Genomic DNA, 120,649 nt, shown 5'->3' with positions numbered 1-120,649 from the left:
CACAGAGACTCATCCCATTGAAACTATTCCCGGTTTCAGTTTGGGATCCTTCTGGAGGGAGGCCTTAGTCACAGGCGTGCAATACAGACCTGTGTCCTCCAGAGTCCGCTGTGCTTCGCCCAGCTCAGCCCACGAGCTTTCTCAAACCTGAAGCGTCTGCAACACTTTGCAAGGACACAGAAGACAGGGCACGTCAGCGCTCCGACTTCCTCCCTACGCCGCCTCTGATTGGCTGCTGGGCGTATAAGAAACGGTGAATGAGCGGCTGACCCTTGCAGAAACTTGCTGGAGGTCTCCGGGTGGCATATACCTTTCCTCCCTCGTCCAACCGCGGGCAAGCCGAGCCGAGGGAGGATGAGGTCGTCCTGTGTCCTGCTCACCGCCCTGGTGGCGCTGGCCGCCTATTACATCTACATCCCCCTGCCCAGCTCCGTGTCCGATCCCTGGAAGCTGATGCTGCTGGACGCGACTTTCCGGAGCGCACAGCAAGTGGTGAGATGCAGCCCAGCGCTGATTCTCTCTCCCTCTTAAGCAATATTTGGAGGGGGAAGCAAGATTTCCGGACCGCGTCCCACGAGAACGCATATTTTTCTAACGCATTTAGGCGATCGATTTTTAAGGTGGTTCAGTCGGGCTTTTTTTCAGGGTGTCGCATTTGCCTCCTTGCTAGCAGCGGGCTAGATCTGTGTCTTCTCTTCTGCGTTGGTGATCGAGAAGGTGAAGTTCTTGAATCGAATTTGACAACTGTTTAACCCTTCGTCTGTCCTAAGCGCCCCCCTTCCTTCTTGGTTTGCAACGTCAAAAAAAACACCTTACAGCATTTTAGAAGCCACCCTTCCCCCCATTTTCATTCTCCCGTAGGGGCCAGGAGAGAGTGAGCTAAATGTTTTAGGAAGGCTGGCGGGGGACGGGGCGGGGGGGGGGGGCAGTCTCTGATTCCTGGTAATGCAGCCACCTTAAAAGCAGAAGCCGGCACGGGCGGCCTCCCAACATCCTCGGACCGTGGAGCTCTCCGTTCCCGGGGGCTGCAGGCAGGGCTCGTCTAAGCACCTGAGTAACCGCAGGGATCTCCCGTTTCATGCGTGGGGCTTATCAGCTCAGCCCACGGAGGAGGCCAGGAGGCCTGGCAGCCTGGTTAGAGGAGAGGCGGTGGAGGGGGGCGGCAGCATGATGCACTTTTCTGCCTGCCCTGCGGCATTTATTTTATGTCCTCGGCTGTCAAGGAGACAATCTTTACCCGAGCCAGGATACTCCTGCTTTTACCCTGGTGGGTGACATTTCTGTCTCTTGTATCATGGGGATGCATCTCTTCCCCATAGACAGTAAAATAGAACTGGAGTTTATTCTATAGTAAGAGGCATTCGTTTTAGTGGCAGAGAATCTGAAATCTGAACTCCAATCCGCAAAGCTGGGCCTTATTATTCTAACCCTCCTCAATCGCAGGTTATTTTTATAAGCTCCTTTTTTTTCAGGAGTGACTAAACAAAGAGAAAAAAAATCGTGATTTTTCCTAGAGGGCTGATGTTCCTTTTCCCCTGTCTGTTCTGTGTGTAGGATCACGGAGTCTCTGAGGCTTTGTCCTACCAAAAAGCACCTTAAGTAGGGTATGGTAGCACCTTCCTACTAGGGATTTGTTTTTCTTAAATCCAGCCATGTTTTCAATCCCAAAGTCCCCTGTTGTCCCTTAGGGATGGTCTATGAAGTTACAGACCCCCCTCCTTCCCTCCTGCTTACTGACATGGTGAAAGAGTGACCATCCCCTTCTCTAGCGTTTGTTTCAAGAAAGGCAATCTTCTTGTAGCAAGCCCTACGGCCCCTCTCTTCCTTCAGAAATTCTGTAATTTAGGAGTGATATCCTTTTAAGGTTTTGGGGTACAATGGCATTTACCCTGGATGGGTTATAATGGCCTTCAACAATAAGAATAATGACTAGTAAGAATAAGAAAAACATGAAAAATGGCTATATTGCCTGCAGAGATAGATGGTTTTCAGGTCACCAAAGAAGTCTTCCTCATCATATGTAATTTGGGAAAAGCCAGGTTTGGAGAAAAGCCTTTCTTCCCTAACTATAGGCTGTCAACCCATCAAGGGCAAGGCCTTTGGGCCCTATGGTCCTCTAGCTAGAATGTGCTCTCAGCTGGTGTTTGGGAGTGATAATGAGTGTAAAGCCAGGTCACAAGATAAATGAGGTAACCAAGTATCCTCACCTGACACTGTGGCTTGGGAGTCAGTTTGCACAGAAGTGGCTCTCCTCACTTTTCTTCTAAATTGTGAAATATTAGATCATTCAGACCACACGGAAGCACATTCTACCCAATAAAGCATTTTACCAATGTCACTCCACATCATCCTGAGGACAAGGCAATGTGACTTAACACATTGTGAGTAAGAGCAGGACAGGTAGAGTCCTGGCTCCCTGAGTCCCGTTCCAGCCAGGCTACTTGCTGGCAGCGAGGCCAGGCAATTACTAACCTTACTAGTCCTCAGTTTTCCCTGTAAAATGGGGTTAATATCTACCTTACAAGGTTGCTGTGAGGTTTAGTAATGCATTTAAATGCCTGGACCTTGTAGTTATTCTTCTAAGAGTTGTTCCAAAGGTCCACTATGGATTATGAAGATCTGTTGGATTGCCCAACTTTGTTCAAATGGTAAAACAAATGTAAACTGGACATGACTTATCTCATTGAAATGTGGAGAGCTACCACTAGAATGCATGGCATGAAGTTTGTTACCCAGACAATTTTAGTTAGAGCTGACTTGCTCAATTACAAAAGCAACTGAAGCTACTTCAGAAGTGAAGCTTGGCCTCTTGGCCTACTTCTTAACACCGTAGGCTCGCGCCCAGCATCAAGAAATACGAATGCTGCTTTTATTCTGTGTCATTGGCAAACACTTCACCCTTTCATGCCAATTCTTCCCTCCTTTACCCTGTGCAGGTGAGTCAGATTATTGAGATTATGTTCATTGTGCTTTTTTTCCTGGGGGGGGGGGGGGTCCTCCAATATTACCTAAGAAGAAGGTACTGGAGATCTTTCTCTAAAGTCCTCTCAAACACAGATGCTGCATTAGCATCACCTAGGGAGCTTTAAAATCCTGATGCTTGGGGGCACCTGGGTGGCTCAGTCGGTTAAGCTTCCGACTTCAGCTCAGGTCATGATCTCCTGGTTTGTGATTTTGAGCCCCATGCCCCGCATTGAGCTTTGGGCTGACAGCTTGAAGCCTGCTTCAGATTCTGTCTCCCTCTCTCTCTGACCCTTCCCCCGCCCCACCACTTGCCTGCTCACTCATGTGCTCTCTCTCTCTCTCTCTCTCTCTCTCAAGAATAAATAAACATTAAAATTTGTTTTTAAAAATCCTGATGCTTAAGTTCTATCCTATGCCTATACCAGATTTATTCGGAGGTAAATTCCAGGCATCAGTTTTAAAAGCTCCCCAGGTGATTTCAATATGCAGTAAAATTTGAGAACAATGCTCCTTAAGGTAAATAAAATGCATTACAGATGTAGGCAATATGTATTCCTTAAACTGAACACATGTTGCTGAGGATGGGCCCTTTTACATTAGCATGGATTAGCTTATCAGATTAGTTGGTTGACACTTTGGCTGTAAGAATCTAAAGGGGATAAAATACTAGCTAGGCAAATTTCAGGGTTATAGCAAAGCCTTCATAAGATGTGAGCAGAACAGCACACAAAAAAGGTCTGGGAAAGGCAGAGGAGAGAGAGGTGTAGATGAAGATTGGTTAGCCAGAGACTAGAGGGACAAAAGTAGGGAGTTGGGCAGGTTCTGGAGGCTGATCTCAGAATGCTGTGCAAGGAAAGATTTTTTAAAAATAGTAATCCCAACACAGGTGAAGATCCTGAGAAGTTCACACTGCTGAGTTTGGCAATATTCATTGAAAGCAGTAGAAGTATGTTTATTCTTTGACCCAACAATCCCTCAGTATGAATTTATTTTTTATATTTTATTTCTTTATTTAAAGAGAGGGGAAGTCTGCGCACACAGGAGTACATAGGGGATTGACAGAGAGAGAGGGAGAGAGACCAAATCCCAAGCAGCCTCCATGCTGTCAGCGCAGCTGGACTTGGGGCTCAATCTCATGAACGGGGAGATTATGACCTGAGCCGAGGTCAAGAGTTGGATGTTCAACCAACTGAGCCACCCGGTGGGTGCCCCAGTATGAATTTAAGTACTTAGTGATATAGGCAAGGCTATAGCTGTGGAGATGGAAACATTTTACAGAGTCAAGAACCTTGCTCAACTAGTCAAAAAGTACTGCTGTTTTATGAGAAATTTGGGGGAACATTCAGCAACCTAGGTTTCTTTCTTCCTTTTTTTTTTGCAGCATTATTTAAAAGAATGAAAGCAAGTAATATTAGAGATTACATAATTGTGGTACACATAATTTGGAATACTATACATTCAAAACCTTTAGGTTATAAAATAATGTTTAATGACTTACAGAAGATTTGTACTGTATGTTAAGTGGGAAAACGCAACAAAACAGCATATATGCATGCCATTATCCCGCTTAAAATATTTATATCCCAAAACCTATAGTTATGTATATATATATATTTGTCTATCTATACTTAGAGAAAAAGTAGAAGGATCTAATTTAAAATGTAATTTTTTTCTAGGCCATAAGGTTATAGCTTCAATTTTCATATCTGTATATTCTAGTTTTTCTACAATGAACATGTAGTAATAAACGATTTAAAAAAAATTTTGTAGATTTCCTACTTCTAAAGTGGAATTGATGTGTACACAATGCCAATGTGATTAATATTTTAGTAATTGTTCTATAAGAACATCAGATTTCTTGACAAGAAGCGTCCTGGATCCCCTGACAGAGCTGTCACAGTGCCATGCTTCATGCTCAATTAGATGTGACACAGATCAAAAGACCACTATGTGAGGTGTTAGGGAGATGCCAAAATGACCTAAAAGAACCTACAGCCTGGTGGAATGGAGAAGACCTGTTACTATACAGGTATTAAAAAGGTAAGAGCTGATAGGCATTACTGACGAGGCTCATAGGAGGGAGGGGTTATACGCTGTTTAGAGGAGGGGCCAAAGGCAATAAGGAATCTTAAGGGAGTTCAGAGCAGGGGCGTGGCTTGGCTTACCTTGATCATCTCCCAGCTTACTAGTTCTACTGTGTATCTTTTTGATGACATAATGTAAAAGATTGTTGAAATTGGCATATTTGCTGAATGTTCCCCCTATTTCTTATGGATGTCAGTGCTTTCGAACAAGTTGAGCAAGGTTTTTCATCTTGTAAAATGCCCCCAAACATCAAAATGCAACATGTCTCCTCCTGGATGTTCTGTGCATGATGCATGTGCCTTCAGGCTGTGTGAGGGTGGTTTAAATGACAGCTGCACTGTCATGCCGTGAAGAACTCCAACTTGTTAACCTTTTTCATAACCGTTCATGAACTGGGACTTTTACTAATGGCTGGTAAATTTAATGTGAGAACATTGTAAATATTTAAGTTTTGTCTGCCATTTTCTAGGCTTGTTGTGATACATATTTATTCATGTAAATTAGAGATTTCACCAAGCTCAATAGTTTTTAGTTGACTTGATGGAATTTTTGTAAACACATGGCAGCAGAAAGGCTCTAAATAGCTTTAGGGGCAATATTTAATCGGTATTAATCCTGACAGGTGAGCAATCTGAGTCGGGCTACATAGGCGACACCTTCTGATGGATCCAATCAAACATTAAGGTCAGATTGACTCAGCTACCAGGTTTGTTAGATAATGCCTAATTTACAGCTTTCCTTGTTATTTTTCTGAGAATCCTACAAATATAGCCCTGAGCACAGGAATGTTATTGTATTTTAGTGGGACCTTCTGTTTCTAACATGTGGCTTGAGCTTGATCTAAAGACATTTTTGTGAGGTGTGGAAGTGCAGTAACCGTTCTTAACCAGTATGTTTTCTTTTTTTTTTTTTTTAATGTTTGTTTTTGAGAGAGAGAGAGTGCGTGAGCGGGGGAGGTGCAGAGAGAGGGGGACAGAGGATCGAAGAGGGTTCGGGTTCCTGAACTTTGGGATTACGACATGAACCAAAGTCAGACACTGAACTGACTGAGCCACCCAGGCTCCCCTTAACCAGTCTGTTAATACACAATTACATCTTTTAAAATAATGAGTATATATTATTGCCAAATGAACTGATGTGGGAAATGTGTATTACTTATTTTCTCCATTTTATGTTTATAAAGAATTAAGAAATGTAATTGAATTTCCAAGTGGCAAACCCAGCTATATTCTAACTAATTTGTGTCATATTATGAAATTTTCACAATGTGCCCTTCAGTATTCCAAAATAAACTTAAAATACTACCATTTGGAAGTCATCACTCATATAAGAAAAATTGACCAAACACCAACTGGCAAAACAAAAATGAAAGACACATGCCTGATCTTGAGGAGTTTCCAGTGGGGTGAAGGGGAGATAAGCCTATGGACAGTTACAGAGTAGCACTTGAATGACAGAGTTCTGACAGAGGCTTTATGGGTTGCTGCAAGAGCCTTAGAAAGGACCTGTAATATGCACCCGGTCATTGGGCATTGAGGATTGTTACCCTTTCACACGGGCATCTAATCTGCGTCATCAAGGTTAAGTGTTTAAAGTAAAAATATACAGTAACCTCTATTAAGCATATAGTGAGCATTCACCCTGTGCCAGATACTGTGCTATGTGCTTGGCATGCAATTCATTTAGTCCATGCTAGGATTCTTTGAGGTGGGTGTTCTTATTTTCCTTATCTTACAAAGAAGGAAACTGAAATGCAAAGAAAAATTGCTCAAGCTGACACAATTCATGAGAGGTAGAATCACGATTCAAATCCTGCCTGTCTCACTCTGAACTCTAGAGTTTAACCATTGTACGAGCTTGCCTTTCTACAGGACCTTAGTGAAGGAGGTGGGGTAGGAGAACAGGAGGGAGAAAGAAGGGGCATTCCAGTCAGAAGGGACATTCTGGTGGAAGAGGATGATAGAGCCAAGGAACTAAAAGTTGCTTAGACCTCAGAGTGGTAAGACTGGAAGGAAGCACAGGCCAGATAATGAAGGGCTCTGTGGGCCAAGCAAGGAGCCACTGAAAGGTTTTTCACAGGGAAACCCCATAATCAAGCCCGTGTTCTAGAACAGTCTTTTCTCAGTAGCAGTGTAGAGACACTGGAGTTTAAGGAAGCAGGCGAAGGAGACAGTCCACTTAGAAAGCAATTCAGGTGAGAGGTGGAGCCTGAACTAATAAAGCCAGGCTGGCTGGCAGTGCAGCTGAACCAGATTTGCTGATGAAGGGATTGTATGGGGTAAAGGAGAGAAAGGAGCCAAAGGTAGCTCCTGGCACAGACTCTAGAGAACTTGGGTGAATGGTGGTGATGATCCTGATTTAGGGGAAGGAGCAGATCTGAAAGTGAAGATAATAGATGTTGGACCTTGTTTTGAGGTGTCCATGGGACTAGTCCAAGGACAGCTGTTCACGAATAGCTTACAGCAACAAGACCAGAGCCCAGGAGGGAGAGAGAGCTGGGCTGGAGATACACATTTGGGAGCGGTTGGTGAATGGGTGTTAGTGGAACTAGTGGGAAAGGATGTGCATAGGGTGAGAGTAAGATTGTGTGATCCTTCTGGGGACACCCGAAGGGGACACCAGTGACAACATAGGAAGAGGAAGCCAGCCCTAAGAGAAATGAGATCCTGATGAACATAATTTTTCATTATTTTACATTTATATAGCAGTCTAGATTTTTTTATTTTTAAATTTTTTTAATGTTGATTTATTTTTGAGTGCGAGAGAATGGGGTGCGGGTGGGCAGAGAGAGATGGAGACAGAGAATCTGAGGCAGGCTCCGGGCTCTGAGCTGTCAGCATAGAACCCGACACAGGGCTTGAACCCACGATCCACAAGATCATGACCTGAGCTAAAGTCGGATGCTTAACTGGCCAAGCCACCCAGGTGCCCCAGCAGTCTAGATTTTATAAAGGTTCCATCTATCTCACTTTTGCCCTCAAAATCTGTATTTTAAGTTTTGTTTTGTTTGTTTTTTTCTAAAGTAGGGTCTATGCCCAGTATGGGGTTTGAACTCACAGCCCCAAGATCAAGAGTCACATGTTCTACCCACTGAACCAGCACAGGTGCCTCACCCCTCATTTTATTTTTATAATAAGTAACTGGCTGGCATGAATTACTTCCACTTATCAAGTGAGGAAACTGAGGCTCAGAAAGGGTCAGTGACATCCCCAAGAGCACATGATTAGTTCAACAGAGACTGGAGTCACATGTCCTGGGCTCCTATTTTGACACTCTCACAGCTGAGCCAGGCTGACCTGAAAACAAAGTCCTCTGTGATGGATTTCTCCTTTTTGCCTCTGGTTCTGTCTCTGTGACCAACGCCTACCTGTGGGAATGCTCGTGATAACTTGATGCTAGCTGACTGTATCCTGACCTTTTTTTGAACTCCCACAGTTAAAGTAATCTACAGTAGTGTCTCCCAATCTTGTTCTCATGCCCTAGACTTGATTATGTTTGTAGAAGTATTCCAGAGGAAACTGGGGGGAATAAGGAGGAAATCAGTCTGTATGGGCTTGAATGCTAGAACTCAAAAGATTTATATAAGAAATTTAAAAATTATTCTCAAGCAGAATATGAACTCTGATAAATTTTGAATGGCTATGAAAAATGGTTTTGCGTTTTTACTTCTATGGAACACTTAAATATCAATGTTGCATGGCCCGTGGTCCACCTGTAATCCATTTGTGTCACACCTGTTGGGAAACTCTCCTCTCTGCAGTTTGTAGCTATTTAAATACAAGTTTACTATTATTGCTATTAAACACAGATAGTCCCCAAGTTACATATATCTAGGTAATCCTATAACTTATTGTCAAAACCAGGACATTTTTGAGAGTGGTAGAGGCTGCTATTAATAATCATGCTTGGGCAACGGTTTTGAACCAGAATTATTCCCAGACAAATCTGGACAGCTGCTCCGTCTACATTTATTTGGCTTGTCAACATTCAGCATAATCAAGTCAAAGTTGTAGAATGATTCCTGGACTCCCTGTTCTGCTCAAATCTGACTGTTAACCCTCCAGTGGATCTCACCCCCCACCCCGCCGCCATCCCTTCCCTCACCCCTGGCCTCCTGTCCCCTGCAATAGTCGCAGAATAAAAGTACTACATTCTTTAATGGGCACATAGAGCCTGCCACAGCCTGTCCCACACTGCTGAATCCAGTCTCCCTGTTCCCATGACAGTCTGCATGTTTGTATCTGACAACTTTCTTCCTGTTACTTCTGCCTCTCATGCCCTCCCACATGCAGACTTTGGCTAACATTCCACTCATCTTTCAACACCTACTCAGAAATTGTCTCTTTTAGAAACTTTACCTTTTTCCCCAGTCTGCCTTAATCTCTCTTGGTGATTAAGATTCCTTTACACTCTGCTAGCATTTGTGTGTGTGTGTGTGTGTGTGTGGCCCCTGTATGTTTCTTTCCTTAGGTTGCTGTCTCTTTATGTACAAGCTTCCCCCCCCCCCCCCCCATATTCTAGGCTTTCTCAGCTATCATAGACACAATTTCCTTCCTATCTGTTTTAGCGTTTGTTTGTGGTTGGAAGATCATTCATTATAGAAAAACAGGAATTCTTGGTTCTGCTTTCTTTCAGTCTTCTGTGACATCATTTGTCCGAAAGGGCAGACTTAATGCTTTTATGTGCCTGTGACCCTGAACTTACCCCAGAACAGTTTTTTGTTGCCCTTTGCAACATTTTTTTTTCTTTTTTGCAAGCCTCACTGTTTTCTGGGTTTCTAACTTCCTCATGCTATTTTTGCAGATTTATGCTTGTTTTTGAATTTGTAATGAATTTATCTGCTTGTTTCTAACAACACTTTAGGCCGTCTCCTTAAAAGATCACTGGTGGATTCCCACATTCATTTGATATCGTTCTACCTTTCCGTTTTCCTCTTGAATGGATAATTGATAAATATTTCATGAAAAATTGATTTCACTGACCGTCTTCTGCACTGCCTGTCCCATAATATCATCCCTGCCCAAATTACCTTTGCTTTGTTCTGAAGTCTGCTTTTCTAAAATGCAGGATGTTTATCTCATTATTCCTAGTTTATGCCTCAGTTCTAATGCCTCACTGAGTTTATTCCTAGTTTATGCCTCAGTTCTAATGCCTCACTCTGTCCCAGGGTTACAGTTCCTTTCATTTCATGGCATTGTTCTTCCCTCTTAGTGAGGAGCAAGTCCACAGTAGCAATAATCCCTGCTTCCTTGACTTTCTTAGTAAGGCAAATCAATTCTGCTTGTAGAAAATTATCTGCTTTTAATAGAAAGATTACTGTCAGGTATGTGTATAATAATGGATCTGTTTGGGGCACCTGGATGGCTCAGTCAGTTGAGCCTCCAACTCTTAATTTTGGCTCAAGTCATGATCTCATAGTTCATGGGTTTGAGCTCCATGTCACGCTCCGTGCTGAGAGTGCTGAGCTTGCTTGGGATTCTCTCTCTCCCTTTCTCTCAGTCCCTCCTCCCCTCTAACAAACAAACAAACAAATATTAAAAAAAACAATGGATCTATTTACTGAGTTATAAATACAACCAATAGCAAAGTTAAATAACTGATGGGGGAGGCTGGCTGTGAACAGGTCTGAGGAGGCTCCATAGCCCTTTCAACTATATTCCACAGCTTCCTATTATGATTGTTCAGTCTTCTCCCCTTCAATCCCCTGCACTCTGAAATGTTTTGTATTACTTGTATGATCCACATTACGAAAGCATCACACAGGGATGTATCATGTATTTACAAATTTTAGTCCTGGAGGATTTTATGTATTATGCATTTACAATTTTAGTCCTGGGGATGCCTGGCTGGCTCAGTCAGAAGAGCGTGTGACTCTTGACCTCAAGGTTGTGAGTTCAAGCCCAATGTTGGGTATAGAGATTGCTTAAGAATAACATCATAGATAAAGAAAGAATGAATGAATGAATAAAATTTAGTCCTGGAGGATTTAACCTGAAGAAGTTCCATGGTTAAATAAACTGGGGAATGATGAGTTAAATAGAGTTAACTTGGATTTCTTTTTTAATTGTAAGACATTTCAGAATCCCTGCCATACTAACATGTGTTTTGAATCTTAATGAGAAAATATATAGTGAGTCCCAAACTTAACTATAGATCCTTCCTTCTTTACAAAAAACTTCATGATACTGATGGTGTGTTTACCAAATTTGGGGGAAATTTTTCATAGTGCTTAAGTGATTTGAGAATCAGGGAGATCTGTGTTCAAATCCAGACTCTGAGCTCTACTGGCTGTGTGACCTATTTAACATATTTAACCTAGGAGTTTGTTTCTTGATCATGTAAATGGTCATGATACTTAACCCATAATGATGTTATGAAGATTGCCTGAGGTTATATGTATAAAGTTTTATTGTTTGTCATCATTATCACACATAAGTTAATATGTAAAGGACTTGCAACAGTACCTGACATAAGAAATCTATGTAGTCCAGATCTGATTTTGACAGTTGTCTACAGTTGTCTACAGTATACTCCAGCAGTAACATGCTGTTTTGTATTCTTTTGTTTTTACCGTTATTCTTGTCAATCTGTTGCTGTTCTTACTAGCAGACTGGCTCTATACAGGTATAGCTCTTTTTAACTTGAACTTCTGTTGGCTTTGGCTATTGGATTTAAATCCTGGCATTAGCACTAACTAGTTTTGAAACTAGTTGGGCAAGTTACTTGAACTCAGTTTTCTTATCTATAAAAGTGGGATAATGATAGTGCTTCCCTCAAAGCTTGATATGGACTAGATGTGACTACATATATAAAATTCTTGGCACAGTGCTTGGTATAAAGCTAGAACTAAAAACTTCTTATGGTTAAAGTATTGGAGTCCATGGCCTTAGTTTGCTGGTGTTCTACCTGAGTAGATCTATGAATCCTCATCATCATAGCTAACTCCTACATTTTACATACATAATAACTCAATCTTTAAAACAATCCTGTAAGATAAGTACTATCATTCCTATACTGTAAATGAAGCAACTGAGGCACAGAGGGGTTAAATATCTTGCCCAAGTCACACACCCAGAGCCAAACCTCTAATTCAGGGATTCTGGCTTTAGAGTTAGTGCTCTAAAAGCCAAAGAAATTGAATGTCTCTTAGGCCTCCACTGTCTTATATCAAAGATCTCCACTGGAGTTCGTCAAGGTATCAATTCATTTTAGAATATGATGTCACCTGGAAAGAGTTCCTTAGACTTCAGGTACCTAAGGTACAGTTAGTGACATGACATTTTGTTGTATAAATTAAAGTCCTTTATTTGAATTCTGTCCCAATGGTGGGCCATCTTGCCATGCTGTGAAATGGTGAAGTACTTGCAAGTAGGGCTGATACTTTTCTCAACAGAGGGCTTTGGATTTGCTCAAATGATTGCCATCTGTTGGGCCTAGAGATCTGGCCTATACCTATGGAAAAGATGACTTTGACTTCTGAAGTTATTAAAGGCAGGTATCTTCAGCTGACCACCGTAACAGAAGAAATTCACAATGGCTTCTATCATTCATTAACAACCATATATTGGGCACTTATAGCAATTCACAAAAAAACAGCACTTGGCCTTCCTAGTGCTACAATCACATGCCAAAAATATGTGGCAAGTAATTATATAAATGAAAATGTGAATATTGAGAAATTTTTTGGCATGTCAAAGGTTATTGAAATCCTGTGAAGACATGGAATCCTCTAAGGAAACGATGTTGGATGAGAAGAGAGTAGTTTTAGATCTGAGAAGATGTGGTACCAACAAAGGGGACAGAGTAGTCAGGGAACAAAGAAATACGGAGGGTGGGGGGGAGGTGGGGGGAAGTAGAGTCAAAGAAACCAGCAGAGAGCAGTACCAGGAAAGGGTAGTCAACTGTGTTGAATTTCCCTAAGAAATGGAGGGATGTGAGGATGGAATGGAGTTCCTCAACCCTGTATCCTGGTGGACTCTTCAAAGTATCAGCCACAAAATCTATTCCCAAGCAGCTGTGGAGTTTACATTTCAGGGTCTCAACCTGTAGCCTGATTTTTAGAATGATTTCGAGGATGTCTGCCAAAACTAATGTTTTGATTGGTGATGCTCATCGTGTTGAGCTATCATTTCTGACAGGAAGTAGCCAAAATAAATTTTACAGCTTGTGATTAAAACCTGAGATGGAGGTTACTGATGGATATTACTGAGGTACTAAATCTCTCTCTATATACATATATATGCATATATATATACACATATGTGTATATGTATACATATGTATACATATGTATATATATCTATACATATATACGTATATATGAATATATATGCATATATATGTATATGTATATGTGTGTATATATACACATATACCTATATATAGTATATTTTATTATATATACATATAGTATAGTATATATACATTTACATATATTTGTATATTCTATATATAATATATATTTATTACATTATATTATTGTATATTTATTATATATTTGTATATTATATATACACATTTAAATGTAATAAAATATACTATATATTTGTATATGTATACATATTTATATATAGTATATTTTATTTTTTTATTTTTAAACTAATTTTCTTTTTTTTTTTTTAATTAATGCTTATTTATTTTTGAGAGACAGAGACTGAGCACCAGCAGGGGAGGGGCAGAGAGAGAGGGAGACAGAGTCAGAAGCAGTCTCCAGTCCCTGAGCTGTCAGCACAGAGCCTGACACAGGGCTCAAACTCACGAACCGCATGATCATGACCTGAGCCAAAGTCAGACACCCAACTGACTGCGTGCAGGTGCCCCATTTAGTACATTTTAAAATGTGTATTTAAAAAATTTTTAATTTTTTAATGTTTATTTTTTTGAGAGAGACAGTGAGTGGGGGAGGGGCAGAGAGAGAGAGGGAGACTCAGAACCCTAAGCAGGCTCTAGGCTCTGAGCTGTCAGTACAGAGCCCGACGCAAAGCTTGAACTTGTGAACTGTGAGATCATGACCTGAGCCAAAGTTGGATGCTTAACCGACTGAGCCATCCAGGCGCCCCTGTATTAAAAAATACTTTAAAAGGGGGGAAAAAGTAAAATGGTTAATTTTCCCAAATAGCTAATTTTAAATTTATGTTGGTTAATTTATCTATGTGGAGACATATCTTAAAATTTGGACTTTTATAGGCTAAGTAGCTTTTTCTTTTTTTTTTTAATTTTTATTTTATATATATTTTTAATTTACACCCAAGTTAGTTAGCATATAGTGCAACAATGGTTTCAGGAGTAGATTCCTTAATGCCCCTTACCCATTTAGCCCATCCCACCTCCCACAACCCCTCCAGTAACCCTCTGTTTGTTCTCCATATTTAAGAGTCTCTTATGTTTTGTCCTCCTCCCTGTTTTTATATTTTTGCTTCCCTTCCCTTGTGTTCATCTGTTCTGTGTCTTAAAGTCCTCATATGAGTGAACAAAGTAGCTTTTTCTATCTGCTTCACAATGAGGTTCACATCAGACGAATATTCAACTTTCTCCTTGTAGATTGAAGCCTATTAATTCTGTCGTTAACAGTATACCATGTAAATGCACACACTATACTTTTGTCAAGAACAGGGGGCCAGTATTTTATAGGACACACCATATGCTGTATTTGAGCCTTAGTTAGCAGCTCTTACTGCTAGCTAGCTTACCTTAGAAGCTCTTACTGATCCAAACCAATAACTTGATAGTTCCATTTCCTCACCTAGCAAATCCAAATTGGCATAACTCTGCAAATTAAATGAAGACATTTTGGATGAAAACAGAAACATTGTTATTGGTCATGTCTACAGAAGGAAGCTGAGTGGTGTGATTTTCAGTTACTCTAAAAACAACAAGATTTCCCTACTCCATAAAAGCATATTTGGGGGCAAATCCTAGAACGTTAACTGCTTCAAAAGTTGGACTTTCATTTGGGTGTTGTCAGTGGTTAAATGTCTTTATGCCATTCCCCCTGCCACCCACTTTTGAGTCTGAAAGCAAGCATATGAAGAACAACACCAGACAGGGGGAAGTAAGGGCATTGCAGGGAAAGAGCAGGTGCACAGTTCTGAGGTGAGATAGCATGGCACCTACAGGGCGTTCCTTCTATGGAGTCTCTGTAAGGTATATATAAGAAGTTTGAAGGAGATATTTATGTAACTTCTATAATTTATGTAGAACTATTTAATTTAATTTAATATTTATGTAATTTATGTAGAACTAGGCCCAGTCTTGTGTTAAGATATATTCCACGGTTTTAATTATGCTAACTCCAGGTCAGCTAATAGAATTATGAAAACATATAACAAAAGTGTGAGTTTTCAAGAATAAGTATGGCTTAGTGAGAAAAGCTTCAAACTACTTACTAAAAATATTCTCTGTGACAAACCTGTAGAATAGCTTTTAAATTTGGGCAGCCAAATATATAATTTGATTGAAAAATTGTTTGTTACTGTTATGTGGATTTAGTAGTTTTTTGTTTTTCCATCTTAAACAAAAACTTCTTTAAGTCAGTCTTCCTTGTTGTGTCCCCAGTGCACTGCTTCAGAAAAGTCATTCTTTGTTTAAAGTTTAAAACACTGCAGTTGTTGACAGCTATGGTGCCTTACTTGAGACAAAAGCTTCTTGCATGCACATCAAAGGGGGTGGGTCTATGCTTAGGGACCTCTTGCTTGAACCACCCAGTCTAGTTGCTGTCCTTCCCTATTTCCCTGTCCTGCTCCACCCTGTTCTTTCCCTCCACAGAACATATGCTATTGGAATTGTCTTTTATTTATTTATGTATTTATTTATTTTTAAAAATTTACATCCAAATTAGCATATAGTGCAACAATGATTTCAGGAGTAGATTCCTTAGTGCCCCTTACCCGTTTAGCCCATCCCCCCTCCCAAAGCCCCTCCAGTAATCCTGCTTGTTCTCCATATCTAAGAGTCTTTTATGTTTTGTCCCCTCCCTGTTTTTATATTATTTTTGCTTCCCTTCCCTTATGTTCATCTGTTTTGTATCTTAAAGTCCTCATATGAGTGAAGTCGTATGATATTTGTCTTTCTCTGACTAATTTCACTTAGCATAATACCCTCCAGTTCCCATCCACATAGTTGCAAATGGCAAGATTTCATTCTTTTTTTTTTTTATTTCATTCTTTTTTTACATTTATTTATTTTTTTGAGAGACATAGACAGAGCACAAGTTGGGGAGGGGCAGAGAGAGAAGGAGACACAGAACCCGAAGCAGGCTCCAGGCTCCGAGCCGTCAGCACAGAGCCTGATGCAGGGCTCGAACTCCTGAACCGTGAGGTCATGACCTGAGCCGAAGTTGGACGCTTAACCGACTGAGCTACCCGGGCACCCCCTAAAAAATTTTTTTACATGTATTTATTTTTGAGAGACAGAGCACAAGTGGGAGAGGGGCAGAGAGAGAATGAGACCCAGAATCCGAAGCAGGCTCCAGGCTCCGAGCTGTCAGCACGGAGGCTGATGCTGGAGATTGAACCCACAAACCATGAGATCATGACCTGAGCTGAAGTCAGACACTCAACATACTGAGCCACCCAGGTGCCCCAAGATTTCATTCTTTTTGATTGCTGAGTAATAGTCCATTGTATGTATATGTACCACATCCATTCATCTGTCGATGGATGGGAATTGTCTGTTTAATTACTTTAAAAAAATTTTTAAGTTTATTTATTTTGAGAGAGAGAGAGAGAGAGAGAGAGAGAGAGAGAGAGAGAGAGAGAGAAAGCATGAGGAGAAGAGGGTCAGAGAGAGAGGAGAGAGCAAGAATCCTAAGCAAGCTTCTCACTGCCAGCATGCAGCTCGGTATGAGTCTCAAACTCACAGACCATGAGATCATGACCTGAGCTGAAGGCAGATGCTTAACCAACTGAGCCACCCAAGCACCCTGTTTAATTACTCCTAAGTAATTTGTCTTCCTAAGTAATTGTGTCTTCCTGGCCAGCTGGAAGCTCTGTGAGGGGAGGGAGCATGTCTGTGGGTTTCATCACCATGCACCCAACTCGTAAAAGTACCTGGCACGAAGTAAACACTCACATATTTGTTGAGCAAATCCATGATACCTTTTACTGTAAAGAGGTGTGGTAAAGATGTCCTGACAAGAAGTTTTCCCCATATACCCCACTTCTCAAATAAGGCATCATCAGTAGGATCAGCACCAAAATGTGCTTGCTTTTCTCCCAGATTCCTGTTCCTCTCCATGAAGAGCCCAAGTAGAAAAATGATAGGGGGCAGGTAAGCTGCCTGCTCTTTTCAGAAAGCATGAATTTGGGGTGCCTGGGTGGCTCAGTCAGTTAAGCGTCCGACTTTGGCTCAGGTCATGATCTCACGGTCCGTGAGTTTGAGCCCCGCGTCGGGCTCTGTGCTGACAGCTCAGAGACTGGAGCCTGCTTTGGATTCTGTGTCTCCCTCTTTCTCTGCCCCTCCCCTGTTCATGCTCTCTCTCTGTCTCAAAAATAAATAAACATTAAAAAAAAATTTTTAAAAAGGCATGAACTTAAAAGCAACAATGAAGAGAAATATAATCTACACTATGTTAATCTGTTCACAATTATATTGAGCACTAGTGTTGTACCAGACAGTATACCAGTCCTAGGGGAACAAAAGGGAAGGAGGTAGATGTTATATTATCACTATCCATTTCCACAGGTATCAAAAGTAGAAGCTTGAACTAAGAACTGGAGAGCTCAAAGGGAAGAGTGTCTGAGGAGTGAGTAGGGCAGGGTGCCATAGAAGAGACGGCATTTGAGATGCATACTGAAGGATGAACAGGAGTTTGATTGTGAGAGGAAGAGGGAGAAATTCCAATAGCAGATGGAACCCTGCAGGTTAGCCTTCTGTAACTTTGAGGACGGTATATGTAGTATATGGGCGAGATAGGTTGTACCTGCGAAAGTGTGTCCAGGGAAGTAGTATGTAGTAATAGGAGTAGATAAAAGGTATGTTTGTACAGTAGGTGGATATCAGGAGATGGAGAATGTTCTTTAAGCTGTATAATCCCTAGCTGTTACAGCTGCTTTAAAAATTTTTTCCCATAGAAGCATAATTCCTTGAACAAATTACAGGACTGAATTATTTTTTATATACCATAAGAGGTGTAGAATCATGCTATGGAAAACACAGAACATAGAAAAACTTGACTACAGTCTCACCTTAACATAGCCACCACTCACTTTTTGTTATATTTCCTTTCAGTCTCTCCTTTTGTGTATATGTTAGCTTACTTTTGTTGGATGCTATCACACTGTATATACAGTTTTATGCACAACTTATTTTACTTATCATTTACCAGAAGGGTTTGTCGCATTATCGCTGCATAATATTCCCTTCCCTTTGGAATGGATGTATCAAAGAGCAGGTGCCAGTTATAACCTAACTGTTCCCCTGTTACCAGATATTTAGACTATTTAGTTACTTGCTATTATAAATAATGTTACTGTGAACATATTTGAATACATAATCTTTTTGTTTTTAGGGTTTTTCCTTGAGTGATTGCCCCCAGTTAGAACTACCATCAAAGGGCGTAAATATTTTACAGGCCTTATTTCCCATTTCCAAGTTATTTTCCTGTACGTGATTAATAGCAATGTGAGAGAATGCCAGTTGTGCTGTGCCCTTACCAGCACGGACAGTTGTCCAGTGGATCATTGAGCAACACAGGTTTGAACTGCACAGCTCTACTTACACGTGGATCTTTTTTTCAGTACAGTACATAAATATATTTTAACTCAGCCTCAGGGAAAGAAGACTTGTGTTTATTAAGAGTCTATAAAGGAGTGAGCGAAAGTCTCTGGAAGCAGTTTTAAAGAAATACGTTAGTCAGTGGTAGCCATGTTGGATCATACATATGAACTTCCTGCTTCTTTGCAAGGGTGAAGTCATTTACTTGCTCTAGAAATTGCTTTGGTTTTCAGTTTGTGAGGATTGCCAACCTCCACCCCTGCTTGTGTTGTAGGGCACTGCACATCCAGAGTACCTCCAAGCATTTAACACATCTGTCAGCCTCAAGGAGAAGGACCGGTGACCCTTAGCATAGTACTGGGCACCTATCATTATAACACCCAGTTACAAATAGCCCACCTCCCAGCATCCTTGGAGGTGATGGTAGTGAAGGAGACAGTACTTAGGCAGCTTGGGCTTTCTTTCATACTTACACTACATCATATTATTTTATGGTCTCTTTAACATGTTTTCCTTTTGTCTTCTAACTTTAACCCAGTTTATTATCTCAGAAAAATGAATCTTTATCCCCTATTTCTTTTGTAATCCCCAAGCAGTGATACCTTAATTACTTCTGACAAGGAGACTATACTCAAATCAAGGATAAGGAAATCTTTATGCTTTAAAGGGAAAATAAATTTTATTTATTTTTTGCTTTGAAGGGAAAAGAAATTTTAAAAAGAAACAAGTGCATCAGCCTCTGCAGTCCTTAGAGAGCCCATAAATCCCATTCAGATTCTCCATAATTGCCATATCCATTATCATTGCTCTCAGATTGTCCATAATTCCCAGGTCCATTATCATTGTTCTCTAAACTGCTTCTATGCATCATTGCAATTTAAAATGCAAAAGAAACAAAATCCCAAAATCAAATATTTCTAATTTTATGTCTCGGTTTTAGTTATCACTATCCAGGTGTGGGGGTAGAACACTGTCAATTAGGCATCTTATTTGTGTGGAAAAAAACGTGTTCTGACTTTCAGTCCAGCAGCTTGAGAGTCAGACTGATCTGCAGATATGTTATCTTTGGTCCACATTATATATTAAGTATTTTTAGATTCATTGTCAACACCTAAAATTCAAGATCTTTCACACAACAATCTGGGCTTCCTACTTCCCTTGAAACGTCAGATCATCTGGCAACACTAGGCCAGACTTTCCATATCCCACAATCACCTAGGGGCACCACAGCTTCTTCCTTATTTGGGGCCTTGTTTCTTCAGTTTGCCACAAGCCTACCACTCCCCTGACAGAGTACAACCTACTTTACTCATTTGCATTAGCTGTTCTGGCCCCTGAAGACACGAGTTTAAGACTTAAGTTCTACAGGGTTTAGTGTTACGTAGAAGTCGGTTAACTGAGGACCCAGCACAGTCCTCTGGTCTGGTTAGATGCAGGATCAAGCTGAAGTAAGATCAAGCATAGGAACACAGCATGACATTTATGGTCTATCCCAGGGCAAATGGTTGGGTACTAGTTATGCTGAAGACCAGACAGAATTGGAGCCAGTAGAGGAGAAATAATACTTAGAAAGTAGTCCCTGCCTGGGACTCGGATCTGGATTGGAGCCCTGGCTCTGGCCCCCAAATAGAAGGAGATTGTAAATCATTCGAATTCAGTTTAAGTTTTGATTTATAAAATAGGACTGGACTAGGTAAGGCGGTCCCAAACCACTTTTAAGGGATGTTAATAGATGTGAGGAGGTTAAAGAGTAAGCGGAGTTAAATAAATTTCTCTCACTTCCGAGACTTGTCAGGGTCTTAACAAGTGTTGTGCCTTGTGAATCTCTGAGAGAAGAATGAATATGCTGCATTTCCCAGGTTATTTAATCACAGCATCACCAAACCCTTCATTCTTTGTTCTCTGTGCAAATTATCTCCTCAAGCTGCTTGCTGTTTTACAAAACTCAGCTTGGGGAAAGCTAATGTTAGCTCAACATTCTAATATTCTAAGTAAAAAGGCAGCAAAACCCTAGAAAGCTAGAGATGTCAAAGACAGCTCAGGATCAGGTCAACGGACACAGCTGAAAAGATTGCAGATCATGAGGATTTAGGAAGATGCTGTTGAAACGGGGATACTCCTGATCTCCGTTCAGGAGGCAGATGGAACAATAAAGTGGGAGGGTGTCATTAAATGAACAAAAGTAAGTAGACTTACACAATTTCGCTATGAAGGGGAAGACAGAAAAGTTAGTGTCTCAGAAACTTTTTGAGGTGAAATGGAACTTTTTTCAATAGAGATGTAGTGAAAAAACTTGTAGCTGGTAATCCACTGACCTGGATGGTTGGGGGTTTGTTTCCCCATCTCTCTGGGCATCCATTTTCTCAGTTTTCCAAAAAGAGTATATAGGTAGGCCCTTTTAGGTTTTAAAATTTTTTTTGTATCTTTTATTTGTATCCCGTATAAGTTAGTAAGGATTGAGTCCTTCAGAAAGGGATTTGGTGAGGAAAGATGTTTGAACAAATGAGAGCTGAGACCCAGATTAGAGAGAATTAGGTCAAGAGAGGTGCTTTACAAGCTCCTGGGGGATGGATCTTTAATGGTCCTCTGTGAAACTGAGTTCCAACTACTGGGATTTCTCTACAGAATTGCACATAGACTAGACAGTATTTGGTTGACTTCTTATGTTAACATGGCTTAACTTTCCAATGAAACCCACCAGACATCCGAACTAGATTGAGTTATCATTAATTGTCCTAAGAAGTTGATTTATTTGATTGGATTTCCCAGATTTATAGTTTTTTGTTTGTTTTGTTCTGGTTAATAGAGTACCTGAATAATCACACTTTGGTGCTCCGTTTCCAATTTTGTTTGCAGTCTTCTGATGTTTTCTAGATTTGATGTTCTTGGTAAAACTAGTTTTAGTAATCTTAGGAGACCTGGTAACGCATGTCTCAGTAAATAGTTTCCAACGTATGGAGAGCACTTTTTCAAGCATTTCAAGCATTAAATACATACTTCTAAGTGTGATTTTGGACACTCATTCATTCCACAAGTGTTAGTTGTATACACACTGTGTGCCAGGCAGTGATATGAAGCAGTGAACAAATGCATCCTCATGATTTGTGTGGTTACATACATAGCTTCAGACAAAGAACTGTCGCCTGCACAAATATTAACTTCTTCATTCATTTTGATTTAATTATTCTATTCATTTTAAGTTATGAAAGAATGATGAAACGGTAACTTTCAGCACAGCTTTACCAGAAAGAAAATACGTTAGGCACCTTATTTATCCAATACACTGCATGAGAGAAGGAAAATGTTTGATAATACAAAGTCTTGTTAACACCACAGTGGTAAATAACCCCTATACTTATGTTTCTTTGCAAATTGCTGGTTGCATACAATTCAAACCCACAAAAGAAACTAAGTCTTTTTTTTTATTTTTTTAAACTTTTGTTGATTTTTTTTAAATTAAAATTTTTTTTTATTAAAAATTTTTTTTAATGTTTTATTTATTTTTGAGAAAGAGAAAGACAGAGCGTGAGCAGGGGAGGGGCAGAGAGAGAGGGAGACACAGAATCTGAAACGGGCTCCAGGCTCTGAGCTGTCAGCACAGAGCCCGACACGGGGCTCAAACTCACAAACCACAAGATCATGACCTGAGCCAAAGTCGGACGCTTAACCGACTGAGCCACCCAGGCGCCCTTAAATTTTTTTAATGTTTATTTATTTTGAGACAGAGAGAGAGAGAGAGAGAGAGAGAGAGAGAAAGCAAGTGGGGGAGGGGCAGAGAGAGAGCAAGAGAGAACTCCAAGCAGGACCCTTGCTGTCAGCGCAGAGCCTGATGGCTTGAACCCATAAACTGTGAGATCCTGAGCTGAAACCAAGAGTTGGACACTTAACCGACTGAGCCACCCAGGTTTCCCAAAGCTAGGGGCTTTGAATTAAATATGTTTTTCCTGAAAATCCTTAACTGCTATCTGCCAGTCTATCCTCAAGCATAATGTGATCATGCACCATTTTATATTTACATAGGAAAATAACGAAGGCACAACTAATACAAACAAACCTTTTCCACTTCTGAGCTGGAGATGGGGGCACACTCTTGGATCGGTGGTTTTCCTGGCCTCATTAACGGTAGTGTCCTGATCGCCAACACAGGCCTTCTCTCTGGATTACAGAGTTGACGATCTCTGGATTACAAAAAAAGCGTTTTTCTTGAGTTATGCTTTTTCTGCACTAGGAAATTTCAGGGCTAAAGGAGCTGAAAAATTAAGCACTTAGAACCTACTCAGTTTGGGCTTGGGTATTCCATGTGTAGTGTGATAGCACAGGAAAAGCATTTCAAAATGAAATTCTTCACTTCATACCTACTTGATAACCTTTATAAACCCTAATTTCCAATACTCCTAGAAGAGATCATGAAAAAAATCATCTCAAGTTTAACTCCTTCTTTAACACTTTTGGATGTATTGTGTTCAGAATGAAAATCAAGGGGTGCCTGGGCAGCTCAGTCAGTTGAGTGTTCAATTCTTGATTTCAGCACAGGTCATGATCTCCTGCTATGTGAGATTGAGCCCTGTGTCGGGCTCTGTGCTGACAATGTGGAGCCTGCTTGGAATTCTCTCTCCCTACCCCTCTCATGCTCTCTCTCTCTCTCTCTCTCTCTCTCTCTCTCTCAAAATAAACATAAACTTTAAAAACAAAAACAAACAGGGGCACCTGGGTGGCTCAGTCGGTTGAGCGTCTGACTTCGGCTCAGGTCATGATCTCACAGTCTGTGAGTTGGAGCCCCGCATCGGGCTCTGTGCTGACTGCTCAGAGCCTGGAGCCTGTTTCCGATTCTGTGTGTGTGTCTCTCTCTCTGCCCCTTCCCTGCTCATGTTCTGTCTCTCTCTGTCTCAAAAATAAACAAAAACATAAAGAAAAAAAATTAAAAAAAAAAAACACAAACAGAATGAAAGTCAAATTTGAAACCAAGGGGCTGGCCAGGATCTAATTGTTCACCTTTAACATGATTTAGGAATGTATGAATAGGTTCACATTGTTATTTTATTATCATATTTATTGTTTATATCACATTGTCATATTATTGTTACTTTGAAGTTCAATACTTTAAACTATTTTAGTGTTTCTTTTCTTTCATTTTCTTTCTCCTTCTCCATTTCTGTCCCCTCTTCTTTCTCTGCATCTTGAGACACTTCAGAGTGTCATTATTTGACATTTCAGAGATAGACCCTCGTCATTAGACTCCACCTTATCTTCTTCCTCTTTGTCCTCCGGCTCCCACCTGGTCAGGTCCTCAGCCTGTAAGGTCCACGCGTATCCCTCCTTGGTGAGCTCATGGATTTTGACAAGATCTTAGGTCATTGGACTTCTTTCCCAGAATCTGAAATTCCTTATTAACTGACCTCTTTCGGATCACGCCGCTTCTGCAGCTTTGAGGGCAAGGACTGGGCATTTCAGAGCGCGGCCGGCTCACCCTAAAGGCACTTTAGACTTGGGTGCACTCTTCTGCCGGGGCCTGGGCTCCTCTGACAAGTGACCACTGCCCTGTCAGTCCCCCCTCCTCGAGCCTCCTTTCCTCATTACCTCCGCCTCCTGGCGGGGCTCCGGAGGTTCCTGCTCCCTGGGTCTGCCACGTTGGAGGATGAGGGTTAGAGGTGAAGGGGGCACTGGCCTCCCAGCCGCTGGGGGCGGGGCGAGGGGCCGGCGGACGAGACGGCGGGAACTGGGAGGGGTGGGCCTGTGACTCAGCACCTGCACCAAACCCGGCCGGCTGCTGTGGCTGTGAGTCAGCCAGGCTGGTAGGAAGTAGACGCCTCCCCTGCCCCCTGTCCCCGCGGCCTTCATGCGACCTCACGCCCTCTCCGCAGCCGTTCCTCGTTCCTCGGTGCGCAGCCACTGCGCGCCCGCCTGGGCGCTCGTGTGCGCGGAGGGCCCCACCCGGTTTCTGTGCTCAGAGTTCACGAGGGGGAGACAGACGCAGGGCAAACCTCACTCGGAGAAAGGACAGGTGCGGCAGTGGAGATGCGTTCCAGCGGTGTCGTCGCACAGAGCGCCTGGCCTGCCCGGGAGGAAAGAGCTTTGTTCTCCGCGAGCAGGGCCGCTGGGGTGGGTGTTGGGGGTGTGGGAGGGGGACTTCACAGTGGAGGTGTCTCGAAGGATAAAAGGGACCAGTCGATCTTGAGGCCAGCAGTGCTCCTTCAAACCTAACAGCGCCTTGTCACCGCAAGCCCTGATCTTAGCAACGTTGTCTCAAATTTGTTCACCTGTTACCGTTGCAAAGAAAATCAGTAACAATAAAACTGTCTAGGGGCACCTGGCTGAAAGGGCACCTGGCTGGCCCAGTCCGTAGAGCATATGACTCTTGATCTCAGGGTCGTGGATTCAAGTGCCACGTTGGGCGTAGAGCTGACATTAAACACAAAACAAAAAGACCTGAAACAAAACCTGTCTAATGAAACACTGTTTTACACTTTGAGCTAGGCCAGCATTTCCCAACTTTAACATGGAAAAGAACTACCTGGGGAGATTCCTAAGGCCCACCCCCAGACACACTAATTTAATAGGGAGAGTTGACACAAGAATTTGCATTCAGATGATGCCAGTCTATGGACCACCCTTTGAAGCCTTGGACTGGACAGCTTCTATGATTATTTAATGGCGATAATAGAGTTAAGAGATAAAAGAACTAGTTCTTAAAAACCTCTTAAAAACAGGTAAATTTTAAAAAATCAATAATTTGCTAATATATTGGTGAACCAAATTCCTTTTGTCTCTTCAGTTGGGAGCTATCTCTCTAAGTGGAGCCATACTTTGGCTTCCCTGGGTTTTGTCCTGGGGATAGGGTAAGGGTGGGGGGAACAGATGTTCTTTAAAAGTATCATAAAGACCAGATGCAAACTCATCGAATTAAGACTATTTTGGTATTTTAAAATACAGGGCCAACCCTGTTCTCGGGACCACAGGACAGTAGTCCATCCCAACTTTCCAATAAGCCTTTCTCTTCCGCACCTTTGTGTGTTCTATTATTATTCCACTGGGTGGAATGTTCTTCCCCCTTTTCTCCTGGCAAGTTATTATTTGTTCTTAAAGACACAGCCCAAATGTCTCCCATGCTGCAAACCCATTGCAGACTCCTCTGGGTGGAAATTGTTACTTCTTTCTCTGTGTCTGTATCTCTGGTATTTATCACACTATTGCATTGCACTGTATATATCCACCTTATACACCGTCAGCTTCTTAAAGATGGAGCCTATCTTCGTATTTCCCCTTGTCTCCCCACCAGTCTTGGTGTCTGGAACACAGTAAACATTCAAATGTTTGCTGAACAAGTAGATGAAAAATAGATCCATAGCCTTTTCCTTGTAGTAGGATATCTAACCTATAAATTCACCTCGGGAGGACAATATAGTTATCTGCTGTATAGATATTTTTATTTTAACTTAATATTTTAAATATTAAATACATTTGTGATTGTGGATCTTGACTGACTGTGTGTAAGGAGTAGTAAATTTTTCCTGTTTCCTGAGTGTTAAAGTGAGAGGCTTCTCCTGGGGTAGATGTGAAACCTCCATTTTTAGGGACTCCACATTCTATCACAGTGGCCTGTGCCTGCCTTCTTGAGCCTCTGGGACACATGGGCCAAGGAGGGACTGAACTACCTTCACTTGAAACTGCTGGGTGTAGAAATTCCAGTTGCTATTAAAGCTTTGTACTGTTGTTAGTTTTCTTAGGTACTGTTTACGTTGACCGTGAACCAGCCTGGCAGATCTGCTGGCAAGCATGCCTCTGGCGGAGTAGAGTTTGGGATACTTTTCCTGACCTACTTCCCTTCCCCACCCTGCTTTTAAACCTTTCACTCTTAAGTGTTCAAAACTTGTGTGATGTGAGAGGCTCTGTAGTGGCTTGGTTACTGATTTTTGTCCGAGCTCTGAGTCATAACCCTGAGAATGATGGGTCAGTCAGTTGAGCGTTTGGGTTCTAGTACTTGCTTTCTTGAGCTTTAGAATCCTGGTGAAGGCGTTTAACTTCTTTCAGCCTCAAATGAGCATAAAATGAGCGCAATACCTGCTCTTCCTACTTCACAGGTCCTCGTGAGATCAAAGTGGCGAAAGTGCAAGCGGCTCTAAGCTGTAAAGCGTTGTACAAAAGAGTATTATAATTTTTATAATTTAAATATTTCACATAGCATGCATTAATTTGTTATAATCACACTCTGTGCACAAAGGAGTCTCAATTTATTATAATAACCATCTGAATCTGACCCTTCAGACGTCTGTAGATATCTATAAAAATCATTTGCCTTATCTTTTGGATTTACATGCCATTTAAGAACCCGTTTTCAAAGGTCACATCTAATGTGCTGCTGGCCGCATTTTCCGTAAAGCAGAAGGTGACCCCAGCTTCTGGGGTGTCCTGTGCAACACCCTTGTGAAGTCAAGCAAGGGGTGTGAGTGGGCAAGCCCTGGATTGCCATATAGCAGAAGGGAGTCTGGAAGGTTTTGTTTCCAAGTTTAATTCTTTTGTGTTGCCTTTAGTCAGCTGCTATTTGGAACACTCCAATGAAAACAAATGCCTCTTGTCCTGGCAGTCAAGGGAGGCTTTTAGCAGCATGAGTAGCCTCAGGAAGGACATTTGTTTATGACCAGCTGTACATGAGGCACTGGCAAAAAGAAATTAGATCCCGAGGACTCAGACCTTGTCCCAAGGAGTTCACAATTAGTTATTGCTGTTAGAGATAACAGAATTGTGAATGAAAAAGAACTCAAAGTAAGTTTTTAAAGTCTCCTTTCAACTGTCACAAGCATGTGTTTGGAAGGCAAAGAAGAGTGAGCTAGAAAGAGATGTCACGAGAGAAATGTGCCGGCAAGGGAGAGCTGGAAGAGGAAAGGGGAAGATGGGGGTGTCTCTTCAGCCCAAGTGTCAAGGCCAGACTATGCTAGAGCAGCTGACCCTGAGATTAGTTTCCTTTTGTGTTTTAGGGGAGGCTAAATATTCACTCCAGATGTAAAATCTTATGGTTTTATGATATGGGTTGCAAACTACATTGACTTATGAGTGTCCTTTGGAAGTTCTGGAGGTTAAGAGTTCTGGAATCAGAATGTCGAGTTCAAATTCAGCTCACCACTTCTTGCCTGTGTGACCTTGGGTGACTGACAGGACCTGCACTTGATCCAAGACTCCCCCACACTGAGAACAGAGACTGGCAGAGAGCAAACATCAGTACATGTGAGCTATTATTCCCCTTGACATACCCTGAGAGAATATAGGAGGCTTTTGGAGCTAAGCAAGTGCTTTTCTGATGTAGAGGTGTTTGTCTTGGGGTGCCTGTGTGGCTCAGTCGGTTAAGCATCCAACTTTGGCTCAAGTCATGATCTCATGGTTCGTGGGTTTGAGCCCCTCATCGGGCTCTGTGCTGACAGCTTATCAGCTCTGTGATGATTCTGTGTCTCCCTCTCTCTCTGCCCCTCCCACCTTGTGTGCTCGCTCTCTCTCTCACTCTCAGAAATAAAATAAACATTAAGAAAAAGTTTTTTTAAAGAAATGTTTGTCTTCTGTGTCATAGTAAAAACGAAACAAAAGGTTTTAGGAACTGGAAAGAGACAAGCCTGTCCTTTTCTGTGCTCCCCCCAGACTGAATTTCCACCCTGGGAGTGTGAGAACAAAGTGAAGGTTTTAGGGCGAAAGGGCTAGAGTGTCAGATCCTGTGATTCTAGATTACCCTGCTAATTTAGCAGCAGTGAGATTCTCCTCAGGTTTGCTTTGTAGCCTGTAATGAAATCCTTGGATATGACACTAAACGAATTTGAAATTTTGTAATAAAGTAATCTCATCAGAGTCCTACTGTTACATAATTATATTTGTGCTTCACAGGCTTGCTTAATAATTCTCTCCAGTGTTTGGGTATATGGAGAGAGTATGACAGGGCCCCAAACTGAACTCTTTTGGTCCATGCCTACTCTGTGAGACAGAAGTTGTTTTTCTTTTCTTTTTTTGTTTGTTTTTTATAAAAATAATGCTGACTAAAAGAAATGAGAGAAACTTGGAGGAAGGTCAGGCGTGGGAAGGGTCCTTAGCCAGATGGGGTTCTGTCAATTCAGGACTTCCAGAGAGAGGGGACAACAATAGGTAATGTGGATTTACTCCTCATGTGTACTTTCCCCCTCTTTTTATCTGGGCAACTGTGGCCCAGAGAACTTAGGACTTGCCCAGGTCATATAGCTAATAAACAAGAGAACCAGGACTTGTCTCTATGTAAAGTCTGTGTTCTTTCTTCTCAGTCCTTTTTCCTTAACCCATTCTGCCCTTGTTCAAAGAATTTCAAGGCAGGGATAATGCAAACTGATTCATCATAGCCTTTTCTTGTAAAGAAGCCTTGAAGATGGGGTTTCTTTTTCTTTTTTTTTTTTTAATATATGACATTTATTGTCAAACTGGTTTCCATACAACACCCAGTGCTCATCCCAAAAGATGCCCTCCTCGATACCCATCACCCACCCTCCCCTCCCTCCCACCCGCCATCAACCCTCAGTTTTTCTCAGGTTTTTTTTTGTTTGTTTTTAATTTTTATTTTTTTTTCAATATATGAAGTTTATTGTCAAATTGGTTTCCATACAACACCCAGTGCTCATCCCAAAAGGTGCCCTCCTCGATACCCATCACCCACCCTCCCCTCCCTCCCACCCCCCATCCACCCTCAGTTTGTTCTCAGTTTTTAAGAGTCTCTTATACTTTGGTTCTCTCCCACTCTAACCTCTTTTTTTTTTTACTTCCCCTCCCCCATGGGTTTCTGTTAAGTTTCTCAGGATCCACATAAGAGTGAAAACATATGGTATCTGTCTTTCTCTGTATGGCTTATTTTACTTAGCATAACACTCTCCAGTTCCATCCACGTTGCTACAAAGGCCATATTTCATTCTTTCTCATTGCCACGTAGTACTCAGTTGTGTATATAAACCACAATTTCTTTATCCATTCATCAGTTGATGGACATTTAGGCTCTTTCCATAATTTGGCTATTGTTGAGAGTGCTGCTATAAACATTGGGGTACAAGTGGCCCTATGCATCAGTACTCCTGTATCCCTAGAGTAAATTCCTAGCAGTGCTATTGCTGGGTCATAGGGTAGGTCTATTTTTAATTTTTTGAGGAACCTCCACACTGTTTTCCAGAGTGGCTGCACCAATTTGCATTCCCACCAACAGTGCAAGAGGGTTCCCATTTCTCCACATCCTCTCCAGCATCTATAGTCTCCTGATTTGTTCATTTTGGCCACTCTGACTGGCATGAAGTGATATCTGAGTGTGGTTTTGATTTCCATTTCCCTGATGAGGAGCAACATTGAGCATCTTTTCATGTGCCTGTTGGCCATCTGGATGTCTTCTTTAGAGAAGTGTCTATTTATGTTTTCTGCCCATTTCTTCCCTGGATTATTTGTTTTTCAGGTGTGGAGTTTGGTGAGCTCTTTATAGATTTTGGATACTAGCCCTTTGTCCGATATGTCATTTGCAATATATTTTCCCATTCTGTTGGTTGCCTTTTAGTTTTGTTGATTGTTTCCCTTGCTGTGCAGAAGCTTTTTATCTTGATGAGGTTCCAATAGTTCATTTTTGCTTTTAATTCCCTTGCCTTTGGGGATGTGTCAGGTAAGAAATTGCTGTGGCTGAGGTCAGAGAGGTCTTTTTCTGCTTTCTCCTCCAGAATTTTGATGGTTTCCTGTCTCACATTCAGGTCCTTTATCCATTTTGAGTTTATTTTTATGAATGGTGTGAGAAAGTGGTCTAGTTTCAACCTTCTGCATGTTGCTGTCCAGTTCTCCCAGCACCATTTGTTGAAGAGACTGTCTTTTTTCCATTGGATGTTCTTTCCTGCTTTGTCAAAGATTAGTTGGCCATACTTTTGTGGGTCTAGTTCTGGGGTTTCTATTCTAGTCCATTGATCTATGTGTCTGTTTTTGTGCCAATACCATGCTGTCTGGATGATGACAGCTTTGTAGTAGAGGCTAAAGTCTGGGATTGTGATGCCTCCTGCTTTGGTCTTCTTCTTCAAAATTACTTTGGCTATTCGGGGCCTTTTGTGGTTCCATATGAATTTTAGGATTGCTTGTTCTAGCTTCGAGAAGAATGCTGGTGCAATTTTGATTGGGATTGCATTGAATGTGTAGATAGCTTTGGGTAGTATTGACATTTTGACAATATTTATTCTTCCAACCCATGAGCATGGAATGTTTTTCCATTTCTTTATATCTTCTTCAATTTCCTTCATAAGCTTTCTATAGTTTTCAGCATACAGATATTTTACAAAAAGAACACCCTACTAAAGAATGAATGGGTCAACCAGGCAATTAGAGAAGAAATTAAAAAATATATGGAAACAAACGAAAATGAAAATACAACAATCTAAACACTTTGGGATGCAGCGAAGGCAGTCCTGAGAGGAAAATACATTGCAATCCAGGCCTATCTCAAGAAACAAGAAAAATCCCAAATACAAAATCTAACAGCACACCTAAAGGAACTAGAAGGAGAACAGCAAAGACACCCTAAACCCAGCAGAAGAAGAGAAATAATAAAGATCAGAGCAGAAATAAACAATATAGAATCTAAAAAAAAAAAAAAAACTGTAGAGCAGATCAATGAAACCAAGAGTTGGGTTTTTTTTGAAAAAATAAACAAAATTGATAAACCTCTAGCCAGGCTTCTCAAAAAGAAAAGGGAGATGACCCAAATAGACAAAATCATGAATGAAAATGGAACTATTACAACCAATCCCTCAGAAATAAAAACAATTATCAGGAACTGCTATGAAAAATTATATGCCAACAAACTGGACAACCTGGAAGAAATGGACAAATTCCTAAACACCCACACACTTCCAAAACTCAAACAGGAGGAAATAGAAAGTTTGAACAGACCCATAACCAGTGAAGAAATTAAATCAGTTATCAAAAATCTCCCAACAAAAGAGTCCAGGACCAGATGGCTTCCCAGGGGAGTTCTACCAGACATTTAAAGCAGAGATAATACCTATCCTTCTCAAGCTATTCCAAAAACTAGAAAGGGAAGGACAACTTCCAGACTCATTCTATGAAGCCAGTATTACTTTGATTCTTAAACCAGACAGAGAGAGACCCAGTAAAAAAAGAGAACTACAGGCCAATATCCATGATGAATATGGATGCAAAAATTCTCAATAAGATACTAGCAAATCGAATTCAACAGCATATAAAAAGAATTATTCACCATGATCAAGTGGGATTCATCCCTGGGATGCAGGGCTGGTTCAACATTTGCAAATCAATCAATGCAATACATCACATTAATAAAAGAAAAGATAAGAACCATATGATCCTGTCAATCGATGCAGAAAAAGCATTTGACAAAATTCAGCATCCTTTCTTAAAACCCTCGAGAAAGTCAGGATAGAAGGAACATACTTAAACATCATAAAAGCCATTTATGAAAAGCCCACAGCTAACATCATCCTCAACGGGGAAAAACTGAGAGCTTTTTCCCTGAGATCAGGAACACGACAGGGATGCCCACTCTCACCACTGTTGTTTAACATAGTGTTGGAAGTTCTAGCATCAGCAATCAGACAACAAAAGGAAATCAAAAGCATCAAAATTGGCAAAAATGAAGTTAAGCTTTCTCTTTTTGCAGATGACATGATATTATACATGGAAAATCTGATAGACTCCACCAAAAGTCTGCTAGAACTGATACATGAATTCAGCAAAGTCACAGGATACAAAATCAATGTACAGAAATCAGTTGCATTCTTATACACTAATAATGAAGCAACAGAAAGACAAATAAAAAAACTGATCCGATTCACAATTGCACCAAGAAGCATGAAATACCTAGGAAGATGGGGTTTCTATCAGTTAAAGAGCCCTGCTGCCTTGAAGTCCTTGTATATCCCCCAGTTTAGGAACATGCAGCTGGTGATTTAGCCTGGCTCTTCCTCGCTGATGGAGCAAGACTATATTATACGGCAGACTGAAATGCTGTGAAGGCCTGACATAAGCAAATAAAAAGAGGCAACACTATTCTGTTATGCCAGCTATCCTTTAAAAAACACGGTAGAGTAGATATTATGATCACTTCCAATTTTACAGGTAAAGAAACTGAGGCACACGGAGGTTTGCTGACTTGTTAAGAATCACCCAACTAGTAAGTGTCAGAGCCAGGATTGAATGTTGGCCAACTGACCTCATAGTCTGCACTGTAAAACACTATGCTATCCTCTGGATGAGTATGGAAGGAGAAGGGGTGAAATAGAGTGGTGGAGTGCCCTCTGTGGGATGGAGGGGGAACCGGAATCGAGGGAACCCTGATTTGTACCTATTGCTGATTTCTGTGATGTGCATATTACCATCATGGCCAATTTCAAGCTACTGACCCTGATGTCAGTTAATTATTAGTATGGTAAGAGAGACAAGATATTGAAGTTAAGGGGGAGAAGAGAGTGTCAAGGAAGAGCAAATTGTTGTTAACTGCCTACAGAGAGGCCAAGTAGGTAGGTCATTGGTGAACCCAGTAAGGCCTGTTTTTTGCCAGAGATTCAGGGCTTTGAGCCAAGCTGTAATGAATTGCTTCAAAGAGGTTGATCTATGAAAAACCCCTGTCTTCTTTGGGGTAAAGACAGAATCAATCTCAACAGAAGTCAGCTTCCATTGAGAGATTTATCTTCGCTTCTTTTCCTGCCTACTCTAAGCTCACCTGCTATGGCCTCCCCCAAGGCCAACCCTTCCATTTCTTTGCCAGATCCTTTCTTCTTCCTCTAGGGTCTCAATTCACTTGTCATCCCCCCCCACCCCCCCCGCCCCCCCCCTCCTTGTTCAACATTCATCTCTCCTTATTCACAGGCTCTTTCCTTACCACTGGGCTCAAGGCTCTCACCTAAAACAAAACAAAACAAAACAGGTTTTGTTTACTCTCCCTCAGCCTGTTTATTGTCTGACTGCTTCCCTAATCTCAGCTGTGAAAGTACTCCTCTGCCTTCACTATCTCTATTTCTTCACTCCCACTCACTTTGCAACCCATTACAATCTGGCTCCCAGCCCCTTATCTCTGACTAAACAGTACTTACTAGGTTCGCCAATGATCCCATGACCCCACTGCCAACACCCGTGACTGATTTGGTCTTTCCACAGGCATTTAACAACTTGCTTTTTCTTGAAACTCTCTTCCCCCTTAACTTCTTCAGTCTCTTGTCTCTCTTGCCATGCTAACAATGAATTCTTCCTCCTTTTTTTTTTTTTTTTTCAGGGGGTGGGGTGGGGTAATCTTTTAATGATTGGTTCTTTCTCTTCTGCCTCCCAGCTGTGTTAACAGATGGTGTTGCCAAGATTTCAGTCTTTATTCTATTCAGCTTTACAATTCCTGCTTTCCCTCAGCAAAACTGACTTCCCTGATGGAATTTACTGGTGGAATTTACTGTATGGCCTAAAGCCTCCCAGGAATGGTGTTCAGACAGCCCTATCCTTTCATCAGAGTTGGGTCGAAATGGAGATCCAGCCCCAGCAAGGGAGAGGGAATATGTTTATCCTTTGTAATCTGGGTGGGACTAGGAAAGAAGACTTTGATGACTTTCCACCCCTGTTGGAGGAAAGTGATACTGAAAGTGTGGGTGGTGGGCAGGACAGGGAAGTGTGGAACGCCTGCCCCACAGCCACATATATCTGCATGCCTTTTCGCGCCCTCCTCCCTGTCTCCAGCCAACTGAGCATCTATTAAAACTCACTTCAATTTAGCTGATGCTGTGTGCCCAGGCAGCCTCTTTGGAAAGCCTCTGTCTCTTCTCTTCTAGGCTGGGTCACATACCTTTGTACTAAAGGTACCACATCTCTATTTTTGAAATTTCTGTATCCTCTCATAATCATCTGTTGTGAACATCCCTAGGATGTTCCCATGTTTGCATATTTGTAGGTTGTTTGAGTTATTAATAGTTACTTCTGAGTTCTTTCTCCAGGCGTCAGCCCCTTGGATCTCTGACTATACATTTACTGCCTGCAATTTTGGACCCATCTGCCTAGATATTCTGCTGACTTTAGGGGGAATAATTCTGAAATGGAATTTATCTTTCCATCAACTCTGCCTCAGTGATCTCTTTGGTATAGTTTCCTCCTCTGTATTCTCCAGGGGCAGACCTTCGTTTTTCTTTCCGGCAGACAGTTGCCAAATTCTTACAGCTGTTACCTCTGTCTCCAATCTCTTTTCTCACCAATCTATTATCTATACCACAGCTAAAATTCTTCCCAAAGTATAGTCTCATTACAAAAAAACATGTCCGAGGTGCCTGGCTGGCTCAGTCAGGGGAGCATATGACTCCTGATTGAGGAGTTGTGAGTTGGAGCCCCATGTTGGGTGTGGAGATTACTTAAAAATCAAATCTTTAAAAAAAAAAAAAGTGTCCAAAAATCTTTGCTGTTTCACCATTGACAACTAGGGCCTATACTTAAGGGAATTAATTTACCTGCTACATCTTTCCAGCTGTACCTTCTTCCGTAGGACCAGGTTACCTCTACATCGGAATTTGCACCTGGTAGTCCTTAGTCCTAATCTGGCCTGCAGGCATGATTTGTTTTGTATGCAAATTAAAAAAAAATTGAATCAATGCTTTAAAATCAGAGGATTTTTCTTAAAAGTTAAAGTCTTAGAGAAAGTTCAGAGAACTATGAAAGTTTTATGGAGAGATGGAAATTTGGGGAAAGGGAGGGAATCAGTGAAGATTTAAATTCTAAACTAAAGTTCTCAGTCCATCTTTTACCGACCTTTGCATTCTTAGAGGATGTAGCAGAGTCTTTAATACGGTAAGTGCCTAATTAATACTTGAAGTATACTTATATGACCTTCGGTAGTTTCTTGCCACAGACCTTATGTTTTCCTGTAGAACAAGAGTTCTGCATTAGTGAATCGCATGTGATCCCTACAGAGGGCTTAAATGTGAGGCATATAATTTGCATGCCAATAAAAAATCTGCATTTAAAAATACACGCAAACTTTAGCATGTTTAAAAAAAACATGACCGGGGCACCTGGGTGGCGCAGTCGGTTAAGCGTCCGACTTCAGCCAGGTCACGATCTCGCGATCCGTGAGTTCGAGCCCCGCGTCGGGCTCTGGGCTGATGGCTCAGAGCCTGGAGCCTGTTACCGATTCTGTGTCTGTCTCCCTCTCTCTCTGCCCCTCGCCTGTTCATGTTCTGTCTCTCTCTGTCCCAAAAATAAAAAAAAATTAAAAAAAAAATAAATTAAAAAAAAAATAAAAAAAACATGACTACAAATTTTCATGCAGATATTCCTTGAATTTTTTTTTTTCTCCTGTAGTACGAAATTGAACAGAATCTGCCTAGGAGAATTTAAAAGGTGTTTGCAGGATAAAATGGCCATCACTGGTAAAGTTGGGAGAACCACTGACAGAATTTAAACCTTTGAATATGGGAGATGAGGCAGGTAGTGAGTTACAATAGATGTTTTAAGTATTTAATGTGGTTGGTTCGTGTTGAAATTGAAACCCAGGCTAAGTTACTGATGCATTGGTAGTGTCAGTGTACTATAGCTTTTCCCCAGTTTCCCCTTTCCCCCTTTGACATGAGCATACAAATGAACTTTTTAGAGACAATTACTTTACATCTGTTTACCCCATAATAATTTCAGAACTTGGTCATCAGTGTGGTCCTCGTAACAAATGCACATAATAGGAAAAATGATAGTCCCAGGTTCCCTAGAGATACTGGACAGTCCTTGGGCTCACGTTTCTTCATGCAATGACCTGCTGAATCAGGGGTATAATAATAACAGTTAACCCATATAAGGCTTAGTATGTGCCAGGTGCTAATCTAGGTGTTTTTGCCTATTTTAAGCTTCACAACAATCTTTTGAAGTAGTTAGTATTATATTTCTGTCTTTAGATGAGAACTCAAGACACAGAGAGGTTTAGTATTGGGATGCCCAAGATCCCACCGCTGGTAAGTGGAGGAACTGGGCTTTTCACTCAGGCACTCTAGGTCTGGAGTCTGTGCTGTTGACCTTGGTGCCTGCTATCCATGCCTCTTAGATTTAGCCTTTTATTTCCATGTTCCCCCTGCCTTCGCTTCCCTTGTTTACCTGACCTTCCCATATGTATCTGAATTAGAGCACTTGCCCAATACTTTCACATCTTGGTTTCCGACCCTTTTCTTTGCTACATGCTTCCTCTTCCATTAAGCCACCGTTTAGGCTAGAGGCCTTACTGGATTTCATCCCAGGAAGAACAAACAGAAGTAATTCTTTATCTAGATCTCTCTTAGTGCTTGTATTGCTTAGCTAACATCAGCTATTCATTTACAAATCTTGGTTCTCTTCTATTTCCCCAAGCTCCGGAAAGGTTGTCTCTCCACCTTAAGCTTCCCTGCCCTTGGAATATGTCTCATAATTTACATGTTGAATGAATTAACAGAGAACAACCCCATTCACAAACATAATAACTAACTTGTATATTGAGAAACGGAGTACAGTTTCTGCTTGGCTTCCTTTGATTCTTTGTTCTTTTATTTGTTTTTTGAGAGAGAGAGAGAGAGAGAGAGAGCGAGCGCAAATGAGCTTGGGGCAGAGAGAGAGAATCCCAGGAGGGGCAGAGAGAAAGTGAGAGAGAAGCAGGGCTCACTGAAGCCGGGGCTTGAGGTCACCCGACGTGGGACTGAACTCACAAACCCTGAGATCATGACCTGACTCAAAGTCAGATACGTAACTACTGAGCCACCAGGTACCTGGCTTCCTTTGATTCTTGCTTGTCCTTTGATCTTTGGCCATCATACCTGGGTAGGGAGCCAGTGGCCCACCTATTTTGTTGTGTCTGGTTCCACTGAGGTGTAATGAGTAATGACCCTTCACCCCTTCCATCTCCTCAGGTAGAATTTCTCTCCTAAATCCTAGAATGGTTATGGGGGCAAGTTTTAAGATCTATAGCACTGCCCTAAAGTACTTCAAGAACTTGCCAAGAATTGGTCAATTCTTAACCTGTGGGGCTCTTAACACTTGGCCTGCTTCTTTGTGCTACTGAAATTTTCCAGCTACTTCTAAAGAGGTTTCAGAAAACTGTTAATTTGCAATGTTTTTGGAGATGGATCTGAATCTCACTTCACAAACGCAAGGATGCAAAAAATAAAATTGTATTTACTTATCGTATTTTATTTTAGCACCTCTCTGACCCTTTCTTATTCCTATCTGCTTATCTGTTTTTCTCCATATAAACTACCCCTTCTTGAGTCAACCCTCCTGCCCCTGCGCCACCCTGACAGTATGGTGAACGATGCAGATAGTTGTTGAGAAATTCTGTTCATGCAAGCGATCTGACACGGTAGAGGTATTTTTGGAAAGGCATGGGCAAATTGAGTCAAGATTGCATGCATTCAGAGCATGCAGTGCATGAAGGAAACCCGAGGTGGGTTCTCTATAAAATGAGCCATCTTCTCTAATCTGTCTTAGAGAGACAATTCACCTCTTTTGCAGCTTTCCTATAATTGAAGAAACTCATATGTGATTTGTTTAAAGTATTGAATAGTCTTCACTGAACTTAAAAAAAATAGTCCAGAAAGTAACAGATGCAAGCCTGCCATTGGTTTGTTCATATTTCCTTAGTCCATGCTATCATGCTACTTGTCCTGCAAGAAATGGGATGGATCCTGTGTGTTCTCTATTAATTGATAATGATATTGACAAGAGCTTTTTGTGTGAACTCTAGAATCTTAGTGAATGCAGTGATTCTTGGCCACGTCCTGGCAGAAGTCAGTATACCCTCAGTAAGACTGACATTTTACCACAAAACTCAAACGATGATTATCTTTATCCAATTTGCCAAATTGGATTTGGTTAGAATTAGAATTCTGTGCATGTGAATTTTTTTAATTTAAATTAAAATATTTTTCACATTTACTTATTTTTGACAGAGAGAGAAAGACAGAGCGTGAGTGAATGGGGGAGGGACAGAGAGAGGGAGACACAGAATCTGAAGCAGGCTCCATGCTCTGAACTGTCAGCACAGAGCCTGATGCGGGACTCAAACTCAAGAACTGTGAGATCACGACCTGAGCCAAAGTTGGATGCTTAACCAACTGGGCCCCCTGTGCATGTGAATTTATTTCCTATCACACTTTATTTCATAGCAAGAACACTATCAGTTGTGGGTGCCTGGGTGTCTCAGTCGGTTAAGCATCCAACTCTTGATTTCAGCTAAGGTCATGATCTCAGTTTGTGGGATCATTTGACTCCTGCAAATGACTCCTGCATAGAGCTCTACTCTGACAGCACAGGGCCTGCTTGGGATTCTTTCTCTCTCAGTGTACCTCCTCCACTCGCACATGTGTTCTCTCTCCCTCTTTCTCTCTCTCTCTCTCTCTCTCTCTGAAAATAAATAAGCTTTAAAAAAACACTATCAGTTGTTTTAACTTTTTCAGTAAATTGGGCAACTGATACATATAGAAGTTGAATTATTTTATTAATATTTATTTGCTCTGCTGCCTATATTGCCAGCAAACAAATATTAATGAAATTACTGAAATAGCTCTTCGTGGTTAGATTAATGGCCTCTTGTTTTTGTTTTTCATAAACATTGGTTCATGGTGTTATAATGCAGCGTTTTCCAGCTCACTTCATGGCCAGGCATACGTATATAATAATAATACTTTATATGGGACATTGGGGTAAAGGGCTCTCTGGAGCTTAGCTCCTCAGGGGCTGAGGGGATCAGTATTCTAGTACGCGTGTACCCTCTTCAAGGCACACCAGTGTGTTGCATGCCTATTCTGGGAAGCTGTATTATGGTGCATCACAGACTTTATATAGTCCTGATTTCTGCTAGTAACATTGTTTCTTGATCTTATGATGACATGAAATGTTTCACTAATCATCAGCGTTCTGTTTCATATTTTCCAGAAGGGCACTGTTACTCTCTAGCTGTCCTTCTTTCCTAGGTTGGAGAGTCTCGAGGAGATATAGTATCTAAATTCATGCACCAGTGTCAGGAAAGTTTCCTGCCTCTTTTTGACACTTGTTGGACACTAGTTGGACTAGTCACTCACTGCCACATGGCTTCCAGTTATCTGGCTTTGAACCGTGGCCATTAAGTCTTACTGAGAGGTTAGTTTGATAAGTCTACTCAATAGGAAGACCTTGTATAAGAAGTGGAAAGGTTGAGGGGTGCCTGGATGGCTCAGTCAGTTGACTCTCTGACTCTTGATTTTGGCTCAGGTCATGATCCCACAGTCACGGGATTGAGCCCCACACCAGGCTCAGGCTGTGTGGAGCCTGCCTGGGATTCTCTCTCTCTCCTTCTCTCTTTGCCCCTCCCCTGCTCATGCTCTTGGTCTCTCTCAACATAAATAAACATTTTTTTAAAAGTACAAAGAGGGGAATATACTCTGTAGGGTCTTTGCTGGGTGGATGACTTGGGTCTCTTCTCTCTTTGCTCTTTCTCCAACCAAGTAACTTCCTGCAGACACTTAATGCAGAGCTCAATGCCCTCAGGTTCAAAGGACAAGTGATGGCAGACTGTATGTTCTTTGCACATTTCTGAAAAGCTCCTGGTAACGTCTGAGGCGTTCTGCTTCTCAGTGCTGGAGCCAGAGTTAACTGGCTGTTTGCCTCTCCCACACTCATTTCTTTCTTCTACTCTCAAAACAACCGACACACTTAAGTATATCAGCTACAAATTTAAAGATACCTATAGTAAATATGAAACTTCTCTCTCTTTTATTTGCATTTAGATAAAGTATTCTTCCTCGATTCCTAGTGTGTTATTGGATCTGTGATTGCTGATGGAGAGGAGGAGGAAAAGGACTAAATCCTAAAATGCACAAGTCTTAGTTTTCAGTCCTAGAACTACCACTTATCCAGCCAAATGGTCATGTTTAATTTCTAAGCCGTCTTGGTAAAATGGGACTGATGATACCTGCCCAATTTCCCTCTCAGAGCTAATCCGAAAAATCAGATCTCATGTATGAAAATACTTTGCAGGCTCTAAAAAGCAAAAAGTAAATATAATTTGTTATCATATTAAAAGTGGGCAGTGGGTCCTCAAGAGTACTGTCAGCTGCTTGTAGGAATTCAAACACCAAGAGTGGGTGAGTGTGGCTCTGGTGGTGGTGGAGTTGACTCATACCCTCCCTCTGTGTTCCCTCCCTCTCCCTGCAGAGCAACCTGATCCACTACCTGGGCCTGAGCCATCATCTGCTCGCACTGAATTTTATCATCGTTTCTTTTGGCAAGAAAAGCGCCTGGTCGTCTCCTCAGGTGAAGGTGACCGATACTGACTTTGACGGTGTGGAGGTCAGAGTGTTTGAGGGCTCCCCAAAGCCAGAAGAGCCTTTGAAACGCAGCGTTGTTTACATCCATGGAGGAGGCTGGGCTTTAGCCAGTGCAAGTATGTCCTGGTCACCTTCAGGTTGTTTGGGATTGTGGTTGGCCCTGGGAGGGATGTGTGATTGAGTTTGACTTCCTTATTGGGTAAGGGCCATTTGACTTGGTTCCCCTGGACAGTCTCAGCTACCTCTATTATCCCAGCAGGATTGTTAATAGTGTCCCCTTTTCGCACTCAAAAGGGTCCTGGTTTTTGATGATTGATTCTATGATTACCCTACATACATAAAGGTTTTGCCCACCTGTTTACTGCTTGTTAATTCAGGCCCACTGTTTTGAAAATATTTCCTGTGACCGAAATCATAGGCTAACTCCTGTGAAGGGCTGACAATAGCTTTCTCTACCAATACAAGTTGAAGTTTCGCTGGGCCGGAATATGAGGAAATTATCTGCAGCTCTTTTGCCAACTTGTGTTTGAAGACATTTTTCTATGAAATAGGACAAGTGTTTCTGAATACCTACATTAACTCATCCACATTCCATCTGCTTATGAAACCAAAGATGAAGCTATAAAGGGTGTACCACCATTAAAAGGAAACAATGCTGCAAAATTCAAGAATATTCTTGTTGGTGTTGGATAACTTTCATGAGCAGAACACACTCAAAATGGCAGGCAGCCAAGTGGAGCAGCCTGGCGGAAAGAATACCAAGGAGGAAGTAAGGGCCTTATCTCTGCCTGTCATTATGGAGCTACTACCGCATCGTTAGCCCAAAGCTTTTGGCATCCCCTAGGTTTAAGGCAATGACAACTTGTTCCAGTTTGTGTTTTTATATAACATTTGTTGAATGTGGCAAAGCCCAAAGAAGTATAACTTTTTCTTGTAATCCCATTTCATATTCATTATTTATTCTTTGATTTCATGGATTTGCTCAAGTTTTCAACAGATGTTTACTGAGTAAGTAGGTTTGTCCAGGACTGAGGGGTTCTCTGGGGGTACAGGACTTCCAGTAGAAAAACTCAAATAGTTAGGTACAATCTTACACTTTTGGTTACCCTAATGTGTGCTAGGGGATGAGAACACAAAAGGGAGTAACAGAAATGATTGCAATCTATATAGTATTGGACACTTGCCCAGTGAGACATTCCATGGAGACCAGGAAGTGTAAGTGCTGGAAATGGCATGGATTATGAGTTCACATGGCCTTTTCCCCATAATTTTGACTGATCACTCCTGCCAGAGGAAGAGCTCGGGCTGTGGGCTGTCTGCAGGTGGTTATGTAGTTACTAAACTTCTGGTTCTAAGACTGCCTTGAAAAGTGTATAATTAAAGTAATATTTGGCTCTCTGTAAGCAAATTCATCTCTTAGTTTATTGAAATAAGACCTAAGGGATTCAACTTTTATGTATTAAAATTGTTTGTCACTGCACACCTTTGGATCCTGTTTCTAAGAATGCTAAGACTTCCTAAAATTCTATTTTTTATTTGTTGGTTTAAACAAAATATCCTGTTCTTCAAATTGGAAGAATTCAATTGAATTGCAGCAAATAAAGATATTAAAACAGAAAAATTATGTAGTTCTAAGGAGGTAACTGTTCATCTGCAGTGTTTTTTGAAAACACGTATATTTGAAGAGCTACAAAATCAGAATTTGGTGCATTTATCATAGCCTATTATGAAATCAATGGCTACTTAGTTAAAAACGCATTCAAAGGTAACCTAATATGGATGTCCTGTTATTTTATACTAATTGCATTTTATCAGAAACCAGATTTAATGTTTGCATTTTTATATGTAACCCTATTAATGATACATATTTTGATATTTGCTTTTTATGGTTTTTATTATTAATAACTTACAAGTCTAAGAGCAATCCACGATTAGCAGAATTTAAGAATGGACCGTGTTAAGTAACTTGTTTAATAATGATTGTTCCTTTGTCTCTTTTAGAAATCAGGTATTATGATGAACTGTGCACAGCAATGGCTGAAGAATTGAATGCTGTCATTGTCTCCATTGAGTAAGTAATTAATACTAGTCATAAAAAAATAATTTTTAAGAAGGGATCTTAGATAACCATCTAGTTACTGTACTTTGTAATCAGTAAAATAAAGTGAAAAATACAGATCCAGAAAGATGAAGGGATTTGCCCAAGGTCACACAAAATGATTTTCTGATATAACATAGAATTTCTTGAACTAGTTTTATAACACCTTGAATTATCTTTTTATTTTAGTTTTGAAAACTTCTGGAAAAGTTCTGAAAAGAATTAATGGAAACTGAGGAGAATATATGATCAGTTATCTGCAGGAAATAATTTTGTTTACTACCTTTTAAAATTTAAAACCAGGGGTGCCTGGGTGGCTCAGTCAGTTAAGCATCTGGCTTCAGCTCAGGTCATGATCTTGTGGTTCGTGGGTTCAAGCCCCACCTCAGGCTCTGTGCTGACAGCTCAGAGCCTGGAGCCTGCCTCGGATTCTGTGTCTCCCTCTTTCTCTGTCCCTCCCTTGCTCGTGCTCTGTCTCTCTCTCTCTCAAAAATGAATAAACGTTAAAAAAATTTTTTTAAATAAAATTTAAAAACCAATTAAGAGTTGGAAAAGTCATTCTGCTGGAGTTCCGTTCTGTATCTCAGACCTTGTAAATGTAATGTGTTCAGCAAATCTCAGTCAATGCCGTTATTGTCATTATTATTAATAGTACTAATAACAGTATGACTAATAATTATAGCAATTGTGGTGATTGTAATAATACAGAAATCCTGGTACCTGTCCTGTGGCAGGCATGTGCCGGAGCTATTGCATACATTGTCTCTCCTCCTTCAGACCTTTGTTCACATATCATTCTTTCAGCAAGGCTTTTCTTGATACTATTTAAAATTGCAGCCCACTTTTCCTGTTTTATTTTCCTCCAGAACTGTCATCAACCTCTGACAGACCATAATAAATATTTAATACATAATAAATACTTATGTGTGTAGTGTGCTAGGTTGAAATAGACTAAGTAAGTTCCATGAAGAGAGGGATTTTAGGGATTTTTGCCTGTTCATTGTTTGTTTTAATTTTTTTTAATGTTTATTTTTGAGAGAGAGATAGACAGCCAGACTATGAGTGGGGGAGGGGCAGAGAGAGAAAGGGAAACAGAGAATCCAAAGCAGACTCCAGGCTCTGAGTTGTCAGCACAGACCCCCATGAGGGGCTCAAACTCACAGACTGCAAGATCATAACCTGAGCTGAAGTGTGACGCTTAACTGACTGAGCCATCCAGGAGCCCCTGTTTTGTTCATTGTTAATCATTAGTCCCTGGAGACATCCCTGGCAGATAGTGAGTATTCAATAAATATTTACAGAAGGAATGAATAAGGAGTCTTTCTTAATTCTCCTATAAATCATCCAAGATAAGTATTTTGTTATTTTTCTCATAGATGAGGAAATTGAGAGCCCAGAAGTTAAGTAACCTTCATAAGGTTACATAGCTAGCAAGTTACATAAATAGAGTGAGGCATTAAACCCAGGTGTTGAGGCCCCTATACATTTTTAATCCAATATCAAGCCAGTATTGAAGAAAGCTGATAATGCTGAGCGACAAGATTATAACATTAACCACTTTCCACGCCCAGAGCTCATCCAGCTCTCTTCTTCCCTCTGCCTCTCTCCACCATAGCTCATCCCCTCTGTGCCCTTGCTCCAGATCTGAGACCTAAGAGAATCTGTTCTTCTGCAGGGTCTGGGAAGGGCTGGTGTCCCAAGTCACTTGGGAAACTGTGATCCTGGAACAGAAGACTTAGTCACACGGAGCAGTGTTATTGCTCCTCCTTAGCAGATTTGCCCTCCGAGACAGCTCTGGACAGCTCCCAGCCTTCCCTGGCCTCTCCACACACCACCCAGGTCACTCAAGGGCCCTCAGTGCAGTTTTTATAATGTAGGAACCTTCAAGTAAAGGATTGCATCATCTAGCCTGGGCAGCTGGCCAGAGAAAAGCAGGAGCTGTTTAAATAGCTGAGCCCCATTATAGAGCTAGACCCTACAGCTCAGAACTGAGGAACCAGCCTCATGGACTTTTCAGTGGTTTCCTGTGTAGCTCCAGCTCCTCAAATCCTCAAAAGGCTGACAAAAGGAGGGAAACTGGGCTTACTTAACTTGGCACCGTGAGGATTCTCCACACAGGCCTTACCATCCAGGGCTTCAATATAAGCAATTGGCAACGTGCCTATATTCTTCCTACATGCCCTTCTCTACCCGTCACCATCTGTCTCAAGTAAAACAGGTGTTCTTTTAATTCCAGGCTTATCATAAAACATAGATAGGATGTTTTTAAGATTTCTTTTAAATCTAGAAGGACTGCTCTCATCTTACCTTTCCATTGTGCCTCATCTATGTAGTGTACTATCCACAAGTTTATTACTGGGAGGCGTCACAGCAGTAGGCAAGTACTGTTACTCAAGACTGCATGACCTCAGGCAGATCATTTAATGAAATGTGCAAACTGGAGTTAAGAATCCTTCCTGTATATCTAGAATGTGAGCTACTGGGAAGAGAAATTATGTCTTCTTTCCTTTGGTTCCCATCACCTAGTACAAGACTTAGAACATGTAGGCTAAGTAAAACACATGTTGAGTTAGGTCAGTGACTCCAGAGAATTGTCATGAGTATCAGTTTGGACAGTGGAGGTAAGAGGGCTTCAGATACTCTAATGCACTAGACAAGTCTGGAGGATCAGTGCTCTAGCCATGGAATGGAAAGACCCAACTTACAAATTTATTTATCAACTGTGTGTTTGGAACTCACAGCACTCCTGTGCAGAAATCAAGAGCTAAGGTGGTTAGAATCTAGGCCAGCCAGCCCACAAAAAGTCACATAACCTATGCTCTAGTTGAAGGATAGCCAATACCACGTGGTCCGTGATCATGCTGTTTCTCTTGGAAAGTATATTCAGCTATCTAACTTGGGAACATATTTCTTCTCACTGCTCACTTCTTTCCTCTTTCTTCCATTCCACAAATGTTTATTGAATTTCTGTTATGTGCCAGTTACTGTTACACTCTGCTGACATAACAGTGTAAAGCAATCATAATCCTGCCTCCTGGGGGTTACAATCTAGATGAAAAAACAAAACACAAACAAGGTTAAATTATGATAAGTGATATGAAGTAGAAGGCATCAAATAGGTAATATCTTACCTAGTTTAAAGGGTTCATTATTAATAGTGTTAATAAGAATGTGAATAATAATTATAGCAATTGTGGTGAAAGTAATAATAATGCAAAAATCCTGGTACCTCACCAAATAGGTAAGATCTTACCTAGTTTGAAGGGTCAGAGAATTCATGTCTTAAAGAAAGTGATGTTTGCATTGAGCTCCTAAGAATGAGCAGAATCTAGTTAGACAAAGTGAGCTGGTCATGAGAGTCCAGAGTGGTGTAATGAGAGGGCTTGGGAGGAAGGGGAGAAAGCAGAGAGCGCGAAGGGAACAAAACACATGAGAAGACAGATGGGGAGATTTCTGGCCATGAATAAGGAAAATAAGAAAGAGGAGTGGATGATTTGAGAGTCTTAGGAGGATGATGGACCCCTGGTTCTCCTGGAATTCTACCTTCTAGTGGGGAGGCCATCTGGAGACCACTGCTCCTTATCCTTGAGGGCCATAGGTTTGGGTGGCAGCATGGCTTAGCTTCCCATGGGGTGTGGCTCCGGGGAAGGTTATAGCCTGAGGAAGCTGGTAGGCAGTGGTTGAGGGCAGCCCTGGTAATGGAATCACTCCCATGCAGCGAGTACTAGGAGCTGGAACGCCTCAGTTCATGTTGCTGGTGCTGGCTCACAGTTCTGGGAACAGACCCAGCAACTAAGGTAGATAACAGCCTTAAGATATAAAAATAGACCATGCTTCTGTTCAGTTGCTTCTACAATACGATGCTGTTCTTACGTATCAGTTGCACACAAATATTTGTTAAACAAATAAAGTTCATCTTATACTACGCAAGTAAGATACATGAATTCATGCTCATTTATATAATCTAGGAAGGTCCTATTTTATGTTCCTAAACCTATTTTCATAAACCTATTTCATAGTGCATTTTAGCCAGAACACTGTACCTTTTTACCTGTAGTTTATATAATAAGACACAGTATTGGAACCATAAGATATAAGGAAGATTTAATTTCTTTCTTTCTTTTTTTTTTTAAATGTTTATTTTTTTGAGAGAGAGAGTGCTCAAGCAGGGGAAGGGTAGCAAGAGGAGAACAGAGGATCCAAAGCGGGCTCTGCACTGACAGCAGCGAGCCTGATGTGGGGCTCGAACTCACAAACCACGAGATCATGACCTAAGCCAAAGTCAGGTGTTAAACCTACTGAGCCACCCAGCTGCCCCTAATTTCTTTTTTTTTTTTTTTTAATGTTTATTTGTTTATTTTGGAGAGAGAAGGAGAGAGCAAGCCAGGGAGGGGCAGAAAGAGAGGGGGAGACAGAATCCCAAGCAGGTTCCTTGCTGTCAGCACAGAGTGTGATGTGGGGTTCGAACCCACCTACCGTGTGATCATGACCTGAGCCGAAACCAAGAGTTGGATGCTTACCCCACAGAGCCACCCAGGTGCCCCCATCTTTTTTTTTAAAGATAAAATGTCAGATAATAGCAAAGGGGGCATGTTGGATGTGATTAAATTCTATTTGATCTACTTAATTCATTACTTCTACAAGGCATCTTCGTTGCTTTTTTTGGGTATGGCAAATGGTTTTTAAGTTGTGTTATGCTTTTAATTAAATCTTTTCTACACTCAAACTCCCTATTTTATGTAGGTGGAGACATAGTCCCATTCCACCAAATGTCAGGTGGCATTGTGCACAGAGCACTTGAAACTTCACAGAGCTGTAAAGAATATTGCTAATGTAGACAGAAAAGAAGCTGGAGTACTTATCTTAGTCTGCGGCAAACAGGGTTATAAGGAAGGGGATCTTTATGTTTCTCTTTTTAATCCACAAAATTAGATGAGTGCAAGCTGACAAAATCAGAGTGCTTTTAAGAGGCTCAGTACACCACACATCTCAGTAAATAGTTGTACAAATAAGATACTCAGAAGAACACAGAGTGACGGTGACCTAGCTGTGACTTGCTCTCTGTTCCTTTTCCTGCTCTTCCTCTGAGTCCTGAGGAGAGAAATCCTCATGCATCACTCTGATCTGGGCAGCACCGGACGGTGGGCAGATCAGATTCCCGAGGGTTCTCCTCTGAAGAAGGAAAGATTTGAAAATTTCCCTTTCACTCAGTCCAGGCCAACTTTAGCCAATGTAAAGGCCAACGTCACAAATAACTTAATGCTAGAGAGAGATAATGTGCTTCTTTTAAGAAGTAGCTTGTTTTCTTTTCTTCCTTATCCTTAGCTAATGAATCTCTCCTGTTTAGACATATTCGACTAATGTCTTCTTGGCTGTGTTTTCTAGTAACCTGAAAAATCCACTGGTTCCTCTCTTGTGGTTTAGGTCTTTGAGAATTTCTGGGGAGCAGGGGGTAATCGGAGCTTTTACAAAAAGCCTGTGATGCAGCTGCAGAGCACCTGACTGCAAACCACAGTGAGGCTGTGAAGCCAGCTTCCACCCACACCTGAGCTCTAGGAAGCTACGTTTAGCTTCTGAAATCGTTTAGCTTCTGAAATCGCGAAAGGAGGCCAGGGGGAGGAGGCACTAAGCCTTCTTGGGCTTTCATGGCCACCTGGGAGTGCTCTGGCGCCTTTGTTACCCTTGTGGGTATAGGCAAGGTTTGGTCTGAATGGGAGGAGGCAGTTTAGATAAACACCAAGAGCCTGGGGAGATCCCTGCTGTGTATATAGATAAGTCTCAGAAAGTCTTAAATTGTGAACTGTGCATCAAAGAATCACTTCATTAAAAAAAAACTTTTTTTAATGTTTGTTTTTGAGAGAGACAGAGAAAGAGCGTGGGATCACAGTTCTAGGCTCAGTCACTCCTAGGGTTTTGGCAAAACATCCTGACTTCTTGTCAATTCTTTTGAATGTCATTCTTGTCCAATCAGCCAAGACTTCACTGGTCTCAGCTCTCCCTTGCTGAATGGCTGGCAGTCAAAACTATTGCAGGGGCAGATTTTGAGAGTAGAAACAGAAAGGAAGAACTTTCCTTAACCTTAACCTTTATGCTTCCACTTTTGTGCAATTTTATTATATGTTTATTTTATTATTTTTTAATCTTATTTATTTATTTTTGTGTTTCTTTAATAGAAAAAAAGCATCTGCCTGGTAGATGAATAAAGAGGTTCTTCCTCTGGAGTTGTCTCTCTCAAATAGAGAGCATAGTAGGGATGTAATTGATTTCAGATAACCCCTGCTGAAGACAGGGATTCTTTAAGACTGAGGAACATAATTAACCTTTTTATGTTCTCAAGGTGAATCTATTGAACTCTTCTCAGGAGCTGGTAAGAGGGAGCGTGGGGAAGCCAAAAAAGAAAAAAAGGAAGGAGACTTTATTTTAATCCTACTGAATCTAAAGGAGTATAATTTCATTCCAGTATATCTCCTGTATCTTTCACCTAAGTGGCACTGGATGAAGCAACCTCAGTGTCCTTGCCTGCAGCTCAAGTTTGTACACACTGTTGCCAGGTGAGGTTATTTTGAGGGACAACGTGTATCACAATGCTCATAGAATGCTAGTGTCATTCAGGACTTCAACTTCAGTGGGTTTTGATCAACTCCCCCCACTCTGGGCTTGTGTGCATGTCTGCTTTGGACTTAAGAAAGACCTTGTAAGTCTTTCTGAGCATCTCTCCATTTCCCTGGTACCCTGAATAAAGTAGGTAACAAAGTAACAGACCAGAGACATGATACTGCTTATCTTAGGTACGTGTACGTCAGATTCTTTAGTACATAATTATGACTTTCCATCTACTTCTAGAGGAAATAGAGGTGTCTGTGCTATGACCTATTGTTCGACTTTGAGAGCTCCAAGGAAGGAGAGTGACTTTTGGCTGGACTCGGAGAGGGTTTCATGAAAGAAGTGGCATTTGAGATTAAATTTACAGGATCGGAACATTTGATGAGTTGCTGGGGGAAGGGCAGAGAGAATAGAGAACAAAGCACTGGGGAAGGCAACAGGCCGATGTGTTCGTAGAACAGTGACTGTATGGGCTGGACTCAGTGATATTTCTCAAGTTTGGCTGTGCGTTAGAATTATTGGGGGCGGGCTGTGGGGGGAGGATTTTCCTTCAAATATAGACATGCTAGGCTCCACCCCAGACCAAATACTTTGGAATGTTTCATAGATGGCCTCAGGCCTCAATGTTTTTGTAAAACTCCCAGGGTTATCCTAGGATGCATGCTGAGTTGAGAAACCCTGAACTACGCATAGAATACAGGAAGTAGAGGCCTTGACAATGTGCCCCCAGAGTAGGTAGGTTAGGAACAATTTCTTTTTTTTATGTTTTTTTTTTTTTAATTTTTTTTTTTTCAACGTTTTATTTATTTGTGGGACAGAGAGAGACAGAGCATGAACGGGGGAGGGGCAGAGAGAGAGGGAGACACAGAATCGGAAACAGGCTCCAGGCTCTGAGCCATCAGCCCAGAGCCCGACGCGGGGCTCGAACTCACGGACTGTGAGATCGTGACCTGGCTGAAGTGGGACGCTTAACCGACTGCGCCACCCAGGCGCCCCTTTTATGTTTTTTTTTAAAGCCATATGGCTTATCACTTTCCTTGCCACAGGTGGTGCCATATGACATATTTTATATGTAAAAGTGTAAAATAAATCCTTAAAGTGTTGTTTGGAAGAAATAAAAGTATGTTCATAAAGATGCATCACATGTCAGGCACTGTGCTAGGTGGTTTGTTTGAGAATATTTTTGCAAAACCATTGAAATCATAAGGGGTGTCCTGGGATGTCAAAAGTCTATAGTTCTGAGAATTTACTGCTTTGATGAGGTCATGAGAAAACACACAGACACACATTTAAAAGGCTGTGGATTTTCAAGAATAAGAATATTTTTTAAGGCAGGGGTTACATGTGGGTTTTGAAGTCAGTGGTGAATTCACCACACAGCTTTGCCACTTATCAGCTGTTGTAGACAAGTTATGCATCCTCCTGGAGCCTCATGTTCTCATCCTTTTCTTTCTTTTTATTTTTTAAATGTTTATTTATTTATTGAGAGAGAGAGACAGGGCGTAAGCAGAGGAGGGGCAGAGAGAGAGGGAGACACAGAATCTGAAGCAGGCTCCAGGCTCTGAGCTGTCAGCACAGAGCCCAACACGGGGCTCGAACCCACGAACCATGAGATCATGACCTGAGCTGAAGTTGGACACTTAACAGACTGAGCCGCCCAGGCACCCCGTCATGTTCTCATTCTTAAACCCACGGGTTTGCCCTGCAATTTGAGTGAAACACATCTGTAGCATATTTGGCGGGTGCCTCACCTAGCAGAAATAAGATAATTTTTATAGAGTGTACACATGTGTTAAACTGATTAAGCTTCATTCCTGAGTTTACAAGCAAATTTTGTATTTCTATAGCAGGAGGCATGTGCAGTTAACAGATAGGCAGAAGCCAGCACTGCAGAGTCATCTATCCCTGCAGTGAGCTGGGCAAATTGTGACTATATCTGCCATAAATTCATCAGGTGCTTTAACTCAAGATCTATAATTGTGAAATTAAAAAAAGTCAGAATCCTTTCAGTACTTTGCAGAGACCTATCTTTAAACAAACCTGCAGACAAATACACATATACTTGCTTTCTTTGGCTATAGCACTCATAAATTTTCTTCTGACTCTTGAGTGTTCTGTGGCTACAAAAATATTACACAACTTTTATTATACTTCTCAGGTCAAATTCAAGTTACTTTCAAGGCTTATCTTGAATTAGGTGACCTCAGAAATGTATAGTTCAACTATATTTTCAAATCAATGAAAATAGTGTCCCTTTTTATTGAATAAAATTAGAGAAAGTTTTCAGCTTGAACAAAGAGAAGGGTTTAGGAGGTAGATCTTTAAGGGCACCAGGAAGATGCTTGTATTATAATCTGTTTTGTTTTTTTTTTTAAGTATGTTTACTCTGTTATCTGAGCCAGTTATTAATCAACTGATAAGATTGTGGCAGTAGCAGGGTATCTTTTTTCTTAATTAGAAATTTCTTTTTTTTTTTTTTAAGTTTATTTATTTATTTTGAGAGGGACAGAGTGTGAGTAGGGGAGCCAAAGAGAAAGAGGGGGAATCTCAAGCAGGTGTGCACTCGAGAACTGTGAGATCATGACCTGAGCTGAAATCAAGAGTCAGATGCTTAACCAGCTGAGCCACTCAAGTGTCCCACCAATTTCTCTTGGTTCAAAGTCACTAGACCTTTTGGGAAATAACATCTGAAGATTCAATTCATGTATGTGTACTGGTAGAATATGCTCTGTCATATTGGGCTACCAGGAAAACAGTTTATTATGATATATGGAATCTTGCTGAGACAAAATAGCCCTTATTCTCACAACTTGACTCATGAAGGACATGTGTTTTTATTTCATTGAAAGAATTAAGAATTCAGCTTGGTAAACTGAAGTTCAAATTGAGATCAAGTCCTAAAACTGGGGGTAAATGGAATCATATAAGATGGTGCCATCTAGTGGACACAATTGTATAATCCTACTCCTTTCACTCATTGATCAGTAGGATAGTAGTACTGTATGGCATAGCAGCCACTTTAGGGCATAATGAAATTCAATGGGACAAAAAACATTTTGGATGATTAAATGATCACCACAGATAGGAAAATAAAAAATAAATTAGAAAAATTATTTTGTCTGTTATAAGGTAACCACTGAAGGAATGTCACATTTAGGACTTTTAAAATGCAGTAATCAATATTCACTACTTCTCAGAGTATTTCACAAATGTTTGTTCATTTGATTGTATTTGCATTGAATGGAAAGATAATTAGCTGGATTTTAGATGGGAGAAAATAAGTTTCTAAGAATAGGTATGTTAATTATAAAATGAAAATGAAAAGACCTGAGTTTTTTGTTTGTTTGTTTGTTTATTTCTTTGAAGAGAGAGAGCACGATCAGAGGAGGGGCAGAGAGAGGGAGAGAGAATTCCAACCAGGCACAACACCATCAGTGCAGAGTCCGACATGGGGCTTGAACCCATGAACTGTGAGATCATGACCTGAGCCAAGGTCAAGAGTAGGACGCTTAACTGCCTGAGCCACCCAAGCACCCCGAGACCTGAATTCTTAATATTACTAGATTTTAATTAAGTACTTAGTTTCTATTCCACCTTGTTTTTATCTGTGTTTGACTTATTTTACAAATAAAGTAACTTTTTGGTGCCCCAGTTTCTTTTGTCTGCAAAAGGAAGGTATGTTAATAAAAGGGTTTACTGGATGGATGATTACGTGCCTAGCACATTGATAGATACTGGGAACACAGCGATGAATAAAACATAGTCCTGATTTCAGAGAACATACTCTTCAGAGGAAACACATAAATCATTTTAAGATGAGGCAGTAAGAACAGTAATATACTCCAGCACATAGAAGGATCAAGGAAAGGCATCCAGCTCAGCCCCAGAAGCAAGTGGAGTTATTATAGTCAAGGAAATCTACCTGGAGGAGTCCAAACCCATGAGTAAGGCTTAAAGGCTGAGTGAGAATTAATAGGGAAAGAAGGAGGAGGCCGAGAGGGCACTCCAAGCAGAGACTACAAGCAACTATGGATTTGTAAGATGTTATCATGGATGGGGTATCTGACACAATTTTGCTATGTTTCTCAAGTAAATCATGAAGGATCCCATATGGAGTCATTAAACAGGAGATCAATGAAGTGGTTAATGTTGCCAAGTCACCTTCTAATCCATAAGTGTCGTGAATTGAACACTGATATCCAGAAATAAAATTCCCAAATCTGTTATGGTTCTACCCATATCTTAATCAACATCCACCTTTAACTTTGAAGTTGTGTTTCATGGCTGATGGTAAAAAAGGGGGGAAAGATTATTGTTAATACAAAATCATTACATTTTTAATCCCTTTTTCTTTAATGTTTATTTATTTTTGAGAGAGGGATAGACAGAGTGTGAGCAGAGGAGGGGCAGAGAGAGAGGGAGACACAGAATCCGAAGCAGGCTCCAGGCCCTGAGCTGTCAGCACAGAGCCTGATGCAGAGCTAAACTTGAGATCATGACTTGAGCCAAAGTCGGATGCTTAACCGACTGAGCCATCCAGATACCCCAAAATCATTACATTTTTAAACTATTTGATTTGCAAGAAAATGAATGGCTCAGGGGTGCTTGGGTGGCTCAGTTGGTCAAGCATCCAACTGTTGATTTTGGCTCAGGTCATGATCTCACGGTTCGTGAGCTGTCAGCTGAGAGCCTGCTTGGGATTCTCTCTCCCTCTCTCTCTCTGCCCCTCCCCCACTCATGCTTCCACCCCCCCCCCAACCCTCTCTCTCTCTCAAAATAAACTTTTTTTTAAAAAAGAAAATGGTTCATTTTTATATTTATTTCAATCCTTACCTGTTTACTTCTGTGTCAAAAGAACCAGCTTCCCCATAAACTTTAAAGGGCCTATAAAGACTTGAAGTCCTTAAATGAATACAACTTTTGTCTTCACAGATACAGGCTAGTTCCAAAGGTTTATTTTCCTGCACAAATTCATGATGTTGTACGTGCCACGAAGTATTTTCTGCAGCCAGAAGTCTTACACAAGTATTCGGTTGACCCGGGCAGAATTGGCATTTCTGGTGACAGTGCTGGTGGGAATTTGGCCGCTGCTCTGGGCCAACAGGTAACAGATTGCCGTGGCAGGCTGGTGGTAAGAGGATTCTTGCTAACCTGCAGACCTACACACATATTCTTCGCTATGTATGGCAAAGGCTTAACAGGTAGGCTGGTCAGTATGGGGCCAAGTTATTCAGATGACTGTGCTGGGAGAATTCTCGGATCTTTCTGAAGTAGCAAGAGGGGTAATTGAAAGAGATGTCACCTCTGAGTCCTTGGAAAGTCCCTGATTACAATTAATATGAAAGATGGGCTAACAGTTTATAGGGCTCTCTTGCTCCTCAGCAATATGCATGGAAATCAAGTATCTCCAGCTTCTTTTCCATATTGGACTTGCAAAATATTTTTGCTTAAATTCCAGTTGCTAAGATTGTTTCCTTAGAACTTTGAGTCAAACTGAAAAGCTAAAAAGTGTTTCCCAACATTTTTTAAAATCTAAAAGAAAAAAAATTAAAATGGGTCAGCCACTTCGAGTGTTATAATACCAGTTAACCTGAGCTTACCTGGTTAAATTCTCTGGTTAAAACTATCTAGCTCTAATAGCACCCAAAATTTTGGGCGGCTGTGTAAATTCAAAGATAAGTATATTTTCTTCCTCTGATGGATTAAACAAGTTTAGAAGAGCATCTCTGTCTTCTCATCTCCAGATTTCTTTTGGTATTCTCAAATTGCAGTACATAGAGAACTTCGGTGGGCACTGATGGGTTTGGTATACATGTGTTCTGATGTGGTAAGAAGAAAGTCCTGGTGCAGTGGGGAGAGGATCATGGGCTTTAAAATTAGCAGTGGAATGGAATCCAGTCTCCCTGCTTTGGAAGCTGCAGGGCTTCAGGCAAGCCCCTGAATATCTGTGACTCTCAGGAAAATGAGGATAATGCCATCTGATTGCAGGACTATTGCTGGGACTTAGTGAAATGATGTATATGCAATTCCTGGCACATATTAATAGTACTATTAACTGATCATTTCCTTTTGCTTTTACAGAGCAGTTATATCTTCCCTGGGGGATGGGGTTCTAAACTCTGACGTGAAACAAAATTGTACAGCTAAAGTGACCTTGAAGGTTGTTTAGTTGCCTATAAAACCCAGTGACCTAGTTAGCTGCCTTTTAGATGTTACATGCAAATGTGTACCATTTTGGACCCTAGGATTGGAAAATGAGGCAGTGTGTTCACATTTTGTGAAGGCATGGGGGGATGGAGATCTGATGAGGTAGAGGATGCGTTCACATTCCCATTTAACCTCAACTCTGGGGCACATGCTCATTAAGGAGAATGGAGGGCATGTTGCCAGCACTATTTAAATTCTCACTTATGCAGCATGAAGACTAAATGCTCATCAGAGGAGATATCCTGAGGTCCTGCTATAACACTTTGGAGTCCCATCATCTGTTCATTTAGCTTTTCCTACCCTTCTCCTCTGGAAGAGTTAGACTAGTTTGTTTCTCCCTAGAAAGCCATTGCCTTTTTTCACTTTGCACAGAATACTGAACTAAGAAAAGTTCTCATGTTATCCATCCATAGTACCCAGCAAGGTGTGCTAGTGCCGAAGGATAGATACAAGTGAAGTGTTCACGGGGGGTTAAAGACCTAAGAGATCACATGCATTTGCAGTGTTCACTAAAAACATGGGTTGCAAACATCATAACTTTCTTAGTAAACATCCAGCAGCTTGATGCATGTGTGGGGAGTGGTGCTGGTGGTGGGTGGTGGGGAAGTTTTTATTTTATAAACCGTGTTACTTAATACCATGTCTGGTAGAAATTTCCTAGTTAGAACCTTTTGACTGATTCCAGGTAATGCATTCAGCTACTTTAAAAGGTGTGGTTTCCATACAAAGAGCCATGCAGCAGGAAATAATGTGTCTGCTTCCTCTTCTCCAGTTTACTCAAGATGCCAACCTCAAAAACAAGCTCAAAGTGCAAGCTTTAATTTATCCAGTTCTTCAAGCTTTAGATTTCAACACACCCTCTTACCAGCAAAATGTGAACACCCCAATCCTGCCCCGCTACGTCATGGTGAAGTACTGGGTGGACTACTTCAAAGGCAACTATGACTTTGTCCAGGCGATGATTGTTAACAACCACACTTCGATGGACGTGGAAGAGGCAGTTGCCCTCAGGGCCCGTCTAAACTGGACGTCCCTCTTGCCTGCATCCATCACAAAGGACTACAAGCCTGTGGTGCAGACCACCGGCAACGCCAGGATTCTGAGGGAGATCCCTCAGCTGTTGGATGCTCGCTCGGCCCCGCTCATTGCAGACCAGGAAGTCCTACGGCACCTCCCGAAGACCTATATTCTGACGTGTGAGCATGATGTCCTAAGAGACGATGGGATCATGTATGCAAAGCGTCTGGAGAGCGCAGGTGTGGAGGTGACCCTGGATCACTTTGAGGATGGCTTCCATGGATGCATGATTTTCACCAGCTGGCCCACCAACTTCTCAGTGGGAATCCGGACTAGGAATAGTTACATCAAGTGGCTGGATCAAAACCTGTGAAAGAGGAAAATTTCCAGAATCTTGACCTCCTGCACCTGCTTTGGAAAGAGATGCACTTTTTAGTTGATTACTTTCCCCTTGTTACTTGTGAGTTATGGAATCTCCATTCCCTGCAGACTTTATGTTAATTTAATTTTTGAAAAATGTGTTTGACTAACATAAGTACAAAATGTCTAAATCTGGTTCTCCAAGTGGACCAGTCTTTCTGTTCTTGTTTGTTTTTTGTGTTTTGTTTTGTTTTGTTTTTAGCCAAACTACCACCAATACTCACGGCTACAGAAAGCAGGACTAGGAGCTGAAATAGCTTTGCGTTCTGTCTTCGTCAAGGAATTCTTTCCAGAAGAAATTCTTCCAGCTGTGGGTGGCATATGTGGGCTCTTCTTTAGCTTGTAGAGTTTACTTTACATTCAGAGCAGTGTTACTTGTGTGCACATTAAGGTCAGTGCTAGATACCAAGCGCCCTGTGTGCTTTATGGATAGATGGTTTTGTTTCCTATGGGAATTTCAACAAAGGTGTTCTAGCAAGGACAAATTTCTCAAATAACTTTCTTCCTTTAGAGTGTTAATTTTATGGGATAGCTCTCTGTAAGTCCAGTTGGATGATGACGATACTTGAAGGTTACTTTCTACCACTATTATTAGAAAATACACGATTGCATGTAGTGGATATCTGTACATTGTAAAGTTTTTTGGTTATGCTGTCTCCATAGGGGAGATCTTTTGGGAGCAAATTCATTTAGATTTAGGATAAATTTGTCATTACAGAAACAAGTGAAAACAGACAAATGAACTAACTTATTTATTTTCATAATGAATACTTCTGACATAAATTACCAAGAGCAGTGTGTATATTTTTGGCACAGTCAGAAAAGAAGATACATTTAATATTGAAATTATGAAAAAATACCTTTAGAAGGTCTAGTTTATTCTTGAAAACTCAACTTTTTCACTTACATGGCTTTAAAATTGGGCTATTTTGATATATATATATAATACCATATACATATGGTATTATATATATATATTTGGTATATATATATAACCATATATATATGAAATGTATTGTTTATTTTTTTAAGTTATTTAATGTTAATATATACAGCTCGACTTAAGATTTTTCAGAATAACATCTATGATGAATACTAAAAATAACGATATTTTTTAAGAAACTACCTTAGAATTATATCCACATGTAATTTTATGGAAAGAGGTAAAGTAGCTATTAATACTACTGTACATTAGGCTTAAATATTTTGATGTCTATATGCATATACAAATTACAGTAATTAGAAACTGTGACTACACTTAGTAAATTCATCTAAGTTGACAGTTGGAGAATTTAGGTAAGACACACACTGCTCAATTCTGCCCTCTGTGGTGAGAGGAACGCTAGCTCATATTCTCCAGGGTGATGCATACCTGGTTCCTTCACCTCTTTTCTGTCTCCTACCAGCCTGGTCTAGGAGTTACAATAGCCCAAGCTTGACTTTGTGTAAAGCCTTCACTGCCAGTGGGAACATCTTCGGCATAGCAAGGGACTCCAGTTGTGGTTTGAGTGCCTCTGCCCTCCTTCCTGCCACTTTTACCACTGCCCCCACCCTGCTCTTTGCAGGGACTGCCAAGGCCAGGTCATGATACAGCCAGTTCATCAGTGGAGAGGAAGAGGAACCTTTTCACTCATTTGAAAGTTGGGCATTTCCTACTTCTGGCAAAGAAATAAGTGAAAGTGTACACCCTTCTTTTTCTTTTTTTTTTTTATTAAAAATGTTTTAAATGTTTACTTATTTTTGAGAGAGAGCACAAGCAGGGGAGGGGCAAAGTGAGAGGGACACACAGAATCTGAAGCAGGCTCCAGGCTTTGAGCTGTCAGCACAGAGCCCGATGCAGGGCTCGAGCTTGCTAACCGGGAGATCGTGACCTGAGCTGAAGTCAGACGCTTAACTGATGAGCCACCCAGGCACCCCTTATTTTTCATTTATTGTACAAGCCAGTAGCATTGTTATGTACAAAACAGATGTAAATGCAACAGTGTGTGTATGTGTGTGTGCCTGTATGTGTATAAAAATAATCATGCAAATTAACATGCTAATGGACAGACACAAGTTATTTACTGTCTCTGAGCCTCTTTTCCCTTTCCTCTAAAGTCAGAGATTTGAATTACTTAATCTGCCAGGTGTCTTCCAACAGTCAATTCCAACCATTTGGCTGGACTGGCAAATTGTATTGGCTTCTTCTATGGTGTTTTGGGTTGTTTTGTTTTTTTGGGGGGGTTTTTGGTAGGTCATTTTTCCATATATACACAGACACAAACATCATTAAAGATTTTTTTTCCTAAAAAAACAACAACAGGATTTTAGTTCTTCCTCTTTGACAGCTACTCTCATTTAATACTATTGTTTTCTTACATCATTTGAAGGGACCAATGTTTGGACCTTAGTTTGAGGTTATCTACCTCTAAGAAAGCAAAGAAAATATAATACATGCGCAGAGTTTCTTAAAATGGCATATTTTCACCCAGAATTATGAGCCAAATGCTGCCATAGTTACAGACAACAAATGATTCTAGACCTTTAAAGGGTTCTCTTGGATGAAAAGGGAGTAAAAGAAAAAGGGTCAACCACTGTTTCTAATGAAACACGTGAGTTTCATTAAAGCTTTTATGTGTGAATGATTTGCCTAATGACTTGCACTGGATCCCACCCCAGACCTTGCTTGAAGTTCTTTCTTGAAATTCTCCCTGGAATAACAGCTGGGAATCAGGATACACAAAAACCAGTACATACAAGAGAGGCTAAACCAACCAAAAATCTGAGCGTTAAGAACTCCTTTGGGAAGACTACAGAGTTTTTGGTGAAGATATTTTAGTTTGGGGTGAGTTCGCTTTCTTTTAATTTTTGTTCTTAAATAAGCTTATGTTCTGCAGATTGATTTTTTTTTTATAGTGTGATGGCTTTGTTTTGTTTTTCTATTTTATGAAAAAGTTGATAGTCTTTTTGTAATGTTTGTGAAATATGAACATAAATATATGAAGAAAAAAATCTTGAAGTGCTACAAATATAGTGAAGTGTAAATCGATCTTAATGTTTTATCATTGATTTGTGAAGAATTTGAGACTATTGTATCATTCTCTTGGTGGCTATGATATTTTATGCATGACCTTTTAACTTTTGACTTTTTGCTTATTTCCTACTGCCAAGGGCAAGGCAGATTTTATGAAGGATTTTGGTAGCAAATCTATTTTATAAGACGAAAATCCAGTGTGGAGATAGGAAAGCCTGTATCTGTTTTGATTCAAGTTTGGAAATAAAATGGCTCCATCTGGGAATGTGCCTCTTTCACTTTTTGTCTCCCTTTCTGGTTCCCATCTCTGTCTCTGTATCTCAGATCCCTAGCCACAGCTCTGCTCAAATCTCCTGCCGCTGCCGGTCAGAATCCTCCAGTTGCCTTTCAATCACTGAGAGGTAGTTCAGTGGCCTCCTTGATGACAATCGATTCTTGTCTGGATACAGTATGTGCTGCTCATATCGGGGAAACCTGCCTTGGTCTGGCTAGAATATTCTTAAAAGTGAGGCAGACCCTGGGGCTATTTTGGGTCTTTCAATACACGTATTAGAAAGGGATGATTTTAGGGCAGATGAATTTGGATTGGAATTCAATCCACAGATGTATCAATATCACTGGAGATGTATCAGTATTACTAGAGGCAAGTTTTCAAATTAACCCTGACATTACAAGCATATCTAATAATTTCACACATGAGTTTATTTTGCTTAGTTTATATCAACATCGTAGGAATGTCCAAACTTTTTTTCAAAGTGAATTGTTCCTATTCTAAACGGTCACATATGTGTATATAAATTATATTTTTCTATTCAGTTATTCAACTCAATCTTTCATTCTCAACAAAACCTCTGCTGGATGGCTATGTTTGGCTGGAGAGATCCACTAACAGTTCCAACAATTCTCCTTTGGAGCATGAAAGATGTACTTTATGTGTTTTAATATTGTTGTTTCTGTGATTTTCATTTCTTTAATCTCCCACTATTTTTTTTAACATGTTTTCCAATAGATCCTGTATTTAAACATCTAGAAGATGTTTATACCAGTACCAGATTCCCCAAATCTCGGAGATCAGAAACGTAAATATGTTTTCTAGTAGGCATACGTGGGCTATGTAGCCCTGTCTGTCACTTTAGAACCAGTATCTTGTGTGATTAGAGAAGCTGCTGGCATTTTTTTGTGTGTCTTGTTTGGAAGGCCCCTCCCTCAGATTTTCTCAGGGCTGGCTCCTTGTTGGCATTTGAGATAGAGAGCTCCACCTTCTGGAGAGACTGCCCAAACTAGACCCAGCCTTTCCAGTCACCACCCATTCTCTAGCCCCCTCTGATTTCTGTTTATTTTAGTCCTGTTTGTAGTTTAGTCCTCTGTCTGCAATTCTCACTACTTGATTATGTGTTTGTTTTCTGTTTTCCCCATATTTAAATTTAAGCTCCATGAAGGCGGGGACTTTGTCTTGTCCAGTTCTATTTCCTCAGCAGTTAGAACAGAACACATGGTGGACTTTCGAAAAGTGTTTTTGAATAAATAAATCCTCGCCAAGAAAAATTGACAACTGCCTCTATGTTGATATTTTGCCAGAGGCAAAAGGCAACCTTAGCTTGATATTAGCCAGCCTCCAGGATCCTGTAAGTCTCCTTTAACATATGAAAATCCCTTGGAAACTTCCTTTATCTCTACCCTCACCCCCACCCCCCAAAATATATGTTGACAATCATCCTCCAAACATTTGGTCCCTTGATACACATCTGAAGTTCCCATAACTAAGGTTTTACTAGACAGTAGTAAATGACATTTTACTAACAGCAGCTAGCCCCTTACAGTCCTGGAAACCTTGCTTCCAAATTCCTTAGGGACTTTTGCTATCCCTAAACCCCTCCCAACTTAAAAGTATATAACCAGTCAGTCACTCCTCACAACCCCAGTGCAGCTCTTTCTGCCCACGGGTCCTGTCTCATGTTTTAATAAAACCAACTTTTCTGCACCAAGGACGTCTCAAGAATTCTTTCTTCACCGTTCACTCCCAGACCCTGAATACATTATATCACATCAGATAAAGTGCAGCTTGGGTTTGTGTTTTTTTTTTTTTGTTTTTTTTGTTTTTTTTTTTTTATTCAATTTCTCTCATAGCTTGGGTCCTTTCTGTATTTTTCTTAACAAATATTGACTGAGGTTTTTAAATAAACTGTTGCAAACTGCCCTAAAAGAATGATCTATAGGAGTGCCTGGGAGGTTCAGTCGGTTAAGCCCAGGTCATGATCTCGGGGATCATGGGTTCCAGTCCTGTGTCGGAGTCTGTGCTGACAGCTCAGAACCTGGAGCCTGCTTCGGATTCTGTGTCTCCTCCCTCTCCCTGCCCCTGCCCCACTCGTAGTCTGTCTCTCTCTCAAAAAATTAATAAACATTAAAAAAATTATTTTTTTAATTAAAAAAAAAGATCTATATAACACATCACTCAAAGTGTTCCATGGAAGTCAATTTAAGAGTTTGAGAAATTTTAATCAGTCAAAACAATTCTATGAACTTTAGGATATTGTCTTCTTTCTGGTCTCATTATTTTTAAATTGGGAATCAAATTCTATGTTCCTTATTCCAGTTAAATTCATGCAGTAGAGGTGCCTGGCTGACTCAGCTGGAAGTGTGCGACTTGATCTCAGAGTTGAGTTAGAGCCCCATGTTGGGTATAGAAATTGATAAAAAAAAAAAATTAAAACTTAAAAAATATTCATGCAGTACTTACTTGCTTGGCCAAAGAGTAAACTTATTTTGAGTATTCTTCTTTAAAAGATTTACTAAGCCGAGTAACATCACATCACCCTTGCTGACTCCATTTTCACCACTCTCATGGAATCAAGTTGCCTGCCTTATACCCAAAACCAGTACCTCAATTTGCATCCTTGATCAATTCATTATTGACTTATTCAAAGATGTGCTAAACTACCTCCACTTTCTGCTGGACCTTTTACTCTCACTGAACTCCTTCCTTCCTCTTAGCTTTATAAATATAGCCAAATCTGTCCTATCTATTGCTGAGTAACAAATTATTCTGAAACTCATAATTTTAAACACCAGCCAAATGTTACTGCGTGATGTTGACTAAGCTTAGCTTGGTGGATCATATGCTAAGTGTAGCACTCCACTGGGCTGGAACATCGTGATGGCTCATTGCATGCCTGGCAGTTGTTGCTGGCTATTAACAGGGTGACTGGGTTCTCCTGCACATGGCCTTTCCTCCTGGATTAGAGTCCTAAAAGCATGGCATCTGGATTCCATGATGGAGCATGCCTGAGTGTGCAACAGCGGGAAGCTTTGTATTTCCTAAGATCCAGGTTTGGAAGTTACCCAGCATCGTTCTACCATATTCTGTTGGTCAAAGCAAATCACAGGATTAGCCCAGATTCAAGGGGAGGTGAAACAGCACTGCTTACTGGAAGGAGTGACAAAGAATTACAGTCCTCTTCAATGCACCACAATTCCTGCCTGGAGATGTTTTCATTTTGATGAGCCATTGACAAGAACAAAATCCTTTGCTTGCATTTATAGTACATTGATGATGGGGAGAATTTTCCATAGAGAATTTCCCATACTTCTGGCCCCCATACGTTTTTAACCTTGTTTTTCCTCTACCACTCCTCAACTTCTGGTGCTGGTGACAGTTCATATTTTAGTACATCTGGCCTCATACGTCAGCAGAGGGAGGGTTAGGGGTATTCCTGGAAGTTATTCTCTTTGTGGGTGAGTCAGCAATAACTTAACTGACACAGCTGCAAATCACATAAACATATCCCACTAAACCCAAGCCAAATGCCCCACCATCTCACTTTTCCCTTGACTGGATCCCCAAAATGTTTGCCACCACTCTAAGCATCTGACACCTGGGCAATGGTGATGGAGAAACTGGGGTGGAGTCAGTGACAGTAACCAGCTGCAGTTAAAAGGTATTTTAACCTTTGTGTGTTTAAGAAAAAGGCAATAATCTTGTGTACCTTTGAGTGGGGTCCCTCTAGTTCCTTGAATGGGACCCATGCCTATGAGAGGCCCTAAGCTCAAATTTTATGGTAAATCTCCCCCTGCACAAGATTCCAGTTCATACTTTCACCCTCACTTAAATGCCTCTCCTGGGCCATCCAGTAGCCCCACCAGTGCAGCAAGTCCCAGACTAAATGCACACATTGCCCTCTCCCCCTGCTCTGGCATGGCCTGATCTAGGCCCATTTCACTGCAGGGTAGTTCTCCAGTCTCCGGTCACCCAGGCTAGGAGTGTGAAGGTCGTCTTCATCTTAGGCCTTCAACTTTGGCAGTCCCCAAGACCACTCAGTTCTATTTCCCAAACATTTATAGATAAAATACTTATATATTTAATATGTCTAAGATATTTGTATGAAAGTGTTTCTATTTAATTTTTTTTAACGTTTATTTATTTTTGAGACAGAGAGAGACACAGCATGAATGGGGGAGGGTCAGAGAGAGGGAGACACAGAATCCGAAACAGGCTCCAGACTCCGAGCTGTCAGCACAGAGCCCAACGCGGGGCTCGAACCCACCAACCTCGAGATCATGACCTGAGCCGAAGTCGGCCGCTCAACCGACTGAGCCACCCAGGCGCCCCTATGAAAGTGTTTCTATATCAAATATCCCAAACATGCAAAAATCCATTCCCTTCTTTCCATGCCTGGACCCTCTGCTCTAGTTCCAAGCTCAAAATCCTTCAGGCCATCGGTTAAGTCCAGTGCACCTCACCTGACATACACAGCTCTCCCTCACAGCCCTGCGCCCTCAGACTTCACCCTCCAGGTGAAGTGTATATATATATATACACACACACACATATATATATATATATATATATATATACCACATCTTCTTTATCCATTCATCCGTTGATGGACCAAATGTTAGATATTTTTAAATGAACCTGTCAGGGTGCCTGGGTGGCTCAGTAGGTTGAGTGACCGACTCTTGATTCTCTCTTTCTCTCTCAAAACTGTTTCCATACAATACTATGATGTTAGTTAGCTTCCTGACTGTTTTTCTTTCACAAGTGGAGTTTTCCAGCTGCTGCTTGACATGTGGTCCTGCAGCAGGTGGGATGTGGAGCAGATACGAAAATCCAGTATTTAATTAACATGTAATTAAATACATTAGTAACCATGTTTAAAATTTCTCAGTTTCAATTCCTATATGGTAAATTAAAAATCAATAAATAAAGTCCATATGAACAAAAGCTCTTGGGGTCCTCAATAATTCTTTTAAAGTTTATTTCGAGAGAGAGAGAGATCACGTGTGTGTGCACACATGAGTAGGGGAGGGGCAGAGACAGGGAGAGAGAGAATCCCAAGCAAGCTTCTCACTGTCAGAGAAGAGCCCAACGTGGGGCTTGAACTCACAGACCATGAGATCTGACCTGAGGTGAAACCAAGAGTTGGACTCTTAACCCCCTGCACCATCCAGGTGCTCCTGGGTCCTCAGTAATTTTCAGGAATGTAAGGTCCTGAGACTGAAACATTGGAGAAGTGCTGTTGTACATCATCATCTCTTAGCAGGCCCTGTATGTTGTGCTAAGATACAGCCGGCCAATGCTGAACTTATCATGGTTCTAAACATACACCACGTGTTCTCCTACTTAATTCTTTTCCCTCTGCCTTTCTTCGTCCTGCCTTGTCTCCCTTTGCCAGCCTCTTCCAGGGTACCTCTTTCTAACTCCTCCCTCCACAGGATGATTCAGCCTCTGGTCTCACATTGCACTCAAAACATGGCCAGGTAATTGTTAGTGGGTCTGACTCCCTCACAGCACCATGGGAGCCTTGAGTGGGGTCATGTCAGCACCACCTTTGCGACTCCAATGGCTGACACAGTACCTCTCACAGAATAAGCACTCAAGAAATCTTTGCTGAACAAATGTTCTCATGTCATCACAACTTAAAACAGTGTTCTCATAACATGTAAAATTATGCCTGATACTATTATATATATATTTGCTTATTTATATTCTTAATATAAAATCTCTGTTTTGTTTTTTTGTTTTCCTTCAGATGTTTTCTTTTACTAATGCACTAAAAACTTATTTGGTCAACAAATGAAATCCTGAAGCCTGTAATAGAATATTTTTAAATTCAAGGCTATTGCCAGCAGAGGGCACTCTTGAAAGTAAAAGGCATTAACCATCCTCGACATTGCTGTGTTTCATCTGGAATTTCAAAAAAAGATTTCCCAGTAGCTTTCTGGAACGTTTTATATTTATAAAAGGTAAATAAAAAGCCACGCTATGTTTCATCACAGAATAAATTGAGGTTTTTTTTTTTAAGTAGAGTTTAAAATCCTCATTAAGCACCTGGTAGAGAATGACTGAAATCTCAAAACAAAGCAAAACAAAACAAACAAAAAAAGGACTCACATCAATCCTTTGTTAAAGCATGACTCACTTCCCTGCCCACCAGAGTGTGTGTGTGTGTCATTTTTTCTTACATGTTTGTATTCAAGGTAGATATTTGCCGTCCTTTTGGAAAAAAGCTGACAGAAGAATGGTGTTCTGCATTTTTGAAGGACCATTTAATGCCAGAGAAAATACAGGACCTTCATCTTTTGTTGTGCCTGCTGGCAAACTCCAGGGACCCAGCATTTGGTGGATCCTTAGATGTGAAGAAACTGCTTTTGAAAACAATATGTAAGGCAGACCTAGGTAGCCTTCAAAAGCTAAAGCACATTTTCAATTCAAAAAACATTCAGCAGGGACTTTGCAGGACTGACATATTTTAAAAACATATAATATGTTCTACGGTTACGGGGGAAAAGCTTGCCACTCAACCAGCCCACATGGGACAGAGGAAATTGCACGAACTAGCATTTACTAAACCACAATTCCATGTCCAGCTCAACCAGCAAATATCTAAGCAAATTTAGGTAAGTCTTGGTTAGTGCCTTGTTTCCACCCTTTAAAAAGCTAGACAGTCTTTATCTAAACTTCTTTCTTATTCCACAATAATACTTGAAGCAGCTTATAATTAAACAAAATGTACAATGAAACAGTTATATAGACATAGGAGCTCATAGCCAAGGAAAAGAACAAAAATATGCCAGCTAGAAAAATCAGTTGCTTGGGTTAATTTCTGGTTTGACTCTGAGCACCCTGGCGGTTAAGGCAAAAAATAACAACGGCGGGCGGTGAGTCAGCTTGCTTCATAATGAAGAATTCCAACGTCTCAGAGGTGGCAGTCTTTCTCTAGCACCAAATTCTAAAAGAAAATTCCTACGTGTGCTTCTGGACAGTGTCTTCGAGTATTCTAAAGCAAATACAACAGGAACTTTCACATAACTATTTATTTAATGAACCTCAATGAAAACTGAGAGCATAATTTTAAACCTCAGCATATCCATACTTTACATCCATGAAAGTTAGAGTGTTTGCCCTACTTCAGGCCTCCAAGGACTATTTTATAAATAAAGCTATAGAAGGGCATTTTTAAAAGTTGTAAGTTAAACAAGTGTTACATATTTTTTACTTTCTATAATTTATTTTTTATAATTTACATCCAAGTTAGTTAGCGCATGGTGCAACAATGATTTCAGGACTAGATTATTCCTTAAGCTCCTTAGGCATTTAGCCCATCCCCCCACCCATAACCCCTCCAGCAACGCTCTGTTTGTTCTCTATATTTGAGTCTCTTATGTTTTGTCCCTCTCCCTGTTTTTATATTATTTTTGCTTCCCTTCCCTTATGTTCATCTGTTTTGTATCTTAAAGTCCTCATGTATGTGAAGTCATGTGATATTTGTCTTTTTCTGACTAATTTCACTTAGCATAATACCCTCTAGTTCTATCCACATAGTTGTAAATGGCAAGATTTCATTCTTTTGATTGCTGAGTAATACTCCATTGTATATATATATACCACATCTTCTTTATCCATTTATCCGTTGATGGACCAAATGTTAGATATTTTTAAATGAACCTGTCAGGGTGCCTGGGTGGCTCAGTAGGTTGAGTGACCAACTCTTGATTTCAGCTCAGGTCATGATCCCAGGGTTGTGAGATCAAGCCCCACATTGGGCTCTGTGTAGAGCCTGGTTAAGATTCTTTTTCTCTGTCTCCCTCTGCCCCTCTCCTCCACTTGCACTCTCTCTTTCTCTCTCAAATAAAAAAAATAAAATAAATGTATTTCTCTAGGCATACTGATAATAAGGTGACCAGCTTTCTTTGGTGCCAAAGGAAGAAAACAAGGGTTGTTATAGTTACATAGAAAAATTATTAAAGGTTATACAAGACACTTAACTGTTTACCTCTGGGGGATAGGAAGAAGGATCTTAGGGGAAGAAAGTTCTTTTTTCTACTTTGCTTCTCTCCAAAAAATTTGAATTTTTCATAATGATTATGTACTACTTAATATTTTTAAAAAGATGATTTACTCATAAGTAGTACCCTATACAGTATACCCTAAAAAGGATTTCAAACATCTATTTTAATTTTCTTTTAGTTGCAATTTAGTTCATCTCTTTGCAAATTATCCCTTGCAAGAAACACTCATTCCAACTAGGTTAAGTAAAAAGGGAGTTTTATTATAATGATACAATCAGAAATCTCTTAGACATCCATGATCAAAAAATGAAAGAAAGCCTGCTGTCAGGGAGCTTGGTATAGAAAATTCAAGAACCCAGCTACTTTCTCTGTTTCTCCATGTACCTAATTTCTGCTTCTTCCTTCTTATCTTCCCCAATAGCCACCTGTTCTCAGCAAACAGGCTTTCTTCTTTAAGAATCCATCATAATTCTGGGGGCGCCTGGGTGGCTTAGTTGGTTAAGCGGCCGACTTCACCTCAGGTCATGATCTCGCGCTCCGTGAGTTCGAGCCCCGCATCGGGCTCTGTGCTGACAGCTCAGAGCCTGGAGCCTGTTTCAGATTCTGTGTCTCCCTCTCTCTGACCCTCCCCCGTTCATGTTCTGTCTCTCTCTGTCTCAAAAATAAATAAATGTTAAAAAAAAATTAAAAAAAAAGAATCCATCATAATTCTGTATGATCAAAACTGATCAGGAGTGGGGTTGAAACATCCACTCCTGATTCTCTAAAATGTTTATGTCTCTTTAACCAGAGCTTCTAAACATTAATCTGTATGTGAATCACCTGGGGATCTTGTTAGACTGCAGATTCTAATTCAGTAGGTCTAGGTGGGTCTGGAGAAACCCAGGTGATAGCTTCATGCTGCTGGTCGGCAGACCACACTTTGAGTAGCAAAGTATTAGCGCACATTTTGAGAGGTGTCTGATTAATGGCTAGCCAGTCAATGATTTGGGTTGGATGCAAGCATATATGGCCTGGGATAACTGTATGGCATGCCCACTTAGCAGGAGTTGTGGATGGGAAAAAAGTCTAGGAGAAAGAAAAGAATGGGTGGGCAGGCACCTTCAAAACATAGGTCAGACATTTTAGTCTTGTCTGCATCCAAAGTTGCCATGAATATGATCCAGTTGTATACAATAGAAAACCTTCTTCCCCTGTTGCCAGTATACAACAAGCTAAAGTCAGGTCCAAAGGTAATTCTGGCTCTTCATGTCACAACATCCAGATGAAGTACATTTTTCCTTCAGCTTTGTTCTATCTATTCTAGGTGTGGTTCTTTCCATTTTGAGCTGATGGATCAATCAGTGGTTCTCAAACTTGATATTCTGGTTCACTGAATCCAGTGAGGGGTCTAGGCTTTGGGATTCTGAACAAGTTCCATGCATGGGCCATTCTGGTGTATTAGTGTACTCCAGTCTGAGACCACTGAACTGGATTAAAGAAAGTCTGTTCCAATGGAGTGGAGGATGGGGTAGAACATGATGGGGTTTCTTACATTCAAATGCATATGTAGCCATATGTTACAATGGTGGTTTTCAAAGTTTAGCACATGTTAGAATCCTCTGGAAAGCTTGTTACAACACAAATAGCTGCACAGATTGCTGGCCTCATCCCTCAAATTTCTGATACAGTAGGACTGGGACTGGGCCCAATAACTTACATCTTTATAAGGTCCCAGGTAACACTGTTGCTGCTGATGCTGAGCACATTGTGAGAGCCCTTTGTCATGTGTTAATGCTACTGATGGTCACCCATCTCACAAACAGGACAGACAGAAAGAATGCATGTAAATATTAATGAAATTACTTAGAACTATAAAAATGATAGCAGTTAGTGAATTACTCAGAGAAATGGATAGGAGATGATTTCCATCCAGGCTTTTGCTAATATTTAAGAATCTAGGCTAGAAAGGCTGACTCACAGATGCATTATTTTCTCTCTGCACGTGAGGTGTATCAGTTAGTTTCCTGACAGGAAAGAGGCATGCTTAAACTAGTTCATTTGAGAAGCATTTAACAAAAAGACCCTGTGCAGAGATATGAGCAGGGATTAAGAACACCACCACCAGGCAATGCAGTATTCTGGGGCTTGTGGCAACACAGAGCTGTTACCTCATCTAGACCTGGTAACACAAAGGAGGAAGCAATCCCCATTCTGAGGGTAGCTGTGTGAAGAAAGCCTGGCATCCACTGTGTCCTTTGCTGGTTCATTGGAGAAGAAACAGGGGGAACAAATTCTCCAAACTTTTTCCTTCTGCCTTTCATTCTGCTGCCTGTGCCTTCCATGTTCTGAACTGAAAGTGGGGAACCCTGCTTGTACAGTCCATATTGGTCAGACTCTGGGCCCACAGCAGGGTAAGAAAGGCAGAAGATGAATCTGGAAACAGAAGATAATCGACACACAGAGCAAGTAGGCTGTGCCCCACATCTAGTGCTTTTGTAGTCCAAGACTTAACAGCACAGATAATAAAGGGAAGTGGGTGTTTTTCATGTTTATTTCACACAGGCAAATTTTAGCTCTTTAGGCTCTCTGAAATAATTACACTTAAAAAATAGGAGTGATGTTTAATGTAGGATAGAACTTGGCAGAAATAATAGGTGTTGCTCTATTTCAATATCTAGGCCTGGTGGTTATCCTGGCTCAAAATTCATAGGCACAAGAACTACCTAAAAATACCCTACTAGCCTTTCAAGTATGAATTTTAGGATTGAATGATTTTTTTCTGCATGCTTCTGAGCACTAATTTTGCTTATGTAGGTAGAAAAAGGACCTCATGTAGACTACAGTTCCAACATGTATAGGGGTGAATACTTCAGATAAATTGTCAGTTTATTGGTCAATCAAAAAAGAGAACCCTGGTGAGTGTGGGTGGCTCAGTCCGTTAAGCATCTGACTCTTGATTTCAGCTCAGGTCACGATCTCACAGTTCATGAAATCGAGGAATCGAGGCTGGTGTTGAGCTCTGTGCTGACAGCAGAGTCTGCTTGAGATTCTCTCTCTCTCCCTCTCTCTCTCTGGCCCTCCCCCACTCACATGCACATGCTTTCTCTCTCTCTCTCTCTCCTCTCTGTCAAAATAAACATTAAAAAAGGGAGAGAGAGGCCTGCCTCTTTCCTATGGCCACTGAGGACTGTCCAGGCCAAGAAGGGACAAAAGGATGATGCATTCAGCTAAACACTGTATCTCAAAATCTGCACTTTCCTCATGGTCATTCCTTCCTTCATTCATTTAAGGAATGTTGTAGCATTCTTCCTAAATGCTTGGCACAGTGTCAGTCCTTGGGGATCAGTGGTGAACAAGACACTCTCCAGGGCTCTCAAAGAGCTTATATTCCTGTGAGGGAAGTGGAAAAATTGGTGATATTGATCTAGTTATAAAAATAACTAACACTGGGGCGCCTGGGTGGTGCAGTCAGTTAAGTGTTGGACTCTTGATCTCGCCTCAGGTCATACTCTCACCATTCATAAGGTCAAGCCTTGCACTGGGCTGATGGTACAGAGCCTGCTTGGGATTCTGTCTCTCCTCTTTGTCCCTTCCCCACTTGTGTGTGTGCGCTCTCTCTCTCTCAAAATAAATAAATATACATAAAAAATTAATAAGACATAAAAATAAAAAAATAACTAACAGTGTTTGTAATAATCCATGGTTTACCAAAGCATTTTTTTTCTTTTTTTTTTTACAGATGTTATCTTATTGAGTCCTCTCTCAACTTGGGAGTCTTTTTTTTTTTTTTTAATTTTTTTTTTTGGACGTTTTTTATTTTTGAGACAGAGAGAGACAGAGCATGAACGGGGGAGGGGCAGAGAGAGAGGGAGACACAGAATCGGAAACAGGCTCCAGGCTCTGAGCCATCAGGCCAGAGCCCGACGCGGGGCTCGAATTCACGGACCGCGAGATCGTGACCTGGCTGAAGTCGGACGCTTAACCGACTGCGCCACCCAGGCGCCCCTCAACTTGGGAGTCATTTTTATTGTCCTGATTCTACAGGTGAGTAACTGAGATGCTGATGGTTAGTCAGTAATTATTGGTGGAGAAGGTTGTCCCAAACTGTAGGACATACGCCTCTCAGCCGGGCATTGCTCTGCAATTGCCATCTTTGAAACCCAAATACACCCGGAAGGGCAAAATACCAAGTCCTTAATGCCAAAATACAAACCAGCTTTAACTGACAGGAACAGAGGCCTTGAGAAAACACAGAAAAGAAAGGAGGTACATAGTGAAAGTTGGTCTGGAGAGGAGGAGAACAGTATAAAAACAGAAGATGAGGGTCACCCACAGACAACAGCACTACTTCACAACTCCACTTAGGTCCGGCCCTGCTCCATGACTGCTCCAGATCTGCAGGATTCATTTCTAGGCTTGAGTCTCTAGCCAGGCCAATTATAATCAAGCCTGGATTATTTGTTCCAGCTTTGCTGAAAGGGAGTGGAATACCAAGTTAATGTGATAGACTGTGTTTTCTTTGTCCTCACGGTCAGCATTTGCTTTTTCACTGGGGCCACAATGAGTTTGTGCCCCAAACAGCACATGAAGCTCTATGTAGCCAAATTAAAATGTCCCATCAGCAGTCCCAACATCATGTTTTTCCTCTGTCTCCAAGTTGGCATGACCTAACTGGGAGAGTGGAGTAAACAAGAGAGAACACTTTGCTGACCGTTGATGGAGACATGCCCGTTCCTTCCTGGGCTTCCCTGCCAACTTGGCACACCAGTGATCCAAGGAAGATCCAGGATGTCTCAAATACAAAGCACATTACAGAGGAATGTGGATTATATGAAGAATTAATACCATGGCCTGGTTTGACTCTTGGACTAAAGTTGCAGATAAATTTTAGTGATTTAGAATTTTTTTTTTTTTTACATTTATTTATTTTTGAGAAACAGAGTGAGACAAAGCATGAGTGCAGGAGGGGCAGAAAGAGAAGGAGACACAGAATCCAAAGCAGGCTCCAGGCTCTGAGTAGGCAGTCAGCACAGAGCCTGATGCGGGGCTCGAACCCACAAACTGTGAGATCATGACTTGAGCTGAAGTCAGACACTCAACAGACTGAGCCACCCAGGTGCCCCCATTTTAGTTATTTTAAAACAAAACTGAACATACCTTTAAAAAGACTACATTCATACTACTCTGATTTATCTTCCATCTACAAACTATTTCCTATGTAACCTAAAGTACTAAATGCAGATTAATTATTTTGGGGGGTGCTGGGGTGGCTCAGTCGGTTGAACATCCAACTCTTGATTTCAGTTTAGGTCGTGACCTCACGGTGTGGGATTTAGTGAGTCCCGAGTAGGGCTCTGCTCTGAATGTGGAGCCTGCTTAAGATTCTCTCTCTCTCCCTTTGCCCCTCCCCTGCTCATTTGCTCCCTCTCTCTCTCTCTCAAAAAAGAAGAAGAAGAAGAAGAAGAAGAAGAAGAGGAAGAATTATTTTTTGGAGCAATGCTATATAAATCCTGAGGGAAGCACTAATGATAATAGATATGATGTATTAAATGCTTATGTATGTGACAATCACATCATAAATATTATCCCCTAATTATGTGCAATATCTTGTGCTTTATGGGTGAGGAAATTGAGAAGTTAATTAGCTTGTCCAAGATCACATAGCTAAAAAGTTGCTGAGATGGTGGGGATTTGAATTCAGACCCAGTTAACTCCAAAGTCTAAGCTTTGTCATCACATGACTCTACACCGGAGGAAGTGAGTCTTCGGACTCTAAGCTCCAACTTTAAGAGCTGCATTGACTGTTTTGGGCAGTGGGGAAAATACTGTTAAAACAACTTGTGATGGTAATTATATGTGTCAACTTGACTGGGTCACAAGGTACCAGGATATTTATTCTGGTCACACGTTATTCTGAGGCATGCCTTGAGGCTCTTTTGGGTGAAATTAACATTTGAATTAGTAGCCTGAGTAAAGCAGGTCGCTTTTTCCAAGGTAGACTTCACTCAATCAATTGAAGACCAAAGTAGAACAAAAAGTCTCCACCTTCTGTTAATAAGAAGAAACTCCCCTCATCCTGAACTGACTTCAAGCTGAGATGTTTATCTTTTCTGCCTTTGAAAAAAAAAAAAAATTTTAACGTTTATTTATTTAAAAAAAAAATTTTTTTTTTCAACGTTTATTTTATTTTTTGGGACACAGAGAGACAGAGCATGAACGGGGGAGGGGCAGAGAGAGAGGGAGACACAGAATCGGAAACAGGCTCCAGGCTCCGAGCCATCAGCCCAGAGCCTGACGCGGGGCTCGAACTCACGGACCGCGAGATGGTGACCTGGCTGAAGTCGGACGCTTAACCGACTGTGCCACCCAGGCGCCCCGTATTTATTTTTGAGACAGAGAGAGACAGAGCATGAATGGGGGAGGGTCAGAGAGAGGGAGACACAGAATCTGAAACAGGCTCCAGGCTCTGAGCTGTCAGCACAGAGCCCGACTCGGGGCTCAACTCACGGACCGCAAGATCATGACTCAAGCCGAAGTCGGCCACTTAACCGACTGAGTCACCCAGGCGCCCCTCTGCCTTTGAACTTGGACCGAAACCACCACTGGTTCTCCCAGGTCCCAGCTTGCTGACTGCAAATGTTGGGGGTCCTCAGCCTCCCAAACATGTGAACTGTGAGCCAGTTTCTTAAAATGAATCCATCTATCCATCTATGTATCTCCTATTGGTTTGTTTCTCTAGAGAACTCAGACCAGTGCACAATTCTTCCCAGCAAGTTTTCTGAGATCAATCAGCCAGCTGTTATTTGTTTCATCTGGTCCATCTCCAAACCTCTGATACACTCATTTCTGATAATATTCTGGAAATTCCCACTATACTTTCTTGTTGGCAAAATTCACACCCACTTACTGTTGGTGTTACTGAGAATTTCTGGAGATAAAAAGTGGCTCATGGAGTGCCGGGGTGGCTCAGTCAGTTAAGTGTCTGACTCTTGGTTTCGGCTCAGGTCATGATGTCGCGGTTGGTGAGTTTGAGCCCCACATTGGGCTATGCACTGTCAACTGTGGAACCTGCTTGTGATTCTCTGTCTCCCTCTCTCTGCCCCTCCCCCGCTCTCTCTCTAGCTCTCTCTCAAAATATATAAATAAACATTTAAAAAATGTTTAAACATAAAATTTATTTTTTATTTTTTATTTTTTTAAGTAGGCTTCACGCCCAGCACAGAGAGCCCTATGTGGGGTTTGAACACATGATCCTGAGATCAAGACTTGGACACTCAACTGAGTGGGCCACCCAGGCACCCCAAAATTTCTTTTTTTTTAATTTTAATTTTTTTTAGAGAGAGAAAGAGAGCACAAGTGGGGGAGGGGGCAAAGAGAAAGAGAATCTTTTTCTTTTTTTAATTTTTTAATGTTTATTTTTAAGAAAGAGAGACAGAATGCTAGCAAAATTTATTTTTTAAAAGCACAGATTCTTTGGCTCAAAATACAAATTTATTTTTCTATTTTTACTGTGCACAGTCAGGTACGTATTCATCAACACATAAAATATACTGTACAAACTGCCTCAAGTATATCTCAAGCCACATGAAACTTAGAGGTCAGAAAGGGAGACATTACAAAATTGAAATGCATAAAAATGGAAATGAATAATTCCCCTAATTTCTAGCACCACATTTTGCATCAGATAATATAATTGACTGTGCCATATCTAAGAGGGTTTTCCTATCAGTCTCCTTATTCATACTGAGGAGTCTGTTAAACAAACCCGTTGAATATGACGTTTGCCCTGAGCAGGAGCATCCTGACCCACCCAGAGAAAGGTTGGCTGCGTATCTGCTGCTGAGGGGCTCTGACCCCAGCCCTCTCATCTCTTTGACATTCAGGGGATTTTCTATGAGTGCCCCGTCTCTGTGGCCTGTAGGAGTTAATGTGCCCGCAAAGGAGAGCAAATTCATTTCCAGTTTATTAATGAGGTCAGATCCAAGGACAACTGAGCAAGAATCCTATTTTTAAAACCTCGAAAATTTTTTTCATGAATGAAATGCAAGTAGAATCTGCAAGTCCCTTGCTGGAGTCAAATATCTCAACAAAGGGCACTGTTTTTGTGTATTATGACACGTGTCCTCAAGCTTGTTTCATGAACCATATATTGAAACGTGCACCCATTTGCCTGCTACATCACTAACTCACTTATTCATCCATTCAAAGACATCTTCCTCTTTGAGCCGTTATGTTGGGCAGTATAAGAACTTTTAAGATAAATCATGGAAGTGGAGGGGGAAGACAAACACCCAAATAATTGAAAAACAAAAGAATGTTAGAAATGCTGAATAAGAGGAAAAACAAAAGGTTATCAGGATTCAAAGAGGCTAAAATTAAACTGCATGAAGAGTACTGCATGAAGTAAATTAGGAAATACTCCATGAAGGATGAGAATGTGATTTTATTTTTTATTTACTTTTTAATGTTTATTCATTTTTTTTTTGAGAGAGAGAGAGAGAGAGAAACAGAGCATGAGGAGGGGCAAGGCAGAGAGAGAGAGTGAGACCCAGAATCTGAAGCAGGCTCCAGGCTCTGAGCTGTCAGCACAGAGCCTGATGCGGGGCTCAAACTCATGAACTGTGAGTTCATGACCTGAGCCGAAGTCCAACACTTAACTGACGAAGCCACCCAGGTGCCCCCATTTGATTTTTACATATACCCATATAACTACCACCCAATATTCCAATGGACTATGACATAGAAATGAAAATGATGTACTCATCTGTTCTACTGTACTGAGTTCTTCCAGTTTGAGGGTATTATTATTAAAGAAGCTATAAACATGCTTGTACCTATTTTGCTGGTGGATGAACATAGCACTTCTGTGGGGTATATTCTCAAAAGTAGAATTGCTAGGTCATAGAGTATGCATGCGCTCGGCTTCAGTAGATACTGTCAAGCCATATTCTAACGAGGCTACACAATTTATACTCTTATGAGCTCTTTATAAAAGTTCCAGTTGCTCCATATCTTTACCAACCCATGTATTGCCAGCCTTTTTAATTTAAGCCATTTGGCACAGGTATATTGGTATCTCACTGAGGTTTTAATTTGCATTTCCTTGATGACTAATGATGGTCAGCACCTTTTATGTGTCAATTGGTTATTTGGATACAGTCTTTGGTGAAATGCCTGTTAAACACTGGCTCATTTTTTAAAATTAGGTTTCAAATCTAGATACAAGTCCTTCATTGAATATATGTATTATAAATGCCCCCTCCAATCTTTCATTCTGTTAGTTGTGCTTTTGATTGAATTACTGGCTTTTGGTATCACAAAAAATAAACTATTGTCTTTACTGGTAGAAACAATAAATCCAATAAGTTATCACTTTTTAGTTTTGTTTGACATTAAGCTATTGACAGTTTTTAATACAATATAAAATTATTTTCCAGACAAAGTTAGCATTCCTAAACTCGGGCTGTGAACTGAAAAGCAAATGCTAGTCCTTTATATGACAGTAAATATGGTTTAGCCTAAATCCATTATGGCTGAGTCAACAAACAAAGAAACGAATTCTCGGTTGGAAGAGGCATCTCTTCCAACTCAGACTCATCTGTGTTTTCCTTACCCAAATTCCTTTAAGACATGGCTATACAAAGGGGAGCCTGGGTGGGTCAGTCAGTTGGGCGTCCGACTTCGGCTCAGGTCATCATCTTGTAGTTTGTGGGTTCAAGCCCCATGTCCGGCTCTGTGTTGACAGCTCAGAGCCTGGAGCCTGCTTCGGATTCTGTGTCTCCCCCTCTCTCTGCCCCTCTCATGCTCATGCTCTGTCTCTCTCTGTCTCTCAATAATAAACATTAAAAAAAAAAAAGACATGGTTATACAGGAAGGAAGTTTGTCATTACATGTAAGTATTTATTGATGAACTGAATACTTATAAAATTATTCTCCTTTCACACAACCTTCCCAGTTTGGCTTGACTGACTATTCCTGATCAGTTAAAATTTTTTCAGTGTGTCTTTTACTGAGGGTAAGATATTTAAACGTCTCACAATACAAAGCAACTAGATGGCAAGGCGAAGTTGCAATTCTTGCAGAAGGTATAGAATTTTATGAAATTAATGAAAATGACGTTGGAGAATTGTTCCAGTCTCATGTATAGTCACGTGTCAAGGCGCTAGGTAAAAACTAAAGAAGGAAAAGTACACAAAGAATCAAGCAAATTAACCTAAAGAAGAGAAAGTCGGTAAGGATGATAACACAATAAATGTTTCCAAAAGGTACTGGCGTAAATATCAAAGAATTTTACAAATCCTTCTAGAAGACTGATTTCTTTTTAAAGAGGTCTTTTTTTGGTCATGCTTGTTTGTTTTGAAAGAGAAAGAGAGTGTGTGCACGTGCATGCACTTGCGCGCGTGCACACACACACACACACACACACACAGCATGAGTGGGGGAGGGGCAGAGAGAGAGGAGTCAGAAGATCCTACGCAATGCGCACTGACAGCAGTGAGCCCAAAAGGGAGCTGGAACTCAGGAACTGTGAGATCATGACCTGAGCTGAAGTCTGATGCTTAACCAACTGAGCCACCCAGGCGCTCCTAGAAGATTGATGTTTTTTTTTAAAAACTTACTGTCACCTGGCAGGTGCCTATTTTAGGGGTGCCTGGGTGTCTCAGTTGGTGAAGCCTTGGACTTCAGGTCAGGTCATGATCTCACAGATGGTGAGTTGGAGCCCTGCGTTGGGCTCTGTGCTGACAACTCAGAGCCTGGAGTCTGCTTTGGATTCTGTGTCTCCCTCTCTCTCTGTCCCTCCCCAACTCATGCTCTCTTTCTCCATCTCTCAAAAATGAATAAATGTTAGAAAAAAAAACTTATTTATTTATACATGAAAAATGATCCTCATTTGATGGTGTTGCACAGGGTAATGTGAGCTAAAGGGCATTGCACTGTGCCATCCTATAGTTTTGTCCAAGAAAAATATGTGTCCTCTCCACGTCAAATCAGCCCCTCAACATTCTTCGGATTGAAAATCAGTACATCATTGCAACTAATTATATTAATTCTGTTAACTTTAAGATCACTACTTTCATTATTTACCTTGAAATTTGCTCCTTATTAGAAGAGGATTACTTCACTTCAGCTCTTTGCTGATACCACTTATGCTCGAATAATGAGTGTTTCTTATAACTCTGGTCTCTGTGAAAAACTTTAGAAATATAATGTATTTATTGCGTCCATACCATTCCTCTTTTTGCTGATAATGTAATAGAAGCATAGAGCGGATAAGTGACCCGCAAAAACCAGTGACAGTATTTGCATCCATGTCTGTCTGGCTCCAGAGTCTACACTTTTTAGATCAGAATGCCTCCTAGGACCTCAAAAGTGGAAACAGACAGAAACCTAAGGTGACTTTTACTCTCCAATCCTCAGTCGTTTGAATGAGAACATGATGTTTGCATGAATTCTTATTCTTCTGAAGCCAGGACTAGACACCTGTACTTCGAGTTTGCATAAGCACAACACCTCCACATCTTGATTACTACCTGGGGGTGGTGGAGAAGTGGGCAAGCAGAAATCTCAGGCTCAGAAAGCTGAAGGACTTGTCCAAGGACCCACAGCTCAGAAACTGCTCCAACTGGAATCAACTCCTTTAGACCACAGCACATGCTCCTTTTTCTTTCTCATTGGGTCTCCTGGCATGAAAGGAGGTCAAGGGAAGTCAGGAGAGACGTTTATCCACAAAGTGAACGTCTCCGTAAACACCTCCACCCAGTACATGGCCCTCAAATTGTGACATTTTCCACCTGAACAGCTTTGGCGTCCCCCTCCTGAGAGGGCCGCCCAGGATGGCAAGACGGAGGCTTTAAGATCACATCTCTCCTCACTTTGGAGACTGAAGAAGTTTCTGGCTTTTGGCTTGTACAGTAATGATAAAACCAGCAAAAAGTCCCCTCAGGGATCTCTGTCCCATCTAGTGCACTCTTCAGGGGAACCTACAGAGGGCAGTTATTGAACACAGATCCTGTGAACATTCACAGTTCCTGAGTTGTTTTCTTTCAAATGACATTGTCAGTTTTACTTTCTATTCTTTAATTAACTTATTGTCCATGGCCAGGGGAAGGTCAAGGCCACAGGAGCAACACACCAGGACTTGTAAAGTCCTTTCTCATGGAACTCTAGGCTCTTTCAGTCTATAAGGTTTATTCTAATAAGCCCTGACATTGATTGGTTTGTCAATGCACACTCCCTCCCTCTTCCGATATAATGAGTGATTACATAAAAAGTGATGGGGTCATATTAGGACAGGAGAAATAGCACAAAAACCTTTGGTCTCTTGCACAACCTGTGAAGGGAAGCAGCAATTTGGAATAAAAACAAACTACTTCAAATCCTGAAATATACATTCTGAGGTCATCTACATCCAAAGATAGCTTTTAAGAACTATGATTATTATTCCTTTCCCCTTCTTTATCATGTTTATTAGGATTTCTTAATCTTTCTTAGATTGATAAAGCTTTTGCTGGGTTTCCTAGTCCAATATGAACATGCACTCTTACATTACCTTGGACTCAATTCAAAACTTATCTAAAACACCCCACCCAGTCCTTGGGAAATTCCAGAATAGTTTCCTGCCCATTCTAGTTAATTAGTGAAGCACTGGGTTGGTCACTCAAGGGAGCAGTTTCTAGTTGACTGAACCAGCTCGGTTGCATTTAAATACCTTTGTGTTGCCCTGAATTGGCACACACTTCCTCTTTACCTAAGGAATAAAGTGTGAAGGGACAATACTATTCTCATCTAAGAGAACAGCAAGTTGGAAAAGACATTTCTGCAGCTTTAAAGATACAGACATGCAAACTAGTATATATTCATTTTATGTATATGAATATATATTATGTGTGTGTATCTTTGTAGCTAGTTGTTAAAGTAATAATTCCTTACCTCCAGAGAACCCAAAGTGTAATTACAGCTGTCTGCATTGTCCTTGGAAAGGAGGGAAGGCAGGAATGAAGAAAGGCGGGAAGGAGGGTGTTCCCTCAGGGGTCACTCAGGGAATTTGGCCTCGTGAACAGGAATGCCTACTGGTTAGACTTTGAGTTGGAGGAAAACGTACAAAACCCATCCACGCAGGCCTTGACCTATATTCTTTTCCTGTGTTTTTCTCTTTCTTCCTTTCTTTACTCTCCTCATGTCCACTCTCTCAAATTTTACCTGTTTCTGGGGGGTGCATGCCTGGCTCAGTGGGTACAGCACTCAACTCTTGATTTCGGCCCAGGTCCTGATCCCAGGGTCATAAGATTGAGCCCTGTGTTGGGCTCCACATTGAGTGTGGAGCCTGCTTAAGATTCTTTCTCTGTCTCCCTCTGCCCCTCTCCCCTGCTTGCACTGTCTCTCCCTTTCTCTCTCTGTCAAAAAATTTAATAAAGTAAAACAAATTTTCCTGTTTCTGAAGATGGACCCAGGAAAAGAAAAGAAAGAAAAAAAAAAAGCTAGGTGTGTGCTGATAATCAGACTTCCAGAACGAATTTAATGGGGGTAAAAATGTAGAAAGATGTAAATCTGAGCATGCCTAGATTAGCTGGCAGAATTTCCAGAAGGAAAAAGAATGCCCGTAATACTATTTCAGGCTGAATTCACTAATGCCTTCCTCCGGTTTAAATAAAACAAGATGCTTTTATGAGATGCTTTCTTTCACCGATTCTGTCTGTTTGCGTGTCTGTGTGGAAGACTTAACTGTGTGTGAGTGTGTGTGTTTATTCGCTGCAAGCTTCTTCGGCAAAGTTTGAGTGGAAACCTGATTTCCCAGAATTAGCCACCTTTAAAAGTATTGTTAAGTTTCCTTTTACTTAGCTCTTTCACTTTTGCTTTACTCCAAATTTAGAGCTATAAGGATCCTAACATTTTCCTGAAAATTAGGACTAGCGGCTTGCTCAAGCCTTTCCAAACACCCCATAGCACTCTTTTTTTAATGTCTTTCTTCTGATTTTATACTTTAGGTTAAAATCCACATTATTCTATTATTTGATCAAATTTTAGATTTACAACTGTACTTGAAGCCGTCCCAATTACATTAAGCAAGACAACCATTCATGAACAAAAAATACATTCAAAGCACAATTTAGAGCAGTGTCTCCCTCTCAATTAGACGTGCTGCTCCAAATATTTAATAAGTGGCAGCACACAGGCACTGAGCCATTGATGTGGATACACAAACTCCTGCCTTGGCTGAGATGAGCACGGTGGAGAATTCACTTCCTGGGGGATGTACTGTTAGTCTATTTCCAGTTGGTGTGGGTTCTGAGGCCTAGGGGTTTCATTGGGACTTGTATTTTTGCAGGGTTTTGATTTCTTGGGTAATAGGTTTGGGGTTTCTCTGGTAGCATATTTCCTTTAAAGTTAATTAGCCTCTATTTGTATTTATTCAGCTCCACAGATGCTGACTAGTTATGGTTCTTGAGTCAAGAGCTAAATCTGAGGGATTCTGTGACATAGCACCAGGTTATAATGCTTCATCCATTCTGTAAATTTTCAGCATTCAGCATGACTGTGGACCTTTTGACTGTGAAAAACTATAGCCTGGGTTAGAGAAGACAATTTCACCTTCCCCTTGTCCCAAGTTACATGTCATAGAGTGTTTTTTACAATGGAGGTGATTGTCAACTTTGCCAATTAAAAAAGCCCAAAAGCATGTGTTAGGAGCTGTCTGGGTCGCAATCTTACATCCAACTACATTTCCTCTTATCACTTCCTCTACCCTTAGCTTTGTGCAGAGATCCTAGCTTTTTAACTCTGCAAAACTCAAGCCCATCTGCCATTCAACCACATTGGATTTATGGCTATAGGAAAAATATATCCTTAGAAAAACTGTATTTTCCTTCCTGTCTGCCTCTCAGGCAGGCCACATTTGATAGAAACTTGTCACTTGTATGGGCACCTGGGTGGCTCAGTCGTTGGAGCGTCCAACTTTGGCTCCGACCATGATCTCATGGTTCATGAGCTCAAACCCCACATCGGGCTCTCTGCTGTCAGTCCAGAGCCCACTTCAGATCCTCTGTCCCCCTCTCCGTGCCCCTCCCCCACTTGCACTCTCTCAAAAACCAATAAAACATTGAGAAAAACAAAAAAGAAACTTGTCATGTGTGTAACTTTACAGAAGTTTGTAGAAAGTACTCAATACACCCTCATTTCCTTATGTCTTTCCACCAACACACCCCACCCCTACCCCCAACAAATCAAGGCTTGGTACAAGGATACATCCTGATTTTATTTAAAAAAAAAAAAAACAAAAAAAAAACAAAAAAAAAAAAAAACCCAACAAGCAGAGGGAAAATATTTGCAAAGGGTGTGTATCTGATAAAGAGTTGTTATCCAAAATTTACAAAGAACTCTTAAATCAACCCAAGAAAACAAACAACCTGTTGGCAAATGGGCAAAGACCTTACCTGACACCTCAGGAAAGAAGGTAGACAGAAAAATAAGCGTATGAAAGATGTCCAACGGCATGTTAGGGAATTGCAAATTAGAACAACAGTGAGATGCCACTACCAAAACCCAAAACACTGAGAAGACCAAATGCTGGTGGGGGTGTAGAGCAATAGGAGCTCTCATTCGTTGCTGGTAGGATTGCAAAGTGGAACTGCTGCTTTGGAAGACAGCGTGGCATCCCTTACAAAACTAAACACACTTACCATTCAAGCCAGCAGTCATTCCAGTTAGTATCTACCCAAATGAACTAAAAATTTATGTTCACACAAAACTCTGCACACAGATGTTTCCAGCAGTTTTATTCATAATCGCCGGTTGAAGCAACCAAGATGACCTTCAGCAGGTGAATGGATGGATATGCAAAATGGTACATCCAGACAAGGGAGTATTATTCAAGTATTAAAAAGAAATGAGCTATCAAGCCATGAAACGACATAGAGGAAACTTCAATGCATATTACTAAGTGAAGGAAGCTAATTGGCAAAGCCAATCATGCTTAATGCATTATTCCAATTATATGATTCTCTGGAAAAGGCAAAACAGTAGAGACAGTGAAAAGTGGTTGCCAGGGGTTGGCAGGAAGGAAGGACGAATAGGTGGAGCACGGAGGGTTTTAGGGGCAGGGAAACTATTCTGTATGATAATGTAACAGCAAATAGATGTCATTTATACATTTTCCCAAATCTGTAGAACCTGTTGCTATATGACAGAATGAACTCTAAGGTAAAATATGGATTCGGGGTAATAAGGATGTGCCAATATAGGTTTGTCAATTATAACAAACGAACTACCCTGGTATAGGATATTGATAGCGGGGGAAGTTGTGCATCTATGGGGACAGGGGGTGTATCTCTCTACTTTCGGCTCAATTTTGCTGTGAATCTAAAACTTCTTTAAAAAATAAAGTCTACAGGGATCATTCTTTCTTATCCAGGATAGGAGTTTTCACTGCCCTGTGATATTTGTTGTCTTGCACGAGTACGTAATTCAGGGTCTGTTTTATGTAAAACCTCATTTCCACAGACTATGTTTTAGAGTCAAAAAATTTGCATTCAGAAATCCAACTCAAACTGGTTCAATCAAAAATGAGAATGTATTGACTATGTAACTGGAAAGTGTAGGAATCAGACTGGATTCGGGCATAACTAAAACCAAGTACTTAAAAGATGCAGGCAGACCTCTCTCTGTCTCTGTCTCTCTCTCCTTCTCCACTCCTAATCCCACGTTGACCTCAATCTCATGAGGGCTGGCTCTCTCCATATGGGGGCTATATGGATACCAGCATCTCTAGACGCATATTTCACTGGGTAAGCAACACTTAGAAGAAAGAATGATCCTTTCTCAACAAATTCAAGCTGCTAACTCATGGGATAGACAATAGTCACTTGCCCATGTCTGAAACAACTTCAGTCTATAGTTTGTAAAAGTTTGTATGGATATTACTGGTATTCCATGTTATGATTTTACATGGTAATTAAATATTTATTTTAATTTAAATAATTTTGTTGTTTCATGTATATTAGAAAATAACTAGTGTATCAAATTTTCTGTTTTGCTGTGGATGAGGCTGAAAGAGAAAGAAAGCCAGTAATTCACTTTTCATGGATAGGATGAGTTTCGCTTACGATGTTCAGACATGTTTGTGAATGTTTTAAACCTTTGGCAATCTGAATCATCCACCAAGACTTCACCTTTTCTGTGTAGGCAAAGTGTTACACAGGCAGAAAAATCTAGTCTAACTACTGTATATTGAGGGGGAAAGTTTGGGGTAATTTAAGTCCTTCTAAGATTCTGGAAGAATCCATTTCATGTGATTGTTCATAAGGCAGCTTTTTTTTTTAATGTTTATTTATTTTTGATAGAGTGCAAGTGGGGGAGGGGTAGAAAGAGAGAGACAAAGGATCTGAAGCGGGCTTTGCACTGATAGCAGTGAGCCTGATGTGGGGCTCTCACTCATTCATGGGAGACCGTGATCTGAGCTGAAGTCGGAAGCTCAACCAACTGAGCCACTCAGGTGCCCTGATAAGGCAGCTTCTGAAATGAAGTCCATATATCCAAAACGGTATTTGATGGTTTCACATTCATTATTATAGTTGATAAATGAAAGTCTCCCATGGAATGTGAAACCCATTCATAGTATCAGTCTGGTAGCATCTAGGGGAGTTTGAATTAATGAGGTATAAAAGCCCTTTCAGTTAATGAGCGTAACTGAAACCTTTGCCCCACCTGAGAAGAAAACAGGTGTCATTGTAGTATAAAGCAAAATCAGTTACACGCCTGGCCCATCCCCACAATAAAGTTCTTTGTCAACCAAAATTATATAACTGATTTTGTTCCTTCTGATTTTTTTAAAATGCAGTTTGATTTCCAAGAGGAAGCAAACTTCCTTTTTAAGTTTAATTCAAATTCTATTCCAGGAACAAACAGGAGCTGTTTCTTGTTCCTTTTTTTTTTTAAGGTCTCACTTTTGTTCCTCTGTGGTTTTGCTATGAGTACTAACCCTAGGAGGAAGAAGGTTGCTATGTTTGTATTTCCATTCTTGTGTGAATTCTTTTTAAAAGTCCTTCAGATAATAGAGTATGTAATTATAATGTAACTTTTTATTTATTTGCAATAATAAAAATTTATGAGGATTCATCCACCATGAAAATGTAAAATAAACTCTCATTGCTTTCTCTATATGGGTTAGTTTACCTGATGAGCAACATACCAAACCACATCTGTATTCTTCTTATGGCCATTGTTTCTTTTTATTCATTTTGTGACACTTTTGGTTCTTATATAATTTTTAAATTTTTTAATGTTTATTTTTGAGAGAGAGAGAAACAGAGCATGAATTGGCAGGGGGGGGGGGCGGCAGTGGAACAGAGAGAGAGGGAGACACAGAATCCCAAGCAGTCTCCAGGCTTGTACTGAGCTGTCAGTACAGAGCCAGACGCAGGGCTCAAACTCACAAACCATGAGATCATGACCTGAGCCAAAGTCAGATGCTTAACCAACTGAGCTACCCGGATGCCCCAGGTTCCTCTTATATTTATTGAAACCTGGACATGAAAGACTTCTTTAAATCTCACAATCAAGGCAATGCAAAACTGAGGATATATCTGAACAATGGTCAACACAGAAACAGAAAAGAACTGAGAATTAAAAATGAGCCCATGTGAACTAAGGAAAGAAAGGAAATGGATATTCGCTGAGTAGTTTATTACACATGTAATTATACAGTAATCACATGTGGGATGTTATTTCTGAATATATATATATATGTGTGTGTGTGTGTGTGTGTATTTATTTTAAAGTAATTTCAAGGGTAAATAACTTTCTCAAGTTCATTCAGCTTGTAAGAGGTATTCTGTTTGACTCCAAAGTAGTCCCTTCAGGAGGGACAATCTGGTAGGCAAAATTAGTCCACCTTATTTAAAACTCTCTGGAATATCTTTTGTGTATTCTATGCATTCTAATTTATCCTGCCTCATTAGAAGGTGATTTCTCTACTAAAACAGATTGCAGGCCAGAAGAACCACTATTTGACTAACCTGCTTCTTGAGAGCAGGAAGAGTGAAAGGTCTTGCTCAACAGTCAGAGAAGCAGGCATTAAGGAAGCCCTTAAGTATAACGCAAAACAGCTCACAAAACTGTAAAGGGCCATGCAAATATCATTATCCATTTATAATTTGCTTTTGCCCAAGCACCCTCTAAGTGACAAGTTGTGAAATTCGGCAGTACAAGCTGCGGGTAGGGACAGGGACATTTGAGGCCTCTTATATTTAAGTAGAGAGTAAAGAGCAACAACTAGCTGACATGATCTAATAACGGAGCAAGGCCTGCAGCAGAAGGGCTGTAGGAACAGGGGGCAGCCAGTGGACCAGGAAACAAAGAGGGACTGTTTAAACCCACATGTGGCCTTATTGCCAGTCCTAGGAGACACATGGATCTACCATACTTTGCTCTTAGGATAATAATATCAATAACAGCAATGTGAATAATACTTTATCATAGGAGTTTTAGATACATTATTTCATGGTCTCAGAACAACACTGCAAGGTTCGTATCAGCATTTTAGTTTAAATTTTTTTTAATGTTTATTTTTGAGAGAGAGAGGGAGAGAGAGCGCACAAGCAGGGTTGGAGCACAGAGAGAGGGAGACACAGAATCCAAAGCAGGCTCCAGGCTCTGCACCATCAGTACAGAGCCCCACGCAGGGCTTGAACCCATGAACCATGAGAACGTGAGCCGAAGTTGGAGGCTCAACTGACTGAGGCCCCCAGGGACCCATAGTATCAGCATTTTATAGTGAGGTTCAGTGAAGTTCAGAAATGCAAAGCAACCCAGCAAAAATTAGGGCTGAGCTGGATCCCACCCAGGTCCTGGGCTATTTGACTCCAAAGTCCCTGCTCTTTATACAACTAGGCAAGGCAGAACACACATATTAAATGTGTAGTCTTTTACTTAGTACATAATAGAGGACTCAGTAAATTTTAGTTCTCTTCTTCCAGACTGTGACTTGCCTATTAGAAAGAACTCCTGGCCTTGCTTTACTCTTGGGTCTGATTGCAAGCCATCTATATTAGTATCTAATTGCTGCTACAAATTTAATGGCTTAAAACAACACAAATTTATTACATTACATTTCTGGAAGTCAGAGGTTCAAAATCAAGCTCAGTGGCCTAAAATCAAGATGGTGGCAGGACTGGTTCCTTCTTGAGGCTGTTGAAGAGAATCTGTTGCTTTCTCCAGCTTCCAGAGGCTGCCTGCATTCCTTGGCTTGTGGCCTCACATTGCATCTCCTTATTCTCCCTCTGCTTCTGTCATCACGTCATCATGACTGTCACCCTCCGGCCTCTCTCATGTTAAAACCTGTGATTGCACTGGACCCACTTGTACAATCTAGGAGATTCTCCTTACCTCAAGATCCTTCATTTATTCCCACCTGCAAAGTCCCCTTTGCCATGTAAAATAACATATTCATAGTTTTCGGGACTTAGAACATGAACATGTTCGAGGGACCATTATTTAGTCCATCACACCATCTCTTTCTGCTTTACCTTTCACTGGTTGATCAGGATAGATCATATAGATAGATCAGGATAGAATATAATATGAGTGGAGTCAAGACTAAAATACTAGTAAGGTCACCCAGGAAAGAAACCAGTGCATGATTTGAGGTCACTGAGAGCAGAAAACCTGCATACCAAGTTCAAGTGATACATCAGTGAATAGCAAGAGGAGAGAAAGGGTGCTTAAGATTCAGCCCCTTGCAATATGCCAGTCCCCCAGGGTCAACTATTTCACGCTGCAGGTGAAGACTTGACTCCAGCCTCACCCCTGTGGGGTCCGGCACACAGAAAGCTGGAGGTGTGCCTGAGGCACTGACACAGGCATGTAAGCAGAACAAAGGAATACACCTTGAGCCTGAAAGCTATTCCCACGCAGGGCAATAAGCCCAGTGCAGGTGCATGGGCTCCTTACCTCTTGGTAAGAAAGTATTCCAGGCCCAAGGTCCATTCTCACATGGCTAAGTGGGGGCGAAAAGACTGCAATCACCACACTGCCTTTCCCAACATTTTTTGCCTCTTCCCCCCATCTCCTATCTCTGGTTTGGGAGCCATAACCAAGAAATATAGGGATGGCTTCAATTCCTACCCTGCCTTCCAATCCAGCTACAACTCTCAGATATCTTTTTTTTTTTGGAGGAACATTATCCCAAGTGTTCCTTTTCTTCCTCTGCCCTGCTCTTAACCACCAGGGTTGTTCCTAAGGGCCTCACTCTATGCATCCTCCCAGATAGACATCTCCAGTCCACAGTTCCCAGAGCTACCACATGTTCAGACTGTGAGCTACACAATCCTAGGGGCGCCATTCATATAGTAGATATTGTAGATTTGTATATTTTTTTACCTCAATTTTCCAACAGACAAAAGTGTCTTGAGAAAAGAATTCTTTTTTCTCACCTGCACCTTGGTGTAACACCAGCAAGCAGTGGCCCTGCCCTCCATTTTCACAGGATTTTGCAATTTGTCTCAGTCTTGGGAGATTTGGAACAATTCCTACCAAAATCCAGCAGCAGTGATGGCAGGATGAGAAACAATGATAAGCTAAAGTCCTGCTTATTATTATGATGATGATGATGATGATTTTTGCTTCCTTTTTTACCCTCCAGGGCTGCCTTAGCTGGGCTCTAATCTTGCATTGTTCAAAAAGCTCTGTCATCTAAAGGAGGGGAAAAAAATTAGGCTTTTTGTCTGCCCATCTATCTGTCTAGATCTGTGAGATTCCACCTCATGCATTTTCTGTAAGATCTGTAAAAAGAATGGTGCCCAGCTTGCATCCCTAGGTAAAACCTACCTGCTATGGACACACCAGTGTGCACATTAGAAGGGAGCCCCATCTATGCTCACGAGTGCTGGATCATTATGGTCACCAATCTGTGAAATATTTTAAAATTTGGAACAGATAAAGAGAAATGACTTCAAAAACTAGTTTTTGGTTTTTTTTTTTTTCCTTTTGGGTGCCTCAGTTGGTTAAGCATCCAGCTCTTGATTTTGGCTCAGGTCACGATCTCTTGGTTCGTGAGATCAAGCCTTGAGTGGGGCTCTGCACTGACAGCCTGGAGTGTGCTTGGGATTCTCTCTCTGTCTCTGTCTCTCTTTCTCTGTTCCTCCCCTGTTTCTCTCTGTCTCTCAAAATAAATATCTTTTAAAAGGTAGTTTTTCTTTGATAGATCATGAGATATCTAAGGAAAATCCTGGAAAATGCTCTTCTGACCAAGATAGATTTGGGGTGTGTGTGTGTGTGTGTGTGTGTGTGTAGTTAACAGATAAGGTTTACTACCAAATACCCAAGACATCATTGAAGACCTTGAGAAAAAGTCTCAGTGGGCGTCCCCTCAACCACCTATAAAATCCCTCTGGAAAATGACTTCCAAGACTGTACTCTGGTCTCCACCCCACCCACCCTTGACAGGAACATAAATCTTCTATTTGGTTAGGCTTCTTTCCTTCTCTGCCTCATAAATCCCCTAGATTCTTCCTGAACTGAATTTTCTTTTTCTTTTTTTTAACGTTTATTTATTTTTGAGACAGAGAGAGACAGAGCATGAATGCGGGAGGGTCAGAGAGAGAGGGAGACACAGAATCCGAAACAGGCTCCAGGCTCCGAGCTGTCAGCACAGAGCCCAATGCGGGGCTTGAACTCACGGACGTGAGATCATGACCTGGGCCGAAGTCAGACGCTCAACCGACTGAGCCACCCAGGCGCCCCCTGAACTGAATTTTCAAGAGCTTCCCAGTTAACCATCCAATGATGCCAGAATACCGTCCCCCAGGTTGCCTCATAATAAGAGTGAGCCTTTGAGATATTATCTCTAAACTCCCAAAACTCTAAGTTAGGAAAACCCAATCTTAGAAATAATGGACTTATTATCTGGAACATTTTATCTCCACAGTTGGAAATTAGAAATAGTGAACAAGAAGTAGCTCTGTCCTCAGAGTAAGCCTAGACTGTACACAACAGAAAATAGAGCAATTGCTTTTATCAAAGAATCTGAATCTAGAAGAACCATTGATCCTGAAGTTTAAATAAGTAGACCCGGAAGCAATTTTGCCTTTAGATATGAAGTAATCCTTGTTTTACAGCTTCAAAAAATTTCCCACAGGAGCTTAGACATAATATTAATATATTTTTTGATTGTTAAATAGTAAAAAGCAGAATTGGTTGCCCAGCTAGAACTTATGTATTTGAATCTTACACCTACCATTCATGCAGTAACTGTTGATAAATCAAATCGTGACTTAAATGAAACTAATACACAGAACTTTCCCTCCTGTCTCTTAAGCGATTTTCATTCTCCTCTGAAGATAACGTAAAAGCTTCTAAAAATCTGAGAATGGCCACCTATAAGACGATTAATAACCTCAAACTGAAAAGGAACAGGAACAATCATACACTAGGTAAGGGTTTCTGTAGCACATAGAAATGAGGGATTGTGAGTGATTTGAGACCACAGTAAGCTGACTACACATCAGTGGTGAGACGTAACCTCACTGTTACATCTTAGTAACGTAAGATGCGGTACATTTACTTAGAGGTACATGTCCTCAGATGTAATCTAAGGACAGAAAGAACTGAAAGGAAAACCCTAAGCTTTATCCTCTCATCTTCTTGTTTGCATTAATGGTGTTACTGTTTGGGAATTATTTTCTTTTTACTGTTAGGTAAAACAAGCAGTAATATTTTGTAAAAAAAAAAAAAAATTCAAGATTTTTTTCAGCACAAGAGAAACGGAGATATAATTATAGAAAAAAATCTCAGTAAGAACACAGTGGTAGCACTGAGTTAGAAATATCATTATAAACCCATGCCTTGAGAGAGAAAAAAATTGGTCTTTTCTGGGACGATCCACTAAAATTGCTTATTAACAATGGCATCCCAGAGGGGACACACTTAGCATGTATCCTTAGTACACATATTTATAGTGTTTGTAGTAACATCTTTCCACAAAAACAAACCAGGACTCCTTGGAAAAATAGCCAATTCCATGTCTGGGCCTAGGAAGGTACAAGAGGCAGAAGATAGGAAAGGTTTCAAAAATTAATCTGCATAGGTGCTTTAAAAAAACTTTTTTTTCATTTTGATGGAATTTCGGTCTTGCAAAGAAGTTGCAAGATTACTACAAAAATTCCTGAATGTTCTTCATCCAGATTTTGTGAATGTTAACATTTTGGTGACTTTGCTTTATTTTTATCTTTGCCAGTGCATAAAAGATTTTAAAAAATTGAAAATAAATTGCAAGCATCATACTCTTCACTGCTAAATGCTTTAGTACATTCTTTTGTATAATTATACAACAATGAACATTTAATTGTCAACAGGAAATTAACATTGATACAATTCTATTATCTAATATACAGATCTCATTCAAAGGTGGCCAGTTATTCCAATAATGTTCTTTATAACAAATGAAAACCTTGGGTCATGCATTGCATTCAGTTATCATGTCTCTTAAGTCTCCATTAATCTGGAACAGATATTCTGTGTTTTAGGACATCACAGTTTTTATTTTTATTTTTTTTCAAATTTTTATTTAAATTCTAGTTAGTTAACATATAGTGTAATATTGGTTTCAGGAGTAGAATTTAGTAATTTCTTACTTATAACACTCAGTACTCATCCCATCAAGTACCCTCCTTAATACCCATCACCAATTTAGCCCACCCCTTCCCCCAACTTCCCTCCAGCAACCCTCAGTTTATTCTCTATAGTTAAGAATCTCAGGACATCACCATTTTTAAAGCATATCAACTGGTTATTTTGTAGAATGTGCCTCAGCTTGGGTTTGTCTGATGTTGCCTCACCATTAGATTATTTGTCTCTGGCAGGAATGTTACTCAAGTGTTGCTGTGTTCTTCTCAATGCATCATACCAGAAGGCACATGATATTGATTTGTCCCTTGTTGATGATGTCAACTTTGGCCAGTTGGTGAAAGTGGTGTGGTAGACGTTCATCTCTGAATATTTCTTCTTTACATTTCAATTTGCTTTGTTGAGGCTTATGAAGAAGAAAACTAATTCATATTTGTTAGGAACTAAAAGTAAAAAATTAGAAAGTGTTCCAGCAGAGATTATATATGAGAAAGCATTATATAAACTGGAAAAGCACTTAAGTGAATATAAAGGATTGTTATTATTTTTAGCAATTATTCGGCTTTTAACCTTTCCCAGGAAAAATGACCTAATATGTAAAAAGCTAAACCTCTCAGCCTTTTCATCTGAATTTTATCAGAGAAAACAATCACATAAAAGCAGCATCAATCCAAACTCAAGTGCTTTAGAACTCCTGATGAAGAATAACTTCTGTTTTTCTCAGTCTTATGATCTTAGCTCATTCAGCTACCCCTTGGATAAATTACTTAGAGTCTCTAACTTTCAATTTTTTCCTTCTATGAGAGAGAGAGAGAGAGAGAAAGAGAGAGACCACTCAGGTTTCAGAATAGTTGGGAAAAACAGATATAAAATGCAATGCACTTGGCATAACGCATAAGGCTTGACAAAGTCAATGTAAAAAAGAAGACATATTATTGTGAAAGTGGTCCCCATCAGTAGTCCCTAAGGGTCCCTATAAGGTAGGTAGGATAAGTATTTGTTATTATCTCCATTTTGGGTGTGGTCACTCTCTCCAAGATCACATAAATCAAGCCAGATGTGGGGCTGGTACCTGCTTTTGGGTTACTATTTATTGCTCTTTCTTCTCCAGGTGGCCATAACCTTGTGTTTTCTGCATGAAGAACTCGTTTCACATTTAAATGAGTGTACAGTTTTTGTTACATTTCTTAAAGATTCTGCTCAGGCCAAAATGAGACCGTGTAAAAGATAACAATAGCCTCTGTTTAATGTCAATTAAGTCATTTTGTTCTCTTATCTCTTGTGTTGAAAAGCAAGTTCCCGGTAGCATGAAAGGTGACCTGTGTATGACTGCAAAACAAAGTTATAGATCACTGTTGTAGGCACCAGCACTAAACATTTCTCTAATTTGAATTCAAGGGCATTCTCACCAATCATGCCAGCAGAATGCAAAGCAACATGTCTTTTACCCAGGGCAACCTCCACTTGACCCATGACGATTAAAAAAAAAAAATGTATGATTCATTCCGATGAAAATATATTACCTTGAAAACACTCCTGGAAGAGACCGGTAAGTCAATTTCTGTGGCATTTGGTTTTCTAATTGCAACTTCGTTTTTATCAGTTTCTCAGATCTAGATCTTTAACTTGTGAACACACTTGCCAAAATGTGAAGAAAAATTTATTAGTTTTCTTTAGTTGACCATTGTCTTTGGTTTGGTGTTATATAATCCAGAAATCAAAGGGTATCAGGATACTGCCAAATAAACAAGTTAAATTGCTTAATAATTTAGAAAAGGCCCAATTAGTAGGAAAGGATGCCAATAGGAGGCCTCCAAGGCAGTGTCTGTTCTCAGAAATTTGCTTGTCGCAGGGAATCCGGGGACAAGATAGCAAATGCACCCAAGTATCACTACCTTACTCCTACCCCCAGATTGCATCCTTCCTCTCTCCCTCCCTCTCTCCCTCCCTCTCTGCTTTCTGTTTCCTGACTCCTACATTTTCTGCAGAAACCATTTAACACGAAGTGTGAAAGTAAGAGGTTAATGCTGACAAATCTTAAAATCACTTTTGACAAAAACCCTTTTTGTCCTTTTTTAAAAAATACTTATTCATTTTGTGAGATAGAAAGAGACAGAGTGCAAGTGAGGGAGGGGCAGAGAAGAGAGGGAGACACAGGATCCAAAGCAGACTCCAGGCTCTGAGCTGTCAGCACAGAGCCCGATGCAGGGCTCAAACCCACGAACTGTAAGATCATGACCTGAGGCCAAGTCTGATGCTTAACCGATTGAACCACCATGTCCTTTTTTTTTTTTTTTTTTTAAGCTTATGGATTTATTTTGAGAGAGAAAGCACAAGTAGGGGCGGGGCAGAAAGGGAGGGAAAGAGAATCCCAAGCAGGCTTAACGCTCAGCGCAGAGCCCAATACAGGACTCAATCTCGTGCTGCAAAATCACAACCTGAGCTCATATCAAGAGTCAGAGGCTTAACTGACTGAGCCACCAAGACACCCCTGGCCTTCTTAAATGTAAATAAATATTGTATTGTGTAAATGCTTCTTATTTAGCAACACAAGACCACTATCCTTAGGATTCTGGATTAACTCATACTGGGTTGGCTTTTGTCATCAAGGGTGGCCTGTGGCCAGACTGTAAAATGGGTAAAATTTTGCCTCACTTCTTCCCTCTCAAAAATACGTTTTTCATTTGCCCCTGATGATTCTGGATTTTCAGGGTAGATTTTTTTTTTCAGTCGATGGTGAAAGCACTCTGACAGACACACCCCAGAACCAGAAAGCCTAGAGAGTTCTGAATAAGATAAATAAGATGAATCGTAAGAAACCCATGCTCAGACACATTATAATTGAATTGTTGAAAGTTAAAGATGAGAGAATATTAAAAGCAGCAGGAGAAAAGCAACTTGTTACATACAAGGAAAACCCCACAAGGCTATAGCAGATTTTTCAGCAGATTTTACAGGCCAGAAGGGAGTCGTACCATATATTCAGAGCTCAGGAAGAAAAAAACCCCTGCCAACCAGGAATAGTATACACAGCAAAATTGTTGTTCAAAAATGAAGAGATAAAGACTTCAGAAACAAAAGCTGAGGGAGTTCATCACCACTAGACCTGCCTTACAGAAAATGCTAAAGGGAGTTCTTCAAGTTGAGAAGAAAGGATGTTAACAGGAGGATCGGAACACTTGACTCCACTGAGACACCAGGGAGGTGTGCACACCGAGGAAAAGGCCATGTGAGGACACAGTGAGAAGGTGGGCAGCTGCAGGCCAAGGACAGAGGTCTCAGAAGAAACCAAGCCTGCCAACACCTTCATCTTTGAGTTCTAAGCTCCAGAACTGAGAGAAAACAAGTTTCTGTTGTTTAAGCCATTCAATTCATGGTACTTTGCGGTGGCGGCCCTTGTGAACATTAAGATAGGAGTCTGTCCTTGACTCCTGACTCACCATGTGACCTGGCAGGGCCCTTCTCCTCTCTGGGCTCTGGTTTCCACATCTGAAAAGGACAGGTTGGGCTAGATGGTATTTGACGCTCCCATCTGCTTTTGTGGTAAGCAGTTCCAGAATTGTCATTAATTTTTATGTGGCAGATTTTACAGTGAGAGGATAATCACTAGGACAGGTGGTTTTGTTTTTTGTTTGTTTTTTAAAAAATTTTTTTTTCAACGTTTATTTATTTTTTTTGGGACAGAGAGAGACAGAGCATGATCGGGGGAGGGGCAGAGAGAGGGAGACACAGAATCGGAAACAGGCTCCAGGCTCTGAGCCATCAGCCCAGAGCCTGACGCGCGGCTCGGACTCACGGACCGCGAGATCGTGACCTGGCTGAAGTCGGACGCTTAACCAACTGCGCCACCCAGGCGCCCCTGGTTTTGTTTTTTAACCTGGCTTCTACTGTCCCTCGCCTGAACACCAGCAGCAGGAGGGTTATAATGAGGTATGGTCAACTGAAATCCCTCAGTGTGTCTGTGTTAGTTTTCCAGCACTGCTATAACAGAGTACCACAAACTGGGTGGCTTAAACGACAGAAATTGATGGTCTCACAGTCGTGGAGGCTGGGAGGCTGCAGGGAAGATGTCAGCATGGGTGGCTCCTTTCTGAAGGGCTGTGAGGGAGAATCTGCTCCCGCCTCTCTCCTAGCTTCCAGAGGTTTTGCTGGGGCAATCTTTGGCATCCTCGGTGTATAGAAGTATCACCCTGATCGCTGCCTTCATCTTCATGTGGCATTCTTCTCCGTGCATATTTGTGACCACATTTCCCCCAGCTAATCATGTTGGATTACGGCCCACCCTCATACCCTCACTGTAACTCAATTACCCCCGCCAAAGACTTGTCTTCAATTAAGGTTGCATTCTGAGGTAATGGGTGTTAGGACTCCACCATAAGAATTTGGGGGAACATAATTCAACCTATAAATAATAGCATCCCTAACTGCTTACCTCCTGCTCACCAAAGAAATTATCACACGGGAATGCAAACTGGTGCAGCCTCTCTGGAAAACAGTGTGGACATTCCTCAAAAAATGAAAAATAGATCTACCCTATGACCCAGCAATAGCACTGCTAGGAATTTACCCAAGGGATACAGGAGTGCTGATGCATAGGGGCACTTGTACCCCAATGTTTATAGCAGCACTGTCAACAATAGCCAAATTATGGAAAGAGCCTAAATGTCCATCAACTGATGAATGAATAAAGAAATTGTGGTTTATATACACGATGGAATATTACATGGCAATGAGAAAGAATGAAATGTGGCCTTTTGTAGCAATGTGGATGGAACTGGAGAGTGTGATGCTAAGTGAAATAAGTCATACAGAGAAAGACAGATACCATATGTTTTCACTCTTACGAGAATCCTGAGAAACTTAACAGAAGACCATGGGGGAGGGGAAGGGAAAAAAAAGTTAGAGAGGGAGGGACCCAAAGCATAAGAGACTCTTAAAAACTGAGAATAAACTAAGGGTTGATGGAGAGTGGGAGGAAGGGAAGGGTGGGTGATGAGCATGGAGGAGGGCACCTGTTGGGATGAGCCTTGGGTGTTGTATGGAAACCAATTTGACAATAAATTTCATATAAAAAAAAAAAAGAAATTATCACAGAGAATCCCCCAGGTCAGCCTCCTGTCATGGTTTGCCTCACAACCATATGCTTATCCTGGGTTTTCCTGCCTGCTGTTCTGTATTTAGTACCTGGTTTTCTTTCTCTGGCAGTTCCAGAGTTGACAATTTGGAGAATCTGTTTGGTAATTAACTTCACCTTCCATTAGAGGCTACACCAGTGCAGTTGCATATTCTTCTAGCCTCCTGTGGATCCATATTCTCCAGCCCATGGATGTGCCCATTTTCAAACCCATCCAGGCCAAGAATTCCCAACCGAGGCAAAACCCTAGGCCACCTCTGGCCATTCATCTAAGAGGGCGGTGTGAACAAAAAGGTCCTCATAGATCCTGAGGTAGTAGATTTTAAATGACCTCTAAAGCAATAAGCAGAGGTAGAAAAAAGGCAATAGGCCAAAGAGTACTGCTAAAATTCGTAATAACATTTATTTTGCTATACCCCATCTCCTTCCTAGCAGGCTGCTTTCATGCTCTTAGAGGCTTGGGTGGCTTGGTTCTGCAAGGGGACAGCAGCCTCCTTGCTTTCATAAATACAGAAGAAATATCATCTGGGTCCAGCGAGAAAACCAATTCACATTCTCTCAACCTGTTGGAAGCCCTGGTTTAAGAATTAATTCACTCTACTGGGAAAGCGCAATTTTCATTTGCCATTTAAGAATGTTGGTGCATTGAAGGATAGGAATTAAATAACATATATAAAAAAGATGATTACTTAAAAAAATTGATCCCTACAGAAATGTTCCATTGATGTTCAGTATACCAAAGCACAATAAAAAATGGCATTTTCTGGAGCCAGCACGGAGGTTGCCATGGTAAGAACGATTTTTTTTTTCAGTTACCTAGAGAAAGAATAAAGTATCAGAAACATGTGCAGTTTGTTAGGTTCTAAACACTAGCATAGGGATGTTTTTTTCTTTCTAAAAAGGAGAATTTAATGGAGAATAAAACCTGTCCTAGACCATGACTTCCTAAAAGGGTTCCGGTTCTTCAAGGAGAATTGTAAACATATTTGATTGGGGGAGGGGGAGGGGGGAGGGGGCCCTTCACTGCATAAAATGTCAGTGAGGGACCTCTGGGGTGTTTTTTTAGTATGGCCTGAGGAGCTGGAGATAACACCAGCTTTCTTTCAGGGTTGTTGCTCAGGTGTGCAGTAATTGGAGATCTCCTTTCCTCTGGCTCCTGTGTCTTTTATGTGCTTTTTCGTGCTGAGCAAAGCCAGGCTCACAATGTAAAGACTCTCAGCTCTTTGAGTTACTGCAGAGAATGCACGTGCATAGAACTATTTTAGACTTTCTGCAGATGTTAGAGGGGAAATGAAGAAGATCCGTTTGAATTGCACAACCTTCCTTCTCCCTATCTCAATTCAAAAAAGAACAAACTTTAAGTATTTCTATTCTCTAATGTTCCTTCTTGGGCTGTTTTAGCCACCAAAGTCTTCTCTTTGGTGGCCTCTTTCCACTCAGGACCCAGGCTCATGGGCTAATATTTCTCCTAAAATCCTTTTCACCATTGTTTTTCCTCCCCTCTATTTTGTTGAAGAATTTCAGTTCTACACCCAAAGTTGCACAATCCAAATCATCATGGTTGGACGGGTTCAACAAAGTCCTCTGTTACATAAGGGCTAGAAACACTCTGTGTTAAGGACCTTGCCCACTGCCCAGGACAAATTAGGTCCTCCTCTTCCTCCAAAAACAGCATCCTTGAAATTCAGCCCCTTTTTACTTCAGCAGTTTTCCTCCCAAAAATTGTTCCCTGCAGTTCCAAGAATCAAAGACTCCTAAAAGCTGAAAGCTGAGAAAAGTTTGGGGAACAAATTTCACCCTCTCACTTTACAAGAGAAGATCATTATGGACCAGAGAGGGAGGAAGGACTTACCTGCCCAGGGTCACCTGGAAATTACAGTGATGAAATTGGGATGATAGCCCGGATCTCTCAGTCCTTCACATCCCCCAACACTCTTTCTGCAGCATCTGTGACATTCAGAATATCTTTGACTATAATGTACAGTCAGAAATACATTTTACACTAGACACTCCAATATCCATATGTGTATAAATATATGATATATGATACTTATAATTACTACATGTGAGGCACGCTAATATTTTCTGTTCTTTTGTATTCAATTTCACATTTTAAAATATTGGTCATAACTCTCTAACTTGATTTCAGGCCCCAGGAATAGGTTGTAACAAAGGGTTTGAAAAACGTTGTACTACAACCCACTATCCAGTTCATTTGAAGTCAGGGAAGGTTTCATAGAAAAGCTAATTCTTGTGTTGGAACTCAATATAGAAGCAGAAAAGTTGAGATAAATAGATGAGATAGAACAAGGATGAGGAAATGTGGTGGTTACTAGCATGTATGTAAATATCGTCCCAGATAAACTATTTGAAGAAATAAAGAGAATAATTTAGGAACCAACACGTGGTAAATTCTGGTATAAGTATACTGGTGAGAATTAATAAAAGATGGAAGGAATACGTCAGTTCAAAAGTAAAACTATTTAATACTATAGAGACAATCTTAGTTGTACAAGCTAACTACATAGAATTGAGATTTCTTAGTTCATAGTGATTCACAAACTTGTCATAGATTTAAAGCACCGACCGCTCCTTTCCTGTCCTCACTGGCCTTACCTGTTAATTCAGCCTCTATATTCCTCATTTTCTCCCCATTCTAGATAAAGCTGAATTTTCTCTCAGCTGCCTTTATCTCTAGGGGTCAGGTTTCTTTAATGACAAGGACTCAGGCGCATCTTTCTTGGTTCAGACCTCTCTCTCTTTAGCTATGTGTCTTCCAACCCATGACTACCAGACACTTCCCATAGAAATTCCCAGCCAGGCCCTTAGCTCTGCACCCTGAGCCTCCAACTCCTCCTCCTGTATGGAGCCTCAAATCTGGAACTTCTTTCTTTCCACAATCTCTAAATACACTCCTCTATTGTTCTTGACATTTCCCCATGGGCTACTTACACACCCTGCTCCCCATTCTCATTTAATCCATGCATTTAATCCTTCTTTCCTTTTGTGCTTCCAGAATTCATGAAAGGAATAAGTTCTTTCATAGCTCACTACCCCATTCTTGATCCCAGGCATTGACTCCATTTTGGTCCTTTTTGGGGACAATGGCACAGAGATCCCTGCAGAAGCAAACCTCAGAGTTCTCAGGAGGAGAGAATGCTAGAACCAGACCAGAAGTTGAAAAAGAGCAGAGGCAACCACAGAGCACAATCCCTGAGACTATATAGCAGCCAGGTTGGAAAAATTCTGAGCACTTCTTTCCTTCCCTCATATGCCTTCCTTCTTAGTCTCACCGCACCACTTTGGCTGAAATCAATTGTGAGAACTTCTACCATATTGCCCCTGTACTAACTCACTTTTTTCACTCAAGTTTGTTTTGTTTTTTATGTTTATTTATTTATTTTTGAGACAGAGAGAGACAGAGAGAGAGAGAGAAAACGAGTGAGGGAAGGGCAGAGAGAGAGGAAGAGAGAATCCCAAGCAGGCTCCGTGCTGTCAGCACAGAGCCTGATGCAGGGCTCAAACCCACAAATGGAGAGATCATGACCTGAGCCAAAACCAAGAGTCAGACACTTAACCAACTGAGCCACCCAGGGGCCCCTCAAATTTTAATTATAGGTATTTAGGTTTATATCTCAATGCCTATATATGTCTCTGTGGCTGTCAGTGCCTAGCCCCATGCTATATAGACAGCAGGCATGTAATCAATGACTGTCAAAGTGCAGTTATGATCCCACACGCATCCTATGTTGCTGCTTCAGTCCACTCTGCCTCTGCTGTACCCCAACCCATATTTCCCAAGACAATGCTCTTTCCAAAATGAAAGGAACCAAAGTTCCCAAGTAAGATTGACAAGTGGTCTGTATCTGGATATTTTCCAAGACACATAATAAACTCAAGGAATATCCTACCAAACCCAGAAATGTGATCACTCCAGTCCTTGGGAAACATTACAACCTTGTAAGTTTTATTGTATAGATCTTGTTAGTGCTATATTGAGTAGGTGGGTTTTGTTTCTTCCTTTAAGGAGTGTTATTTTGTTTTGGTGGGTAGTTAATATTCCTGCAGATCAGCCTGATCTTTTCAAGATTGTTTTGAAGTTTTGTTATGGAAGATCTTGAGTTGCATTTATTCTAGAGGTAGATTAGCCCTATTCCTAAAGCATCACCTTTCAAGGGTCTCCAGTGAATGCCCAGAAGGTACAGGAAGGTTTCTCTTTTCTGGGAGGTTAGAATGGAAACGTCTTCCAGCCCTCTGGAAACTCCAATAGCTATTCAGTACATGGTTTCCAGGTGGCTTTTCTTTCCTCAGTAGTTCTTTGTCTAGCCCCATGAAGTTGCGTTCAAGGAACGAGCAGATTACTAGGCAGATACTTCAGGAATCACTGTGTAGATTTCTCTGTGCAGCTCCCTTCTTCTAGTACTCAGATCAGTGAGATGGTCATGCGGTGCTTGAGTAGCTCCTCTTAGTGCCACAGTCTGAAAAATGCCTCCAGGCAGAAGGCGGGAGATCACCAGGCTCACACTGTTTGTTTTTTCCCTCTGGGATCACTACAACCGCCTGTTGTTCAACATCTGAAAACAGTCATTGAATACATACATCCAGTTGTTAATGGTGGGAAGACTGGTCCAGTACCAGATACCTCACAGTCATTGGAATAGGAAGTTATGTTAGTTAAATTAACTCTACACTCAACCTTAATGGAGAACACACTCTTGGAATTTATAGTAACTTTTAAAAAGCCTACGACAAGTGTTTCTGCTCTTTTTTGTTCAACAAAAGAGGCCTGGTTAATCAGCCTAATTGATTTATTCTTTGTTGAAACAAGTGGTGGTCAAGATGTTCAGGCTGTCTGGGGATTTTGTACCAGCATTTCTGTGTCAGCCTGAAGGGCATCTAAGTTTCTAGCAAACCTGAGCCTAGCAGTTCATACTCTTTATAATGGTCCTGTAGGTTTAGGATTGCGATATATTCCCGTGTGCAGCAGATTTCCCCAAGGATTGTTGTTCATTGACTCTAACTGGGAAGGTAGCTGAATTCTGCCAGAATTTATTACTTTTCCCTGAAATAAGCCTTCCTCAAAGATATGGGTTGGACATATGATAGAACAGAGTTTTGAGTTCATCAGTCTGACAAGGACAGGTGATAATGATCATCGCTGACAAGTGTGTGTTTGTGTAGCAGAATGCTGTGCAGTTCTGGACTTCATTGTTATCTGAAAGGTAGGTTGTGGGAGGAGGAGAGTTCTAGCTCTTAATTCCTTCTAATCAAAAAGAATCTGATTCCTATAAACAATCAAATATGTTCAAGTCAGTTCACAATACCCACCAGAGCATTGAACAGTTGGAAGTTTTCACCTTTTACTTAGATCCCCTGGGCTCTGTGAATTATAGATGCATCAACATGGCAATGGCACTGTTTTCTTTTTTATAATTTTGCTCTAGATGAACTGAGAGGACACGTAGGGTTTATAGAGATTCATGACTAATTTCCAGGCAAGTATACTGGACAAGTTTTGATTAGGTTTGTTTCTTGTAGCTGTTCTCCCTTGCTTGAGATAATACAATCAGAGAAGCAAATGCATCATTATCTGTATACTCAAAGGAAGTGATGCTTTTTTAAACTTTATTTAGAGTTTTGCCTCAAATCTCATCCTTCACTTACATATCTTGTACACTACAATCCAGAGTGCCTATATTTTAAAAATAAAATTCTGTTTTAAACAATCTTTAAGAATGCCTGACTCATGATTTTTTTAGTTGATAACGATAGTCACTGCAGAAGTTTGAGGTGCGTGAAGGTCATCTACTTCACATGACCATGCTACCAGGTTATAATGCAAGCCAATCCGCATATCCTATATACCTTTAATTTCCCCAGTGAGAACTCATTCCAACCATTTGTCAGGCTAATCAGCCATTATTTTCACCAATTAAAAAAAAAAAAAAACTTCTAATATTCACCATGCCAGTTAACAAACAAGGGTATCTTTTGAGGCACGTATAACAGAAACATCTTAAATAATGAGTTCTGTAGTTCAGAATGCTGGCTGACCGTCTGAAATGTGCATTTTTCTTTTAGAGCCACAGACTGAGTCAATGCTGAAGCTATTTTAAAGTAAATTGTAGATATCTTGACATATTGTCAGACCTGGTCACAAGTATCTCCATTGTAAAAGGCTGTGTTAAGTAAAACTCAATGGGTTTTGGGTTCCTTAAAAGCATTCATACACTGTGTGCACTGTTGCTTTTCCAAGAGGTGATAGGGAAGCTGGTGATGGTTCCAGCGTTCTGCACTTCCTAACCTCAGCTGGTCGTGGAAGCCTTTTTGGTAGTGTAGCCCATGGGACTAGTGTTCCTTAGAAACCATATTGGCAAATGCCAGTCTGGCTGAGTTATATAGGCAGATGTCAAGGAAAAAACCTGAAGGGTAGAAGACGGGTACAGTACTATAATAGATATACAATAATAAGATCCTAACTAAGGGTGGGAAAGCAAGACATCTTGAAAAATCCAATTAGATATTTAAAAGCATGGAATAACTTGGAACATTAGCATAACTTTAGCTAACCTTGACTGTAGAGACAGGCAAAGATATGCATAATCCTAAAGGATGTCATCTAAATATCTGCAAGTGTGACCTATCCAGGCAGGAATCGCATAAAAAGAATTCAGTATCCAATCCAGGAGTTCGCAGAGTAGGTGAATTCAGTCAAGTGGTGAGGCAATCTGTGTGTGCATGTGTGTGTGTGGGTGTAGGATAGGATCTGGAACAGATTCAGATCTGTCCCCTTTACATCAAAAGTCTTCAGTAGAATTGTCCATTCTTACTGTCTCTCTTTATTCTCCTCCCATTCATTATTTCACTGAAACCAGTCTGGTCAAGGTTGCTAACTGTCTCTAAGTGCTATCTCAAGTGGGTGATTTTTAGTCTTCTTGAGTCAGTTCAATATAACAAACATTTTCAAAACTTCATCTATTTCATCTAAATTTTCACTTTTATTGACATAAAATAAGTGTCCTCTTGTTTCCTCTTAAATATCTACAGCAATTCCAAATGTAGCTGTTGATCTCTGCCTATGTCATTCTGAAAGCATCTTTTTTAGGAGCTTTTCCGCCCCTTCATGTTCTCATGGTACTTTTCCTTTGATACTTTGCAGCATTTTCGGTGCTATTACTTACACAGCCTTGGTGAACCATTAATGATTGAAGGTACTTGACAAAATGCCAACTAAATTGCAGAAAAAGAAGTTACAGCAGAATAAACTACACGTTTCAGAAATCACAGAGTTCAGACCAGCCTGCTATAGTACTCACTGGCTCATAGTCTTTGTGTTTAGAGCTAAAGCTTATTGGCCAACAGCATTAAAAAAAACCATCTGTAACCCTTGCTTTCATTTCCTGGAAATGTGCCATAGCACTCGAAACAAAGAAACATGTAAATGTGAATGTATACATAAATCGCATACATCACCATGGAGACACACACATCATGTTTTTAAATTTATTTCTGAGATAAACAGCATTATAACAAGTCAGAGCTGCCCCAGCGGGTATACAATGGGGTGTGCTTCTAAATATAAAAGGCAGGGGCAAGTGTATGCATAAGACAATAAACCTGAGTCCTCATATGTATTCCCATGATAGTATCCAGACTGGGTAGGACCTCATCACCTGATGTGAGTAGATTTGCCCTTGGAAATTTAATCCCATGCAATTCAGCTAACAACCCATATTTGTTAGGGATAAGGTGCTGGCATTTGTAGTTATGCATTGTAGACATTGAGAACTATTATTCCTTCAAGACCAAAGGCAACAATATCTGCTAAGCTGTAGGATGCTAACATACCTGATTCTCTACTCATTGAATTGCTCCTCCTAGGTTTTGCCTTGGAGTTAATGTGAGCGCTAGGAGGGGGCTGGGGAAAATGACAACTCTCTTCTGTGCTGGGCCCCAGGCAGGTGCTGTGGTGAGGACCGACTTGTCGACTTGTCGTTAGGCATGGGGGGGGGGGGGGCGCACTATAGCTCGGGATCACAGTGTTCCTAGGGGTCTATGAAAATGTTTTCATTTCTATTAAAATCAGAAGAAAGGGGCACCTGGGTGGCTCAGTAGGTTAAGTGTCCGACTTTGGCTCAGGTCATGATCTCTGTTAGCTGTGCTAACAGCTCAGAGCCTGGAGCCTGCTTCAGATTCTGTGTCTCCCTCTCTCTCTGCCTCTCCCCAGTTCACACTCTGTCTCTCTCTCTCTCTCTCAAAAATAAATAAACATTTAAAAAATTTTAAGTCAGAAGAAAAAATCTAAATGTTTAGGCTGAATAAAATGTTTTGATATATAATATCGATATATTCATCTTTATACCAATACAAACATAAAATTGTAACTTAGCATTTTTTATGGAGAAAGGGGCCATCAAAGCAAAAGTGCTAAGAGCCCATGAGAGTCCCAGTGTCGTCCTGGTTGTGGCCAGAGTGGAAGTCTCTTCTGACTGGAAGATTTTGAAGTAGAAGACAGAGTGCTGCAGAGAAATGGCCTTGTGTGTTTTCCCACAACAAAGGCAGAGGCAGTGCCTTAAAAACATCCCCATTTATTGATTCTTCCTGCCCCAAATCACAGGGCTGATCTGTAATAGAATACATCCATTGTATAGACTATGGGCAGCTGTTTCCTGCTCAGGGAGGTAGCAGGGTTCCCTGAGGGGTCAGAGTGGAGTGGCTAGTGCTTGTTGCGTGCAGATGCAAAAAGAATGCCCAAGACAGGTGTGGTATTAATAATGTTACCAAAGTTTAGCAAAAAGAAGCAAACCTATGACAATAATATTTGAAGTTGGTAGGGGAGAGGGGTGTCTGAGAACTGTTGTGTCCGGGAGCAGCAAGTCCCCAAGGAGATAGGTTAGTACAGATTGGAAGAGGATGATGCAGAACTGTGTCTTCAAATATGCTATTTTACCCTGTCGTCCTCACTGGAATGAAGTAGGTATCAAAATTATCTGGAAAGCTTTTACAAAGCGAGGGACTCCACTGAAGAGTCTAATATCTACCCCCACCCCTCCCTGACACACACAAGGGAAGTTTCCACACCCTCCCTTTAAAAATCACTGCCATAATAAGCTGCTATTACCGATGAGAAGATACTGTGTTTCTCACTATGCTGGGTCAAAGAAAAAAAACAACACACAAAACAAAAAACTAATAACTACTGATGTAAAAGACAGAAAAGTACTAAGATACTGAGAGCTACCACTTCCCTCTTATCTACTATGTCCAGTTATTCTAGTACTTTGCATATTTTAACTCACTTTAGTCTTCACAATAATCCAACAAGGGGAGGCGGGCATTATTACTACAGTCATTGTATAGAGAAACAGGCACAGAGAGGTTAGGTAACTTGACTACAGTCACACAGACAATAAGTGTCAGTGCTGGTGTTCAAGCCCAGGCACTCAAGCTCTGGAGTTGGTGTTGAGTAGAGGAATTGGTAGTTAAAATGACACTAACATATGTCACAATACCTGTCCACATGAACTATTTACTAAATCAATACATTTTACCAATAACATCACTTGTGTTTTCCCAATTCTTTGTTTTATAAAACCCTAGGAGAGAACTCCCTCCATTGTCAGTGAAACAGGACTTCTGAAATTCTGGGTGGATCCAAGCAGTTCATCTGGAGGGCCCTAGCAAAGAACTGTCACATTTCAAACTTCCCAAATGAAGTAACTTGCCAAATTATGAAGTAACTAAGTTCATACTTCAAGATGTTACATGTTTTGAAACAAATCTGGACTTATTCATATTTGTAATCATTTACCCTAATATTTCAACATGTGTTTCCTCTCTCCAGTGGATTACAGAATCCAGTTCAGATAGATTTCTCAACTCGATCTTGAACCTAAGAACTCCTTCCAATTCACCACACATGTGTCAAAGTGCAAAGGTATTAGAAGCCCATTTCTTGCTTTTTTCATCTTATGCTTCGATTACTCTACCATGAACTAGAGTAGGTCTGTAAGGGCACCAAGCTCTTCTTTTTTCAGCCTTTAATGCCCTGCCCCATGTGCTTGGAGCCTTGGAGGCTCAGTCTTGGCCCACTAGCACCATGTCCTTCCCCCAACCTAAGGAGAATTTTACTGTTCGGGAAAGAAGGCTGTCCTTTTGAAAGCTTTTCTTCTATTGAAGACATTCAGCCATCTAGAAAACTTTTTTTCTGAAGGCACAGCTCCCCTCTCCAAATTAACTATCTAAACCCAAAGCCAACCTTGATTTAAGGGTGGATAATAAATTGTTTTACATCCATGACGATCTGTCCAGTTGAAAATGGAAACGGATCCATGACAAGAATTGTGGAAAACTGTGAAGGGAAGCAAAGTGCTTTGTCTACAGAAGTAAAATGGCATGGAAATATTCTGCCCTTTCTTTTTATTGTGTGTGTAGCATTTAGTGTATTTTTATGATTGCAAAAAATAATACATAATTACCATGGCTATTTGGAAAACAAAGGCACAAAAGATAAATATAAAATAATCCATAGTTTTACAGCCAGAGATAACATATGTTAATCATGTTAATTCATGGGCATATGTCTATCTAGTCACTAAAGGAAGGACATGTCCTGTTGACTCTTTTGTTATATGACTGGTTTTTTTCCTCTTCAATCAATATATTCTGATATTTTTCACATCATTAAGTATACTTCTACTTAGTGATTCTTTGTTGAGGTATCTGGTCTAGAAATTGGATCTAACATAATATATTTGATATATATTTAGGTTGAACTACATAAAATTGCCATTTTTGCAGGTCAAATAGTTGAATATCATCAATTTTATATGTTTCCACCTAATATTTTCCCATCGCTGGATTCTTAGGTTATTTCCAATTTTTTATCTTACAAATAATGATGTGATGAACACTTTGCACATAAATCTTTTTGCAAGACTATGATTCTTTTCTTAGGATATATTGTTAGTAGTGAAATCACTGAGTCAAGAAGGATGGACCTTTGATATGGCCTTTGATACATGTTGCCAACTTTTCTTCCAGATAATGCTGAGTTATAATCTCTTCGGCAGCTTTAGTGCTTAAAAAAAAAACAAAAACAAACAAAAAAAACCTCAATTATTCTGTTTAGCTAATCTTCATACTAAAGCAGGAAATCATGTCACTGTTGGTTACCTTCCCAGCATTTAAATTTTATCACACAATATTTTTGCATGCCCAGAAACTTTATAAATCCATGGTTAATGCAGATGAGTGATAAAGCCTCCTTGAACCCAGCACCCAGCTTTTTAGTTCATGAGAGCTTAGTTAAAAAAACTAGAAGAAATGCCTTCCCTTCCACTCAAGTCAATTCCCCTAGACTGCATTACCCGGTATGATGCTAAAAATGGCCAATGCTTCATTTGTGGGCATCAAGTTAAATTGCACTAGAAGATGCAGAAGCCACTATTTTGTTTTGTTTCTTAGTTGTTTTATATGGAGAATAGTGACACAGTCAGTGAAGGAAAGCTGAGGGAAGATATGGTGTAGTTACACGTGTGCACATGTTTATGTGTATGAGTGCATATTAGGGAATCCTGGGGTTCATTCTTCTACAGGTAGCAATTGATTGGGGTGTAAAGGAAAGATGTTAACAGGTTCTAAAATTTTTCATTTTTAAGTTTTATTTTATTTATTTTGAGAGAGAGAGAGCAAATGGGGGAGGGGCAGAGGGGAAGGGAGAGAGAGAGAGAATCCCAAGCAGGCTCCGCACTGTCAGCACAGAGCCCAATGCGGAACTCAAAGCCACAAACTGTGAGATCACCACCTGAGCCGAAATCAAGAGTCAGACGCTCAATTGACTGAGCCACCCAGGTGCCCCTAAAAAAAATTTTTTAAGTGTGTATCAGCCATAATGCGTCAAAAGCTGAGGTGACAAAACCTGTATCTGAAAGTTCTTGCTTTAAAATCTCATCACATTTTAGATATTATTTTAAGACTTTAAGAACGTGGTTGCACTTGACTTGAAAAATTTTATCTAAAATATTCTTACTATGTGGACTTCCAGACAATTTAGAATCAACATCTTTGTAGGGAAAGGAAACAAAACTCAATTTCTTTTCCACATGTTGTCTAGTTAGTAGTATTTCAAGTGCTCCTTCTGAGTTTTCTGAAGTCCTTTTCTATACAAATCAGGCAATTTAGCCCCAAACGTCTTATTTTGCCAGTGGAACTTATCTAGTAATTGCTAGTTTTATAGTTCTCAAGTTGCTTTGGGGAAAATTGCTTTCGGGAGACAAGAAAAGACTTTTGTTGTCTTTAGACTCAGATTAAACTACCTAAATTTGAAAGAGGACATTGCAATAGACAATGTACAACCTGATAGAAAATATATCCACATAATTTGCTTATGTGTAAAACAGACAATATGCACATGGGGTTATCAAGGCAGATAAGAAAATTACAGTCATTGTAGTCTTCCTCCTTTCATAGAAAACCTCAACTCATATTAGACATTTCCTGTTAGACATTTTCCTGATAAAGAATATGTTTTAAAAATCATCTGCACCTCCCCACTCACAAGCTGTACATTTGTAAATCTGGAATGACAGGTGAGTGATAACTCTGGTTATCAAAGCAGGAGCAGGATTTGTAACTTAAAGTTTGTTATAATAACACCAAAATTCTAATTATCCAGTTAGTAATAGTTTTGAAAAGCTACAGTAGTGAGATTGGTAATCACACCAGTGCTGCTGACAGTGTGAATTAGTGCAAACTTTCTGAAGATGAAGTGACACTATGCTTTAATAAACTTAACATTTTTGTATCTCTTAACCTTGTAGTTCTGCTAAAGTAAAAGGGCCATTTGATATGTGGGGAAAGATTCATGAACAAATGAAACATTCGTACTATTAATTTGATTGTAGTGTTTGGAAACAATCCAAATGTTAGAGGAACGCATAAAAAGTTATGTCATATGCTGGAAAATTGTGTAGTAAAAAATGACGTCTTCAAATGGTTTCATAAATGGAAAATGAAAATATTAAGTGGGTAAAGCAGAACATATTATATATTTATTATATATACATAAATTGTATACGTGTAAATCTTTTCACATTACTAATTCCTTGTCACGATTTGGTTAATATAGGCTTAAGTGAGTAGGAAAAAAATCTTGAAGGAAATATACCAAAGAAACAAAAACAAAAGATATGGCAAGAATGATTACTGATAATTACTGCTTTCTGATGTACATTTTTCTCCTATTCTAATTCCTCTGAAATGAATACATATTAAAGTGAAATAATATTTTGAATAATAATATTCATAAAATGAAAATTTTTAAAGTAAAAAAAGAATGGAAGGGAGAAGAGAAGGAAGGGAAGGAAGGAGGGAGGGAAGACAAAATACTGATTTCAGAGTGGTTTGGAAATACTGATTTCAGAGTCAGACACTCTGAAATCAGTGTTTTAAGGAAAATGTTATTCTGAAAAAGAAAACAAGAAAATCTTGGTTGGACTGATGAATGTGGTAGTACAGATATGACTATTTCTCCGTTTCAAACTGTTCCATGATATGGGACAGAAAGACACATGAGCTGAAAGATAATAAGAGCTAATAGTTCCCATTAGGTGGACTTTGGTCCCTGGAGTTTAAAAACAAAGATAATGTGGGTAAATGTGGTGGTATTTATTTGGTGTACGTTTGGTAACTCCAATAACTAGGTATCAGCTACCCTGAACATGATTCAAGTCTCTCCTCTTCAGTGAGGCCCTTCCCCACCTGGTCACGTTCTGTGAATATCTGCCACAGACTCATCTTCTCATTCTATCTAGTATTTTTCTTTCTAGGGGCCATGGTTCACATCTTTCTGTGTCTGTTACCTAGCACTACTACCTTGTCAGACGCTTTATTGCTGCCAACAAAGGAGCATATGTTAGTCCAAGTTCTTGGTGAGAAGACAAAAAACTGATTCGGAATACTTTAGTTAGAAAGGGAAATCATTGGAAGAGTCTTGGGTTGCAGACAGAATGCAGAAAAGGCCAGACATGCAGATCCCAGCAAAAACAAGGCAGGAAAGCATAGCCAAGAACTTTTCACAGAAACTGCCTCATAGAACGTTGTCTCTACTGTTGTTGCTGTGGACACATGGCTGCAGTTGCAGGGACTAAGAGCTGTCTGATCCCACTTGACAGTCAAGAACTGGGAGAGACATCCGCCTGGCCACTCTCGTTGCCGGGGGCAGGGGAAGTGTAATGTCCATCTTCCCTGGCCTCTGTAATGGGAGTCGAAGCTTGACCCCCTGGCTATTGTTGACAGTCTCCTCAAAGAAGAAGCGTGTTTGGATAGTGGGCAGCCAAAATGTCAACTATCCATTATGAACGGCCATGATGATGAAACCCTTAACATCACTTTCAGACACACTTGGGGAATTCATACCTCCTATTCCTGCAACTTTAGTTTCTGTGAGTCTGAGTGTCCTGGTTCCCAACAGGAGATCAATTACACCATGCACATAGTAAGAGTATCACTGAATTTAAAGCTACAGCTGCCCCCTTGTCATTTGAGTCTACTTGTGCCAATAGAACAGCAGGCACAAAAATAATTAGCACACTTGAAGGAGTCACTGATGATTACATGAAGGTAGATTTTACGCTACATAATGGGCTAGGGGGGAATATATTTGGCTCTCAGTGTTCCACTGGGGCATATATTAACACTTCCATACCCAGTTTTAGTTGCACACGGGCAAGTGCAACCACACGCCAGTGGCTCAGACCACCCCAGGGAGGAAGGTCTGGGTCACTTAACCAGGCAAGCCACGCAGACTAGCCACGCAGGCTAGCATAAGTACTAACAGAAAAGGATGGTAATCTAAACAAGTGGAGGAGGAAGGTGGTGGAATGTCCATTGTTGTCCCAGGACAAACTGCAGTAGTGGGGCTATAGTGCCCCCCATCAAATCTGCCTTTGTAAGATTCCCTTAGAAATTGTGAAGAATCAGGGGCGCTTGCGTGGCTCAGTTGATTTAGCTCAGGCCATGATCTCACGGTCATGAATTCAGCTCAGGTCATGATCTCATGGTTCATTCTGTGGGTTTGAGCCGTGCCTTGGGCTCTGTGCTGACAGCTCAGAGCCTGGAGCCCGCTTCAGATTCAGTGTCTCCCTCTCTCTCTGCCCCCTCCCACCCCCCACTCTCTCTCTCTTTCTCTCTCTCAAAAATAAACATTAAAAAAAAATTGTGAAGAATCTATACGTAGATGGAGTGAACTTGATATAAGAAGCGAGTGGATCTGACCAGTACATGGGGAGGATATGGTGAGTGCTGTTGATATGTCACCCAGATCCAGTTTACTGAGCTGGGGCATCAGTCACCACCCAGCTGCTGTGCTCCTTCTCCAGAGAACCGTCTCCAGCCAACAGGAGCTGCCTCGAGAAGTTTTGCCCTCCCACCCCACCACATGTAGGAGCAGCATGAAGCCAAAGGTTGACTGACACAGGACCACAAAAAGCCAGTCCCCTTGTCTCAATATGAGATAAACTATGTGGTGCAATTTATGCTCCAGAGCTCCCTATGGGATCAGCGTGAAGGTGGGCCCCCACTGAGGCCTCCTCCTTGCTAGCCAGCTTCCCTTGCCCTATCCTGGGTTCATGGTTCCCTCTCTCCTGAAAGTATCCCTTCAACAAATCTCCCGCATACGCATACCCATCTCAGGCTCTGTTTCTAGGGTGATCTTGAATAGTCACCATTAAATATTTTTTAAAAAGACTTTTTAAAAAATTTATTTATTTTGGGGGGGCAGGGCAGAGAGAGAGGGAGAAAGAGAGAGAATCCTCAGCAGGCTCCACACTGCCAATGTGGAGCCTGATGTGGGGCTCGAACCCATGGACCATGAGATCATGATCTGAGCCAGAACCAAGAGTCAGACACTTAACTGACTGAGCTACCCAGGTGCCCCTAAAAAGACTTTCTTATTAATTACAAAGAATTTGATGTCTTAGGTGGTATTTTAGTTGTACTTCTGTAACAAAGATCCTTTCGCCAATTAAAACTGTTATATTTGGGTCACTTTTTTCCAGTTTTTAAGTTTTTCCAGAGTGTGCTTTGTGGGAAACAAGGTTCCCAAGATAGTCCACACACACACTCACACACACACACAAAACAGTAAAGGATTTTGTGTCAAGTGGTTTGAGAAACCCTGCAATGTATGTGTCAGCCTGGGAGACTCGTGCACGTGATCCATGAAAGACTGTGAGGTAGCAGCACCCAGTGCTTAAATGCCCCAACAGATCTGTTTTCAAATCCTAGCTCTGCCACTAATCAGGCTTGGGATCATCATTTAGCTTTTCTGATCCCAAGTTTCTTATACATAAAATTGATGAGCATATACCTTATAATTATAATGCAAGAATGAAACAGTAGAATGCACAAAAAGCACTCAACACAGTGCTAGGCACATAGTAATCAGCAATAAATCATGACAAGTAAATAAATAAAAATAAGTGCCTTTAGTTGCGGAGGAGAAGACTGTTAAATTTTCTTGACCACAGAACCCTTTCTTTTTTAAAAAACATACGAGTCAGAGAAAAAAACAAAAGATGCATTTCAGAAAATGCTGATTTGGTGAAATTGAATCATGCTCACTCATTACAAAGTAGACAGCATTACGTAAGAATGTGAACCAGGTAAACAGTTAAGCAAGATAAGTTGGGCAAATACCCCCAGTGACAATTCAGAGATCTCTGCATGAAAAACAAAGCAAAACAGGGGTGCTTGGGTGGCTCAGTCAGTTAAGCGTCCGACTTCAGTTCAGGTCATGGTTTGTGAGTTTGAGCCCTGCGTTGGGCTCTGTGCTGACAGCTCAGAGCCTGCTTCGGATTCTGTGTCTCCTTCTGTCTCTGCCCCTCCCCGGCTTGTGCTCTGTCTCTCTCTGTCTCTCAAAAATAAATAAATGTAAAAAACAAAAATTTTAAGACAAAACAAAAACCCAAAAGTAAAGAGTCGTTATTTTAATTCTAAGAAAATTAGCCCCTGCCTTGCTTGTATTTTCCAAATCAATGCTAACTTTCCACTTTGGCTACATGATTGCCCAAGTATTCTTGATATTTGCTTACCTAGTTATATGTTATGTGTCAACTTGAAAAATTGGAATCCCCCTGCATCTCGAGTCTGGGTGACCCTACTTTATTTACAGCTCCCACCCCCAACCCGGCCCAGCGCCCCTGGGAGGGATCAGAGAGAGCACAATGGGACAGGAAGAGTAAGAGGCTCTGTAATAGCAGAGCAGTAGCTGGAGCCAAAGTAAGAGGCAAGGTGCTTGTGCTTTACTTGATAGGGCAGGAGGCTTCAGCTAGAACATTTTTATGGAATTAAGTCAATAAAGCAGTTCCTTTATTCCCAGAATAATAATGAGAAAATTTCAGAAAAGGAGATTCTGTAGGTATTATGTTAGTTTGCTACGGCTGCCATATAACAAAACTCCACAGACTGGGAGTTTTTATTTTGTCATGGTCTGGAGGTTGGAAGTCCAAGATCAAGGTGTGGGCAGGTGTGGTTTCTGCTGAGGCCTCTCTCCTTGGCTGGCAGATGACTACCCTCTCACTGTGTCTTTGCATGGCCTTTTCTCCAGATGTGCCTATCCCTGATGTCTCTTCCTTTTCTTATAAGGACACCAGTCCTATTGGATTAGGGTCCCAGACTTAAGACCTACTATACTTACTTACCTCCTTAAAGGTCCCATCTTTGAAAAAAATCACATTCTAAGATTGGCTTTCAACATATGATTTTGGGAGGAACATAATTCAGTCCATAACATATTCGGTAAAAATACAGATCAGACATATTTTTTGGCTGCCATAAATTCTATCTCTTGAAGAAATATTTATTAGCCTTGACCTCAGTGAAAGAGTTCATCTATGAATATTTACTGCTATAGTGTACTGCAAGGTATGACTTTCCTCTCTGCACTCCTAGGGAAATGCTATTTGCATACAGAGTAATCATTTTAAAATCATTTCATCACTTAGAAGAGAGTGGATCTCCTCTCTCACAGACCCTTCCCCAAAAGGCCATCTGTGTCAGAGTCATATACTTCTTTGGGGAGAAAGAGCCAATTTGGGGTTGGAAATCAGTATTCTAGTCATGGTGTTACCTCTGTGTAGTTGGAAAGTTCCCTTTCCTCCTTAGGGCAAGGCAAATTCACCCTGCAGCGGTTCTCTTGGGAAACAGGTTTCCGTTTTGGCTTTTTTTTTTAAATTTAGGTTCAAAATGTGTCAAAGATCATCTGTGCTTTGCTGTTTTCAGGCAATTCTTTTGTTAGCATATCCAGCATTTGGATGGCATACAAAGTAGCTAACACATTACCATGGCATGAGTCCAGGTTTACAAACTAAACAAGATAAACTAGTTAATAGAAACAGAACTTTACAATACAGACTCTGATTTCAACAGAGGGGGCAAAAACCCAGAAAGGTTATTTTTTGTTTTTTTGTTTTTTGTTGTTTTTTTCTTTTATTGCCACAGATATGGTTCCCCACCCCCCTCTTCCTAACAAAATGTTTATAAAGAGAAAGAGTGTCTCTTCCAAGTTTTTGTCTTGGATGAGTTATTTGCAGATTATGTGTGTTTTGACGGCCTTCATATGGGTGGAGAATAGAAAGAGCTGTCATATGGAAATTCATCAAATGTTAGAGCTAATAAAAAGGCATTACCATAATACAGTATAAGACCTTAATTTTTCATATGGAGAAAAAAAACCCCACAAAAACTCAAGGTCCTGAAAATTAACTAACCAAGTCCAGATGTGTCAGAGATAGCATTGGGTCATTGCCATGTCTCCCAGCTAAAACATGAATTCTTCTACACCAGAGACAGTGATTTATGCTTCTTTACATTTCCTTTAAATCCCAGCAACTGCTGGGCACATGTAACACTCTAAAAACTCTTGTGTATCAACAATGCCATTATCCTAAAATGATGGTAGAGTCTAAGAGCATTAAAGTTCTCAAAAACAGAGGCACCTGGGTGGCTCAGTCAGTTAAGTTTCGGACTTCAGCTCAGGTCATGAGCTCACAGCTTGTGAGTTTGAGCCCCATGTCAGGCTCTGTGCTAACAGCCCAGAGCCTGGAGCCTGCTTCGGATTCTGTGTCTCCCTCTCTCTCTCTGTCCCTCCCCTGCTCGCATTCTCTCTCTCTCTCTCTGTCTCTCTCTCTGTCTCTCTCTCTCAAAAATAAATAAATGAACATTAAAAAAATAAACATTTAGGGGAGCCTGGGTGGCACAGTCGGTTAAGCGTCCGACTTCAGCCAGGTCATGATCTTGCAGTCTGTGAGTTCGAGCCCCACATCAGGCTCTGGGCTGATGGCTCAGAGCCTGGAACCTGTTTCCGATTCTGTGTCTCCCTCTCTCTCTGCCCCTCCCCGGTTCATGCTCTGTCTCTCTCTGTCCCAAAAATAAATAAACGTTGAAAAAAAAAATTAAAAAAAAAAATAAATAAACATTTAAAGTTCTCAAAAAACAAACAAAAGGGCAGTGTTAATTTCATAACAGAACCATGTAAAATTATTTCAAAAGATTAATACAGTTTTGTAAAATCATCCCTAAATATGATGGTATCATCAAGGGAAAACCACCATGTGATTACCTAATATGTTGTCATATAGAATCCAATAAATCTTTCAGAGTTAGAACCACAGAAATTATCTAGCACTAGCTCCTAATTTTACAGCTAAGAAAACTAAAGAAAAAACAAGAATAACTAAGACTCTCTCTTGAAGAAGAAGCTGAGATAGCTTTTTATAAAAGACAGTGTAGTATCGGCAAAGCAACAGGCAAATAGATCAAAGGACAAAATCGGGAACTCACAGAAAAGACCTATGCACTTATCGAAACTGGATATGTGACCGAGTTAGTACTAGAGATGGACAGGAAAAGAGTGCATTTATCAATAAAAGGTTCTGGGACAGTTGGTTACCCATATGGAAGAAAAATAACATGGCACATCCTACCTCATTCCATAACAAAAAAAAATTTTTTTAATCCCAAGTAGATTGAAAGCATAAATGTTAAGACATAAATACGTGGAATTTTGTACCATGTTTATGACTTGGAGTAGGAAAGGATTTCTTAAACAAGACATAGAAAGCACAAAACATACAGAAATAGATTAATAAATGTGACTACATTAAAGTTAAAAACACCTGCTTATCAAGACGCACTATTAAAAGAACGCAAAGAAAATCCACAAAAATACCAAAAGATACTGGCAACACATGTAAATAACAAAGGACATGTATCCAGGATATGTGTAGATTTTCCATGAATTGATAAGAATAAGACATTCCAATAGAAAAAGAATGTTAAAGACATTTGAACAGCTACTGCATAGAAGGTGGAACCCTAAATGAACGATAACTTAGCAAGAGATATTCAATCTCACTATAAGAAAACACAAATTAAAGCCACAATGACTTCCAATAATGCACCCACCAGACTGGCCCAAAACTTCTACAATACTAAGTGTTGATGAGTGCGCGGTGCAATAAGAATTCTTTTACTGGAGGTGGGATTACAGATTGGTGCTAGCGCTTGGAAACTTTCCCTAGTGAGGCGACATGAACATAAGCCACAACCCAGATAAATGGACACGTGTGTCAGGGAAATGTGTAAAAGTACTCATGGCAGCACTACCTATCCAAAACACGAGAAAGCACCCAAAGTCTTTTTAGCAGATAAATTGTGGAACATGTATGCAATTAAATACCCAAAAGCAATGAAAATTTTAACAAATTACGGTTCACACATCAACATGAATGAAATGTAAAAATAATAAGACTGAGTGAAATAAACAAGTCACAAAAGAATATTTCCTGTACAATCCCTTGTACATAGAATTCAGGTGTGGTAAAATTATTTTTGTTAAAGCAAAAAACTGGGGCTTCTGGGTGGCTGAGTCGATTTAGTGTCCGACTTTGGCTCAGGTGACGATCTCATGACTTGTGAGTTCGAGCCCCACATCAGGCTGACATCTCATATCTTGGAGCCTGCTTCAGATTCTGTGTCTCCCTCTTTGTGCCTCCCCTGCTTGTGCTCTGTCTCTCTGTCTCTGTCTCTGTCTCTCTCAAAGATAAATAAACATTAAAATAATTTTTTTTTGAAAGCAAAAAAAGGAATACAAACATCAAGATAGCTATTTTCTCTGGGAATAAAGAGAGCACAAGGTAGTGTCCAAGTTACTGGACAAGGTAAGAGATTTTATTCTAGATCGAAGTCTTATATTTATGACTTGGGTTATAGTTTATGGCTTTTATGGCTTTATGATTATTGTTTATATTACACATATGTATGTTTTATATTACCTTATCTATGTATGATATATTTTGCACCACAGAAATCATTTTTTTAAAAAAGGCAATGAAACCAATATGGAAGAAAGGGTACTAGGCTTGGAGTCAGGAGGTACTACCATAAATTCAAATGTTAAAAAAAAAAACAGGTTTCTGTAAACGTTTAGTCACTCAACTGTTTAGTAGTGGAAAAAGTATTTGGAGCAAGGAGAAGCAGAGTAGTGGATAGTCTTTTTAAGTTCTTTGGATAATATCATGGACTACTTTTGAAGTCTGGGGATACTTAAAAAAATTTTATTTAATGTTTATTTTTGAGAGACAGAGAGAGACAGAGCATGAGCAGGGGAGGGGCAGAGGGAGAGGGAGACACAGAATCCGAAGCAGGCTCCAGGCTTGAACTCACGAACGGTGAGATCATGACCTGAGCCAAAGTCAGACACTTAACCAACTGAGCCACCCAGGTGCCCCAAAGCCTGGGGATACTTAAGCATCATTCCATTGCCTAGATATCAAGTACTTTCTGAATGCCAGACTCTTTGCAACATTTCTTTGTGTTATCACAACAAATCTACAAAGATTGTGCTATTGTATCTGTTCTATAGACAAGAAATCTGAGGCTCAGAAAAGTTAAATGCCTTGCCCAAATCAATCCAGTCAAAAAGGAGATAGTATACCAGAACTCCTTAAACTCTATTGTGCAGATGAATCTCCTGAGATATTAAAATGCAGATTCTGACTTCAGGAGTTCTGGGAACCCAAGAATCTGCATTTATAACTGGTCCACAGACCCACTCTGAATATCATGGTTTCTGGAGCCATGCTGCCTGGAACCATGATGCTACCATTTAATAGTTTTATGGCACAGGACAGTTACATTCCTTTTTCTCATCTGTAAAATGGGGTAATAATAAG

General features: G+C 40.7%; 1 protein-coding gene across 2 annotated transcripts; it reads left to right on the top strand.

Moving 5' to 3' along the window:
• Nucleotides 1-208: 208 nt before the first annotated feature.
• NCEH1 (neutral cholesterol ester hydrolase 1) lies at nt 209-59,170 on the top strand. 2 transcript variants are annotated; one of them, XM_047875536.1, is made up of 5 exons: nt 209-492; nt 40,924-41,152; nt 43,038-43,107; nt 54,670-54,841; nt 56,717-59,170. In XM_047875536.1, the coding sequence occupies exons 1-5, from the start codon at nt 355-357 to the stop codon at nt 57,332-57,334; spliced, it is 1,227 nt and encodes a 408-aa protein (XP_047731492.1). In that variant the 5' UTR covers nt 209-354; the 3' UTR covers nt 57,335-59,170. The 2 variants fall into 2 exon arrangements, with proteins under 2 accessions (XP_047731492.1, XP_047731494.1); XM_047875538.1 differs by lacking the exons at nt 209-492; nt 40,924-41,152; nt 43,038-43,107 and adding an exon at nt 49,477-49,685.
• Nucleotides 59,171-120,649: the final 61,479 nt, after the last annotated feature.

The sequence above is a fragment of the Prionailurus viverrinus genome, chromosome C2, assembly GCF_022837055.1.
Source record: "Prionailurus viverrinus isolate Anna chromosome C2, UM_Priviv_1.0, whole genome shotgun sequence".
Taxonomy (NCBI): Eukaryota; Metazoa; Chordata; class Mammalia; order Carnivora; family Felidae; genus Prionailurus; species Prionailurus viverrinus.
Note: the sequence above shows the minus strand (reverse complement) of the source record. Positions and strands in the feature narration are given on the sequence as shown.

Coding starts and splice junctions, on each gene's coding strand:
- NCEH1 (XM_047875536.1), top strand. CDS start 355: ATGAGGTCGTCCTGTGTCCTGCTCACCGCCCTGGTGGCGCTGGCCGCC. Junction 41,153..43,037: donor CTGGGCTTTAGCCAGTGCAA/GTATGTCCTGGT, acceptor TGTCTCTTTTAG/AAATCAGGTATTATGATGAA. Junction 54,842..56,716: donor CCGCTGCTCTGGGCCAACAG/GTAACAGATTGC, acceptor CCTCTTCTCCAG/TTTACTCAAGATGCCAACCT.